Below are 144179 nucleotides of genomic sequence, written 5' to 3' on the forward strand. Positions count from 1 at the left end.
TTTAAACATTAGATCGAATACGTGTAAAGGCAAAATCTGCTATGTCCCCATCATATTCAATTGATGTAGAACGATGTTGTTCTTTGTATACTGATTTCTCTCAACCTGAAGCGGTAAGAAATAATATACATTCATAATATTCTAATGAGTAAATACCCAAAATGGTCCCTCAACTATAGCTAAATTCACAAATTGGTCCCCGACTTTCAATTTTAACCAATTAAGTCCTTAACTTTGCAATTTTAACACGATTTGGTCATCCGTCTATTTGACCGTTTGTTGACCGTGATATCTGAGGATATATATGTAATTTCATTGCCGCCCGCCCTCATCCGCTGCCGTGACACAGTCTATCGCCCATGTAACGCCCCACTTTCTTAACTCTTCGCTTAGGTACGAACTCAACTACATTGAATCCAAAGGGGGGATGAAGAAAGAAGACAGGATTTGACAGATTGCTTTCGGCAGTGGATTCAAATGTAACAATGCGGTCTGAAAATGCAACCGGAACCTTAAAAAAACCTACAATGGACCATGAAATTACATATATATTCTAAAAAATCACAGTTAACAAACGGTCAAATAGACTGAGGACCAAATCGTGTTAAAATTGCAAAGTTAAGGACTTAATTGGTTAAAATTAAAAGTCGATGACCAATTTGTGAATTTAGTTATAGTCGAGGGACCATTTTGGGTTTTTACTCTATTCTAATTCAACTTGTATCCTCTTACAATTATTTACTCATTCATTTTTTTTTTCTTACGTCTCTATAGAAAGTTAGATTGTCTTCATTCCTTAAAGATTCTGACGAGTTCGTTGATGATACGCTGAAAATAGTATTCGATCTCGAAAGGTAGAGCTCTACTTTGGCACAACTTTAACTTTTTCACAGAACGGTGGGAGGAAATAATAATGCATTTTAATATTAATACAACACAGGACGATGTGGTTTTATTTATTTTGGAGGACAACGTTGTACTAATCATGGTTATTCGTCAATGTCATGTTGAAAAAATGTATCCATGGTCGGTTAAATATTTCATTCATGACAGTGTGTATGATGAACTTAACACTTTAAATATATGATAATAATAATAATAATAATAATAATAATAATAATAATAATAATTATTATTATTATTATTATTATTATTATTATTATTATTATTATTATTGTTGTTGTTGTTGTTTAAAAAAATTTAAAAATAAAAAATATAATTAAGACAATGATATTAACTACTTGGGAGATTTATTGACAAAAAGAGTATTCAAATCACACAATAAATTGAGGTGGGAAACTATCTCGCAATGTCCTTGTTTGACAATCAGCAGTTACCTCTTCAATATTAGTATATATTTAATATTTTATGTCCTAATTTTTATTTTCTCTCCCTTATGTCCCGTATTTAGTTTCAACCATACCTATACAATTATTTTATTGACAATTATAATCAATCTTGAATATAATTTCTTGCATTTTTTAACTTATAATTGCACATTTAAATACACAAATTTAACATTCAATTACCTATGCATAAACAATTCCAATATAATCTTGTCTTGATATACTTTAAAGTACTTATTTTAAAAAATAAAAAGAAAAACATTCGGCATTATCTCAATCGCGCAATGCGCGTAAAAAACTAGTATACTAATAAGAGCCCAAGAGAGTTAGGCCTATAATGCGTAGAAAAAATGACGGTCACATTTATTAATCATATGAATGGCTCAGATTGCTCAAAAATTGATCAGATTATAATTTTTCAATATGATTAATAGGCAGATAGGCGGATTATAATCCTGAAACGTAATTGAAATATTAAGTTTGTTCTAAGTAATCAAAAGAAGATTAATTAAACGAAGAAAAAAAAAACTTAACCTAAATTTTCTAATGCAAGAAAATCAAATGATTTTTAAAGTTCTTGATTTATAATCTTTGATGCTCAACTTTGATTGTTATGTATTTAGTCGAACTAATTATTTGACCAAAGTTTATGTTAAATATTATATATATATATATATATATATATATATATATATATATATATATATATATATATATATATATATATATATATTTAATACATTTAACATATTCGTAGTATATGTTTAACAATTATGCCAACTCTAATTGAGATAGGGTTCGAACCTAAGACCTTTCTTATATAAATTAATGTGTAAATTAAGAATAATAAATAGTTAACGGAATATTTCGTTACTAAAGTTTATACTAACATAATTTATGATTATTTATGAGAAGAAAATAATATAATAGAGGGTAAACCGGTAAATAAGGAAAATTATTTAAAAAAAATACTCAAATCAAAATAATATGAACCATTCATTTTAAAAAATTATGACACCAACATTTTTTGTTTTGTTCCAGTTAAGGGCTTAACATTATTGGCAGATTTGTAGATTGTAGATATAGATTGTAATTTTAAACGATTTTTGTTAATGAATAATTAAAAATGATCATATGATAATAATACTATGATCAAAGTGAATATTCTTTAAAAAAAAAAAAAAAAAAAAAAAAAAAAAACTAAAAGTGATTTGTGACCTATAAATATATGACAAAAAATAGAATTAACACAAATAAAAAAGAAAAATGAAAAAAATGCAGGATCTTACTAGCTACTAAGTACTAACTACTAAGTCACCGAGCTAGCCGTGAAGTGCGAAGCAGAGAAGAAGAATGGAGGCGCTACACCCATTCAAGCACCTCATCCACTTTGCTTCTTTGAGGTCTACCCGAGCAATTCAATTTCGAAACCCTTCTTCTTGTTTCATTGTTCGCTGTTGCTCGTCGTCTTCTTCTTCTGCCGCCGCCTTCGTCACTGACAGAGCCGCCGGCCGTAACCGGCGGTCCTCATCTACCACCTCCACCTCCGATAGAGAAGCCATTCGCGCCATCCGCATCAAGAAGGTAAATGAAGCTCCGCAAAATTACTCGTTTTACGCAGTGTTTGGGTCTAATACTGGACCTTTTAATTTATAGATGGAAATTCAATATTTCTTATGCTATATCAAGAATTTCATTGGTAAGATGAAGTAGGAACTGGGAACCGAAGTGAAGATAACTTTGATTGGCTTAAACGCCGGTCTTTATGAAGTATATATGTGGTCGTGACTGTCTATGAATATGAATTTTGAGGAAAGGTTTTACGATATATTCTCACTGCACTTAGCAGTTGCATATGCCATTTGGATGTATTTGGTTGCGTGCAGTGTAAACATTTGGCTATCCTTTTAATGAGAAAATATCATTTCATAAGCTACATATATGTGTTTTCTCAAGCTGAATATTTCTGCTCATATGCAGGTGGAAGAATTAAGAATCAAGGGCTTGGAACCCTACGCATACAAGTGGGATAGGACTCATACGGCTAATCAGTTACAAGAGATTTATAAAGATCTAGGAAATGGTGAAGAGTCAAACAATGAGAATGATTATGTCTCAATATCAGGAAGAATTGTGGCTCGCAGAGCTTTTGGAAAGCTTGCCTTTTTTACCTTGAGAGATGACTCTGGGACAATTCAGGTTTGTCATCCTAGCTGTTACTGTTACTGACTATGAAATGAAAAGTTGGGCACCTGGTAACTACAATTGCTTATCTCATCCTTTTCAACTGGCATTTTTTGAACTCATCATGCATCAGGTTTTTTTTTTTTTTTTTTTTTTTTTTTTTTTTTTTTTTTTTTTTTTTTTTTTTTTTGGTTTATTTAGATTATTTGATATTTGATTGATATTCTTATGTTACATCAATATTAATAAAATGAATTACAGTTTCTTCACTGTATATCTGCGTGGAAATCATGTCCCTTGTGCTGAAGTGAATTATTATTGGTTTTAGCTCTACTGTGAGAAGGAAAGGCTCTCCAGTGATCAATTTGACCATTTGAAGACACTTGTTGATATAGGAGATATCTTGGGTGCTCGTGGTTCAATCAAACGCACTGAGAAAGGTAACTTGGCATTGCTGTTCTCCTACTCTTTCTTTTGCATGTTTAACCTTATTGCTGTTGCCACTGTAAAAATATATTTTCACATGAACCTGTAACTTGAAAACAGCTTGCTAGGTATATGTCATTCTATTCTCTAATCTTTCACTATCGATCTGATCTTGTACTGACTAGTTTGAACTGGCATCATGGAACTCTGGAGATTTAAAAGCAATTAATTTATTTATTTCCTTTTCTAGGGGAGCTATCAGTTTGTGTGAATTCATTTTCAATTCTTACAAAGTCCCTACTTCCATTGCCGGACAAATATCATGGCCTAACAGATGTAGATAAGCGCTACCGGCAGCGGTGGGAACTTCTTCTTTTTATCTTTTAATATCTAATAGATAGATATATGTCCATAGTGTGTTATACACTGCTTATTGATTTGTGTTGTGAGGTGACACCTAGGTGATTGGGGAATTCAACATAACTTTTCTACTTATTGTGCACTTTGGCATAATTAATATATTTAGTGCAATAAAATATAATCGTAGATATACATATACTGATTATATAATTTTATTCTTGTTAACTGTTTTAATTAGAAAGTAAGCATAAGAGATGGCATTACACTGAATGCCAAGCAGTAGCACATAAAAAAACTGCATATTTCCTGTCTCTTAAAAATCATTTCCCTTGATTCTCTTGTCTTTGGAACTTGTTACTCTTTGATTACAATCTTTGCCACTTAATTTTTAGGTATATAGATATGATTGCAAACCCTGAGGTAGCAGATATATTTCGGAAGAGGGCAAAGGTAGGCTATTAAACGACTTATTTTTGTTGCAATTTCTTCTTTTTAAATATTTGCTTCTATAATTTATAATCAATATTTTTTGTTACTAGGCTCATTGTAATATCAAATTTTGCCACAATGACTTGTAACTGTCAATGGATCTGTTCTTTATTATGATCACCATAATAGTGTTGGGTACCCCATTTTGTTTATAATCCTCCGTGGAACTTTTCTCTATTGTTTAAACTTTAAAGATTAGAGCAATGATTACCATGTTGGGTCAAGGCATTTTTTATTTTTTATTTTTTTTAATTTTCATAGGACCTCCAGTGTGAAAGAAACAATATTTCTTATTTTTTAAAAACAGATTTCACACAGAGCTGATGCATCACTTCATTCTCTTTTCAGCACCACCAAAGTGATGCATGCTTGATGTACATCTGGTGCTCTGCAGCTGTACATATTTGGCCAGTAACAACTAAATATGGAATTATGCTATATTTGAATTCCATTAGTGCATCTTAAAGGATCTTTACTTGTCTTAATGATGCATGAATTCTAAAACGACTGTGCTTTTTTATTGCTGTGAGTATTGTCTTTCGGTTTTCTAGATTAAAAAGATATCACTCTATTCATATTTCCCCTTGTTTGTTATTTTACTTTGCATTTACTATTTTTTTCCTGGAGTAAATAATTTAAAAGCCTTTTGCTGATTTATTGATCATCTTTTAGGTTTCTGGCATGGCTAATAGTTGAGTGTTGTTGAAGTGATGCTGCTTCTAGAACTTGTTAACCTTCATCTTGTGCTGCATATTCTCTTAGTTGATAAAGCATATCTTTATAAATTTACTTTTCAGTGGAATAGAAAGCTCATCTTTGCCTTTTTCAGTAGATTGTTTCTGAAATTCGGAGAACAGTTGAATCTTTTGGCTTTATTGAAGTTGAAACACCAGTTCTTCAGGTTTGTGAATTTTCTTCTGACTTTACTGTGTGGTATGCTCCAATTTCCCTTTTTGATATGATATTTTAATGTTGATATCTAATTTCCATAATTTACACATCTTTTTGCCTAGATTATTCTGTTTGCCATTTTTTTAAAAATCATTATCCTTTCAATACCTGTTAATCTGAGTTGTAGAGTGTTTTTGTGTTTGATGGCTTCGTATACTAGGGAGCAGCTGGTGGAGCTGAGGCTAGGCCATTTATTACTTACCATAATTCTCTTGGTAGGGATCTTTATTTGAGAATAGCAACTGAGCTCCATTTGAAGAGAATGCTGGTTAGTCTTTTTCTGAGTCACCATGTCTTCTTTAAAAAGATGTTGCTGATGTTGTACCAATTATGAATCAGCCAATTTGTTTACATGGGAAGGCAGTTTGCTGCCAATTAGTTAGCTCCTCAAAATGGTAATCAACATGATGCTAATTGCTTCTCATTTTCAATTTATATATTTTTAATCTAGCAACACCTTGAAAATATAACATTTTAGCCTTATGTGAGGAAATGAATTTATATTCATGATATGATGTTTTTGTAGTCTAATAATGTTCTTTTTTGGGGGTACCATGACCCCTTGGTATCTGGTAGCTACATTGGACTCCGGCTAGTGCCAAGTCTAAGTACTACCGCACTTCATTTGGGGAGAAGTTCTCCATGTTGCTTCATGTTTTAACTTGAGACCTTGCATAAGAGGAACTTAGCCCCTTGCATTTGTACCACAGGTGGTTGTTGGTCACATGCATGCATGCATATGATATACCTATGAGACTCTATTCTCCTAATGACAGGTTGGCGGATTTGAAAAAGTTTATGAGATGGGCCGGATATTTAGGAATGAAGGCATATCAACGCGTCATAATCCTGAATTTACCACCATAGAGGTAATTTTTCCAATTAAGTTGGTTTGATGTTTTGTACAATAGATGGATGAGAATATACTAAGAATAATTTTTCAGTTAACTCTCAGTCACCATGGCAATGATGGCCAACTTTTCATTTTGAGTAGCTGTGATCGGTTTTATTAGCAATACATAAATTTATGACCAACTTTATTATTGAAATCATTCTTTAGATGTACGAAGCATATTCAGATTATGAAAGCATGATGAATATGGCAGAAGAGATTATTACAAGATGTGCTCTTGCAGTTCATGGGAAACTTACTGTGGATTATCAGGTTTGCTTCTTGTTTCTAATGCAATTTGTCTGGAACAAAATATTTAATGTAGACCCATGAAGATTGGTTTGGACAATGGACACGAGTGATAGCATGTTGGTAATAGGTGGCAGGAGAGGAAGAGGAGTAGATAGTTTGAAACTTTGATAGAAATGATGAAATATGATAATGTATTAGGGCTCACAACCGGTTCAGGCTTATTGGAGCTCAATGGACACAGTGTTATAGATTGAAAGGAAGAAGCTTTATGTTGTATATTTCACTCTGTACATGGATTATACTCATATATATATATATACATAGACCTAAAGAAATACCACCATACATTTGAAGGGAGGTTGTTAAGGATAGCTCTAAGAGCTTCTGACCCTCTGATCCCTCTAACAGATGATGACTCCTAATACAGAACTTAGAATGCATGTGGGCGATCAAAACTATGTTGAGATTAAGGTCTAATTGAGTTGACTTAGAATATTCAAGGATTTGTCCTTGGATTTCTTCATCTCAAAGTTTAGTTTGCTAGATCATTTATGGTTGACTTTTTCTGTTTTCTTTCCCGTTTTTGTAATTTTGTGCCCATTAAACCATCCAACATGAAAAAGCTGGCCGTGTAGGTTTAATTTGCTATTTTTCTTGCAATCCTTGGTTTGATCACAAAGGTGAATCTCTAAACACATCATTTCTGAATACTGGATTTTCTGCTTTCCTCACCAATACAATTCTTGGAGAGTGTGCTTGCTTTAGATGATCTTTCTGCTTATTGATCCTCAATCTTCAGTTTGCAGTCTTTGGTGAATATGATCTTTCTGTTTACCTACCAAAAGTTCTGAATGGTGTGTCATATTTGGTTTAGCTATTTGAGCTTGTAATTTTCATAACCTAACTTCTTAAGTTGAACAGGTATTCTTCTCTTGTTTGCATAAAATGCTGCTCTATATTTCATCCATAGTTCGCAATGTCATAGATGTTTTCTCTAGGAGGAGAAGAAAACATAGGAAAGTGGTTTGGTCTTTGCTCCAAAGATCTTTAGCAATAGGATTATTTTCTATTCGAGGTGTCATTCAAAGCTCTGAGAATATGAGTTGTATTCTAATGTTTTTTTGGTCTTGGGTTGAGTGTTTGCACCCTTTTATATTTTAAACTTTTTAGAGTTATAGAATGGTCAATGAGAACAGTATACTTCCTTTCAGGGTGTCGAGATTTGCCTAGAAAGACCTTGGAGGAGAGAGACAATGCATAATCTCGTGAAAGAAGCTACAGGAATTGATTTCAACCAGTTTGGTGATGATCTTACAGCTGCTAAAGAACTTGTTCTTAAAACAATTGATATTTGTCATGACAATCAACAGAAAAGCTATATTGAAGCATCCCGATCTGTTGGCCATTTGCTTAATGAGGTTAATCTGAGTGAGCTTGAAAATCCTAGTTTTATCAATTTGCAAGTGTACAATGGGCGTCTTCTATAACCCAAAAAAAAAAAAAAAAAAAAAAAAAAACCATTACCACTATATTTTGTGTTGAACTTTGAGGTCTAGGTGGAATCTATGAATCTATGATGCTGAGAAGTGTGCAAATTTTCTCAGCATGCTCCTTTTCATCACATATTCCTTGCAATAGTGTTCACTTTGATACCCCTTGCTTCAGGTCTTTGAGATGGTAGTGGAACCAAAGCTTCTTCAGCCCACATTTGTTTTGGACTACCCAATTGAAGTATCTCCACTTGCCAAACCCCACAGAAGGTAGGAGTATCTATCTTGGAAGAGCTCTTCAGAATGACATGCCACATGTTGAGCATATTTTACATTTTATTTTGGCCAACTAAAATGTTTCCAGAAGATATAATTGACTAATTGTGGGATAATGTAGTCTGGGTTATAGCATAAACAATCCCCACACAACTTTTGTTCATTTTCTGATATTTTTGGGTTTTTCACTTTTTTGTGGATTATACTTGATTAAATTCAAAATGATGGTTTAAAAAAAAAAATAAAATTCAAAATGATGGGGATTCACTTTTATAGTACAGAAGATACTTATCTACTTTTGATTGTTTTTTTCCTTCAAAACTAGGTCATATATCAATTTTTAGTCTGGTGGACTAAATGTATCAGATTTTTCTTTGTGGGCCCAGTTACTGATATGCCTAAGTATACACGATCTATTCGGCTTGACCAGATTAAAAGTTTAATGTGGAGATGATGCCCCTGTTGAGTTTGCTTTTTATATATATATAATTAAATTATGTTGATGCATCAATGGAGTAGCTACCTGCAACAAAAGCCTGAATAAACATTTTCAAGTACTTGCTGATTTACAAAACAAAATGGGGAGAAATGATTTTTTCACAAAAATGAATTGGTCTGTTCTAGTATGGCACACATAAGATGATATTTTTACATATCTTTCTTCCAATGGCTCACAAGGAAGAGAAAAGTTCTTGGTTTCTTATTTTTTGACATTTTCTCAGATATTCAGGGTTAACAGAGAGATTTGAACTTTTCATTTGTGGTCGTGAGCTGGCAAACGCCTTCTCTGAATTAACTGATCCTCTCGACCAGGTATTATTGATTTTCCTTTTTTGATTTTGGCTACTTTCAACAGACAATTTAGTCCATCTTATTGAGATAACTTAATTAGGCTAAGATGTTTTTTATGAGATACAAATCAATGCAATTTAGATTGATGATCCTTGAAGCATTGCATGACTGAGTTTTCTGGTGGAAGGATTCAGTTTCTGATGATTTCTCCTTGAATTCATTTGAAGGGAATAGTGTTCTGTAGTCTTTATGCCATAGATTGTGAAAAATATGAGGATCAGGAACTGGTACACTGGAGTTTTGAATCTAGTGTGGGTTATGCTTTCAGATCACCTTATGCATATTGTCATTTCATATTTTATCCTTACAGCAGATGTGCCGCTTTTGTATATTCTTTCATGATAAATGTTTTTGTAGCTCTGCAGTTTGTATAAAATGTGTAATACTGCCAAAAAAATCTTACAAATTCATTGTTAACTTGAATAGCAACTGACCCTCTGGCTTAACAGGCCAAGATAAGGCCTTCACACATTCACATTATAAGGTATTAAAGAGTTCAAATCCCGCAACCTCTGATATCAACTGATTCTACTCTTCTTCCAACTATTTTTTGCTCTTAGAATTGATGAAATTGCATTGTTGTATGAAGTAATTAGTTTTTAGTTCACAGTAATGCACATGGGTGCAATAAAAACTAGATAGTTATGGCATTGACAACAATTATATTCTCTTTGATGGAGCCCTACAAAGTGGTTGAAGTGCTGCACTTTATTTATTTATTTTTTTTGGTTGACGAGGGAAACCTATAGCTACTACCCGAGGGTGTGCACTAGGTAAACCCCGCCTTGTGACCCTAGCTAACAAAGGACCACAAGGAGGTAAACCAGCCTAGGTTGCCCATAGCTGATATGCTCAAACCAAGAGGACTGAGATTCAAACTCGTGATCTTGTCGTTACAAGTTTGTATCCTTAGCCATCTTGGCTGGGGTTACCCCCAACGCTTCACTTTTGTTACTGGCATATATATGCGGATTTACTATGCTGTGAAATTTGAATGTTGCACTGAAATTGTTGTAGAGAGGACGATTGGAAGAGCAAGTGAGGCAGCATAATGAGAAAAGAGAGGCTGCAGTTTCAGAAGCAGCTGTTGAGGGAAAGGATGACAAAAACGATGACGATGACGACGACTCCTATGAAGTGACTCTTGATGAAGACTTTCTCACGGCTCTAGAATACGGGATGCCCCCTGCTTCTGGAATGGTATCTTTACCAACTACTCTGCTTTTCTTATATCTCTAGGCTGTTAGCCGCCTTTCTTTATTGACCATTCTTCAATCTCTGACCACACTGACACAACACATTCCTTATGCTGAAGACGAACAATATCTCATCTCATCATATAATAACTAAATATACTGATGACGACATTGCCTATATGAACGTCATTTGCTGATGCTCGGTAGGACTGTTGATGTCAACTAGCTTATAATTATTTGTTAAAACCAAGATTGAAAAAATCGCTAGGCGCCTGGGGTCTGCCTAGAGCAATTAATCGGCGCCTAGGTGGCCGACCGCCTAGGCGCCGATTAGCCCGATTTTTGCAACACTGATTAAAACACCCGGCACAATCAATTTCACTTAGAGATTATTCTTATCTTAAACCCACTCACATTAGCTGATTTGAATCAGCGGCACTCTCCAGCCAGTACTAAACGGGGGTTGATTTTCAGGGACTTGGCATCGACAGGCTAGTAATGCTTTTAACGAACTCTGCCAGCATCCGCGATGTCATTGCTTTCCCAGTGCTCAAGGCTCAACCGAAACTTACCGAGTAGCAGCGGATAGGTAGGAATTCTGTTTCCATAAATTGGGTAGTGATGCAATCAATGCACATGGGTTCAACAAATTCTTCCATTTTTCTTCATGGGATCTTATGGGTTGTGTCACCCACCCATGTTCTATTCTTGCTGATTTTAAGTCAATTTTGGACAATGATCCCCGTCCCCACTATACTACCATTCTTGTCAAACGTTTTTGTTTTTTGAAGAGACAGCTTAAGTTGTTGGAAGACTTTGATGAAATACAGAGTAGATAAAGTGTGTTATTTTCTAATTAAACAAGTAGTATTTTTTATCATTTCATGGATGGAATACCGGCCTGTCAATGTATCTCTACTATATTATATATATCATTCAATATAGAGGGTATTTATGTCTTTTGCATGTTATTCTATTCATATTCTTTAAATTAATCTAACACCAGAATAACTTATACTAAGATTCTTATTGGGTAAAGCACAAATAAGCCACTGAACTATTTGGGAAACAGTAATTAATCCAATGAACTCAAATAACCTCCAAATAAGTCATTGAATCTGGAAAAGAGCAAATAAGCTATTGAATTCAAAAAAAAAAAATAATAATAATAATAATTAATATTTTTAACAGGTTAATATTTTATTTACGTTTCTTTTATTATATTCCACTACATAGTAATATATTTTAAAATAATTATAATTAAAATTGTTTTGTCTTATCGGGATTTGATTTTTTTTTTTTTTTGAATGCTACTAGCTCTATTACATTGTAGTATCTGTTCATATTATCGGGATTTGATTGATTGATTGATTTATTATTATTTCTGTTTAAAAAATAATACTTCGTAATAAATAAATAAATTAGATCTAGACAATACAAAACTATTTTTATTATAATTGCTTTAAAATATATTACTATGTAGGTGGATTAAAAAAAAAAAAGTAGATAAAATAAACATTTGGCAATCCAGTCAGCAAAAATCTATAGTTAACCTGCTAAAAATGTTAGTTGCTCTTTTTTTCTGGGTTCAATGGTTTATTTGGGAGTTATTTGAGTTTGGTGGTTTAATTGTTTTTCCCAAATAATTCAGTAGCTTATTTGTACTTTATTCTATTCTTATTCTTTTAAAATTTATTTCGAAAACTAAACATGCAGTTGATGAATTAATATAACTTTGCCTTTGCGAGTGGGGATTTAACCTTTTGGGAAGAATATAACTATGCCAGGACATTCTGTTAAAAAAATAAAAATTTCGGGATGTTTGGTAAAATAGTTGTTAGTTGATTGGGTTTGTGAGTTTGACTAGTTGATAACATTAATTGATTGTAAAAATATGTTTGGTAAATCAACTATTATTTGATAGCTGATTACATACAAATGATTTTCTCAAAAAGCTTATTGAAAAAGTTGTTTTGAGTAGTTTTTTGAATTTTAGTGTTTTGAAGCAATAACCTGTTAAAAAAAGTTAATTAATCAAAAACACTCATATTTGTTGTTTAACTAAGTCAAACAATTAATAATGGTCAAACAATTAACACTCATATTGATTGTTTAACTAAGTCAAACAACTAATAGTGATTAAACAAGTTAAAACTGACTGATAGACTAATTATTTTACCAAACAGATCAAAAATATGAAAGGGTTTAGGGTGTAAGAGAAAGTTATGAAAAATGAATTTCAATTTAAAAAAAAAAAAAAAAAAAGTATGGGATATGAAGAACATAATATGAAAAAGGAATTTAACTTTGCATGTCGGCAACGCAATCATATGCGTTTATTAAAAAAAGCACAAGTATATATGAACTTTATTGGCCAGCTTTCATCATTTGGTTGGTTTCATTATTTTGATACATACCTCATCCCATGCTCCTACACCCCCCCCCCGCCCCCCCCCCCCCCCCACACACACATAAGTAGTACCATCTTTATTATTAATATCAATATCTACATCTAGGGTGGGTTTAGGTTGGGCTATTTGCTAGTAAACACCTCTTTATTGCTTGTTTAAATTTAATTAAAAAAATTGATTAGTATAATGAATTTATGTAAATCAAGAATCCTCATCATCAAAAATTCTTATGTATGTGCTTTATCATCAATCACACGTGATTTAAATGATTAAAACAAATTTAGTTTAATTCTCTTAAAAATAAGGTTAGCAATAGGGGTTAAAAGGACACTTCAATAGGTGTGTGGAGGAGAACATTTTTGTTTTTTTTTTTTTCCATTTAAAAAAGAAAATAGGAAGGGCAATTTGGGAAGACATATTTTTTTTAATTATTTAATAAGACCAAAATACTTTTGTTATTTCCATTTTTAACAAGAACCACCAATATAGGATGTAAGTTGAACACTACTATAATATAGAATGTTTTAATTTATTTGTGAATGTTTTAATTAATTAATTTATTTATTTATACTCAAGTTTTAAATACAAATTCAAGTTGATTAACTTTTATATATATATATATATATATATATATATATATATTACAAATACAATTAAAAGAATATCATAAACGAAAGTCTAAAAGTCTGGACAAAACTGAATCGGACAATATCAACAATGTCCGCAAAAAACGAGTGGTTTCACCCCTTCAAGGGAATGATCAAAGATTTGGAGACCAACGATACAAAAATTATGACGAGTCATTACCTAATTTACACAAAATTTTGCTTAACTTTATAAATAATTTATACTTTTTTAGATCTATATTTGTAGATATATTCAAACCTACCTACCAAAACAAAGTTGTTGCATGTTCATCATAGCACCCACAGATGTGAGATAATAACAACTTGCAAACTTCTGATGGCTAATCATTCACAAAATCAATCAATGGTAGCTTAGGCTTCTAAGTTTCAATAAATTGCATTTTAGATAATAATAATAATAATAATAATAATAATAATAATAATAATAATAATAATAATAATAATAATAATAATAATAATAATAATAATAATAATAATAATAATAATAATAATAATAATAATATTCAATTAGATGGCAAACTATAAATTAAACTTATAAAATGTAAAATAGAATTAATATATTAAAAAAAAGAATAAAATAGAAATTTAGTTGGTCAAAAAAATTGAAATTGAATATATAGTGTAATCTCATAATGCAAAAAGATATATTCCACCTTAAAATTGATGTGCTACTAATAATTTAAATATATATGTTGTTTCATTTTGAATAATGCTATTTTTTCCTCCCAATGTTTATCTCATGAAATGACAATAAAACTATTTATATCTATAGGTTATTGGTGAATTGGCTGACCCAACTTACAATTAAAAAGAAATCTACTTATTAATAAATATAAATAAGACCAATTACATATTGTCATGTAAGGTGTGAAATCCATGAGGGAAATATAATGCAATTTATATTATGGATCAGGGTTCGCATAGCATTATAGATTCTAAATTAAAATAATAAGGTACAAAATTTCATAACACATGACACAAAAATCATAATACAAGACACATATCATAGCATCATGGGCCCAACTAGATTGGAAAGACGAGGTACGGAATTCGTACTCGTAATGTACAGAATTTTATAACACAAGACACAAAAAATTATAACACAACACACATACACATGTTATATATTTACTTATTTTTCAAATCTGATTTAGGTACATAATTTGGGTTCATAGGTACAAATTTTCACAATACAAGACACATAAATTTGTAACATAAGACAAAATTACATACTCTTAAAATACAGAATTTCATAACGCAATACACAAAAAAATTACAACACAAAATACATACACATGAATCAAGGTCCATAGTGCAAGTGAACCCTGGTCTATGCTGAGGATTGAGAAATATAACATCAATTTTTTTTTTTTAATATTACTATCTTGATGACTAAATCTTCATAAGAATTTGCTGAAGTTTCCCACCCCACCTTTCCTTCTTGCAACATATAATTATACTAGTCTTTTACGCGCATTGCGCGATTAAGATAATGCCCAATATTTTTTTTAAAGAGTTAATACCTAAAATCGTCCTCGACTATAGTGGTTTTTCTTAATTTCGTCCTAAACGACTTTGGTGACCTAATATCGTCCCAGACTTTTGTGTTTTGCTCAATTTAGTCCTCCATTTGTTATTCTGTCAAATTAGTGTTAAATAAAGGGACAATTCAGTAATGTCAATATTGATCTCTCTTTACTTTCAACTTGTGAAGTGCGAAATTCCTCTTTCTTGTACGAATTACACCCAGAATTACTCCCGGACCTGCAAATCAAATTTTATATTCGCAGTTTTAGGAGTAATTCTGGGAGTAATTCGTAAAAAAAAAAAAAGATTTCGCAGTTCACATGTCTATGAGTAAAGAGATGTCAATATTAAAATTACTGAATTGTCTATTTATTTAACACCAAATGGACAGAATAACAAATGAGGGACTAAATTGAGCAAAAACACAAAAGTTTGGGACTAAATTGAGCGAAACACAAAAGTCTGGGACGATATTAGGTCACCAAAGTCGTTTAGGACGAAATTGAGAAAAACCACTATAGTCGAGGACGATTTTAGGTATTAACTCTTTTCTTAAATAAGTATTTTAAAGTATATCAAGGTAAGATTATATTGGAATTGTTCATGCATAAATAATTGAATGTTGAATTTGTGTATTTATTCTATGTTTACAAATGCAAGATAATATAGTCAAGATTGATTATAATTGTCAATAAAATAATTGTATGGATATGGTTGAAACCAAATATGGGACATAAGGGGGAAAATAAAAGTTAAAGCATAAAATATTAAATATATACTAATATTATTTGAGGAGATTCCGGTTGTAGGATTTGTGGTTAGAGTTCTATTAAGACTTTAATATTAGAATTAGATTAATGTTGTAGTTATAATTCTATATTAGACTTTAATATTAGAATTAGACTAACGGTGAATTAACGGTACTTAATGAAAAAATTAACGGATCGGATAATCATATAATTAAGGATAAATTAGGAAATCTCAAGGAAAAATTAAAATATGAACAATCTGAACTATTTATTTGATTTAATAATTTGACGGTCATTTTTTCTACTCAATATTTATAATTAAATAAATATTTCAAAGTATATCAATGCAAGATTATATATGAGAAGTTCAACATAAGTAATTTAATGTCTAATTTGTTTATTTAAATATGTAATTCATAGTATATGAATACAATGTAATTAGGAGATTCATTACAATTGTTACTAAACTTTTTTAAAATAGTAACCAAGTATTTTTGTTGCAAAGGGTTCTAATATATTTAATGAATGCACATATATACAAGATCAATGAATGAATCAACGGTACTCGTCCTTTAAGTGTTTTGCTCAGTGTTAATTTAGTTCAACCATTATTGTTGAATAAATTATTATGGATAAAGAAATTCCTAATTTAAGGAATTTATATGTAGTAAAAATTTAAAAAATTTTAATTATAATGTAACTCAAATATATTGGACGATTGGAAAATATGATGTAACCCAAAGATCAAAATGTTAAAGAAAGTATTTTGGTTATTCAACAGTTTGAAGCAACAATTTGTTCCAAACCACTGAAAATACAAACATTACAATTTACAATATTTTCACTTAGTGTTTTTTAGAATGATTTCCTCAAAAAACACGTCTATATATTTTAAAAAAAATATTATTAAAACAATTATTATTATTATTATTATTATTATTATTATTATTGTTGTTATTATTATTATTATTATTATTATTATTATTATTATTATTATATGTATACCCTTAGGTCATTTTAAATGTTAATTTAAATAATTAATTTTTTCAAATATCTTTTTACCAACCGTTGATATAATTCGCTGGTCAAATCCGTTAATATAATCCGCTAACGCTAACCGCTAACTGTTGATTGTCAAACAAGGACATTGCGAGGTAGTTTCTCACTTCAATTTGTTGTGTGATTTGAATACTCTTTTTGTCAACAAATCTCTCAAGTAGTTAATATGATTGACTTTATTAATTTAAAATTTTTAAATTTTTTCATGGTATTAATAAAATACTTGGTAAATAAATATATAGCATTTTTTTGTACTTTGATATTTAATTAAAAAAATAGTGCACAAAAAAAATAATAGACAATGTAGTGAATATAATCAATTGATAAATTTGAATGTAAGAATTTTTACATTGGAGAAAAATAAAGACAATATAACTAATGAAATTATTTCTCTTAATTAATTTATTGATAATGAATAATTTTTTTAATAAAGACATTGTAGGGACAATGTAACGAATATAATCAATTGATGAATTTGAATTTTCAATATAAAGAATTTTTATATTGGAGAAAAATAAAGACAATATAACTAATGAAATTATTTCTCTTATTTAATTTATTGATAATGAATAATTTTTTTTTTTTGAATAAAGGCATTGTAGCCACATAATTCTAAATTAAAGAAATGCATATGTTTTATTTTTTTGTTGTAGCTACTAAATTGTTAATTTTTATTAATAATTTAATAAGAGTAAAATAGAGTACTAATTATGCTAACTTTGATTGGGATGAGGTTCGAACCTAAGACCTTTCTTATTGAAATCAATGAGTAAGTAATGGTGAACTAACATAAATTAAAGGAAAAGATAATATTTAACGGAAAATTTAATGGATAATCATATTCATTAAGGATAAATTCGGAAATCTCAAGGAAAAATTAAAATCTGATCAATCTGAGTCATTCATTTGATTAAAAATTTTAACCGTCATTTTTTCTACCCATTATAAGCCTAACTCTCTTGGGCTCTTATTAGTATATATATATATATATATATATATATATATATATATATATATATATATATATAGTAGATATTTCAAAGGAAAATATTTCTTGGTCAAAAAAAAAAAAGAAGAGGAAAATATTTCTTACTCTTTCCATTATCATCCCATATTTGTCACTCCAAGATTAAAAAAAATTATTTATTTTTATGAATTATTGAAGAATTAGTTGATTTTATTCCGAGCTAATAAAAAATTTAGGATTCAATAAAAAGATAACGGCCCTGTTTGATAAAAAAAAATGACCTATAGGTCAATTTTGGCTTATTTGGTCATTATTAATTGTTTGATTTAGTTAAAATATCAATATAAGTGTTTGATTAATTAGCTTTTTGCAATTTCAAAATGCTAAAATTCAAAAAACTACTCCAAGCAATTCTTTTAGTTAGCTTTTTCAAAAAAGAAAGTATACCAAACAGCTATCAGCTAACAGCTAATTTACCAAACATTTTTCTACAACAGCTAATGTTATCAACTAGTTATACCATCTAATTAACACAGTTAGCTAACAGCTAACCGCCATTTACCAACAGGTCCAACATGTTAATAAATAACAATTGCATGAGTCTCATGATACTATTTTTAATGCACTATGCAACATACAATGATACATGCCTACACGTTTGATATTGGTTGTTGCACACTTCTCATGATAAAAGAATTGTGTTACTTGGTCCCCCACCCCCACTCCCACCAAAGAAAAAAAAAAAAAAAAAAAAAAACTTTCAATTTCCAAAAAATGGTGCACACACATCATTTTGTTGTATTTAAAAATATTTATTATTGAACATATAATTTTATTATAATCACTATATCAAAAAAAAATGTATAAATTTATAGAGATGTAATCAAATAAATAATGAATACAGAAAATTTTACTTTCTCATCAGAAATGAAAACCTTTTTAAAAAGAAAGAGAAGAATTGAATCATGTGATTTTTATGCGATGTTAGCATATATGGCTCCAACAATTATATTTTACGTTTATCTAATTACTTTTTCATCAGTCAAGAATTTTCAAAAAGTTCATTCTAAAGAATCAAATTCTAAGCTTACAAATCAACACTTATTTATTAATGAGTGAATGACTCAAGTTTACAATCCAAGAGAATCTATTCCTCTCTATTTCACTGCCTAGCTGGAGTTTTTACAAAACATTTCCTTCTCTTTTGGCAAAGATTCCTCAACCTTCCTTATCTTATTTTCTCCTTTTAAATTTATTTAATGTGATAATAAAATTTTATATTCATTAATTGTTTATAAATTGATGGACCGTAGGTTTTAAAAAAATTATTTAATAAAATATCAAATATAAAAGGACATTTTTTCCCCTCCAAACTCTTCCATTCATGGGTGCCTGTAAATAGAATGACCAATCACTAATTAAAAATTGAATTTAAGAGTTAATTCCAATTTTTTGTCCTAGATTTATAGGTTACAGTCCACTTTTAGTTCTAAATTTATCAAAATATGTACTTTTGGTCCTAGTATTATTGAAACATGATCAATTTTGGTCCTCTATCAACAAAATCGTTGGAATTTCGTTAAATTGAAGGACATTTTGATCTTGTTAATACAAAGTGCATCGACCCATTATATTTGTATGTTTATTTTTCTGAAAAAATTCATAATTGAAGATCAAAATGTCCTTCAATTTAACACAATTTCAAAGATTTTGTTGAAAGATGATAAAATTGGTCATGTCACAATAATACTAGGACCAAAAGTGAATATTTTGATAAATCTAGGACTAAAAGTGGACTATCACCTATAAATCTAAGACCAAAAATGGAATTAACTCTTGAATTTAATTATCAATTAGATAATGTCACATCAGGATGGGAAGTTTATAAGATCATTTTCAATAGTTGTATATTTTGAGTTTTTACAGGTGTGACTATAAAAGATAAGATGTGTGGAAGAGAATAAGAAAAGAAAAGAAAAGAAAAAAAAAAAAGCAAAACAAATCTGAAAAAAAAAAAAAAACAAAAAACAAAAATTAATAAAGACTTCATTAACGCGCCGGCTAGGCCTGGGCGTTGTGGTTCACTTCACGCGAACCAGGCAAGACTTTCGTTTTTCCTTGGTGGGTCCCACAATTTTAATAAAAACGAATGCATTACACTGAGATCTATTTTATTCTCTCTCATCTCCTCTCTCCTCCACATAAATTTTGTTTCCTCAAAAATCACACCAAAAATCATAATTGGGAATGCCCTTAATATAAGGGATATGTAGCATTGCTCAATGAAAAACACCAATCAAGAAATGCCACATCAGAAAATAAATATTATGAAGTAAATGTTGGTATGAATCAAAATATTTTCATCAAATTTATTTTATTATCTAACATTATCTTACACAATAATTCGTGATAAAAAATAATAAATTTACATAGCTAATTAATACTCCGTATAAAATAAATTATGATACATATCACATCCGACACATCATAGATAAAATATTTGATGACAAAATTAATCTGAAAAAACATTTTCCAATTCCCAATTTGGTCATGAAGTTTAGAATGGAATTTGGAGAGGAAATGAATCATTAATGTAGTGAAAGGGGATAGAGTGGTCATTACAGGTTGACAAGAATCACCTTTTTCATCTTCAATCCCAGAATATGCCACCACGGATATGTCTGTTACTGGATAATAATCTAATTGGGCTTCATTTAATTTGACAGCTGCCACAATTCTACCTGAACTGGGAATCATATTCAGAACCCTTGCGAAAAACAATATCTTTTTTTCCTCTCTGCTTTAATTACATTTGGATTGAGTATAAAAGCAGCAAAAAGTTATTCTTTTTTTTTTAATTTTTTCTTGGGAGAAGTGACATGAATTTCTGGACCTTGGGTCAGTGGTGTGATGAACTGCAGAGAATTGTGTTCTGATTCCTTCAAAGAGTGTAGTTTTCTTGGAATTACCCATATTAGAGAATTGGGTTTTTTTTCTTTTTGTTTTTCCAAGAGATTTTGTTGTTCTTGATTTGTGTTGTTGTGTTAAGATGAGGGTTGTTTCTTGATGAAGCAAAGCAAGGTGAGAAGGGTGTTATCCAGCAAGATTCATTGCCCATTTATCTGTTTCTGCAAACCCTCTGCTGCTGCTGCTCATCACCACCTTTACACCACCCACCCCCATTTGAAGGTGAAAAATACCCATACTGTCCCTGCTTCTGCTGCTATCAGAGATGGGTCTGGGCAGTTGTGTGGAGAGGGCAAAGATGTCAAAGAAGTGAGGGTAGATGGGAGGCAAGAAGGTGAGAGTGGTGGCATTAGGAGCTGCATTAGAAAATCACCCCCAGAGGAGATTGAAAGGAAGAGGGTACAATGGGTGGATGATCTAGGTCAAGAACTTGCTGAGATCAAGGAGTTTGAATCAAGGTACCCTCTCTCTCTCTCTCTTTTTTACACAAGTACACATGTTATAGGGGTAACCCAGCCAAGATGGCAAGAGATTCACACTTGTAAACACAAGGTCACGTGTTCAAATCTTTGCCCCTTTGATTTGAGCCGGTCAGCTACGGGTCACCTAGACTGGTTTACTTCCTTGTGGTCCTCTACAGGCCTCTGCCGGCTAGGGTCAATTATGGGTCACCTAGACTGGTTTACTTCCTTGTAGTCCTCTGCAAGCCTCTGCCAGCTAGGGTCAACTGGTCACAAGGCGGGGGTATACCTAGACCGAAAGAGTTGTGGGGTTTCCCTCGTCATTCAAAAAGTACACATGCTATGAGGAAAATGTTAGGAATCTTTCTGGTAAATTATGTGTGTTTTCATTGTAGAAGCTTAGCTTGTTGCAGCAGGAAAGGTTTTGCCAAATTTGAAGTAGTCATAGAATGCATTTATATGCAAAAAAAAATACTTTTGTGGTTGGAAAAAGTTTGGGTTTTTGTGCATTAGACCATTCCTGGCTTTCCTGCTGATTTGATGTTTGCATAGGAAGATTAAGTATGATGTGTATTACACCATAAACAGGTGAAAACCTGGTTTTCTGATTCTTATTCCCTGCTAACTTATTTCATTAGTGCCCATGGTGAAAAGATGAAGGAATGATGTTCACAATTACTATGAATTGGACAACACCAAACAGAGATTTCATGTATTCAGAGTCAAAACATTTACTATAGTAATTTTTGCATAAAAATGCATTCTAATATTCTAGGACTACTTCAAATTACATCTTAGAGGATGGTGGTCGAAATCTCGAACGTTAAGCTACTTAAATAGGATCCCTTGTGTAGAGTCAACGACAGAGACTAGCTGAGAGGCTGGTTGGGAGACTCACAATTTACCTTCTTCAACAACTCTCGGGTAGGGGTTTTGGGGGCCTAGGATTAGTCTAGCATAAGCTGAAAAACCTAATGTATATCAGACAAATATCGTTGGATTAATTGTGAGAACTATGGGAGTAAGGAAGTAACTTGTAGGGACCTAAATTTATATTACTATGAAATATATGTATGAAGAAACATGAAAAGTTTGTTGCAACTATGTTGTGTCTCCTCCTATGAAGAATCACAACACTGATGCATAAACTGTAACATAAGGACTTCCCTTTTCTGCTTCTTTCTCCTTGTCTTTTTGGGTAGAATTGCTTCTAGATGCATTATTATTTTGTCATTTCGAGACTGACTCTATTGCGCCTCGATCTTTATTTTCGTGTAGTGAAACAGGTGAGACCGAAAACGAAGAGGAAAACAGAAGAAGCTGTCATCTTTGCTTCATTCTTTGATGATGCTAAACATTAACAAGATCCTTCTGGCTTTAGCACCCTCGATTGGCTTTAGCACTGCCCTGAATAATGAAATGTTCTTGACAGCAAATGGTTGAGGAGCCGGAGAGGGTGGTCGAGAGCAGCCATACCGGTGGGTGGGTGGGTAGATTTCTTCGTTTTTCGCTTCAATCTCCATGTTGGCTGCCTGATTCACATCAGGAATCTGATCCCTGGCTTTACTGGTAATATAATTGTAGATAAATTATTCTCAACTTCAATTCAGAGCCATAATCCTCATGCTTTTTAGCTGCCTGCATTTTTCCCAATTTCTGCAACTTTCTTGCTCAATGTAAATTAGGTGATTAGTTAACAGCATGAAGCAATCTTTGGGTGTAACTGGACTTCATTGTTTCACTCAAAATAAAATGTCTCCTCATCTCTTCATTAATTGCATCTATCTGCTCTATCCTTATCCTTTGTGTTTTCTTGTTATGGCATGTACAATTCATTCACATATATATGTTTAAATACCAAAAGAGTTTTTGTAGGCTCACTAGTACAGAAACAGTCATTCGCGTCCAAAGTAAAGCACAATTCGCGTCTAAAGTAGCTGGGACGCAGATGTCGGGAACGCTGATTGTATATACAATCAGCGTCCAAAGCTACTTTGGACGCAAAAAACGATTAATCGCGTCGAAAGTTGAAGAACTTTGGACGCGATTAATCTCATTACAGTGTTGACCACTGACTTTGCGCGTCCAAAGTTGGTCAACTTTGGACGCGCAAAGTCAGTAGAGCGCTCTCTCTTCCTCAGACGGTTTATTATAACTTGCGTAATTATTACGTTAACTATTTGCATCCATGAAATCTTTCCTCACTTTCAAAATGTCATATGACTAAATTTGCAATTAATCAATATTCACTTTCAATATCCATGTAATTCTCTCTCTTCTTTTAAAAATCGTCTTTCACATCACCTTATAAAATTATATTTTTATTAATAATAATAATAGTTTTTTAAAAAAATAAAAAAAGTACAATTTTAATTCTGACAGTAGAATTGCAAATTCTGCTTGTCACATTGCAAGAGGTGGCATTTTATATTAATAATAATAAATAAAAAAATGGCCTCCACGGTAGATTAGATTGCAATGGCCAAACTTTCAAGGTTACAGATAGTGTTATTATGTCAACTATTTCCATCATATCACTATCAAGAAAACTTCTACTAACACCTTACACCTTTACCCCCTTACTATTTTTACCACATTTTTTTTTCTCAATTTAGTTAATATAACCAAAAAATTTCTTTCAAATTTGAAAAATAAGTATTATAAAATACATATAGGTGTGCATATAATCATTTGAAAAATGCTACTCCTTACTATACTTCACAAAGATTACTAAGGGTGTGCTTGGTTCATGAATTTACACATTAGGAATGAGAATCAAAATCATAGTTAATTAGTGTTTAGTTAATTTTATAAAACGCAACTATGAGATTTGATTACCCCTTCAATTAAAACTCAATTCCTTAATTAAAAAAAAATGTATCATTCAATCTTATTGGTAATATAATTTTTAAATTTGGACTACCTTTTTTAGATTTTTGTTCTAATTTTTTTTTTCATATTGGTGCTTTGGATGTCATTATATTAGGATCAATTGCATTGATTGATTTTTTTTTTTGATGTATTTTTAAAACATTTATTCTCATTATAGAATCATACATAACCAAACAATTGATAATCATTTTAATTCCACCCTACTGCCAAACATGCAAAATACTTTCACCAAAACACATATCATTATCAAGTATTTAATTCTCATTCCGATTCTAATTCTCACGTGCAAGTCAAACACACCCTAAATAATATTCATTACCAATTATATTAGTGAGTTGATCCAATTTAACTCATTAGGAATTAATAAAATAATCAAATACAAAAAATATCTTATAAGCTTGCACAAACAGCGCGCTCAAATTGGTTTTCACATGATACCGTGGTCACTAGGCACTAGTCGACTATTGAGTTACAATAATTTACCCATCCACTATCTTATTGGGGTGAGAAAATTTCTCCTTTTGTAAGAAAAAAAAAAAAAAAGAATTAAATAAGCCCTTAAACTATTCATTCTTTCCAAAAGGTTGAATCCCAACTCTAAGAGCTCGCATACCTCGGCCTGACAAAGCATCTAGGAGGATGTAAATCATAGTAACGCAACTAAACATAAACCACAGAGGCTAGACCTTTGCTTACTGCGCATGAGGAGCCCCTCACAGAGGTTGCTCTCACACTGCCGCTGGTGAGACTCGTTCCATGGTCATTCTTTCCAATTTTCACCACTATGACCAGTTGAGCTGTCCATGCGAGCCCCTTGAACTATTCATGAAAATGCAGGCACTTGAACTTGGAAGTTATTATGTGAATTGAGCATCTAAGTCGTCAAAATATATTGACGTGACATTCTAATTTCTTTAACTTGGAAGTTATCTGTAATAACATGTCAAATAAAGTTAATTATATTTAAAAATAATAATAATCTCTAATTAGAGTGTTTTTTCAATTTGAATCTTTAATTACACTTTTATAAATAGTTTAAGGGCTCACTCAACCTTATAAAAAAAATGATAAAACACAATTTGAAACTCCCCCGTTTTGTAAGGAGCGGCCCTGTAACTGTTTGAATGTCTGTTTGGCTAACGTGAAGCTCCGAACTTCTCTCTAATCAGAAGTGGAGAATCTCTGATTGCAGGTATAAAAGAGGTATGCATGCATACATGAATCTTTAATTTCCGTTTCAGGAAATTCTACATATAATAATTGTGCAAATCTATCATCTATACATACACACAAACGCACAATCTGACCTGCAGACATAATCTCAGGAAGGAATTGAATTGAATCATTAACGATCGAGCTGAGCATCGATCCATCTAGCTAAGCTATCTGGAATTGAAGATCAGAATTGAAAAATAAGATGGAGATGCTGCGGTCATGGTGGATCTGGAAATGTTATTTGATTGTGTTGATGTTGTTGAGAGGCGGAACGGGCGTGGAGAGCTTCGTAGGGGTGAACTGGGGCAGACACTCGACGCATACATTGGTGGCGTCGTCGGTGGTGGATTTGCTGCTTCAGAACGGGATCTCCGACGTCAGAATGTTTGCGCCGCGGCCTAACGCTCTGGTGGCCCTTGAACACTCCTCCATCGGCGTCACCGTCACCTTGTCCAGAGACTTCCTTCTCAGAGACAAATTTATTTCCAATCTCCAGAACGTCAGCGAGTGGGTATCTAATCTTATTGTGCCGCCCATTCAAAGAAATGTCAACATTACGTAAGTCCGTCCATACCATACCATACGCTTTTCAATCAATTTTTTTTTTTGTACTACTGACTCTTTACAATACAGTATCTGTTCATAAAAAGTTAATATCCCCTAGCATAAGGGTCACCTCAGCTCAAACTAATTGAGTTAGATTCAAACTAATTCTTGTACGCACACGGGTCTAATTAAGGGAACCAAAGTGATAACTATATTGATTTAAAAAAAAAAATTAGGTGATCCCAATTTTGTTGGACTAATCATAAATTTAGAGGACTCCGTCCCTAGAGCCTCTACAGAAGTAAATCACGAGTTGTGTAATTAGTTTACCGGTCAGATTTTAGTCTTTGTGTGGGCACAAGGGATTCAATGCACACTTAAGCATTTTGTAGTATATGCTTCTGTCTTTTCTCATACATGCATTCAGTGGGATTCAGGGTTTTTGACTGAACACTTTTCAAAGTTATACAAAATAGGGAAAAATTCATTGAGATTTGGAGATTTTGACTTGAATACTTTTCAAAGTTATACAAAATAGGAAAAAACTCATTTGCTACTTAGTTTCGCAAATAAGTTTTTTAAAATATGAGAAATGCATGTGGGAAACTCAAGTCCCAAATAAGATTTTGCTCTATTTTGTACAACTTTAAAAATGTGTCATATTCTTGTCTCTATTTTGTACAACTTTGAAAAGTGTATATTCTTGTTTCTTCTTCCACAGAATTGCACATTTCAATCATTCTCGTACCACACAACTTCACATTGTCACCCCCGAACTCTCAATATCTCTTATGAAAATATGAGAGTGCACTGTCACTCACACTAACCAAGAAAAGCTGATTGTGCATGCATGTTATATATATATATATATATATATATATATATATATATATATATTATAACTACGGAGAATTATTGATTGTTGTGTTTGAATTATTATATTATATTATATTGTAGGACTGTGATCGTAATGCATCAACCGTTCTTGAGTGCAACAACCAAAGCTCCTATTGTATGGAATCTGACGGAAGTGTTCAAAGAAACTCGGTGGGCCTTAGACAGCCACAACCTCACCCACGTCAGGACCACCACGTCCCACTATACCGACGCCATAAAAGTCGCGAAAACGCCGTCGGAGGCGGAATTCCGCGACGACATCAAGGACATGATGGCGAAGCACTTGGAAGTAATCGCCAAAACCAATTCCTTCTTCACCCTCGACATCCTCCCCATCACCGCCATCGAGACCTACAAATGGCCGGTGGAGTTCGGTTTCATGGACAACAAATCCAACTTCACCGTCGTGGACGGCAAGTATAGATACACCAACGCGTTCGAGTTCCTGTACGACTCGGCGGTGGTGGCGCTGGCCAAGGCGGGGTACCCGGACATGGAGGTGGTGTTGGGGCAGATCGGGTGGCCCACCGACGGCACCAAGGACGCCACGCCGGAAAATGCCGCGAGATTCTACAGGGGCTTTATTCCCCATATGGTGAACAAGAAAGGGACTCCCCGCCGCCGCAATAAAAACATCGACGCCTACCTTTACACCATCAGCGACGAGAATAAAATGAGTTTCCCGGCGTACGGGCCCTACATCCGTCACTACGGGATCTACGAGTACGACGGGACCCCGAAATTCGAGATCGACTTCTCGGGGAAAGGCCGGAAAGTCCTCCCCCCGGCGGCGAAAGGGACGGTGAAACTCCCGCTCCGGTGGTGCGTTTTTAACGGCAACGTTACCAACGAGAAGCACGTGGAGCTTCATATGCAGGCGGCGTGCAACTTCTCGGACTGCACGTCCCTACAGCCCGGCGGGTCGTGTAGCAATCTCAACTTCACTTCTCGGGTCTCTTACGCCTTCAATGCCTTCTATCAACTGGGGACGCAGGACGCGCTGCCTTGCGGCGGGTATAGTGGGCTGGGTGTGATCACCATGGCTGATCCCTCCGAAGGCGATTGTAAATTCCCGGTGGAGATTTTGACGGCGGAGACGGTGGATGACGGCCGCCAAGTGTTTTACACTGTAACTTACGATAGCAGTAGTGCCGCCCCATTCAACCTCTCTTTGTCACTCTCTGTTGCTCTCCTGCTCTTTGTAATCGTCCTGCTTGCTTTCAACAGATGATAGATGATAGATGATGATGATGATGATGGAATTTCTCCACTGTACTTTTGTTCTATTATTAATTTCCCTACATACATATATTTTTTAGACAATCATGTTGACATGGATATAAGATTCAAAATAGGTAAGCCATACTTCCCAGAGGCAATTTATATAGTAGACCAGCGTGTACATATCATTATATATGAATTCTGGATTGAAACTGACATTGTTTTGATATTCAAGTTTTAACGGATTCGTAATTTTCTGTTTCTCATGTTTCAACTATCAACACAAATATTAATCTATTCCAGGTACAATAAAATACAGAATTATAATACAAGATACAAAAATTCACAACACAAGACATATACAAATGTTATATATTTACTCATTTTCAAATCTAATTTAGGTAGTTAAGGATTATCCCCAATTATACCGTAACGTACACTTGGTTTGTATCAGATTCATTACTTGAGTAGATCCCGATATGACCTAATACGCGCGCCTTCCTGAGCTAAATCTAGACCGAGCCCAACATTAGACATTCGGACCTAAGGGTTGTATTAGTCACTCTTCCCCGAGCTAATCAGCTCGATACCGAGCTATTGACCTAATTCCCTTAGTTGAGCAGGGCAGCATATCCAATAAGCTTAGGAATCTAAGGACACGTAGGCGAGACCCTTTGGGCTCTGATCTGGACCGATGTCATGTGCCAAGCATGTCGAGAGACCGGTACATGTTCCCACCCACTCCTATAAATACCGCATTAATTGCAATGGATCAGAGAGGGACTTTTGGCTATTTCTGTAAGCTAATTACTAGCTCGGGAACATCTGACACACTGTCACATCTCTCGAGCTTCCTAATTTAAACCAACAAGCAGATCACATAAGGGCTGAAACCCGGTCCGATCTAATACCTCGTACGTATACGTAGTAAGCCCCGACCCGTATATTTACTACATCTGGTAAAGAATTTATGTTCTATTGGCACTAAATTTCATAATACAAGACATCAATTCATAACATAAGACAAATAATATGTTGTGTGTTACACAACTACTAATCTATTTTAGGTACAAAATTCATACTCTTAGGACCGTTTGGTTAATGGAATGTTATATTACCTAAGAGAATGTTAGATTGTTAAGAATGTTTTGATTCCTGTGTTTGGATAAAATAGGGATATATATATATATATATATATATATATATATATATATATATATATATCCCTAACATATTTTTGTGTATTTCAATAAATTTTAAAATTAAAATAAATAAATAAGGCAATGGTAACATGTATAAGTACATAATTTAAAAATAATTAAATAAGACTTGAACTCGATAAACAACATTACTTTATAAGCTAACGTAATAAGAAATAAAATAAAATATATAATTATAAAAATAATTAAATATGATGCGTATAATAAGCTAACATAAAATATATATTTCATATTAATTAGAATTAAAATGGTAAAAATAGAAATTATGCATGAGAATTTGACAAAACCTAAGAGATGTATGGGATTCACATTTCCTTCAAAATTCAATGTGGAGGGAATGTTGCATTACTTAGGGGATGTTATATTCCCTTGGAAAAGCAAGATAACTTGAACCAAACATGAGAATGCGACATTTCAAATCTCATATTCCCTTGGTTATGTTATATAACTTGAACCAAGCGCCTTTAAGATACAAAATTTCATAACACAAGATACATACACACTTATATACGAAGTATTTACTTATTTTCAAATATGATTTAGGTGGAGAATTTATGTTTTATAGGCACAAATTTTACAACACAAGACAAAATTCATAACACAAGACAAAATTCATAACATAAGACACACAATATGTTGTGTTACACAACTACTAATTTGTTCCAGGTACAAAATTCATACTCTTAAGGTACATAAATTTATAACACAATACACAAAAACTCACAACACAATACACATATACATATAAAAAAAAGTTTGTAACATGAATTGAATGACAAATGATCGTCGTCAAAATTAAAATTCAAAATGAAGTCGTATATATAGGACCAGGGTCCATAGTGCACAATGGACCCTGGTCACGGTATAATGATTGCTTCTAAGAAAAGGGAAATAGAGAATAGTTGTTGATGGTGTTGGTTTTAGAGTTTTTGGACAGGGACGGAGCTAGAAAACTTGAGTTGGGGGGGCCTATGTAGTAGAGAAAATTTACAATGTTAGTCGACATTATAACTAATCGTACCATATTATTATATATATACCATACATTATTGTGATTATTATTGATAATGATTTTTAATTATACTATGTGTAATAAAGTATGAAATACATAATTATATGAGTACGATCGACACAGGTGTCGATCATTAATTTAGAAATTTTTCACATAACACAAAATATAATAATAACAATAACAACAACATTTATTTAAATATAGATTGTCACTTAACATCAAATAAAAAGTTTTGTCAGTTATTTTGTTACCAATTTTTTTTCATAATTAACTTATATTCATTTTACTGGTGAACTGAATATTTCAAAATTTAAAAGATAAGACAAAAATAAAGACGAATTAAATAATCAATATTAATTTTTGTCAATTTCAAAAGTAATCATTTAAACTAGCAAATGTACATCTTAAAAATGTAAATAAATAATTATTTTTTTTTTGAAAAAGTAAATAAATAATTAAAACACACAATAAATCACTAATTAACTAATCAACATATATAACTAATAAAACCAAAGCATATATCTCAAATTTGGAGATTTTTTTTAGATTAAAATGTATACTTGATGCCATTCGTTATTAAAATCTTGATAAAAGAAATAAGATAATAATGAAAAATGATCACTTTAATTATTTGATTTACTTCTTTTTATTTAATAAATTTGAACTTTAATATATATATATTTTGAGTTCATTTAATATAAACATAATAGATTTTTTAAAAAAAAATTAAAGGGGGGCCAAAAGTGTATTTTATTCTTACTATATCAATATATACATACATATTTACTAAAAAAATTTAAGGTGGGGTAGGGGTTGGGTGGGGTGGGAGGGGGGGGGTCAGGTCCCCCTACCCCCTTAGATACCTCCGTCCCTGTTTTTGGGTCCAGGGAGGTCCAACACAACCTTAGTTGGTGGATTCACCTTTCGAAAATAGAAGTAAGAAATGGGTAAATTGGTAGTTGTACTTGTATTCTTGGCCTGTTCTCGCCGTCCCCACTCAACTTTTGAGGAGATCCTTTTATAGGGATCCTCCTTGGGAGGTTAAAAACTTTTACATTTAAGGGCAATAATGGGGCCTTTATTAGTTCTAATGCCGTTGGGTTGTCGTTACTGGGTCTCCCAACGGCTTGCTCGACTGGGCCTTTTAATAGGCCTCTTAAATGCCAACAACTACTTTTAGGTCGACCTCCTACTCGCGCCGACTCCGTGCTCGCACCGACCTCTGACTCGAACCAACTCATCGTTTTGACCTGGGTTTATCTTTGGGCCTATCCCTCTCTGGGCTTGATCTTTTTCCCTTCTTGGGCCCTAAGCCCGTTAGGTCCACACCCCATCAGATGGGTTGATGAGCCCATTGGATTGGCAAGGTGTGGGCTTGACAATTTTATTGTGGACTATGGTTCATGTAGCAGCATGGATCATAAAGCAAAACGACGTCGTATCATCTTATTTACACTTCAGTTTCATTTAACAATATTGTTATGTCTTTTAGTTTCATTTTCCATGTACGCTAGTTTCATTATAGCAATACTAAAGTATCATTTTAATTTTACTAAAACTTCATTTGACAATATACATTATTGCATTTTTAGTTTCAATTTCCACACAACGCTAAAGTATAATTTTAATTACACTTCATGTTCATTTGACAATATATGTTATTGTATGAGTTCTGTTTTTTAGTTTCATTTTCCACACACACTAGTTTCATTATAGCAACACTAAAATATTATTTTAATTATACTACAAATTCATTTGACAAATATGTTAGTGCATGAGCTCTATTTTGTAGTTTCATTTTAACAATACTATAATTTCATTTGACAATTATATTGGACCATGATCCACAAACAATGTATGGACCATGATCCACTGTATAACAATTAGTCTTGGCTCAAGAAGGGTAAAGAAGGGGGGTGTTCTTGGGCTTGAAGGAAAAAAAAGCATGTTGGCCCAAAAGGAGGGAGTGAAAGAGACTTTGGGCTTAGAGGTTAAGGGGGATAGAAGAGCATACCAGCCCAATGGTGGGGGACACGGTGGCCGATGAGGGGGGGGGGGGGGGGGGGTCAAAATCGACCCTAGTCAGCGGAGGAAGTTCACTCGACTTTTCCAAGTCGAGGTGTGGCTAGTGAGGGCAAATGCCCCTACTGGCGGGATAGTGAAGTGAGCACAATGAAAGTGGGTAAGGATGTGAAGGAGGGGGTAAAGATGGAGCAGGTGAGACAGTGGAGGCATGGACATGAGGTTAGCCCAAATGAAACCCCTCGTATTTGATTCACCAAATTTTGTCACTTAGCCTAAAGCTAGCCAAGAGAGGTTTAGTAATAGCGACTTCGACATATACCCTAGAAAATTTTTCCCTTGAGATAAAACTTGTAGCTTAATCAAGTTTTATTGGTTTCCCAAAATTTTCCCAATTCTCATGAGAAAGTCATAATATTCAATGGGAAGGCAATGGAGCCAGACCCAAACTAACAATCATTCAGTTTTGTATCTTATGGGGTTGAAATCAGGTTCCTAGTCTTTCACGTCAAGGCAATAATCCAACACTATCTAGGGGCCTTTAAGCTTTGCAAATTCATAGTTCACCATTGACGCAAATCTCATGACATAATATTCATTTTTGATGGCCACTAACTCCACTGATGACTTAGGTCTCCATAATGTTTTTAGTCTGCGCATGAAATAGTTATATCCTACCATCATCCAAGAACCTTTATGGTCAAGGTTTGTCTCTAAGGTCTTCTCATTCTAGCTTTCTCCTCCTTTGTCAGCCTAATTAGCCGACATCTCTCATCATGTTCGTCTTCGTCCTCTACACCATCATCAGAGACGACTTCATCTATGTCATATCCACATCCAACCCCTTTCTGCCCTATTAAAACCCCACAGAAACATTGCCCTCTCATGTATGATGTTTGTCCTCCACTCCTCCTTTTCCGTTCTTCCTTTCGACGGGTTTCCTCGTAGTTTTATCGACCTCGCCTCAGCGTGCATTTCTTCTAAGTTTCAGTTGATGTCGTTCCCCAGGGGTGTATCCATGATCACCTCCGTCGGGGACACTCCATGTTCCAATGCATCTATTGTCATTTTTGATTTCTTTGTGCTTCGGAGGTCATTACTTTGAGAGATAACCGTAGTCATTGTACCTTTATCTAAATTAATTGTTTTTAATAATTGCTAATTGCATTTTTTGTACAACATAAAAAGACATATTTTGTTTTTAAAAAATGACATATTTTGACTTTTATCTCTACTTTCTTTTGCATACAAAGTAAAGTAAAATGGTCTTGAAAATGCAGGTTTTCCCAAACAAGGCAAAAACAACGTGGTCAGTAATCATAGAATCAGAACTACAGAAGACCTCCTATACGGCGTCGCTGCGTCGAGTACTGCCTTCGCAAAGCCTTTGTTTCCTCCTCCCTTCACTCACTCTGCTCAGACCGCGAGCCTGAACCTCCGGAATCCAACGATCCATTCAGACCTAACTTGCACACTGCATTAATCCCCGAAATTGATGCAGCTTTGATTGCATTTTCGAAGACGATGGAAGTACGATTACTGGTAGTCTTATTGTTGCTTTGTGTTCCTTCGATCGGCAGATCGGAGGCCTCTTCGATTTCCGGTGAAGTTGTCGGAATCTCCCCACAAGGTCCCGGCCCTCTTCATTCTCTTCTTCCCCACTTTGCTTCACTTTTTTTTTTCTTGGGTTTATTGATTGAGCTGTTTCTCTGTGTTTGCTGCAGATGAGGAGTATTACGGAGCTTTATCATGGGGGGTAGCCATAAAGTGCAAGGATGGATCCGGCAAGTTCACCAAGTCTCAGCTCAATGACGATTTCTGCGACTGCCCAGATGGCTCCGATGAGCCAGGTCCTCAATTTCTCCTCAAAATTTGGGAAATTATATCTATGCATACTTTGTGGTCATTGTAATAGTAGCTGGGCTAGTTGGAATTGCTAAAATTTTCATTTCTTACACATTTTCTTGCTTTTGGGATGAGTGAGTGACAATTGTAAATATATGCTTATTAGAGAATCTTGGTGGTGGATTTTGCAGGCACGTCAGCATGTCCAAAAGGAAAATTTTATTGCAAGAATGCTGGACATTCTCCCCTATTTATTTATTCCTCAAGAGTTAATGATGGCATCTGCGGTATGGATTCTTGCGTTCATGTCATTCCATGATGGTTTATTAGCTTCTTATGAAACATTAAAGTGCCAACTCTGGTATTAGTGAATTTCCTAATCTTAGCTTAGAAATCAGGATTCCACATATTGTGAATTTTTCCTCTAATAGAAAGTGTCCTTTTTTTGTTTCTTACTATTATGTACATGTTATCTCTTGCATTTGCTGTTTGGCTCTCATAATGTATACACCTAAATTTTTTACTTCAACAAACATACACACAAGGGAACTAAAAGCTTATACAATGGATGAGAATTTGTAAGGATGCATCTATGGAACAAAGACTTGCATTGGTACATCTGGCTGCTACTGAACATAAATATGTGAAATTGCTTTTCAAAAGTGTGTTTGAAAAAATACCCTTAAAGGGTGATATGCAAGCTATCCTTTTAAGTAGTTAATTGAACCTATTCTTTCAATTTTGTCAAATTACATAATATACCCATCCCTACATTAATTGTGTTGAATAAAGCCACAATTTAAGATAAGATTCATAAAGAATTAAAATTTTAAAGCTCTCAATTTCCATGTATGTCTATATCTTTGACTGCAAAGAGTACATTGTTGTTAGTGGCATGAAGTGTATTATCTTATTATATTTCAGAAAAATGCTATTTGATCTAGTTGTATGTTATTTTTATGAGCTGAATTTTATTTGCCTCAGGACTTTCATTGACATTGTATCTATGCGCTTAAAAAAGTACTTTTATGGTTTCCATCAAGCACTACCAAAATTTTGTCATGAGACTGATATTGTGGTGATATACCCCAATGACTAATAGTGAAAGGTAACCATTTAAATGCTGTGCATGGCCAGATTGTTGCGATGGAAGTGACGAGTATGCAGGCAAAACCAAATGCTCAAATACATGTTGGGATGCCGGCAAGGAGGCTAGAGCTAAATTGAAGAAGAAAGTTGCAACATATAGGGAAGGTGTTGTTATACGGAAGCAAGAAGTTGAACAAGCAAAACTAGCAATTGCTAAGGAGGAAGCAGAATTGTCCAAGCTCAAAAATGAAGAGAAGACACTTAAAGAACTTGTTGAGCAGTTGAAAGGTAAATATCTGTTTTTCTGGTAATTCTATTATTGTCAATGTACTTATAGTAAGAGTAGTGGCACCACCGCACCATGCATCTGTGTATTAGGTTTAGTTTCTTGGTGATGAGTGGTCTGATATCTTCCCCTCACATAAAATATCCTTGGGCAAACACCTTACAAATAAAAGATACAAGAGAAACACAATTGATGTAAGGTAAGATGGATCTCACTTATACTTGACAAGTTCAATGTATGTTAAATGAAACTCAGAGAAGCTGAACAGTTCTATGCTAATAAATATTGATGAATCTGAGGCTTTGAACATTGAGGAGTAACTGGATATATGAATATGAAAGATTGCACTTTAACTGGGAACGGCTAGCTTATGGATTTCAGCTTTGCTTTGAATATTGTCATTTATAATATGAGCCTTTCTTGAGTTCTTGGATACCCATCTTAACTTTTCTTTCTTAGTTGCATTCACATATGGACATTCTACTTCTTGATGTTCAGCACTCACTTCCATAAGGCAACAACCATTTAACAGAATCTGCATTCTTTATAGAAATTTAAATTTTCACTATTCACACTTTTCTACTTCATCTAATGAACCTAAATTCTAAAACTTACATTATAATGAAAAGTGCTTGTACTTGGGGACATCCATTCAACTGAAGTTTTAGATGTCTTTTATATTATTAGTTTATTACTATTATCATCATCATCATCTTCTTCTTCTTTAGTGATCAGGTTTTACTTTAAAAAATGGAAACCTCTGATGGTCAGTGTAGCTTTGACAATGATTTCTATTGTTAATTTAGCTTATTGGGAAAGTTTTTCAACAATTTGAATTTAGTCTTCTTTTTCCTCTAGTGCACAAGGAACAGATAGAAAAGGCTGAGGAGAAGGAGCGGTTGCGGAAAGAAAAAGAAGAGAAGGAAAGGAAAGAAGTAGAAGAACCTAAGCTGGAGGAGACTAAAACTCAGGAGAAATCTGAAAATCATGAAGAAGCTTTGAAGTCTGAAAATCATGAAGAAGCTTTGAAGGATGACATTGATGAGAAGATTGGTCTCCTGGATAACTCTCCTGCAATAGAGGTTTTTTTTAGCTTCCTTTGCACTTAAATATGAATTGAATGATATACACATTCAGAAGTTAATTCATAGAATAACATAGAAAATTGTCATGGTGTATGGGCAAAGACTTATTCTCATCAATTTGACTTCCATAAAGATAATAAAATATAATAATCCTTTTCTGTAGCCCTTAAATATGAAGGCTTTTTGCTTAAACTTCTGGTGCCTTTGACACATGTTTAGTAACATTATCTAATTCCATAATCCACAGTTACTGCATGCAAGATGGCTAAAACTTTATGCAGTGTTAGCTATAGGTTTTAGAAATCTGTGCTTTGGCTGAAGTATATTTGCTATTTTAGATGTGTAAAACACTAAAACCAGGTTGTGCATTTTTGTAAATTATTGTTCTCAAATTTGTTATATGCAAAGAGTTATAGCTTGAACAAAATAGTGCAAAATTTTCTCATTTTAGTAGATGGGTAAAATTGTAAAAGTTCATCTTGCTAGTTATTTTTGGAGGAAGAAATTCATTTATGAATGCATAACATGTTGGGGGAAAGAACAAGGAAAGCTCAATCATCAAAACTCTTCTGGTGAAGGACAATGTTTCATTTTATAACTTATTGATCCACCTTTTTTGCTTTTTCCCTTGGTGATCCCCTTTTGTGCTCTCTAAGAGTCTTTTTGTGCCCTACCATTTTAATGAGAGGCTCTTTACTGCTCCTTTGACCACTTTGTACAGTGTTCTTCAAAGTCACATTTTGTGATTCATCTACTTGAATCCTAACTCAGATATGTAGTACATAGTGTTCTCTCAAAATGCTGGAACTAATGTGCATAGTTCTGTTAATAATTAACACATTTGAGCATTTAAGAGATTAGTTTCCTAAATTATATATAGTAGCTGGTAATTATTCTGAACATTAAGATATCCATAGCTGGTAATAATTAACACATTTGCTTTTGATCATTAAATTTAAGGTATATGATTTTCTTTCACATTGAATTCAACTCTTACTTCCAAACTTCTACTCTTCTTTCAGAATGGGGTAGAAGATCATGATATTACTGTGGATAAAGTTGACAACAATGACAATTCAATAATAGATAAATCTTCTGGTGATGAAGCAAGCCAGGTGCCAGAGAAGTATCCTGAGGTACTACATTCTTGTTTGAATCTAAAATTTGAAATGTGACATCTTAAACTCTTAGTAATCTTATGCATCATATGACAATGAGCTTGAGTTTCATTTTTTTACAGCAGTCTATTACGGAAGAGGAGTCATCTGCTGCTGATCATAAAGCTGGCCCTAGTAGCACAAGTGAGGTAAAACATTGACCTTAAACTGACTTTCCTTGAATTGAATCCTCCATCCTTTTTGTTGAAAATTTCTCTCTGATTTTAACTTTGCAAGTTTATATTTCTTTTAGCCTTTTAATTGTAGAAATGCTACTGATTCCATTTTTTGCCCCTCAACTATTGTAACATTTCCACATTTTTTTTCTTTAACAATCAATCTGAGCACATGCCTATTAGTAGTTCATGAGTATTGTGGCAGTGCCAAAATTAGTCAACTTTGGACAGAAACAAGCACATGCCTGGCATGTGCTTGAATAATGAGGCTAAATGAGACATTTCACTCAACTTGTCCCAAAGAAATCTCAATCAAGAGAAAGAGATCCAAACTGAGGGGACCTGCTGGACTTTTGCCCAATTTCTACCCTTTTGACTCTCAATCTTGCTGATAGCGGCTTTGGAGAATTTATCCCTTGGTGGCTTCCTTCTCTTTATGTTCATATCTAGAGATTTTGGATCTTCCCCAATTCCATTGGAGTCACAGGAGCAATTCCCAACTCCATTGAAAATCTTGTCTCTCTCAGTCTCTCCAAAACTTTGACTTGTCTCTAAACTGCCTCAGTGGAATAATCGCAGATCATATTGGAGGATTGAACAGCATCATATGAATAGAGCTTTATGGCAACCAACTGTCTAGTGAATTAAGGATTACCAAACACATTTTTTTTAAATAATTACCAAATACATTTTCAATTTTAAGTTCTTTGGTTAGCCTAGATGCTTCTCTGAGCAAACTAACTGGAAGAATACCAGAAAGTTTTTCCAGTCTGCATCTCATTTTGGAAGTTAGAAGGAGAAATTTTGGGATGCTTATCTCTAAAGCCAAATTTTGATGACTTGAAGCTCTTCAACAACAGATTTTTTTTTTTTTTTGGAACATTGCTGGAAAACTTTGGTTTGAATTCGGAATTTAGCATATTGGTTGTTTCTAGCAACAATTTAGAAGGTCTATTGCCTTGGAATCTTTGTGTGAAAAAGACACTTCAGATTTTGGTCCTTTTAAGTAACAGATTCTGGAATTTGACTAATTACAACTCATTGAAGAGATCCATTCTTGGCATGTGCAAGTTTGGATCTCTCTTTTAATTTTTTTTCTAAACATATTTCAATTCTTGCTACTAAAAAACACAATCTGAATCAACACTGTAATTGCCAAGTATAAGATATATCCTTCATAACCAGAATGGTTTAACATAATCCTAGGGAAATGTGACCTACTTGCTCAATGGCATTAAGCTCTAATTGTTCTCTAGGCAGAGACTTGATGATATCTGAATCACCTTGATCAACAATGTGCAATGCTAAGGCATGATACATGAAAATACTCTGCAATCTGTCCTCGTATCAGCATGGTTTCCATTGTAATGGTGAACCACAATCTTAGCATAGCGTATTTCTCAATCTTGGACTCCCTCAAAGATTGGAAGTTGTAGGGTACCAGTATTTACTTTGCTTTAGAGGATTTAAGGGCTGTGAGAGAATGGTCTTATATGCAAGAGTATACTTGCTGCTCTTCATCACTAAAACATCCTGTTATTTATGCTCTCATGAGTCTTCTTGGTCTTCTTTCCAGCTGCCACCATTGTTGATGACTACAAAGACGCAAAAAGATCTGGTGCGATGGAGTTGGGGGATACTAGGGTTTGGTGCTCTGAAGATGATCTCTTTCTCTTATAATTGGGATTTTATTTTGGAGAAGCTATGTGGAATGTCCATTTTAGCCTCACTATTCAAACACATGTCTAGTATTTTCAAGTTTAATCTGGTGGAAATGTGTCTAAGGGACTAATTTTGGCATTGTCATTTTACTAGCAAACTTAATTTAGTTAAATTGATTGTCAACAACTAAAATTTGAAAGGCCACAAGAATCAAGGGACTAAAAATGGAATTAATTGTTGGAAACCCTTTCTTCCTGTCATGGAGTTCAATTTGGTAAGGTGCTAGAAGAATGGTATGAGAACCACATACAGTTGAGTTAAAACCTTGTGAGATGAATAGTAACAGGACCATTGTGCAGTAAATTTTCATGCTGCTATGTTACAAAGCCTATAAAGTTGTGGACTGCTAGTTGACATTGCACTGTTGTAATATAATAGTACTTATGTTCAGATGGCACTACACTGATGTTCAGATAAACTTGATAAAACTTATCACCTGAACATTAGTGAATTAGCAACAATATTGATAGAGCTTATGTGGCTACATGTACCTAGGGTGCACTGTGCACATGACTATTTGCTTCTATATTAGAACAACATGCTAGAACCTCTGATGTTGGTTCTGACTGTAGGCAAACTGTTCTAGTAGTTATTTGGTATGCTAACATATGTAGGAGACTGCTGCGGAAAGGCGCTTATTACTTGCTTCTTTGTTTCTTTTATTTCCATCTGGTTACCCCAGGCTGTAATGTTATATCTCACTACTCAGATGTTGTGCATCTAAACAATGTCTTAGCTCCCAACTGAACATGTTTTACAGTTGGTGTTTAATGCTTAGTTTTTAGTAACTTGCCACCTATGGGTGCTTATCTCATTACTCTTTCTCTTTCTTTTCCATCTCTTTTTCATTTCCTTTTATTTTTTATGGTCAGAGTATTTGTTGTGTTTGGTTTTTGATTGACAACACTCCTTGTCATTTGTATAATGTTATAATTAGTGATTACATGTATATATCAGTAGTATATTCTTATTTACTTGTTCTACTGCTACTATGTCCATGAAAGTTATGAATTGGCAGTTCATGGACACAGATTTCATGTTATTGAGTGTTTATATCCATCTCTTAATGCTGATAGATCCAATTTATGTCATGCTTGGAATTTCTAGGATAAAGATGCAATTGAAAATGTGGAGTCCTTGTCAAAGGAAGAGTTAGGGCGTATTGTTGGCTCACGTTGGACAGGGAAGAAATCTGAGCAGAAAACAGAAGAGACAGAAGCTGCTAAAGATGATCATCATGATGACCATGATGAGGCAATTAATGACCCAGATGAAGAATATCAGGCTTATAATTCTGAGGATGATGATGAACATAAGTATGAAGATGATGATGCTGAAGACCAAGAAGATTTTGGAGGGGAAGATCATCACGATTCAAGTTCTTCATACAAGTCTGAGTCTGATGATGATTTAGACTTATCAGGTTTGTATGAAAGCAGTTCTATAGTCTGTTTCCATGTTCTGCTGTGACACCTAATATCTGCAATACACGTGTCATTTTATTTGATTCCTAATTTTGTCCAGATTTAACAAGCACTAGCAATACTTCTTGGCTGGAGAAGATAAAACAAAATGTCTGGAGACTTTTTGAGGCTGTCAACTTTTTCCGAACTCCAATAAACATATCTGGTAGCATTTGAGGTTTCATTATATACTGTTGTATGAACACACATGATGAGTGCTAATGTGTTTGCACTTTACTTCTGTAGACGCTACACGCGTGCGAAAAGACTATGATGAATCAAGTGCCAAGTTGTCAAAGATCCAGTCAAGGATATCTAGTTTGACACAAAAACTAAAACATGATTTTGGTAGGTCCAGAGATATTTATTTAAAATTCAAAGGGGGTTGGGAAATGGGGTGGAGAAAATTACTTTTCCTTGTTTTCTCTCCATATGAAAATTACCTATTTTGCACACCCTGAAGTTCATATTTTTGTTGCAGGGCCAGACAAGGAATTCTATTCATTCTATGGTAAATGTTTTGAAATCAAGGAGAACAAGTTAAGGACTTTTCATTTTCCTCTTGGCCATTATTTCCTTGTTTCTTGTCCCCTTGACTTATTTGTCCTCAAATCCTCAATCTTAAAAATTATTTCAGGTACACATACAAGATTTGCCCTTTCAAAGAAGCTACACAGGTTGAGGGCTACAGTACAACTCGTCTAGGGTAGGTATTTTTACTTTCTTTATGGTATACGTTCTCAAATTAGATGCATCTTTGCACCTGTTAAATGCCAAAACAGTGAGCTAAAATTGGCAAGTTCTTTAAGTATCTTTTAGATCGATTTGATTATTTATAGGAATTCTGATGTTAGTATTTTCTGTTCATACCTTGGGCAAAGTGGCACAATGCTACATAACCATAGGGGGCTGTGCATCGTGGAAGTAGTGAAGTCTCATTTGTAGTCAATACTACTTTCAGGGTTTTACATTGCATCTCATTTCCTATATTATTACTGTTTTTCATTGGGCTAATAAGAAAATGGTTCATATGATTCTTGGTCTTCTTGAGTGACACTGTAGTTTTGAAATGAATATATTTTTAATTTACTTTGCTGTGACTACGCCATGTGCCTCATTGTTAAAAGCATGCATTCAGCTTCTCACATTTAATTGTTTCACTCAAGGAACTGGGATAAATTTGAGGACTCCTACAGAAACATGCATTTTTCAGATGGAGATAAGTGCTGGAATGGGCCAAATAGAAGCTTAAAGGTAACTGTCTTGGTGTAAATTTCTTTAGTACCTTTTTTTTTTTTTTTTTTTGGGGGGGGGGGGGGGGGGGGGGGTGGTAAGTTTCAATTTGGAGCTTTTTGGAAAATAGGTGTTTTCCTCTTATCTGTCCTGAAGCCTTTTTTGATATATTTACTGTTTTCCCTGTCTTGTGCTCTCTGCAATAGATAAGCTCCCAAATAAGTTGGGCCAAATACTAAATCCCATGGAAATATCTTCAGCAGCATCCCTTTGGTTTTTATTCATTTTATGATTTTCTTAAAGGATATGGGGTATTTGGCAAATAGCTATTCATCCCTTTGGTTTTTATTCAGTTTATGATTTTCTTAAAGGATATGGGGTGTTTGGCAAATAGGCTATTAGCTGATAGTTGTTAGCAGATTGGGTTAGTGGGTTTAACTAGTTGATAGCATTAGTTGGTTGTAGAAAGGTGTTTGGTAAATTAGCTGATAGCTGATTATATGCAAAATGATCTTTAAGGGTATAATTTATTTTATCAAAAAACTGATCGAAAAAGTTACTTTGAGCAGCTTTTTGAATTTTAGCGTTTTGGAGCAATAACTCCAATAAGCTGTTACAAAAAGCTGATTAGCCAAATACCCATATTGGCTGTTTAACCAAGTCAAACCACTAATAGTGGTCAAACAAGCCAAAATTGGCTGGTAAGCTAACTATGTTACCAAACAGGGCCATCATTTCATACATGATTCACTGATGATGTTGAAATTGTAGCAATCAACTGGATTAATTCATTTTCTATTTTGTAAATAATGTAGGTTAAATTAAGATGCGGCCTTAAAAACGAGGCAGTTGATGTAGATGAGCCCAGCCGATGCGAGTAAGATTCTTAATCCCGTCACTTCTCAACCTGAGATTGTGTTTGGTATTATTTGTGGTCATTGTTGTTTCTTGCATGCATTTTGAGTGTGCCCCCTTTTTATCTAACTATGGGTACGTACGTGATGACAGATATGTAGCATTTTTGTCCACGCCAGCCCTATGCCATGAAGAAAAACTACAGGTGCTTCTCCTGATCCCGCCTTGACCCTCTCTACCTTCCTCTCAAACTAAAGATTTACCTTTACTTGTTATTTTCCCGTACATTTCCTAACGTCATTTTATAAACAAAAATATGATAGGAACTACAAAATAAACTAGAGATGATGAGCAAGGAACAACCACAGGGTCACGATGAATTGTGAAAGCTCAAGATAGGCAATGTCTGGGATTTGTTGAAGAAGAATTTCCTTCTTTTTGCCTCGAGGGACATGAATACTAGAGTTGTTAGTTGCAACAGGTGAGGAGAAAGAACATAAACTAGATACAATGAGGGTCTCGCTTACATTAATCGTAGTTGCGCTTACTCTAACCGGGAAGTGAGTAATGGCCTAAGTTGGAGAACAGTCCATGCCTTGACATTTTCATGTAGACGCTAATCAGAAAATGCGAGTAATATCATCCCTCCCTCTGTAAACTTCCTCTTTATAATTTGGATTCCGTTCATACCTCTTGGACTGCGAGAAACTCACAAGGGTGAAAAGGAGCGCGATTCGCCTCCAAGATGTTCCTTTATGAGAATCAGAATGAATGAATGAATGTGATAAGACTGTTCTTTCACCATTTTCTGCTCTCCAAAATCTGTTTTCTTGAATGATTACCTAAGCCTTCAGGGGATATTAAGCTTGTAGAAAAAAGTAGCATATCTTTTTTCCTACCAGTTCCAAGATATGAAATGAAATTGCAGTTGGTTTTGCCTGTTTTAATGTTAGCTTGTTTATCAATCACATCAAAGAAATCCTTCTCATACTTATTTTGTTTTTGTTAAACGATTTGCGAATTGTGTTCCTTATGCATAAGGATTCTTTGATCATTAGGGTATGGCTTTCCATCCCATTGTTCTTATTGATGTTCTTGTTTTGTTTTGGTGTAAGGATGAGTCTCTTGTGAGATGGTTGGATCAAGATAGAAATGTAATGCTTATGATGAAATCGTTTATTACTTACAAGGAAAAATGTAATATTTTTGAGAAAAAATAAACTAATATTTAAGAATTGAACAGTTAAAATGTAATATTACGGTTGAAGAGTTATAGAGAATGTAATACTTGTGAAAATTTTGACCCTTTCTTTGAAAAAAAAATTGTTTGTTTAGATAAAAAGAATAATTGATTTCTTTCTTTGAAAAAAAGGTTCAATTTAACATGATGAAAAAAAAAAAGTTCGACACCTTTACCTTGTAAAGCTTTTTAGTATAAAATTGTTATTTACATTTCCAAAATCACTATTAGAGCAATTCTGGGGTTTATTTGGAATTTTTTGCAGAAAAGGAAAGTGATGAGTTGGAGGAGAGGATACCTTTGCAATTTTCTCACTTTCAAAATAACATATTACTAAATTTGTAATTATACATTATTTTTTATGAAGGAATATAAAGAACTTTTTAAGTCTACTGCATCGGCACATAGAGAGCGCTAAATATTAAATGAAATCAAATAAAAATAAAAACGGAAATTGTCATTTAAAAAAATAAAAAAGTTACACCCGCATAGTACCGTATACTGATACTCCCTATTTAACTAAATATTTCTAGAACAAAATTATTTATTATTTATTATCTTTAATAGATGATACTTTTTCGCAGGCCAGATGGCACTATAAAAATTTCTTAAATTCTTATTATATATTGGTTTGACTTCATCATATCGATGAGCCAGACAGCAGGCAATAATTCCCTGAAAATATTGAAATTCAAAAACAAAGGATGTAAGCATAAAAGAGGTCGTACAATGTGTGCTAACACTTCTAGAGAGATGTTGTCGGCGTCAGGCTAAGCGCCTAAGCAGCCACGCATGCCGCACGCCGCATAAATAAATGTTTTTTTTTTTTTTTCATCCGAATCAACTCTAAGGAGGCGTTTGATTCAAGAAATAGATTACCTTAAAAAATATAAACATGTTTTATGTTATATTATTATTAGATTAACTGGTAACCGAGAATTCAAACTTATGATCATCAAATTGAAACGATAACTGAGATATCATTACACTACAAGGTAGTTGGCTAGCTAATCCTTATATAATATAATTATAATATTAATAATTAACAACAACAACAACCTATATAAAAATAAATATGTTTATATAATCTAATAAACACACACACACACACACACACACACACACACACACACACACACACACACACACATATATATATATATATATATATATATATATATATATATATATATATATATATATATATAAAATATTTAGAATTAAGTTCCAGTGTGGGTAAGTGTCTCCCGTGCGGGTGGTTAATGTGCGTGAGTTTTGTACTTAATGTGCGTGAGTCTTGTGCTTCCGTGATATTTGTGCTTAATGTGCGTGAGTGTGTAATGCTTAATGTGCTTGAGTTTTGTACTTAAGGTGCGTGAGTCTTGTGTCTAAGGTTTGTGAGTTTTGTGCTTAATGTGTGTGAGTGTGTACTTAATGAGTTGTTGTTGAAACTTTAAAGTGCATGAGTTTTGTGTTTAATGTGCGTGAGTTTTGTGCTTAAGGTGAGTGGGTCTTGTGCTTAAGGTGCGTGAGTTTTGTACTTAATGTGCGTGAGCGTGTACTTAATGTGAGTTGTTGTTAAAACATAAGGTGCGTGTGTTTTTGTGCTTAATGTCGTGAGGGTTGTGCTTAAGATGCGTGACTTTTTGTGCTTAAGGTGCGTGAGTTTGTGTTCTAAATGTTTTTGTTTGTGTGTTTAATGTGCGCGCGTTGTGTACTTAAAGTGCGCCAATGTAATGCTTAATGTGAGTCTACCCGCACAACCGCACGGGAAGCATCATTCACACCTGATCCCTTCCCTATATATATATATATATATATATATATATATATATATATATATATATTGAAATTCAAAAACAAAGGATGTCATTATATTAGGATCAACTGCTTTGGTTGGGAGTGTCTTGTGCGGTTAAATTTGTGTCATTAATCTTGCTTAAATCAACGTCCTGGATTAACAAAAAAAATGCAGTGACAATTTGGTAATTTTACATCTAGGTCAAATTTAAGGTGTGATTTTTGTGTTTAAGGTGTGTGGTTTTCCTTCTTAAGGTGCGTTGTTTTCCTTCTTAAGGTGCGTGAGTTGTTGAAACTTAAGGTGCGCCATTTTAAAACCTTAGGTGCATGGTTTGTGTTCTTAAGGTGCGTGGTTTATGTACTTAAGGTGCGTCGGCCTAAAGCTTTAGGTGCGCGTAGTTTGTGTTCTTAAGGTACTTTGTTTGTGTGCTTACTGTGTGTGGTTTGTATACTTAAGGTGCGTCATTTTAATACTTAAGGTGCGTCAACCGCAGAATCGCACGGGAAGCTATATCCGCACATGAACCCTTCCCTATGTTGGCTATGTATATAGGGAAGAGGAGACGAAGGAGGAAGGGAGGAAAGAGAATGCCAGCCACCTCTTCCTTCGTCTTCGGGAGAGACGAAGGAGAAGGGGGTTGGCTGGCCGTCGTTTTTGTCTTTTATTTTTTTTTTTATTTTTATTTTTTTACTTTTTAAAATTTTAACAATAATTTTTAAAATAAAAATTAAATAAATTAGTTGGTCAACGGTGACTTGGCCAAAAAATTTAACGGTATGACCAAATGTGATACAAATTGAATAGTCAAGGATCAAATATGATACAAATTGAATAGTCATGCACATAATTTGAGAATTTTAATAATCAATGACTAAAATAGTTACATGTATTATAGTCGAGATACTAAAAATAATATTTTGTTTAAATATGCGATTTTACTTTTTAGTAAAAGTGCATCTGTCTAAATGTCTTTTAAACTCGTATCAAATGATTAAAAAAAAATTCATAGGAAATAATTTGACCCATTCTTAGGACTCCTTTTTGAGAAATGATGAGAAATAATATAACGTATAGTATAAGGATTTAATTAGGTATGACATGATATGATAGAGATCGACGCAGAACAATTCCTTGTATTGTTAAATCATTGCTTTATACGGAGTAATACTTTATATTTAAATAAAAGTTAGAGAGAAGGATTATTAAATCACAAATCTAGGCACAATATAAATTCCAATCACTTATCATGGACTACTATTGATAGAGTATATTTTCTTATGCGACTAATATTACACATATTTTTACTTTAGTATTTTTTTTTTTTTTTAGTTCTGACTTAATTGATTCATTTACAAACTGTCGACCACAATTTTTATTATTTTTTGTGTTTTTTCCTCCAATAAAATCATTACACGTGGCAAGAGTTTTACTCTTTTAAAGTCTATTTATTATTTTTTTATGTATGGAGCAACACTGTAGTAGAATAGTTAGGCAGGATGGTGTGACACATCCAATAGTGAATTAAATGAACATGTTATTCTCCAATTTGTTTGTGATAATATTATTCTCTTAAATTCTTCTTTTAATCATCTTGTGGTTAAGACTTAAGATTCACGATGATTGGTCGGAAACTCGGAATATATTGAGTCCGAGACATTTGGATGTTAATTTACATTACTCATTTAAATATATTAATGATGTCGAACGTCAGATAAGATTGTTGGAAAAGTGAGCAAAAATAACATTTAAAGTGGTCATTCGAGAAAATACTTTGAGTGAAGTTCGTTTGTTATTTGGATCGAGTCAAAGTTGATTTGAATTCTAGTTATGATGATGAATTTCAAGGATTTATATACTTAAAACAGATAATTGGTGAATGACAAATTGATTCTCAAAATATACACATGTAGTTAGAAAAATGGAGTTTGAAGGGCTTTTAAATAGTCTTTGTCCCACATTGAGAATAAATGTGTTTGAGCTAGTATAAATATTTTTTTAAAAAACATTTTTTAATGAATTTGAAATGTGCTACTAGAAGATCGACTTTACTGGACAAAATAACAGGGTCTTGGTTTAACCTTTTTTGAAAAATCACAAAATTGGAATTATTATTTTTTGAGGAATGTATTCATTTTTGAATACAAATTTCTACAAAGATTATCTTATTGTTAGGTAGTTTTGTAGCTTGTTTATGGTCCTTGGGGGGGGGGGGGGGGGAGGAGGGTTGGTAGGTTTATGCCTCTATTGTTCTTTGTTTTTTTCGTTGAGTTTGTAATAAATTTCTTTTCTAAAAATAACATATAGTAGAATATTAAATAATACTTCATCTGTCCCATTTTATCTGTCTGTCTTACTATTTATTGGTCAAACTAACTCTTTCTTTTTTGTTTATTATTATTATTTTTAGTATTTTTTTACTTATTTTTAATTTTTTTTGTGTGTTTAATAGTACTTTTAGTGTAATTTATAAATATATAAATTTTGTATACTAATACTAAACTTAATATTAGTTGAAGCAATGGCAACGAATTTTTAAAATATATCACTACTACTCCAACTATTCTTCTAAATACACGCTAACAGTACATATGTCGCCGAGTAAGGTTGTCCTTATCTCTACAATATTCTTTCACTTTTAAAAGTAAATTATATTTCACATCACTAAATTTGCAATTCCTTCACCATTTTCCCTACATAGTACATACCTACAATACTCGGTGACTTTCAAATAATGTCTTACTTTCATATCATATCAAAATAAAATAAATAAAAAATCAAAAACAAAAATAAAAAAATAAAAAAATAATAAAATAAAAGTACAAAAGACTGCCGCAGCCTTTTGTCAGATTACCAAACTTGCTGCAGTAGCAAGTTTGCTAACCATGTTATTATTTAAAAAAAAAAATTACTTTCCAATGTGCTATGTCATTTTGCAAGGAACAAATTTGTTGGGATGAAGTTACTCTAATAACTTAATTACTTAATTCTCAAGTGACGAATTGTACCTAATGACACAGGATCAAATCTTGATAGTCACTACGACACTACGTTACCGTGATTTAACTATTACATAATTTTTTTTAGAGTGGATAGATGTTTACGGGAAAGAGATTTTGCCTTTTACACCAAAGTTAATATGTCAAGTGTACAAAATAGAATAAAATAATCGCTGTCCGTTGCCAAACACGACTTAAACAGCGAGATGGAACAAATGCTTATGATCGTTCGGTGTCGCTATCACAATCTTTAACAAAATACGCTTTCTGAAACTTAAAGAAAAAGAAATGATGAATTCATAAACTTCTAGTAATTAGAGAATATGCTGACGAATAATCTTTTCAACTATTCACATTTCTACCGCTTTTACCCATGGATTCGTAGCCAAAACTATTGACTAAATAGGAAGTTGGTTGGTTTAATTGGAAAACACATTAATTGTTGACTTTGACATTAGAGATTTAAATTTTGGTTTAAGCATGAAACTTCTAACCTAATTAATGTTTTCAATAATAAAAATAATAGTAAGCTAGTTTTTAGAGATGGTTGCATGTACTCAGCTTGTTTTCGAACTGACTATGCACATGGACACAAACTTTATTCCTTGCATTAGTATTTTACCTTGAAAATATATAGTAATAAGCAAGTGCATGCAGTTAGTAATTGCGTGAGCAATATTTAAGTTATATTTTCCTAAATCAAAAGCTTTTGGAACACAAGCACAAAAATTAACTTTGTCCAATTCTCAATTAATTAATTAGTTAAGAAAATTTTTATATGATGAAATCCATTATGCTTGAACAAACAGAATTACTAACTTTTCTTATTATACTATGAAATCCATTAATGTATTTTTGATGTATGTGTTGGTCTCATTAAACTGCAACTTTAACTTATTATTATTATTATTATTATTATTATTATTATTATTATTATTATTATTATTTAGCAATATAGTTTCAATAAATGATAATATGAATGGAGAGAATTTTAAGTGGACCAATGAATACATGGTGCTTTTTTTGTGAGATTTGTATCAAATATATTTGAAAGCATGTGCATCGATTAATGGAATGGAAAGATATTAAAGAAGAGTTTGAAGCTACCACCAAACGAAAAATTGCATATAGAAGTTTAAAGAATAAGTGGGATGCTATAAAAAAAAAAGAATTGAGAATTTAGAAGCAACTGAAACGTGAACAAACTGGTTTTAGGTGGGATTCTAGTACAAATAAGATTAGCGGCTCCGATGAATGGTGGGAGAAAAAAAAATCAAAGTTTGTATTATAACTTTTTAAGATTAAAATATAATTATATTTTGATTTTGATTGTAAACTTATCCTTTTCATTATATTTCTCTTGTAGGAGAACCCCGACTATAAAAAATTTCATAATAAATCTATTGATCATGCAATGGAAGATTTGTGGTCTAAGTTATTTGAAGATAACTATCCAAATGGTGAAGGTTGTGTTGCACCATACTCCTCAATTAGTGCAACCTGTGGATATTGAGGAAGAAAATAGAGAAAGTGAAGAAGAAAATAGGACTAGGCAAGGATTTGAATATTTATTGTATTCTCAGGATAGGCAACAATTACAGGATTTGGAGACAGATGGGTCTTTATTTTGTAATAATTTCATGAGTGAGGTGAACCGTTGGGGTAGTAACCAGGATGTTAGCGGCACTCAAGTACCTAGGCAATCTCAGGGTAATAATGCTAAAAAATATGCAGAAACTCAAAATATGGCTCTCAAACGTACCCACTCAAATGCTAGATGATGTTGGAGAGCGATTTCAACATTCTGATGAAACAATAAGTAGAGCATTTCATGAAGCTTTGGAAGCAGTTAGTGGTAGATCGGTTACAAAGGCCTTCCACGTGATATCATAAGACCATAAGATCTTACATTACTAATGATGCACGATACATGCCATATTTCAAAGGTAAAATGTGACCATTTTATTATTATTATTATTATTATTAAGATTAATTATCTAATATATATATAAAATGATGAATAGGATTGTATTGGGTGTATTGATGGTACTCATATAGCAGCGTGCATCCCAGAGGTTGATCAATTGTGATATAGAGGGAGAAAAGAAATTCCTACTTTCAATGCTATGGCAGCGTGTGACTTTGATATGTGTTTCACTTTTTATATCTGTTGAATGGGAAGGATCATCACATTATACACGTGTATTTCTTCATGTAATTAATACACCTTCAATGAACTTTCCAAGCCGCCACAAGATATCATATTCCTATTACTTTAACTCAAATAAACATCATATAATTTTATTCCTTATTAAAGTTTAGTGTTATATATTTTTTAGGAAGATATTATTTGGTGGATAAAGGATATCCAGATAGACAAGGATATTTAGTATTGTATCTAAGAATAAGGTATCCACCGTATCATCAATCTCAATTTGAACAAGAGCCGCCAATTAACGCTCAAGAAGCATTCATGCACATTATTCTTTTTGAAGTTGTATTGGGAGGTCTTTTTGAGTATTGAAGAAGAGATGTAAGATACTTGCTAAAATGCCACAATTTAGTGTGGAGACCCAAATTAATGTTATTATAGCCACATTTGCACTACATCATTATACTCGAAAGAATTCGCAAGATGACATGATGTTTAATCTGCTTGAGCAGCATCCAGATGACATACCGTCTGATGAACTTCAAGATTCAAGTAGTAATATCTCTATCAACGAAAATTTAAGTGAGCCCTCTATTGAGATAAATGAGATTCGCAACAATATTGCTACTTCATTATGGGATGCTAGATCATGATTATGCTAATAGGATTTCATTTCAAAATGTTAAATTTTAATATGTAAACAAACCTATTTAAATTTAAAACTATTTAAATTTTATGAAGATGTCCTTTTTAATCTTTTTACATTTATCCGTTTATCAAAAAGTTAAGTTTACCAAGCACTTTTTAAAAGTAATGGGACAGCAACTGCCTCACACAAGGGGCAGCTTGTTAGGGATTATGGGAACTGGACAAAGAAAGGGGCAGCTTAATAGTGTCATGATTTGTTAGGGATTATGGGAAGCTAGGTATTAAAGGCTTTGGCAGAATGTGTCAAAGTGGGACAGTTGATTTGGAGATTTAAGGTACTTAAAGCCAAGAATTGAACTATTGACCTTTGGTTAAGGATATATGAGTCACTTCCACTCAATCACACCTCCAAGTTAACCTCCAAACATCATTGCTTATGTACTTGCTAGAGCACCTTATTCCTTGTTTGAATGTATTGTTTGGTTCAATGCCCAATAGCATAGGGCTAGATTTTGGCATGTGCAAAATGCTCAATAGCATAGGACCTCAATTTTTAGAGGATCCAATATTTTTTGACCTAGCTACTTAAGAAATAAAAAAAAAATCTATAATTAATCTTGAAACTCATCAATTTTTTCTCCAAATTAGATCACTTCTCTCTCCTAATAATTAGGACCTAATTAATTGAGTATGCCGCATGGCAAAACCTTATGTTTTCCCAACGGCACAGTTGCACATATGATGTCTCATTCTCAAATCTCAAGCCCTGAATCTGTAGAGAATCAGAGATAACTTGAAAGTTGAAACCTGTACCATTCACCACCAATACCGCCTGGGAAATTGATTATTCCCCCTAATGGATCATTCTACTTGAATTCCAAACGATAGCGGCAACCCAACAGGTAATCACTAGCCAGGTAGTTTCAAGATGTTTTTTTAAAAAAAAAAAAAAATCATCTGTTTGTTTGGACTTTGGAGATAGTATAATTCTTATGTTTTTTTTTTTTTTTTTGAATGTTGAAAATTGAAATTTTAATGGATATTTGGATTGATGGAAATGTTTGAATGCTATTAACATTTTTGCCCCCAATCTGAGCCTTATGGATTGAAAATATCCTAATATATGAACGATGAATCTATATATTATAAATACTTGAATTTGGTGAACTTGACTTCTATTTGGTATGCTATAAGTTCTGTAAATTGTCACAAATTTTTGGTTGTGCAATTAAAAAAAAAAAACTAGTTGATGTAGTGTTTATTTCATTTAAAATAAATATTTATTCAAATATTCATAAAATGACAATCATTAAATTGTTTTTTGTAAGGTTGAAAATTGAAATTTCATTGGATATTTGGATTGATGGAAATGTACTAAATTTAGTGGTGCCGTTACTATGAAGTGTCGATTTGCCAATGCAATGAAGACATCAGGTTGTTTCAATCATTTTTCACTTTAATTTTACATGTGTTTGCTCCCTGTTGAAGTATTGTTGTTTGGTTTCAATTGCATATTTGCATATTATGGCTCCCGGCATTAGAAAACATGAATCTAGCTATGAAAAACCGTAAGAGACAATTTTTTTTTGAAGAGTTACAACAATCACAAAGAGGAACATTAAATAAGTTTGTAATTAAAACACCACAAGTTCCTTATGAAAATTCAAATGTTGGTGTTGATATTGAGAATGATAACAACGTGGATAATCATGATTTTAATGCTGAAAATGGCGATAATGTGCATATTGATATTGACAATATTGATCAAGTTGAGAATGACAATTTGAATAATTCACCCAACAATGATGATGTTGCTTTATATGAAACTGACAATTGTGATGTTGGCCAAGATTATTCATGTGAAACTTTTTCTTTGCTTGATATTTTTTATCCAAGAGATTGGGATGAACTTGATTCGATTGTCAAAGGTCCTAAAGATAAGTCTCCTAGGCGATTTTTTTTTTTTTTTAAATTTGTATACTAGGGTCTTATCAAATGGAGAAAGATGTGATAAAGAATGGTTAGTTTACTCAAAAGAGCTTGATAGAATTTTTTGTTTTTGTTGCAAAATCTTTAAAAAGGGTATTGGTAGAGGTCAATTAACAAATAAGAGTTTTAGTGATTGGGCTCATATTGGTGAAAGACTCCGAGAACATGAGACAAGTATGAAGAATATTAAAAATATGACGACTTGGTATGATCTGCGTCAAAGGTTTAAAAAAATCAAACAATTGACAAAGTCACTCAAGGATTAATTGAAAAAGATCATTGGAAAAAGTTTTGTTAAGGATTCTTTCTTTTGTAAATTTCTTGGCACACATAATTTAGCATTTCGTGGTACTAATGATAAATTATATGAAAATGGCAATGAAAACTTTTTAGGCTTAGTTGAGATGGTGGGAAATTCGACCATATTATCCAAGAACATGCTAGTCATATAAAAAATGAATAAATTTACTTTTATTATCTTGGTCATAGCATTCAAAATGAACTAATATCTTTGCTTGCTTCCTCGATTAAATTTGAAATATAAAAAATAATAATTATAAAGCAAGCAAAATATTTTTCGGTAATACTTGATTGTACTTCTAATGTTAGCCACAAGGAACAAATGTCATTAATAATAAGATATGTGGATGTCTCTACACATCAAGTTAACATTGAGGTGTCTTTTTTAGAATTTTTGGATGTGAATAATTCAACTAAGCTATGACTTTTTAGTACTTTGCAAAATGAATTGCACCTTTCTTAATCTTAATATTTCTGATATACGTGGACAAGGTTATGATAATGGGTCAAATATGAAACAACAACAATCAAGGTGTGCAAAAAAGTCTTTTATATGAAAATCCTAGAGCTTTTTATACTCCATGTGGTTGTCATAGTGTTAATTTAATTCTATGTGATATGGCAAATGCTTGTAGTAAAATCAAAGATTTTTTTTTGGAGTTATACAACGCATATATACAATTTTTTTTGCAAAATCTACCAAGAGATGGGATATTTTGAAAGATAATATACATGGTTTAACTCTTAAGTCATTGTCTTCCACTCGTTAGGAGAGTCGTATTGAGAGTGTTCAACCATCAGATTTCAAATGGTAAAAATACGAGATGCTTTACTTCAAGTGGCAGATGTTTATGGTAATTCCTCAGTAAGAAGTACAGCTAAATCTTTAGCAACAAATGAGCTTGGTGATTTTGAATTTTTGGTGGCTATAGTAATATGGTTTGATATATTGTATCGTGTTATTTTTGTTAGCAAGTACTTGCAATCCAAAGACATACTTATTGATATTGCTATCGAAAAAATTGGAGAGTTGAATTCCTTTTTTGAGAAATACAGAGAGTGATTTTAATGATGCATTGGATTCCGCTAATGAAATTGTCATTAAAATGGATATAAACCCCGTTTTTCCTAAGAAACGTGAAATCTATAGGAAAAATAAAACAATTCAATGAAAATTCAAATGCATCATTAGAAGTTTCATTACCTGCAGAAGATTCATTTAGAGTTAACTATTTTCTTTTCATTGTTGATCAAGTCATTGTTTCTCTTAAGAAGAGGGTTGAGCAATATCAAGAGTATGAGAAATATTTGATTTCTTGTTTAATTCTGACATGTTAAGTTCTTTAGATGATATGAGCTTGAAGTCTTCCACGAAAAAATAGGACCCATTGAAATTTTGAAAGATTTAAAATTGTTTAATTGTTATCCTAATGTGGTTATTGGATACAAAATTTTATTAACTATTCCTATTAGTGTTGCATTTGCAAAAGGAAGTTTTTCCAAGTTAAAATTGTTGAAGTCCTACTTACGCTCTATAAATGTCACAATAACGACTTAATGGATCATCGTTGATATCTATCGAAAATGATCTTTTGGATAAAGTAGATTATGAAGAGTTGATCGATGAATTTGCGTCAAACAATGCTAGAAGGACATTTGCATTATCTTAGAATTTTATTTATAATAAACAAAGTTGTTTGAATTTTTGTTCTTTATATTAGAAAATAATATATAAATAAAAATTATATATTTTAAAAACTAGCAATGTGTAATCGTTATTTTGTGGAACCCGGTTCCAAACTACGTCGTTTTCATGTGGTTGAGTAACGGTGCCGTTAATAGTGGCACTGTTATCCTCCATAATTTCTATACTGTAGATTCATAAAATCTATAATAGATTCATAATTCCTAAATTGAAGATTCATAATTTCTATATTGCAGATTCATAATATTTGTACTGTAGGTTCATAATTTCTGTACTATAGATTCATAATTTCTGTACTGTAGATTCATAATTTCTAAATTGTATAGTTATCAAATTACGAACATATAGTTCTGTGATTTGTGAATACAGAGTTCAACAATTGGGAATATGAACATCGAAAATTATGAACATATAGCTCTATAATTATGAACATATATTTATAAAATTATGAACATATAGCTCTATCACATGTTCACAAACATAATACTGTAGATTCATAATTTCTATATTGTAAATTCATAATTTAAATACAGTAAATTCGTAATTTATAAACTGTGCGATTGTGAAGAGAAAAACGCCATTAACAGCAAGCGAAAAATAATTTTGTTTTTAATTAGAACGGCGTTGTCGTTTTTAACAAAAATGACGTCGTTGTGGAACTGTGTAAGGTGGGCACAGTTCCACAACATAATTTGCGGGCAATGTCCACTTCCTATTATTTTTTATAGTTTGAGACTTGATATGATTTTATTAATGGATTTCCTTTAAAAAAAACACACGAAAAGTAAATTAGAGAGGAAAAATAATGTTTATGTAATAATAGTAAGGGAAAAAAAACGAAATAGAAATGAGAAATGCCTTGTGTCCCACGATTCCACGAAGGGGTGAAGGCAGGAATAATGAATGGTCTTTCGGTCTTTCACTTCCATGGACCACTGTTCTTCAGAAAAAATAAAATAAAATAAAACAAAAAGAAAATTAGGAAATTTTTTTCCTTTCTTTCTATATAATAGAAACAATATATACACAGCGGTAATCTAAAGCTTCGACAAGCATCAGTGCATCACGCCTCCTTCCTCTCCCTCTCTCTACAGAATCTTCGCTAGTTTTTCAACTCTCAGTCGCCGATCGGTCGGAGGGAGAAATGACGATGATGAGCGCGAACGACGGTGCGGCCGGTCCGGTGATGCGGCCCAAGACCAAGATTGTCTGCACGCTGGGGCCGGCGTCCCGGTCGGTGCCGATGGTCGAGAAGCTGCTCCGTGCCGGGATGAACGTCGCGCGCTTCAACTTTTCTCACGGATCTCACGAGTACCACCAGGAGACCCTCAACAATCTCCGTCAGGGTATGGAGAACACCGGTATTCTTTGCGCCGTCATGCTTGATACTAAGGTATACATACGTGCGTTTACTCTGTGTTGACTTTGTTTGGTGGATCGGTTGTTAATTTGTGCGGGTTAGGTGTTTGATTTTTGGTCTGACTGGTTTTTTGCGTTCCATCTGTCCACTTGCTGATTTGATCTTTGGTTCATTTCTTACTTGTATGGTGTTGAATCGGTTGGGAGCTGCTTTTTGAAATTTAGATCACTTTGATTACTTTGTGCTTTGACTCTTTTTCTATGGGAGAAAGAACAGGAGAAGATGTGTTTCTTCCCATTACGCGAGTTTATTACTGGATTGAAACCAGAAACTACTAAAAATATATATATACGGAGCTAACTGACCTGCTATGGATTATCTAATACTTATTTATTGCTTCTTATGATTTCCAGTTTACATAATTTTTTTGGGGGTTAGGTAATTCTACCAAAGATGAGTTATCTTATTCACATAAAATTTAAGTGCTCTTAAAATGATCGGCTTTCCTCTTTCTCTCTGATGATTGCCAATCTGCTCTTTTTCGACATATTTGCTCCTCCATGGAGAAATGAGTTCAACTTTTACCTAGAGAGAACGATTATTATTTGTTTTAATGGTAAACATTCCAATAGAGTGCCCCTTGAAGATGATGATTATATCCCTATCTCAAAAACAAATTCTATTGTTATTCTGCTGGCAATTGTGGCTTTCCACAGTTTTCCCTGAGTGCAAACTTTTGCAACTCAAGGATAGAGTTGCAGATGCCAACATAAATGATTCTTTGTTTGTAAGAAGAGTAATAAACATGGTAGTCCAGGGGGAGAGAAAGAGGTGAGCAGAAATTTAAGATACATGTTATTCTGTAATACCTCAATGGCACATGGCAGGTTTAGCATTACAAGAACTGGATAGAGAATAGAGTCCATCTAGCTGACCTCAACTAGCTTGGGGTTAAGGCTTATTGCCTTACCATTGATTTAAATTGATTTTGTTTAATTCTATACTTAATTTCAATATTCCATTCTTTACACTCTATAAAAAGAACTGCTATTATGGGTAGGTCAAGTGTGATCATAATTCAAATGATGTAAATGTTGATCTGATCAAATGATTATATGAATGTGTCTGAACAGTGATTAAGGCATGCCTATTGTTTGTAAATTCTATAACTGGGGGGATATAGCATTGAACCTTATTTGTGAGTTCTGTTTGTTTTGTGTTGTAGGGTCCAGAAATTCGAACAGGGTTTTTGAAAGACAACAAGCCCATCCAACTAAAACAGGGTCAAGAGATTACTATATCCACTGATTACAGCATCAAGGGTGATGAGAATATGATCTGCATGAGCTACAAAAAGTTGGCTGAGGATGCCAAGCCTCAAAGTGTTATACTGTGTGCAGATGGCACCATATCCTTTACTGTTTTGTCATGCGATAAAGAGAACGGTCTTGTTAGATGCCGATGTGAGAACACTGCTGTTCTTGGTGAGAGAAAGAATGTCAATCTCCCTGGGGTTATTGTGGATCTTCCAACCTTGACAGATAAAGACAAGGATGACATCTTAAACTGGGGGGTACCTAACCAAATTGACATGATTGCCTTATCCTTTGTTCGCAAGGGCTCAGATCTTGTTGAAGTCCGGAAGCTGCTGGGTCCACATGCAAAGAATATCATTCTTATGTCAAAGGTTTGCTTCCATCAACTCTTTCAATGATTATCCTGATCATAGAGGAATTTCAGAGTTTTTGTATTATTGCCTTAAATAGTCTATAAGCATACCAGAAGTATGCACTTGTTGATCATGATGTTCACCTTTTTTTTTAACATGAGTATTATATATTGAAATTCTCCATTCTTGCTCTGATTTTTGTTTACATAAGCAAGTCTATTGCATTAACAAATGTTATATTGACTTTAGGTTGAAAACCAAGAAGGTGTAGCAAATTTTGATGACATTCTTGCCAACTCTGATGCATTTATGGTGGCACGTGGTGATCTGGGAATGGAGATTCCAATTGAGAAGATATTTTTAGCTCAGAAAGTAATGATTTACAAATGCAACATCCAGGGGAAGCCTGTTGTCACGGCAACCCAGATGTTGGAATCGATGATCAAGTCTCCAAGGCCAACTCGTGCAGAAGCAACAGATGTTGCCAATGCCGTTCTTGATGGGACAGACTGTGTGATGCTTAGTGGTGAAACAGCTGCAGGGGCTTATCCAGATCTTGCAGTACGTACGATGGCCAAAATTTGCATAGAAGCAGAGAGCACAATTGATTATGCAGATGTGTTCAAAAGAATCGTGGCAAGCGCACCAGTTCCTATGAGCCCACTAGAGAGTCTTGCATCTTCTGCTGTCCGAACAGCTAACTCTGCTAATGCCTCTCTCATCCTTGTTCTGACCCGGGGAGGAAGTACTGCAAAGCTGGTAGCCAAATACAGGCCGGGAAAGCCTATATTGTCAGTCGTCGTCCCTGAGATCAAGACCGACTCCTTTGACTGGTCATGTAGCGAGGAGTACCCAGCAAGGCATAGCCTTATTTTCAGGGGACTAGTCCCAGTCCTGTGTGCAGGATCTGCAAGAGCATCCCACGAGGAGTCGACAGAGGAGGCACTCGTGTTCTCCCTCCAACATGCCAAAGCAAAAGGATTATGTGAGGTAGGAGATGCTGTCGTGGTCCTTCACCGCATTGGAACTGCTTCTGTGATCAAGATCGTGACAGTGAAGTAAGTGATTGAGTAATATACCAACTTGGTTGTGGAGAAGCAAACATTATATTCACTTTTCACTCTCTTTTGTTAAATCAGATTTTTTTGTTCTGCTTTTTAATTTTAACTTTCCACAAGGGACACCACTATACGCCCTATTGCACCCTTCTTCTAGAAACCATGTTTTGCGCCAGCCAATTTTCCAACCTCACAAAGCTGAATCCTGAAAGCTGGATTATTATTTTGCTATATCTTTTTGTTGATTGAAGTATTAAACAGTAGAATAATGAATTGTTAAAGATGAGTGAAAGTTGATTTGTTCAATAGCATCTTGTATTTTTTCTTCATGTCGAGTTTGGTTAACGAGGCTAGATTCTGAAATGGTATGTCATTTTTTTTTAATGTCGGGTTTGATTAATGAGACTAAAATAGGATCAATAATTATAGATTCTAGAATGGCATGGCATATGGAATGGAATGGTGAGTGTAAAGTAAGCAGGCAGATGATGGACAAAAACCAAGTTGTCATTTCAGTAATGGACCATATGGTAGTGCTGCACTGAATTTCCATTTCATTATATATATATATATATATATATATATATATATATATATATATATATATATATATATATATAAGATTTCATCTGATTGCAATGAGAGACAGGATGGGGTTTTGGCGAAGAACCAAAACATGAGGAAAATACTGAATAGCCAGCCAAGGTGCAAATAGAGAATCTCATTCTCATATTGGAAACTATACAAAAAGGAAAACCTCCGGCAGATGTGCTGTTTGCAGGTGTGTCTAACAATGGCATACATATAGTTACAGGCTGGCAAAAGTACAATCATTCATTCATATATCGCAAACTTATAATAATGTAGCATGTAAAAGCGCTATGTACATGAGCAGCAGCAAGGGCAAACGACGTCCACACAACATACAACACCAGATGGCAATGACTTACGAGCTTTCGTAAGTTTAGTCCTCGTGTGTATGACTATGAGCCCCCGGGGCAGCATTTGTTGGCGGGCTTGATGGTCCATTAGATTGGGGCCCCGAGGTCGAGGTTGAGGGTGAAGGTGAAAACAAACTACTGAATGGCCAGGGAAGCGGAACTGAAAACTGTCGTCCATTTTCATTTCTTGCATCTCCATTAGGGTCTCCTCTATTGCCATCCATGTTCATCTCTGCATTATCCCGGGACCCGTTGGGCTCGAGCTTTGAGTCATCGAAAGGCAGCTGGTGCCTACAGACGGGACAGGAGCTGTGAATTTCGAGCCACGGCAGGATACACCCGCTGTGGAACTTGTGCTTACAAGGCATCTCTTTTGCTTCACACCCGATTTCAAAGTCTTCCAAACAGACAGAACACTGCATTGAATCCTCAACTTTTACCGTTGGCATCGCCTCGATTGCCTCTTTTTGAGCTGGCGGGGTGCCATACCTGTTCGGGTCGTTCTCAGCCAAGTGCTGCAGTAGCATGTCTAAACCGGGTCCTATGAAATAATCGCCCAATGAGCCCATGTTATGGTTCCCCGAATTGGTATTCGAGTCATAAGAACCCTGAACTATTATGGTTTGATTAAAAGGATTTATCAAAATCACGCGCTCTCTCTCCCTGTTCTCTCTATCCCTGTTCTCTCTATCCCTGTTCTCCCTATCCCTGTTCTCTCTGTCCCTGTCCCTGTCCCTCTCCCTATCATCACCACCACCTTCAGAATTTTCCGTCTCGGATAACATTCCAGCACGAATGCCTTGGAGGAGTTGGAGAATCGTGGCGGAGCTCCTCCTCCTCCTCCGAATGATAGATTCCAGTTCCCGGTCTAGCTCAGTCTGATCACCCTCCTCGTGGTGGTTACGCTCATTGTTATTGTCCTCATCGTCCTCTTCTTCAAACTCCATGCGCCTGAACCTGCTGCTGCTACTACGCCTGCTGCGACGTGGGTTGCTCATCATGCCGAGTAAGATTGGCGCCCAAAGAGAGAGCGCTCGTTCAGAATCAGGCCCCGCAAAATCGAAGGCGTTCTCGTTAGTTGTTGTTTCCGGGGCGGCTGCAGATTCCATTTCCTCCACAAAGCCACTTTGACAGATGGGGCATTTTATTGGCTCAACCTCCATGATTGGGTTCACCACCCTTGAACAGTGGTAACACCAATATCTAGATGTCAGGGCTCCATCCATCTTGGCTACTGGTTCTTCTTCCTCTGCCAAATCAACTCAACATTAGTGCATTTTATTTGGATGACGAGGGAACCCCCACAATCCTTTCGGGCATAGGTATACCCCACCTTATGACCCTAGCAAAGGACCACAAAGAAGTAAACCAGTCTAAGTTACCCATAGCTGATCGGCTCAAACCAAGGGGCAAGGGGCAAGAATTCGAACTCGTGACCTTGTGGTTACAAGTATGGATGTCTTGCCATCTTGGCTAGGGTTACCCATAGCTGACCGGCTCAAAGCGAGGGGGCAAGGGGTAAGAATTCGAACTCGTGACCTTGTGGTTACGAGTGTGGATGTCTTGCCATAATGGTTGGGATTATCCCAAAACCCTGCATATTTCAGAATTCCAAAATGGGGGATTGCCAACAAAACAGACAATAAATATATTATGATCTTGGTGATAACCAAAATGGAGTGATCTTAAAACCAATTTTGAAATAAGATGGGAAACAGATCCAGTTCTTGGGACAAAATGAAAGACAATTCTCACCAGGAGCTAGAAATGAAAATACAAATTCAAGAAAAAAAACAATGCATTTTGTCTCCTTACCATCATACCTACAAGAATAGAGAAGCCACAAGAATAATAGCCTCCCAAGATCACTGGGAAATTCTTACAGATCCAACCAGAAATAATCAAAGAACCAATTTTGGGATTTCTATAAATCTGGTCCAACAACAATAATGACTACATATATTGATTGATTTCCAAGAAAATAAGGTAGGTGATAAGAAAGAAAGAAAGAAAGAACACACATATTAAACAAGAACAAGATTGTTTCTTTATCAATCTTTTGAATCAATCAATCAAAGAAAGAAACAACCCAGCACCCAAAAATGATCTGTGACATCAAAAGCCACACAACAACATAGGATGAAACATAAACTTACCAGCTTCAGAGGTTGAATGAGGGGGTGAGGGAGATGATTCTCCCTCAGTATTTCTTATGAATTTTGGTTGGTTTTTGAGGTTTGGGATTCTGGATTTCTGGACTGTGTGTTGAGAAGCGGTTGAAATGGAAGGGAGAAAGGAATGGAAAGCAGTGGGGACTTCCCTTTTTATCAGTCATTCATTTCATCATTTGCTGGCCATTGGAATTTTTATTTTTATTTTATTTTTTAAAATTTAAACTCAACTGGTCACGTTGACCCCACCTTTCCCTTTACAATAATGTTTTTTTCTTGGTCCTCAGAATTTATGCGCATTACTCTGCCATTTGTATTAATCTACATTTGGAGTTTTTGTGCATTTTCTGTCCCACGATTATGGTGTTACTAACAACTTTGATCTACGACTTTTAAAATTTATAGAATTGGTTCACGACTATAACTTTCTTAGCAAATTTGGTCCTTCCGGTGCATTTTTCATTCAATTTTTGCTGAAAAATTTTACTTCCCGTTTTAATATGTGTAATATTGTATTTTCCATCTCACAAACTAATGACATAAATAAATAAATAAACAACTAAAAACTTTTGACGTTTAGCTAGGAGGGTGAAACTGAAAGTGAAATTAGAATTGGGTGACTTTTAATTTCAATCATCGTACTACTGGCTATGTTTAATTAATTAATTATTTATTTATTTATTTATTTATTTATTTATGTCATTAGTTTGTGAGATGGAAAAGACAATATTACCCATGTTAAAATGGGAAGTAAAATTTTTCGACAAAAATTGAATGAAAAATGCACCGGAATGACCAAATTTGCTAAGAAAGTCATAGTCGTGGACCAGTTCTACAAGTTTTAAAAGTTGTGGATCAAAGTTGTTAGTGACACCATAGTCGTGGGATCAAAAGTGCAAAAAACTCTCTACATTTGCTACTCATCTTAATAGATTATTTATTAATTTTAGTGGGACTTAACTTAATGATTTAGTGGGCATTATTTGAGAAAAGAGGCCAAGATTTAAACTTCAATAGCCACAATGTGGGGATTGTTGATTTTACGATAAATTTACAGTATAATTTATGGATCACTCACTAAAGTAATTTTTAATATTGAAAATAAAATTTTAATTATTTGAACAACCTAGCATAAGTAGATTGATATAATAGGTTATTAAACCACTAATGAATCACAATATAAGTAGTAAGAAATATTATTATTGCCCTCTAGTAGATATATGAAGTCTCATTTAAGACTTACTTCTAACAATAAGGTAAATTATACCATGGACCGCGGTCCACAATGTATTGTGGTCAAGGCATCAAAACGACGTCGTTTCTTTTAATGAAAAGAAACGGCATATGTTTTCTTGCCATCCGCAAAAAAGAACTTTGATTGTATAACATATTCAATTTCATTTTGTATACACTGCAGTTTCATTTCAACACAACTACAGTTTCATTTCGATATAACTACAGTTTCATTCGATATTATATGCTCAAATATGTGAAATTGTTATTCAGTTTTAGTTTGTATACATTGCAATTTCATTTCAACACAACTACAGTTTCATTTCAATTCAATTGCAGTTTCATTTGATAATATAAAAATAATACGTGAGGCAGCGTCAGTTTAAATATACTGTAGTTTCATTCGGTAATTAACACGTACACAAAAAATACGCGCTCCGTTAAGTTTTAACGGCTGCGATTTCTTTACTTAAAAAAACAGCGTCATTTTTAGACCATGGTCCATATTTTCATAGGCTTGGGGTGAATTAATGGAGTTCAAAATATACTTCCTCTTATTAAATTTTTTTTTAAAAAAAAAAATCATAACCTAGTCAATCAATCATATTTGTGAATCCTATGTAAGCTTTAGCATAGCTTGACCAAAAACTATTCAATCACTCACTAAATGCTCTTTCACTATTATATTCCTACTAAGCATCTTTAGCATTTTATCACCTTTATTTTGTCTTTTTGAACCAATCCAACACTTGAAAAATTATTACTACCATCCAAGAATGAACATTTCCAACCGTTGAGCATATAAAACAAATTATAAAGGTATAGTAAATTATTAGTTTAAATTTTTAATTTTTAATTAGAAATATATCAGTCATATTTGGCCTATCAGTCAATTTTGGCTTCTTTAACCATTACTAACTATTTGACTTGGTTAAACAACCAATTTGAGTGTTTGATTAATTAGCTTTTTGTAACAACTTATTGTTTCAAAATGCTAAAATTTAAAAAGTTGTTCAAAATAGCTTTTTCGATTAACTTTTTGAGAAAGTCCTTTTACATGTAATCAACAATAAGCTAACAACTAATTTACCAACCATTTTTCTACAATAAGCTAATGCTATCAACTAGTCAAACCACTAACAAATATTTACCAAACACCCCCATTGTTTTTCTTATTTATTTTAAATTTGATATTAAAGACAATCCCATACAAAAGTTCAGATTCAGACCTTCACACATGTAAGACATGAACGTGTTTAAAATATACTTTAATATTACAATTAAACCTATTGCTTATATAAAATGATCAAACCAAGTAATAGAGACATGAAATATGATTAAAATGATACTATATTGTTACTATAATGAGATTAGTATATATGAAAAATAAAACTAAAACATAGCTCATACCATGATCTAAATTGCTACATAGACAATTTTCCACAGTCAAATTTGCCTAAGGATCTTGTGTCTCATAACTTTTTCTCAACTTTATTCTGTCTTTTTGGACCAATCCAACACTAGAAGATTATTACTTCAATCCTTTTAGCCTTTCAAACTAATTAACACCTGTCAAAATTTTATTTTATGGGAGATTAAATCTAATCAATTTTGAATTTAATTATAATTTAAAAAAAAAAAAAAAGTACGCCATTTTGAATTTAAAGTTGAGAATAAAATAAAAATATAATAATCAAGATATCACAATTAGTCCTCATGGCATTAATACTAGATAAGAAATTTCGTTTAAAATTTGTTTTTAGTGATCACTTGGGAGGTTCGATTTATGCCACGAACATTGGGAGTTTGAATGAACTTTTGAAACTAGATTAGGCCAATTTGTCTCTTTATAGGCCTAAGAACAGAATTTGTCTCCTTATATATAGACATAGGAATTCGTGTATACGGGTTCGTTAACGGCTTCGTAACGGGTCGACACAATAAGGTTAAACACGGACACGACATATTAAGATTAACGGGTTCAAATTTTTAACACAAACACGAACACGAACTGTTAACGAGTTAAACGAATTGACATGATAAACATGTTTTGTTAACAAGTTTCGGGCCGTGTCGACACGATATGACCCGAAACCCGTTAAACCCGCTAAACCTATTAATATATTAAAACAAAAACTAAAATTTAAAGATAAGTTATATAAAGAAAGAAATAATCCTTTCAAAAAAAATAATAAAACCTACAATTCAATCCATCAAACAAACTAAAAAAATATTCAATTTATAACATTTATAAAATGATAAAATAACATCCAAAAATCAGAAGTTCATGCTAGTTTTTAGAAGAAAAGTGAACACAATAAAAATTCAAATTTCAGATTGTTGAAAATCAATAATTAGTGTAGGATCTTGGCCTAATGTAGTAAATTCATCATTAGTCATGTTCATGATATCTTTTATAATCTCATTCATGACAATGGTTCTTACCTAAATGACAATGGTTCTTAATGGTTATAAACATGTTTGTGTAAACGGGCTCGTGTAAACGGGTTAACACGGTAATATTAACGGGTTTTTAATATGTTTAACGGGTTGACTTGTTAAGACACGAAACATAACGGCTTCTTAACGGGTCAACCCGTTAACGACCCGAAACACAATAAGGCTAAACACTAACCCATTTTTTTGTGTCTGATACCGTGTCGTGTCCATAATTGCTAGGTCTACCTTATAAGTCAAAGAGCGGATTTATGGAATCTAGATATAATCCGACAAAATTAAAAAATCAAGTTAAAAATTAGTGAGTTAAATCCACGCGGGCTACCAGAATTCATAACCTCAAGGAAAAAGGGTCAAATAAACCCTCGAACTTTAGCTAAAAAGTCAATTAGCCCCCTCAACTTTTTAAAGGTGCAATTACACCATGAACAATTCATTTTGGTGCAATGAAGCCCAACAACAGGTAATTGAACTGCTGTCACAGGTCATTAGAAATTCGGTCATCCTCCGGCGAAATTTTCAGGCAAAAAAGTGACCGGCGAACGGTCGCCGATCATGGAGACAGAGAAGAGAAAGCGACGGGGTCGCCTTCTCTAGTTGACAAGGCGACATTGTGGTGTCGCCTTCTCGACCCCGGAGAAGGCAACCAAATCTAGGTCGCCTTTTCCAGTTGAGAAGTCGACCCCAGTGATCGCCTTCTTGCAGGAGAAAGTGACTTGTTGCCATCTCTTCTCTGCAGTTGCCGGTCACTTTTTTGCCTGAAAATTCTACCAGATGGTGGCCGGATCTCTAATGACTTGTGATAGTAGGTCAATTACCTGTTGTTGGGCTTCATTACATCCAGTGGTAGAGCCAGAAAGTCGAGATTAGGGGGGGGGGGGGGGGTTGTCCAAATTTATAGAGGAAATTTATCATCTTAGTCGATATTAGTACCAACCACACAAATATATATATATATATATATATATATATATATATATATATATATATATATATATATATATATATATGATTGTGCCAGTTATTATTGATAATTATTTTTAATTATACTATGTGCAATAATATATGAAATATTATAATTATATGAGTACGATCGTTAAGATTGTCAAACATTACTTTTGAATTTTTTACATAACAAAAAAATTATATAATAGTAAAAAATAGGAAAAATTACACTTTTAATCACTAAGTTATAGGGTAATTGAAGAATTCATAATTATTAGTCGTGCTTACTTTTCGTCCCCAAAATAGCTTACTTTTCGTCCCCAAAATATACTCCGTAATTGATGTTGCAAATTTCGTCCCTTTACTAACAAAACATTAGGAACGAAGTATAGCTTAGAAAGAAAGAGTGACCACAACCTGTTATTAAAAGGATGAAATTTGCAACGTCAATTATAGCTTAGGGACGAAAATTGCACACGATCAACAATTATAGACGAATTCTACAATTATCCCATAACTTAGGAACGAAAAGTGTAACTTTCGAGTTCATTTAATATATACATAATAGATTTAAAAAAAATTAGGAGGAGGGTCAACAGTGTAATTTATCCATATTATAATAATATATACCTATATATCTACTAAAAATGGAGGTAGAGTAGGGGGGCCCTGACCTCCCCTACCTCAAGGGGTGGCTTCGCCCCTGATTACATCAAAATAAATTGTTCATATATATAATTACACCTTTAAAAAATTGAAAGAGTTAATTAACTTTTTAATTAAAGTTTGAAGGTTTATTTAACCTTTTCCTAACCTGACATTTGATATATAGTTGAAAAATGAAAACGAAATCAGAGTTAGGATCTCAATTTTCAAAGCAGACTATAAGAAGAGATTCTCAAAATTGCCACTTGTCACAAATAATGGATTTCTACTCTCGCAGTCATTTTCAAATCAAAATGTGTTGTTGTTGTTGTTCAAATTTTTGTTTAAATAAAAAAAGATGAAAACAAATTATTTACTATTTATATTATACATTTAATTTGAGAATAATTGAGAGTATGGAAAATAGCTTCCAACTTTTTAAAGGAAACTATGCATGTCTTATACCTTAATTCAATTCTCCTTTTTCCTTTAACATGATACATGTTGAATCATGCACCTTTTTCCTGCCTCAATTTTAGGTCCATGTCTCTCTTTCTTTTTAATTAACATTTTGATGACTTGATATTTTCATTTAAAATTCTGTTTTGGTTTTCCATGACACTTTAAGTTTGCATTAAAAATTTTTTTATTAACTTAAATAGGAAAATTTGATGTTGTACTACTAGGGACAACCACAAAGAGACTAATATAATGTTAATTGATTGATAAATTTCTATAGCCAACGTATCATGTTCACCATGGACTTAAGATCTACAAGACTCCTCTATAAGGGATCAAATTGTTGTCGATATTGAATGACCTAAATTGATTTAATTTTTGAGTTAATACCCAAAATTGTCCTCGACTATAGTGATTTTTCTCAATTTCATCCTAAACGACTTTGGTGACCTAATATAGTCTCAGACTTTTGTGTTTCGCTCAATTTAGTCCTCCGTTTGTTATTCCGTCAAATTGGTGTTAAATAAAGGGACAATTCAATAATATCAATATTGACCTCTCTTTACTTTCAACCTGCGAAGTGAGAAATCTCTCTTTCTTACACGAATTACACCCAGAGTTACTCACAAACCTACGAATCAAATTTTATATTCGCAGCTTTAGAAGTGATTCTGGGAGTAATTCGTAAAAAAAGAGGGATTTCGCACTTCACATGTCTATGAATAAAGAGATGCCAATATTAAAATCACTGAATTGTCTATTTATTTAACAACAAATGAACGGAATAACAAATGGGGAACTAAATTGAGCAAAAACACAAAAGTCTGGGACGAAATTGAGTAAAAACACAAAACTCTGGGACTACATTAAGTCACAAAAGTCGTTTAGGACAAAATTAAAAAAAAAAAATCATTATAGTCGAAGACGATTTTAGATATTAACTCTTTAATTTTTGTTCTCATTTCACTGTATTAAAAAAATAATAATTTAAGAATAAGGATTAAATATAACTTTTACAAAAATTGAGGATTCAAGTGTTACCATAAGAAATCAGTCGTCTAAGAGATATTTATTATTGCTAAATATTTTCTCAATATTTTATGCATAAATAATAATAGTAGGGGGAGTAACTAAAATAAAAATAAAGTCCCAAAATATATTAAAAAGGAAGGAAAAAAAAAAAAAAAGTAGAGAGAGAGAGAGAGAGAGAGAGAACGATTAAAGTTGACATTGCCTAACCACTACGAGACAATCTCATGTGAAGCCGTGCATACCGCGTAGGAAATGTTTTCAACTTTCTTTTTAATTTTTTAAAAACTATATTTTCTAAAAGAGATATTTTTCACTTTGACCCTTGAAAGATCTGATTGTAACACTTTGATCCTATTATATTTTAGAAATTATTTTTACATTCTATGAGTGTCCGGTCATCTTTTAAAAAAATATATAATCAGTTAATAGTACTTAAATATATATATATAATCAGTTAATATTATCTAACTCAAGGACAAAAAAGACTATTGACAGAAATTCATGCATAACCAGTTTCAAAATTTTAATATTAAGGTCACAAAAAATTTAGGAAAGTATTATATTTTATTTCTTCCCTAATTCCAAGGGTCCCTGCACCTCGACCCGACAGAACATTTGAGAGAATGTAGTAGACATGACCAAATGTTGGTGTGCACAAGAGATCTATCCACTTTAGATATAATCTCTACATTGCTGCCGTCGAGATTCGAACCTTGATCTCTTCTCACAAATGCTGCCTACTGAACCGTTAAACTGAACCCGTGCGGGCAAGTATTATATTTTATTAACAAAATAGTACGCATTTCAAGTGAAACAATATCACATAAGACTAATTGTATTAGAGTTTTTTTTTTTAATGACAATAAAATATGAATGATTTATGTGATGGTTATGAAAAAATAGGGATTCAAACGTTATTGATATAAATTAAGAGGGGGTTCAAGTGAATTTATCTTTCTTGAAAAAGTTTTTAATTTAAATTGGATGAATCATCAACTACCTTTTTTTTTCTTTTGAAAAAAAAAAAATCATTTTATATAGCTTTAGTTCGATGAATCATCACTAAGCATACTAATAATAATAACTAATAAGACAGTTTAATGAATCATCCGAAAATGTAGTTTAATTTTATTAATACTAAATTATGGGACTTAAAGGTGAGATGTCTATGTTGCATGTATCACTAGAGGAGGAATGGAATTGGAATAAGTATATTGTGACTTCACATATTCTTAGCCTTATCCCAAAAATCATATTTCAATGCTTTATTTAAAATATATTTATTGGCTTTAAATTTGTAATTTTTAATGTGATGTCAATTTTTTTTGAAAATAGAATAATATATTTACTTTTGCTAATTACAACAACATCAATATTCCTATCTATTTATATTTTATAATAGTCAACATTCTTATTATTCAATAATGTAAAAAAAAAAAATTCAAACTTAGCAGCCATAGTGTGAGAATTATGCACAAAGTACGAAAATCCTTTATGTGCACCGACATTTGACCCTGTCTGCTGAGCTACTGAGTTACCGTGATTACATCCTGCTACTGAGTTACCTTGATTTACATCCTCCTACATGCTTTATCGAGACCAGGGCGTGGGGGGCCTTGGGGTGGAGGATTCAACCTTTTGGAGAGGTAATGTAAAATTTTATATATAAACAAACTAGGGATACATTTTGATATGAAGACAGAAGCTAGAGTGGTATTCATTTCATTTCCCAGGAAATCAAGAACTATTTGCACCAGCTGGCCAAATCTTTAACAATATCCCCAGATAAAGATTGAAATTTCTATGCTAGAAACTATAAAGTAAAGCTTCTCTACACTGCCATCATCTTTATCTTTAGAGAATAAGTTTTGCTTCAATGCAAATCTTATATCCTGGGAGTGATACTACAACTGGGTCACTGTACAATACTCACTACCATAAAACTACCCTGCCAAGAATTGAGTTACTTAAAAATGTATAACCCTCCAGGGGGAAAGAATCCAGACAGGTTCAGCCTTGCAGTAGATTCCTAACAGCATTTAGGTCCTGCAAATGGAGCTTCTTTAGAGGATACAAACATTACAATTTTATACATAGAATCATTCATAGAACGCAAATGGCTTCATCTATGCATCTTTTTGTCCAGTGTTTCACTACCATCCATTATAACAATTATCAAGGCTCTAAAGTTTAAGAAGCAATCATCTGGGAAAAGTTAAAAAGGAAAAACACGGGGATGGGTAAGGGAGAGAATAATACAGGTAGGAAAGTGAGATAGACACAGCAATAGGATTTCTAGTTATCACAACACCAAAAGTATTCGTTAGCCAAAAGAAAGGGAAGAATGAGAATGCATTCATGGGCTATAGAGCTAAAAGCATCATGCTACCAACAATAGTTACCATAGGGAAAATAAATAAAATTGAAATGGCACTATTGAGTAAGTGAAAACGCTTGGACAGAATCGGAAAATTATGAGTACTTACTAAGGGAAAAACTTAGTTCAATCAAATTATTACCTTTCAATCAAAAACTTAGGTATATATATAATATGAGAGTGATTTACAAATGGATTGTTTTTTATACCTTTCACTTTCCACATGTGAATTACTCTCATATTATATATATATATATATATATATATATATATATATATATATATATATATATATGGAAGGGTTCATGTGCGGGTATAGCTTCCCGTGCGGTTGTGCGGTTAGATCTGACCCGTTGATCAAATCTAAATCAACGGCTCAAATCAATGAAAAAAAAAAAAAAAACGCGTGTTTGGAAGAAAGCCACGCACCTTAACTGTTAGATCTTAAGCACAAACTCACGCATATTAAGTACAAAACCCACACACATTAAGTACAAACTCACGCACATTAAGTACAAAATCCACGCACATTGTTGGATAAGAAGACGCACTTTTGGTAGACGCTTTTGGTCATTTAGACGTGCTGCATGCTTCTTCATCCAACACACATTAAGCACAATCTCACACACATTAAGCACAAAACCCACCACTTTAAATATTAACTCACAGACTTTAAGTTTCAACAACTCTGACATTAAGCACAAACTCACGCACATTAAGTATAAAACTCACGCACATTAAGCACAACCTCACGCACATTAAGCACAAAACTCACGCACTTTAAGTATTAACTCACAGACTTTAAGTTTTAACAACAACTCACGTTAAGCACAACCCCACGCACATTAAGCACAAACCTTACGCACCTTACGCACAAAACTCACGCATCTTGTATACAAAACTCACGCACATTAATCACAGATCCGCTCACCTTAATTTTAACCTAGATGCAAAAATTACAAAATTGCCACCGCGTCTTTTTTTAAAATTTTGGTAATCCTGGACGTTGATTTAAGCGAGATGAATGGCCCAGATTAAACCGCACAACCGCACCTGGGCACCCTAACCGCACCAGAACCTAATTCTATATATATATATATATATATATATATATATATATATATATATATATATATATTTGCATTTCATGGAAAACACCCAATGAACTTCACATAAGTGTTCTAATTATTATTATTCAGGTATGAAACAATAAGGAAGAACTTAAAAGTATATTTCAAACTTCTCTGAAGGTATTTAGTTTGGGGAAATAAACAAAGGATTCAGTTCTGAGAAACAAACAACGGGTTTTTGGCCCACCTTTGTTAATTCCATTCTTATTCCGCATCATAGATGCAGAATTCTGTTATCCGATGATTTGAACCAAATAAGCCATCAGTGGCTCAGTATTGAGTAAATTACTTTGGTAAGGAACTAAAAGGGGTTCTGTTGAGAACTTGAGAAAGTTAGACTATACCATTAAGTCAAAGGTACATATATTTACAGCAGTAGGCAGGCTTTGTCCAACTATATATATATGGTTCATTTCTCAGATTTTCAAATATTAATAAGCCAGAAAAGAATGTGGCCTTACACTTTGGTAGGTCACAAAGAGTAGTGAACTAGTGATTGAAATTGTATAAAGCTTGAAATTAATGACAACTTACATCTTTGCCCTGAACAAATCTATTAATGACTGGCTTCACTGGTGTAGTTCCTTCAGGAGAAGCAGTTGATCCAACCACCATTCCATGATTTTGATTGGCCTACAAATAAAAGAGATTATTATACAGATAAGGCAATTGACACCTTGCAAAGAGTATCATAAGTTGATACGAATTAATCATTTCATTGAACAAAAGGCAAGTGTCATAGTACAAAGTTTGCAATTAGATTTTTTTGTTCCCTGAATGACTACAGTCATGACCCTCAATTAACCAAAAATATCCAAGTGACATCAGGCTGTATGTTTGGGACAAAATTTGTAGGACATGTTAAGGCAGGGGTCAAAATTATGCTTTGTAATTTGAACCTATCAATAGCTTCCAAAATTCATCCTATCGAATCTTCCTTGGGACTGTCGTCTTTGAGGCCATAGAGACAAGATTACCAACAAAAATTCACATACCAAATATAATTTATACCTCCCTTAACATTGTAAGTTGTAACCACTTAGAAACCAGATAATGTAAACAAATAGAAAGCCACAACTTCAGAAAAGATGAATTCTTCTTCTTCTGTAAAAAGGTTCTAAAGAGTCAATCTTACAGTCTAGATATTGATAATTGGACTACATCTCAGTCTCCCCAGTTTACAGTTGTTTAGAAGCTTCTCTAGGAACCAGAAACAATCTAAAAATGGCCTCCATTGTCTGAGTCTGGAAAAAGAGAGTTTCTGTATTTCAGAATTGTGTGAAGGAACAATAAAATTAGTAGGATATAATTATAACTTCTCTGGATTGACATCAACGTTCTAGAGGTCAAACTACTTCTGATATTCTCAAGATGTCACTGATGTTTGATTCAGAGACTAACTAGATGCGCATTATAAGGAATAAAATAAAGAGTGTACTTAATACATTACAAGGTACTATTCCTGGTTTCCTATCTTGAGATGGCATAATTAAACTCAGCCTTTCAGATTTAGTGAAATGATTTACTTCAAAGGTTTTTTTATTGTAATCAACGTGTGTGTTCTAATGATTTAGTCACATACACATGTTGCACTCAGGAAATAACATAAAATAAAACAAACTTTCCACTTTATATCAAGTCAATTTTCACTAATATTCCATTCCACTCCATATCCTCCTCTATGGCAAATCTTCATGGTTACTTTTAAGAAGGAATTATGGAGTACATAACCAACAAGCCCCTAATTTTGGAGTAAACAGACTTTACACCATTTAAAACAGATAAAAGTTAATTCCCCTCTGGAATTGCATGCATTAACATGATTTATTACACTGAACTGCTGAAATGCTAGAATTGTAGTGAATATAAATTATGATCCTCCATCCATAGTTTCCATCAAGCATAAATTTGGCACTGATCATGTCAACTCAACATGTAAGAGTTCACACTTATCTGAGTTTTTATATGGATCCTCCACTTGCCATTGTCCAAGATGAATACAGGAGAGCAATCTTTTCTCTTTTTTTTTAATAAAAAATTGCATATTCAAAATGTACAAGTTTCTCAAGATGGTCTAGAGACAAATTTGCCTCAAAAAGTAACAAAAGCATTAGAAAACTGCAGCTGAACAGTATAACTGTTAAAGTGGATAGAAGAGATCACATAAAGCATAAAGGTGGTAAGAGTTGCATACCCCAGACATATACTCCTCATCTTTACCATCTCCAGTCAAAGATGAATAATATGCAGGGTCATATACAGAGCCACCTAAAGCATCACCAGAGCTGAAAATATGTCTAGTTATAGAAGGGTTTACAGGACTGAGAAAGCTATTTTGCAAATCAGCATCTGCTTCTCGAGGAAAAGAATTGTCTACATAAGAAGGACCGAGTCTGTATATCTGAATCCACAATATTGAAGATGATAACCTTACACAAAAACCAATTATTTGCATGTACATACTAAGTTTCACTGAGAAGATAACAGAGGTTCCATAATTTTCAGATGAAATGTTCCTGCAGGCAAGGAAATAGAAAAAGGAGTGCTCAGTACTGATTCTTTTTTTTTTTAGTCCCCTTAAAGAAGTACAAATTCTAATTGTACCTCATTGTTGTGTTGTGTGCCTAAATTTTATGAAAAACAATGCTCCTACATTTAACAGATACTATATGGCAAAGTCTACCTGCCCAGTTTGAAGAGAAGTTATATTCAACAATACCAAAAGTGGGTGCATTCAAATATGGAAAAAGGGCAATGCTTGTGATTAGGTGAGGCAAGTGCAGGTAGTGGGGAAACCAAAAAACCATGTGTGCAGTCCCCTTAGCCTAATCTGGACATCATGGAAGGAGAAACACATAAGATGCTGAGAACATCAGACCCCATCATCACAAGGTGAAGTAAATCGTGGGCATTACTCGTATACTATATTCAGTATCGTTAGATTATTTATATCTAACATTTCCTGGGCGCAAAGTATGCAAACAGAGGCAACAAGTTTCTAAATACTTTTATCTCCATTTTGAATTTTCCTAAGATGTTTGTCTTAATATATCTCTGTAATTAATTTTGTCCATAGGCTGCCCAAATTGGCATAATAGAGTTTAACATTCATAAATATTACTCTTATCAAACAAAACATCAAAAATTCCCCATGGCTGATTAAATTCATAGTAAAAATTAAGAAGGAAACTAATAAAGCCATAAATAATTCCTGACATGTTAAGCCAATGCCCCTAAAATAGTGTCTGATTGCATGAGTTACTATCCTTGTCAAATAACCTTGAATTTCAACATGCATTACAGTTCACACAAACTCTGAAATAATCCAAAAACAATGGTGAACTGATTTGACTGTCCAGAGACCCCTTGCCTAGTGTTTGTGTGAGTCCGTGACCACTTCAACTCTCACAATAATTTTACAAATTCCCCAAAAAAAAAAAAAAAATACAAATTGGGAATGAATGAATGAATGAAAGAAAGATACCAGATTTGGCGGGAGAAGAGGAGGAACCAGGAGACGTCGAGCAAGACGGCGGAGAGGAGGAGGACGGCGTAGGTTCTGCCGAGGCTCTGGCTGCTGCTCTCGATGGCCACCAGGGCGAACAACGCAATCCCGAGATGGGCGAACAAAACCCCGCTGTATAGCGCCCCAAGAGATCCGATGAGTGCGCAGCCAATTTGAAGGTAGATGAGAATCACAGCGGCGGATTGAACCCTGACATAGTCGCGAAGCCAATTCCTTATTCCGGTCCTCAATGCACCAAAATGCATCATATGCCCACACACCTCCCTCAGTTTCCACCTTCTTTCAATTGCTTACTCCCTGCAATATTTAATACATAAAAACAAGAAATAAGAAGAAAGGAGGACTAGAACTAGAAGAGTGGAACCAATGGAGAAGAGAAAGAGAGAGAATGCTGATGGGAAGAAGACGAAGAAGAAGCGGATTTTTATGCGTAAATTCACCTAAAGAATTCCTACCATAATTCACAAAGTACAGTAATTTCTCTTTTTAAAAACAAAAATTCTAAATTTTAAAATAGACTAATTTATTCTAATTTTCTACTCTGACATGTTTTAATTGTTAAATATAAAGGGTCATGATTTTTATCAATTATTTTTTTTCTATTTAATAAAATTTGAACACATAGTGGGACTACAAGTTTAGGATTAGCTTTTTGGAGTTGTTAGGCGTCGGTTAGTTTGGTCGAGTTCAGCTCATACTCGATTCAAGACGTGGTGTTGTAACTTATCATAGAGGTTAAATGGTAATGTCCACCTACTTATCTTGGTTTTAAGTAGGATATGACAACTAGATGGTCAAAAAATTCGGTGGTAAGCGTGTTTGACTTACAGCAGTCACAGGATAGGGTCCATCAATTGATATCAGAGCCTAGATGGAATATGGACGTAAGTCGGGCCAAGTCCAATCCTGGGAGCGATGATGAGCGCGGGGGCTAAAGACCGACCGAGTTTGGCATGCTGTGCAACGGGGCTGGGATAATGAGCGCAGAGGCTAAGGACCGACCGAGTCAGGCATGCTGTGCAATTGGACTTTGTGATCAAAGGTTGCGACAGGTGCTGAGAGGGGGATTGTTGGGCGTCGGTCGGGTTAGCCGAGTTCAACCCCTGCTCGATTTGAGACGTGGTGTTATGGCTTACCATGAAGGATGTGGTTAAATGGTAATGTCCACCTACTTATCACCAATTAGTTTTAAGTGGGATATGACAACCAGAATAGCCAAAGAACTCTATGGTTAAGCGTGTTTGACTTACAACCGTCACAGGATTAGTGACCAACGCTTGACTTATTGCAGTCATAGAATGGGTGACCCACTGCGAAGTAAGCAACGCTGAGATCCATTAGGAGTGCAAGTAGTATTTCTGTTTAAAATAGGTAGCTAGTAAACCGCACTGAGATTCATTAGGAGTGCAAGTAGTATTTCTGTTTGAAATAGGTAGCTCAAATCAAGAAATCTAACCGTAAAACTTCTAATATTGTGCTTATTCATACTCTTTTTGGTAAAATTTTATTTTAGAACTTATAGTTTATTTTAAATTACAATTTGATAAACATGAGAAGTTTAAAATAATACGGAGTAGATTATTTTGAAACGCTATCCCAAATAGTGTTTCAAAATAAGCTCATAACTTTTTAATTTTTTTTTTATGTTTAATAATTTACAAAAATGACACAATATACAATTCATTAGTCAAAACCATAATATCTTAGTTTATCTTTTTTATGTTTTTTAACACTTATTATCTAATTCAATTCAATAATTAATTTATCAAATACTTTAATTGTAATTAGTTAATTTATTAGCTACTAACTTTTTATAGGCGTACCAAGCAAAACCTAAGTCATTAGCCTAATCAATTTAAGTGGGATTGTCCAAAATAATTTTAAGAGTTTTTTTTACACTTTTGGTCCCACGACTATGGTGTCACTAACAACTTTGATCCATAACTTTTAAAACTTGTAGAATTGGTCCACGACTATGATTTTCTTAGCAAATTTGGTCCTTCCGGTGCATTTTTCGTTCAATTTTTGCCGAAAAATTTTACTCCTCATTTTAACATGGATAATATTGTCTTTTCAATCTCACAAACTAATGACATAAATAAATAAATAAATAAATGAATAAACATCTAAAAAAATTTGACGTTTAGCGAAAAGGGTGAAACTGAAAGTGAAATTGAAATTGGGTGACTTTTAATATCAATCACCGTACCACTGACAGTGTTTATTTATTTATTTATTTATTTATTTATTTATTTATGTCATTAGTTTGTGATATGGAAAAGACACTATTATTCATGTTTTCGAAAAAATTAAACAAAAAATACACCGAAAGAACTAAATTTACTAAAAAAGTCATAATCGTGAATCAATTTTACAAATTTTAAAAGTCGTGATTCAAAATACAAAAAACTCTAATTTTAATTTTGATGTTACGAATATTGTTATTCTTCCATTTTACCTTTACACTTTGGATAAAATGATTATTGCCAAAATGTTAATTTTGGTGCTATAATCGCAATGATTATTTGACCTCGGAATGAAATTTCTTATGGAAGATTAAAATAATCTATTATTAAATTTAATCAATTTTAAAGTTGACTGGTGAGTGAAAAGCGAAAGAAACTTTGTATTTATTGGACCGAAAGCTAAAGTAAATTCTTCACCAATATTAGTAAGACGCATACCGGTATTGATGCTGACATGTAGCTATAAATTCAAGTACGAAAATTACTTGTCCATATGGAATTAATTCAATAATTTAGTAAACAATATTTGAAAAAAGAGATTAAAATTATTTACAGTAACTAAATCTCTTATGCACATCGGTAGGTGGTATTTGGCTCTGACTATTCAATCATTAAATTACCGTTATTTACATCCTCTCAAATGTTTTATCGAACTGGAGTATGGGGGCCCTTGAATTGGAGATTCAATCTTTTCGGAGAGTACATAAATTACTTGTTGAGTTTCATGAGAAGTTGTTTGAAAAGTTTTTTTGTTCTCATTTTCATTTTTATTTTTTTAAAAAATAATTTTTGTAATTAGTTTTTTCCGCCTAAAAAATCAACTATACAAGTTTTTGTGTTTTTTTTTTTTTTTTTTTTTTTTTTGTTTTTCAAAAGAGTTCTTTTTTAAATTAAAAAAAAAAAAATCAAGCCTATCCTATATATCAAGATACATATTATAAATACTCTTTTATATTTATACTAGTTTTTTACGCGCATTGCGCGATTGGGATAATGCCCAATGGTTTTTTTAAAAAAATAAGTACTTTAAAGTATATTAAGGCAAAATTATATTGAAATTGTTCATGCATAGATAATTAAATGTTAAATTTGCGTATTTAAATAGGCAATTCTAAGTTTACAAATGGAAGATAATATAGTTAAGATTGATTATAATTGTCAATAAAATAATTGCATAAGTATGGTTAAAACCAAATACGGGACATAAGCTAGAGAGAGCAAATAAAAATTAGGGTATAAAATATTAAATATATACTAATATTGAATAGCTAACTGCTGATTGCCAAACAAGGACATTGCGGGATAGTTTCCTACTTCAATTTGTTGTGTGATTTGAATACTCTTTTTGTCAATAAATCTCCAAGTAGCTAATATGATTTACTTAAATTATATTTTTATATTTTTTTTTTATTTTTTAAAACAATTATTATTATTATTATTATTATTATTATTATTATTATTATTATTATTATTATTATTATTATTATTATTATTATTATTATTATTATTATTATTATTATTATTATTATTATAATATGTATACCATTAGGTCATTTTATATTTTAATCTAAACATCTAATATTTTCAAATATCTTTTTACCACTAAACCATTGAGCTAAGCCCGTGCGAGTTAAATAGGTAATTCTAAGTTTACAAATGCAAGATAATATAGTCAATATTGATTATAATTGTCAATAAAATAATTGTATAGGTATGGTTGAAACCAAATACGGGACATAAGAGAGAACAAATAAAAATTATGGCATAAAATATTAAATATATACTAATATTGTTTGAGGAGATTCCGACATTAGGATTTGTGGTTAAGTTCTATTAAGACTTTAATATTAGAATTAGATTAATGGTGTAGTTATAATTCTATATTAGACTTTAATATTAGAATTAGACTAACGGTGAATTAACGGAAAAGTTAAATGGATAATCATATAATTAAGGATAAATTAGAAAATCTTAAAAGAACAAAATTAAAACCTGAACAATATGAACCATTCATTTGATTTAATAATTTGGCGGTTATTTTTTCTACCCAATGTTAATAATTAAATAAATTCGCTGGTCAAATCCGCTAACTGCTGATTGTCAAACAAGGACATTGCGAGGTAATTCTCACTTCAGTTTGTTGTGTGATTTGAATACTCTCTTTGTCACAAAATCTCTCAAGTAGTTAATATGGTTGGCTTTATTAATTATATTTTTTTTAATTTTTTCATGGTATTAATAAAATACTTGGTAAATAAATATATAGCATTATTTTATGTTATAATTTTGATATTTAATTAAAAAAATAGTGCACAAAAAAAGATAATAGATAATGTAGTGAATATAATCAATTGATGAATTTGAATGTAAAAATTTTTACATTTGAGAAAAATAAAGACAATATAACTAATGAAAATATTTCTTTTAATTAATTTATTGATAATTAATAATTTTTTGTCACTGAATAAAGACATTGTAAGGACAATGTAGCGAATATAATCAATTAATAAATTTGAATATAAAGAATTTTTATATTGAAGAAAAATAAAGACAATATAACTAATAAAATTATTTATCTTATTTAATTTATTGATAATGAATAATTTTTTTTTTTTGAATAAAGACATTGTTGACACATAATTCTAAATTAAAGAAATGCATATGTATTATTTTTTGTTGTAACTACTAAATTATTATTTATATAATTTAATAAGAGTAAAATAGAGTACTAATTATGCCAACTTTGATTGGGATGAGGTTCGAACCTAAGACCTTTTTTTTTTTTATTGAACTCAATGAGTAAGTTAACGGTGAACTAACGGCAATTCTTAAAATTTTAACGGAATTAGTAACGGTGTGTGGGTATTTTAGGAAATTTTAGTGTAAAATTTAAATCTAATCAATCTTTTAATCAATCTGAGCCATTCATTTGATTAAAATCTGTGACCGCCATTTTTTCTACCCATTATAGGCCTAACTCTCTTGGGCTCTTATTAGTATATATATATAATATAGTAGATTATGTTATATAATTATATGGAAAAGTCTACAATGTTAATAAATTCCTATTCTTTTTTATTATTATAACCATGTATACATTTAGAATTATACTCGATAATCTCAATTCTTGATCTCTTAATATATGGTATAACCTAAAAAATATACATAGTTATATTTGGTGTAAAACACATTGATACTAATAGACACTTCAAAATTTTTCATAATTATATACATAATATGTATATATATATTCTATTCAAATGTCACTACTAAAACTTTTGCTATTTTTGATCAACATAAATTGGTCAGAAATACACTTTTTAGTCGTAACAGTTGTTTCGAATAACTTTCTGACCATTTTGAGGATTCGAAAAAATCATTATTGCTATTTTCAACCAACGCAACAAATTTGGTTAGAAGCACCAACCACAACCGAGAGTGGTTAGAAATTTTTGTGGTGTAGTTGTCCAAGTTATTTTCCAAGCTTCCGACTTTCAGTGGCAAAAAAAAAAAAAAAAAAAAAAAAAAAAACGATTAGAAATTTTGATCATCGATGGGTCTAAAATGAAAAATTAAAAGAATATTTAGTCATTACTGCTAGAATATTTTTCGGCAATCATGGCATAATCTCTTAAATAGCATTTGGTGAGAAATTAATACGAGAAATCAAAATCTATACAAACATAAAGATTTCTAGGTTTCTATTCTATGAGAAACCAATGATTATTTATTGCAAAACCCATCTTCATAAGCTGAGCTCCTCGGTCGGAGACGAATCCAGGTCTCTTTCAAACACCGATAAAATCCCATAAAAAGTAATTAAATTAAGAGACTAAGGGGTTCAATTCCTCTTGAACAAAATTAATAAACACTCAATCAATTGTATTATTAAGTATATTTAAATAAAATTTATTAATGCGGACTAAATAGGTTACACAAGTTGAAAAATGATCAGCCCAACCCGCCTAAAGTGGATTAAATGGGTCCAACTCACTGGGTTGAGTCTGTTTTGATATATCTACATAAAAATAAATTTATGACCTTTTGATATGAAAATTAAGGTACACCAACTCAACCATCCTTTCCTCGGGGTTGGCTTTCATTACAATTTCCAACTTAGGCACAAGGTAGAAATCGAAAATTTATAGTGCAAATGGCAAATTATGTTGTGCATCCGTATGCACCATGCATGGTGCATACGGATGCCAAAACGACGTCGTTTTAATAAAACACGCGTCTCCCTTTAAAAAAAAAAAAATCAAGTTCGATTCCCACCAACAACATATGAACTAAAATTTCATAATCGATGAACTATAACTCCATAATCGATGAACTATAATTCCATAATCTAATCTATGAACTAAAAATTCCAGAATGAATGAATTAAAATTCCATAATCTATAAACTAAAATTTCAGAATCGATGAACTACAATTCCATAATCGATGAACTATAATTCCATAATCAATGAACTATAATTCCATAATCTATGAACTAAAATTCCAGAATTAAATGAACAATATAATGTTATTGCTGAGAATCGAACCTGAATTTTTTTTTAAAGGGGAGACGCGCGTTTTTTAATAAAACAACGTCGTTTTGGCATCTGTATGCACCATGCATGGTGCATACAGATGCACAGCATAACGATTGAGTTCAAATGCGCAAATTATGCCATGGAATCGTGTTCACCGAGAATGGTGAACACAAGGCAAAACGACGTCGTTTTTAGGCAAAAAAAAAAAAAATCGCGGATGTGGAGTTAACAGCGCGCGTTTGATCAAATTATGAATTTTCTGTTATGAGATTATGAATTTTATGAAAATTCATAATCTCATAACAGAAAATTCATAATCGCATAACAGAAAATTCATAATCTCACAACTGAAAATTCATAATCTCATAACAGAAAATTCATAATCTTATAACAGAAAATTCATAATCTCATGGTTCCAAAGTGAATGTGTAGGCATGGTTCCAAAGTGAATGTGCAGGCATGGATTCATAATTTATGAATGTCTGTGATTTCGGACGGGAATATGTAGGCATGGTTCCAAAGTGAATGTGCAGGCATGAATTCATAATTTATGAATGTCCGAAATTATGAATGTAATGAAAATTCATAATCTCATAACAGAAAATTCATAATCGCATAATAGAAAATTCATAATCTCACAACTGAAAATTCATAATCTCATAACAGAAAATTCATAATCTTATAACAGAAAATTCATAATCTCATGGTTCCAAAGTGAATGTGTAGGCATGGTTCCAAAGTGAATGTGCAGGCATGGATTCATAATTTATGAATGTCCGTGATTTCGGCGGGAATGTGTAGGCATGATTCCAAAGTAAATGTGCAGGCATGAATTCATAATTTATGAATGTCCGAAATCTTTGTTCACCTCAAATTAAAGTGAAACCGCAAAATGTAAAAATAAAGAAGAAAAGTCACGCAATTAATTAAGAAAAAAAAAAAAGATAACAGTGTACTAACACCGTTAGAACCGTGTTCACCATTCATGGTGAACACAGTTCCATGGCATAACGTCCCGTTCAAATGAATGTTGTTAAATTCATTGGGCTGCAAATTTAAATGGGTTGCAAATTCAATTGGACCATGTAAATGATAAGATTGAATATCAATTGGGCTCACTTTGCTGCGTTCATCATTCAAGTAATTTGGGGAACTTTAATTAATTACATTAACTTGGGCTAACGTACATAATTAGTTAATTCTTTCCAAACTTCACCCTTATAAGCAACTGAACTTTCTATGCAAAAAAAATTAATTAATTCTTCCAAAGACTGAACCCCAACCCTAAGGGTCCCCACACCCCGACCCGACAGAGCATTTGGGAGGATGCAAATCATGGACTCAACTGAACATGAACCACAGAGGCTAGACCGGCGCTCACTGCGCACAAGGAACTCCTCTCACTTTGAGAGGTTGCTCCCACACTGCCGCGGGTGAGACTCGATCCGGTCATTCTTCCAAAGTTTCACCTCTGTGAGACAGAATTAATTAATTAGTTTAGTAGTTGGGTAAGTATTTAATTAATCAAAGTGCTTAAATTATAGCTCAAGGCCATTGTCCACATTCTTGGCAAATTATATCGTGCACCAGGGCGCAAAATGCATTGTGCGCCTTGGTCCAAAACGACGTCGTTTTGTACATTTTTTTTATGTTTGCTATTAACTTCTTTAAAAAAAAAATTCTCATGTTTCGAATGTACAGAATTGTATAATAGAATGTACAGAATTTTATAACAGAATACACATAATCTTTTTTGAAAAAATAATACACATAATCTAACATAATACATAATACACATAAACTCTTAACATAATACACATAAAACTCGTAACTCTTTAAAAAAAATTCTCATGTTTCGAATGTACAGAATTATATAATAGAATGTACAAAATTTTATAACAGAATACACATAATCTTTTTTTGAAAGGATAATACACATTATCTAACATAATACATAATACACATAAACTCTTAATTCTTTAAAAAAATTTCATATTTCGAATGTACAAAATTGTATAATAGAAGGTACAGAATTCTATAAAAAATGTACAGAATTGTATAATAGAATTTACAGAATTTTATAACAGAATACACATACACTTTGTCGCGTCAATTTCCCACATAACTTAACAAAACGACGTCGTTTTGGAAAGCGTAGGGCGCACATTGGCATGTGCACCGTGGTGCACGGTATACCGATTGAAGCAGGCAAATTATGTTGTGCATCCGTGTGCACCATGCATGGTGCACACGGATGCAAAAACAGCGTCATTTTACTTAAATAAAAAAAAAATCATTTTCGATTGCCGTTAATTACGTAAACATATGTTCATAATTTTATAATTTCACATTCTGGATTTATAGTTATGAAATTATGGATGTGTAGTTATGTAATTCTGGATTTATAGTTATGAAGTTATGGATGTGTAATTATGCATGCAATTCTGAATGTATAATTATGAAGTTATAATTTCACATTCTGAATGTATAGTTATGAAGTTATGGATGTGTAGTTATGCAATTTTGATTTTTTTTAAGTCGGACGGCAAAACGACGTCGTCATGGTGCACACGATTACACATCATAACGCTCCCATCAAGCATTGGCAACTCTACACATTATAATATGGATCACTGATAAAAGCTCATTTTTAACAAATTATATGTTCGTTCATTTTTTAGATAATACATTAAAAATGAACATGTAGTAGTATATTAGAAGTGACTTTTCAAAAAATAAACTTGTAGTAAACTAAAAATAAATAATTTAATATATTAAAAATGAATTTATATATCAGTAGATTATTTTGCATTATAAACCATTATCTTGCATTATAAACCATAATCCATTATATAACGATTGTTGCATATGATCTTCTAAGCAAAGTATACAGATATGTTATTTACACTACTTAATTATTAATATTTTAATTTTAAACAATTTTAAATCTATTGGAACTCTCATTCTCAAACAGTGGTCTTCACCTACAGAATTCATACCAAAACTTTGAAACAAATTCTCCAATAAATATCTCAATATTGACTTATAAATATTTCTAAATTCCTTTATTAAATTAATGAAGATTAAATTAAACAAATTCTCCCGTAAAATATCTCAAAATCTATATCAATATATAATTATATAGCATGTATCTACAACATCTACCATCTGAAGTTGACCCCACCAAAATCCATAACATCACGTACATACCTTTCTCTAAAGCTGACCCCACCAAAAAGAGTAAATACCTAAAATGGTCCCTCGATTATAGTTAAATTCACAAATTGGTCCTCAACTTTCAATTTCAACCAATTAAGTCCTTAACTTTGCAATTTTGACACGATTTGGTCCTCCATCTATTTGACCATTTGTTGACCGTGATCGACGATCTCCAGAAGAACCTTCAGATCTAGTCGGAGCATGTGGAGGCCTCCAGGATAACGTTGTACCGGTTCGGAAACACGTCGTCTTCTTCGCTCTGTACGAACTCAACTACATTGAATCCAAAGGGAGGATGAAGAAAGGCGACCGGATTTGGTAGATTGCTTTCGGCAGTAGATTCGAATGTAACAGTGCGGTCTGGAAATGCAACCGGAACCTTAAAAAACCGATGATGGACCATGAAATTACATATATATCCGCAAAAATCACAGTCAACAAACAGTCAAATAAACAGAGGACCAAATTGTGTTAAAATTACAAAGTTAAGGACTTAATTGGTTGAAATTGAAAGTCGAGGACCAATTTGTGAATTTAGCTATAGTCGAGGGACCATTTTGGGTATTTACTCCACCAAAATTTATAACATTTCTCTCTTTCTCTCTCTCGCAATCTTCTTTTTGTGGGCATTATAAATTTATAAATGTTTAATTAATTAGTTTTTTATAATAGTTTATTGTTAAAATTTTAAAAATTTAAAAAATTATTCAAAGTATCTTTTTCGATAAATTTTTTTAAAAAGTCATTTTGCTTGTAATCAGCTATCAATAAACAACTCATTTAATAAACACTTTTCTACAATAATGTTATCAATCAATCCAACCCACTAACTCAATTTGCTAACAACTATTTACCAAACTATCATTATATGTTCCCATAAATGTGTCTCACTTGCTCTTCTTTTCACTTGATTTCATATTTCCATGTTTTGGTACATACTCTTCTCCAACCACTTGATTATTCCATTTCAATTGTTATAAACTTTTCATACAACATATATAAATTCAAACTTTTACTTCTTAAAATCTCTTGGCAGTTGTCATTATCTGGTCTGTCTTTTTCCCCACAGTCCCACATGCATCAACATCAATAAAACACCAATAATATATATAGCCATCTCTACAATTGACAACTCCAAAATCTATAGCATCTTTAACATCGGCAAATTATTGTATGAACCACAATAAAAAATATATTTTTAATATACTAAATGTATATTATTTGTGTACTGTATATTATACAATATAATATACATTCAGTATACAAATAATATACATCTCCTTAATACAATATATATTTTTAATATGCTAAAAGTACATTATTTTTGTAATGAATGTATATTATTGTATACTATATAATAATGATTGTTTAACATCCGCTGCTTATCTATCCTTTAATTTGTTGAAGTTGTCCCAACCAAAATCCATAATGTCCCTTTTCACTTATTTTAAAGATATATAGACCTATGACATTTTAAAGTAGCTCATTTGCCACCTACTTATAATATCATTGAGGTGTAGCAATTTGGTACCACTTGCTATATATCATCACGTTTTTTCTTTTTATTTCATGTACCAATTTTATGTTGCAATATAATGCCTTCTTTTCCTTTTGATAATTCTGCTAATTGTCAAGCTAAGTGTGATATGATTAGACATTAATGAATTTATCAACTTGTATTGCTTATTTTGTAGCACTCAGACTCACCTTTACCGAACAATAAAATTTGGTAAAATGGCTGTTAGCTGATAACTGTTTGCTGTTAGCTGATTGTGTTAATTAGAGAGTATAAATAATTGATAACATTAGCTGATTGTAGAAAAGTGTTTGGTAAATTAGCTGTTTGGTATAATTTCTTTTCTCAAAAAGCTAATTGAAAAAGTTGCTAGGAGTAGCTTTTTTAATTTTAGTCTTTTGGAGTTGCAAAAAGTTAATTAACCAAACATTTATATTGATATTTTAACTAAATCAAACAATTAATAGTGATCAAATAAGCCAAAATTAATCTATAGACCGATTTTTTACCAAACATGGCCTAAACTTTTTTTGTTTTCACCTCAGTTTGAAAATGGTCAACTTTTAAGACTATGGTTAGCCTAAGTGATGGAGAGAATATCTATGGTTGCATGATTGTTCTATAAGATCTCTACAATTGTTGCACTAAAATTACTTCTTTGAACCTGTATCATATTCAGGTTAATTTACGTTCGAATTGAGCCAGCCTAATTAAGTACTAAAGTGTTATTCATATTGATTTTTCTATACAGTGTAAATGTAGGTGTTTCCTATAGCTAGAATTTACTCAGGACACCTCGTGGCCTAAAAAAATTACTTCTTTTATTTATAAAAATAAAATAAAATTAGTCCACAATTATTATCCAAATGTACACACTAAGTCTCTGAGTAATGTTTGTCTTGTGACTCTAGTCGACAAAGGACCTGACGGTAAATATGTTACCGGAAATTTATTATAAAGTAACGAATAAGAAAGTGATAATAGTTGTATTGCTTCTTCTCTCAGTATAGAAAGTACAGTCTTTGTCCAGAGTATTCAACGTCCCCCTCCAAGCTGAGGGGAGTCCCTACTTATACAAAAGCTGCTAACGGTAACAACATGAAGCATAAATGGGGAGCTAAGCCTTTAATTCTCTCTCATCAATGGTGGCTTCAATGGCAGTAAAGGTGACAGCCGTTGGAATTCTGCCCGTTGGAGTTTTGCCCGTTGGGTTTCCATGTGGTGTCGGGTCAGATGCTGCTTATGATCCGGGTCGGGTGCCAGCACCATTCCATGTGGTGTCGGGTCAGATGCTGATCCGGGTCGGGTGCCAGCACCATTATCCTGTCAGGACCATTAGGAGTTAAATGAACTTAGGTTGCTTATAGCTAATTGTTTGGCTCAAATCGAGAAAGCAAATGCTAATAAATAAAGAATTCCCTCCATGAGTAACTCAGAACTTTGTAGTTATTAAACAAATTGCTCGATAAACTCGGTTGTGGTTTCACTAGAGTTACTTCTTGGATGCATGGTACTAATTTGCTAGGACATTCTCCGACACATCAACCATTGAGAATTCTTTGAATTCAACCATTCAACCATTTCAAGTTTCCTCACTCAAGAATCTACAGTTTTCAACCTTGCTTGGCTTGATTGTTCTACCTGTTCATTGAAAACAACATTCTTTTTTTTTGTTTTTTTTTTTTGGAATGTTGTTGACTTTATTACAATGTAGTATTTGTTCATACATAATTTCTCAACCTACTGAAGCACAAAGAGCTAATGTCCTCACACTAGTGTTCGAACCTGAGAACTCTCATTTGAGGGGCCACAGCTATGCCGCTCAACCATCTACATACTTTTCCTCCCTATGTTATAGGGTAATTGTAGAATTCGTCCCTAATGTTTTATTAGTAAATGGGCAAAAAGTGCAACACCAATAATAGCTTAAGGACGAATAGTGAGCATGACCAACAATTAGAAACGAATTATATAATTAGAATTACCCTATAATTTAGGGACGGCCGAAAAATGTATTTTTTTTCTAATAATAAAAAAGGAGGAAGAGAACAAAGTTATCATTTGGTGTAGTGGAAATGCAATTTCGATGGAGGTTTAGAAATTTCAATTCCGTTGAATTTTGTATGAATGGAATTGTAATTTCACCCTATCAAACATGGACATGATAGGTAGACTAAATGTGGAATTAAAAAAAAAAAAAAAAAAAAAAAAAAAACTATACCAAATGGAATCAACTTGCAGCTGAAGAGTAACAAATTATGGATTATGAAATGATTGAAATCAACTGAAGGGGAAAGAATCACAGAGTATGAGAGACACTTTTAGGTAAACATAGACTGATGCGTGCAAGGGAATATTTATAATACCCACAAAAAGAGAGAGAGAGAGAGAGATGTTATAGATTTTTTATTTTTTATTTTTGTTATAGATTTTGGTGGCACGAGTCCGATGAAAAAGGAGATGTTATGGATTTTGGTGGGGTCAACTTCAAGAAAGGATAGACGTTGTGGGTGCTATAGATTTAGGAGTGGTCATCTGGAGAATGAGTAGATTAATGTGTTATAGATCTTGGATATTTATAATTGATTTTTTTTTTCGAAAACAATTATAATTGATTATTTATCAACAATTTTAGTTTTTTTTTAGTCAATACCGCTCAATTGGAACTCAAACTCATAACCTCTCATTTGGAGGAGGCACTTCATGAATACAAAAAGTCAATACCACTCAATTGAGCTTAAACTTGTCGACCACAAGATCATTGGTTAAGTATAGTTTAGTTTATTTTGTTATATATATAAGCTTTTCATTGAGTGGGTAGATTGTTTTATACTCCATATCAATTTTTATATCATTCATTGATCAAATGTGTTTTTTTTTTTTTGTTTTTTTTTTTTTTTTTTTGGTGATGTCTTATTGTACGTAAATGGAAAAATTGAAAATGCAATTAGCATATGGTAGTATTACTGTTTTTTTTTTACGAAAATGAAAATAACATATAAATTGAAAGTGTTTATAGATTGATCTCCCACTCAGACGTATTAACATGGAAACAAAAAAGTACTTAAATTCATAATATTAAGGGAAAATGACACTTTTTCCTCCTGTGTTATATACTTATAGCACTTTTTCCCCCTATATTATTTAAGTGGCAATTTCCCCCCCGATATATTAAATGGACATATTTACCCTTAAAATAAATATTTCATTTATTTTACTTCTCCAACAAATTATAACCACAATTTGAAAAAATAAAATACATTAATTGTTGAATTTAGAATACTTTAAAAATAAAAAAAATAAAATTTTAAAATAATGTTTGAACCAACAGTTCAAATTGGATCCGAAATTGTGAAACAATGATTCAAAATAAAAACCAAATCGCGATTATATATACTTATATGTGAGAGTCAATATAAATGCGAAAAAAACATACACTATTTGCAAATATTATAATTCTAATTTTAAGCTATTGCTAGTAGTTGTTTCGATTTGAACCTCTGGTTCACGGTTCAGAATCTATTTTTTTCCACTTCACAATTTTAATAAACGGAAACCCAAATATTGGGTTATGTTATGAATCATAACCGAATTTTTTTTTATTTGATTGCTATAGTGTTCGGTTCAGTTCGAACCGAACCGTGGCCATCCTACGTATAAACAATAATTTGTTGAACAAGAGAAATAAATAAAATATGTATTTTAAGGGTAAAAATGTCTATTTAATATTATCAGGGGGAAAAACCGCCACTTTTATAATAATTGAGGGGGCAAATGTGGATGCATGAATAACTCAGGGGGAAAAAGTGCTATAAGCATATAACATAGGGGGAAAAAGTGCCATTTTCCCTAATATTAATTACAAGAAAGTAATATTTAGCGAACTTGAAAACTGAAACAATTTTAAAATTTCAGCTACATGCCTACATTCCAATGGCAAAAATGAGTTTGCTGTCTCCAGTTAATTAATACAAAATGATAAGAATAAAAAATAACTAAAATATCCTTCAATAATTTAGAAATTCATTGCGGACCCAACCTGATCGAACAAAAGAATAAATATGCTAAATAAATTTATTAGCACTTTAGACTGAAGCAGTTGAGTTCAGTCAATGCACTCTAAACACCACCCAAAAAATCACAAGTATAGCTTAAAACCTGTGGTTGCAATTTACATATACACATAACATGCAGGCCAAGAAAAAAAAAAAAAAAAAACATCACTATGCATTCTTTTTATGACTGCAAAACACAAAAAGAATAATGCCTAAAACAAAATTAGATACCAACATAAAGTGTTCAGCGAGCTCGGTCCACCACGTAAATGGAGCAGACCATCTGATGCAATGGAAACCCTATATCTGGCTGCATTAATAGCAGGCAAGATTGCCAGGAGACTGATGCGTCAAAAAGTCCTTTGCTTCTTATCTATCACTCACTCTCAATGTTTTAGAGTGGAGGATGGTCGGGACTTGTTAATCTTCTCGTCCTGCGAGGATGAAGGCTGCAATGTGGAAGATGAGATGGCAGCATGGTACGAAGATGATGCAAGTTGTGCGAGTGCTGGAACAGCACCACCTGCAGGCAGGTTTATTACCAATGTATATCAAGTCAGATAGGGAACATTGAAGTGGACAGTGGAAACGTAAAGACTAGTGCTTGGGCTTCAAATTTGATGATACAAGAAAATGCAACTGTGGATCAGTTTTGTGGTCCTCAAAACGAAATCTCAGCAATCCCGGGGGAAGGGTACTTAAGTTCTGCAGTGTTTGAGGAAAAAATATACAGCAGAGTCCAAAGGAGGCTTTAACTTCGAAGCTAGTGTCAATGAAAATGGACTTTTTAACATAAACCCCTCATTTTATTTATTTACTTTTGCCTTTTACTTAAGGTACCCATCCCCACCCAACAAATCCATGTGACCGAGGGATTTGATTGAATAGGAAAAACGTTAACTCAATGTAAGATGTTTAGGAAACGTAAACAAGCCAACTACTAACACGCACAATTGTGGAAAAAAGCAACTTATTACCTGCCAATCCTGCACATGCCGATGAGAAAACAATAACAGGTGGAGCCTGCAACCACGAAATGATGCATCAAAAGAATTCTTCAAATGTACCAAAAAATCGCAGGGAAGCAAAGATCAAAAACTTTAAATTATACTAGAACAGAAAGTTAAAAATCACAGTAATTGAGGGTTACAGATATTATCAGTCCCAGAAGATAAAGGTAATGGTGGGCAAGAAATGACAGCACCTCCTTAAAGAAGAAGAAGAAGAAGAAGAAACTCTGGATATGTCAAGTTTACCCAGAGGTGAAAAAAATAACAGGCAGACTGAAAAAGTTTACCCCAACAAGGAAATGTAACCACATGGGGCCTTTAATCCATCTTCGAACAATAGGCATCACTGGAAGGTCATAAAAAGATGAGATAAAAACATTAAAAATCAGTGTAAAATTCATAATCCTTATTAGTAGAGAATAGAAATCAAAATCCTTCAAGTAGAACACAGAAGATGCGTGATATTCAAATAGATATTCTTAGATAAAGAGATATGGTGCAAAAGAAATTCGTAATAAGAGCATCATTACCATGGTTGAAGCCATAAAACGCACTTGTTGTGCCGCCAACAGCAGTACCAATCTAGCCCATCCCATTACAATAAAATCATCACATAAATGAAAAGAAAAAAAAAAACAATTAATCAAATAAGAGATATAAACTAGAGCTGTATACACGCATGTATATAATGGTAAATTATTACCATAGAAAAGCTGTCTCTGATCAAAGGTGGAACAGTCCACTCACTAGTCTCCTGACACAATTATCAGGATACTACATCATAATTTCATGAAAAATTTATGCTGAAAAAGGAAAAAATGAAGAGAAAATTTGCAAGAATTTACCATTTCATTGGAAAGAGGACCAGCACAATGGGGACATCTCACGCTACTCTTAGAGCTAGGGTTTGATTGCATTGTCATCTTCTTCTCCATTCACTCATCCACCGGCAAATGCATATGATTCTACAAAAACTGAGAAAATTTCTCAGTAACAATTACCAAGACCGAAAAACCAATTGAAATTTTTTACCTTCGAAACCGACTGTCAGTTCCGGTAGGTTATAGCCGAAAAACCGAAACATTTGTCAAACACACAATGAAAAATTATTTCAAACACACTGTACAAAAATTTACATAAAATATTTCAAACACACTGTACAAAAATTTACACAAAATCTTTGACTGAGGAAGGCTGCTCTCCAAAAAGTGTTTTATCAACTAAAGCATAGAAAATCTGATAAAATGGCAAAGAAGATATGTAGGTGAAAGCTTTCGGCTTTCCAAATCCTTCTAGAAGTAAAACTATAAAATGTTTATAATTGCAGTTTTAACGAGGCTTCAAATAATAAACTAATATATAAGTATATCACCACAAATCTATGAATTACATTAAAAAATTATAATCAATCAATAAACAGTTAACCACAAAACTAGGATCATACTTCTTAACACAAAATCCAACAGTTATGAAGTTATGAATATTATAGCAATTCACAAACAAGGTAACATACTAACATCTAAGTATCTATCATTGAATATTTGAATATTATATAACAATAAGAACGAAAAGCTTCATGGTAGCCGTAGGTCAGAACCCGCAGCTGTCACCACAGGCCGCAACCCTCAGCAGCCACCGCAGGCCGCAGCAACAGCCGCACGTCGTAGCCCGAAGCAGCTGCTGCAAGCCGCAGTCCGCAATAACCACCGCCGGGTAGCGACCTACGTACCTACACTGTCTGGGCGTCTGACTATCTACCAAACTACTCGCTAACTATAATAAGAGTAGAAGACATACCTATCATTAACTCACTGCTGCTGCGTCGCCAATCGCCACTGCTGGTCGCCGCCTGCCGCCCGTCGCCAGTCAAACGCTCGGAGAGTCAGAGTTTCGCCCGTCGTCAATTGAACGCAGTAGAAGTGGAGAACCAATTAAAATTGGGGATTTTGGGGTTTAGGGTTTGATAATCATATATATAATTGGGAATATATTGTAAATATAAAAGTGAAAATTTTAACTTTTGGTTTCACGAGTATAGATCAATTTTACATTTTGTTTGTGAATTATTAAAATTTTTAAATTTTGTTCAACAACTTTTAAATATCTATTATATTTGGTTATTTCAATCAAAATTTTATTCATTAATGATTTTTTTTCAATAAGTGAATTATTTTAAAAGGTAAAATTATTTTTTATTAAAAAATTCATTTTTATCCAAAACACTTTCTTCTTCTAACCCTCATTCCACTATGCCTTCCTTCTTCTCCTTTCCTTCTTAATTCACAGTTGAGTGTGCATATGACATAATCGTCGTGTGTGCATTAAATGTTACAAGTGTTTATTATCCTACATATGTGTGTAACTAAGGTGTCACACATTTTTCATGGTTGTTTACTTCAATGAATGTCACAAATACGTTTTAGTATACTTTGAAATTTACCGTTTGCATGGAATGAATTTCCTGCAAACGAATTTCCTAATCGTCGATAAAACTAAGACATTTTATGATACGCTGACATTTCCCAAGCCTCCCATGCTCCAAAAAGGAACCCAAAGTAGAAACGTATTAACACATCGTTTTGCACACGCCTAACAGATCAAATGCACACGTTGTAAGCAGCAAAATCAAAAAAAAAAAAGTGATAAATTTACATCGGTCTCTCTACATTGGGCCAGGAAGAAAGTGATAAATCAATGGTCGTTAAGGGTAAGTTGGCAAGGTATGGGGCTTTATTAGGGATGGCAATTTCAATCCGACCCGTGGATATTCACCCGAATCCACCCCGCATGGATCGGGTTTTTTTAGGTGATGGTGGGTGGTGGGTCGGGGGTGGGTCTTAAAAAAGAAAACCCGCGGTGGGTCGGGTTGGATTCGGGTTCTATGTACAAGACCCGCCTAGAACCCCACCCGACCCACCATGTGTGTGTGTATATATATATATAATAGTAAAATAAATACTAGTATGTAGTTATTTATAATAGTTTATATAACTCCGTGTATCTTTTTACTATTTTTTATATCAAAACTACTAAGTTTATTTTTAAAAATTAACAATTTAGTTATTATATTTAAATATTTTCATTATTTATGTTTTAGTATCACTAATGGATTTTATTTTTTTATTATGTGTAAATAATTTAAATATTATTTTTTGAAAAACATAATAAGATGATAAGTGGTGGGTACCCGTAGTGGGCACTCGCACCTGGTGGGGGTGGGGGTGGGTTCTGAAAAAGTCCACCCGATGCGGGTTGGAGGTGGGGGTGGGTGGAGAAAATATAAGGTGGGTCGGGTGATGGATGTAGCCCTCCCCGACCCACACCCGACCCATTGCCATCCCTAGGCTTTATGGGCTTTCAAGAACTCAGCAGCCAAAGGATTGTTAGATATGTTAGCCACAGAGGAGCCAACATTTATTATTTTGGGCATTAATTTCTTATTAAATAAATATTTTTATTTATTTTATTTTGGCGTAAATGATATTTGATATTATTCCGTACCATCTTCTTAATTCTTCATTCTTAAGAGTTAAGAATATGAGTGATAAAGTATTAATAAATGAAGTATTCTAAAAATGTTCCTAGTCATAGGAATTCTAATTGGGAATTGGAATTCCGATAAGGCTAGCACATTGTCCTTCTTATGGTGAGTCCCATGTCATTCCATATGAGATACAGAGAGTGTACATGTGGATGATTGTTAGAAAACAAGTCATTGAAAAATGACTAACTACAAATCTACAACGTACTGCATGGTGGTTACCTACATGCCATTGGTATGATATATGTTACAAGCATGCAATAGCCCTTTGACTTGAGACAACATGGTTGTCTCATACATATGGTGGAGTAGTTTTTGCCAGTATGCGTCTTTTGTTCCTTATGGGATTATAAGTGTACTTGGTGGCCTAGTTCAGTATTGCAAGGAGACATGTCTGCATTCAATAGATGATTCACAACCTTGAGGTAACAAGGTTGTTCTAGTCTATTCAATAATCTTATAACAAGAATCTCTTGCCAGAGTATAATGAAGTTGGACTTCAGAATAATAATATTGAATAGACATATTAAACCATGTTTATGGGTTTGACCATGACCTTTGCCTAGTTCAGAACAAGTGTTGTGTGGAAAGAATGTTGCATGATATTTGTAACGGAAAGGTTCATTATAAAATACATACATGTATTTCATTGTCAACTAGGTAGTCATGATATACTGCTAGGCGTCACTCATGACTTACGAGTTATCTAATAATGAGTTATTAAATATTACTTGTTGCTAGTTTGACTACGAACCTATAAAGTCACACCCTAATGGTTCATGGTAATGTTGAGAACTTTAAAAGAAATCGATAAGGAGTTATCGATATTGAATTAATATATTAATAAATGATTAATGAATTAATTCAAATATTGGGTAGTCTTGGATTTTTAAAGGCCAACACTTTTGGGCCCAAACCATGCTATATAAATAGTCTTACCCTTTTTCTTAAAGAGACTAAGAGAGGGATTTTGGGTAGTCTTGGATTTTAAGGAAAATTATTTTTCACGTAAAATCTCTAGGAATTCTCCTGTGCTCGATTGGTGGACAGACTAGAGGCCGGACAATTGGACGGTTCAAGTTGTTGATTCTGTCAGAACATGCTTCAAAGGAAAGAACATTCAAACTTTCTCCTTAAACGTATAATCTAGAAAAAACGTTTGATGTTTCCACTGTGCTTGTATGATTTTTATATCAAGGATGCATGGGAAACTGGAGGCCAGCATGTATGGAATGGTAGTGCACGGCCACAACTAGGGGATGTGGAGGGTCAACCATAGTATCATTCTCATGGGCGACAATTATGTTAACCCTTTCCCCAAGCTATTCATCTAGAGATACTAGTTCTTGTTTTGTTGTTTTGGATCGGATGTTACGTGCTATGGAGCGATCTAAGGTGCGAGTGGAGCCAAATGGGGCTACCGAGCATGTTAGTGACGAAGGAGAATTTGAGGGTTGTTCAGTGGGGATGAAGTTAAATAAAGGGGAGGCATTCGACAAACCCGTAGAATGAGAGTTACAGACAACGGGCCCGTGAAGGCAATATCTAACCCTTCAACAGAGTAATTCTCTAAGGGCTCGAAGATGAGCTGGTGATAAGTGCCAAAAGATGCTTAATTCTTCGAAGATTCCCGAGGCAGAGGTCACATTGCTGCCCAAGAAGGACGAAGCGGCAGTGGCAGTGGTGGATGCAAAGGAAGGAAATCCTGATGTGTGAACGGTGGCCCTGAACTCCTGAAGAGGTGTCGTGGTTGTGAGGGACGACCAAATGAACTAAAACCCATGCATGGAGGGAAGACATCAATAAAAATGAGACATGACTAATGTTTTGTTAGTAATGAGACGAAGAATGAGCATGACCAACAATTAGGGACGAATAAAACTATTATTGTATAATTTAGAGACGAAATGTACAAATTTCTTTTATTTTGAATATAAAATAGTTAAAATATTTCAAAACGAGTTTGTTGAATTTCTTATATAAAAATATGTTTAAAACACCCAAAAAAAAATTACTCAATTAAATTTTCACACATCATAGTCGTAGATTCAAAATCTTGCCTTCTTAAATTTAATTTGTATTTAAAAAAAAGAAAATTTCGGTGGTTGTCACTTGTGGTTTATCTTCTTTTTTTTTTTTTTTTAATCACAGTCCCACACATCCAACATGGCAAAATCCATAGAGCTGACCAGTGACCACTACAAAATCTATAACGTCCGCCACATCTACTATGTATCATTGGTAAATTGGCCCCACCAAAAATCCATAAGAGTTCCTTTTTCATTTTCATTTTCATTTTCAGAATCGAATCTATAAAGCACTCTCTAAACTTTAAAGCACACCAATAAATATAACATCTCCTCTGTCTCTATCAAAAGTACACCACTCTTCCCTGAGGTATAAATATGCACTAGCACCCCTGTATACTTCCCAACACATTATTTTCTTTCTCGCTCATATTATATTGATAGGATCCCTGAAAATGAAACGCTTTTATTCGATTAGCGAAAGCTTTCTGCAGGAATTACTGCTATCGGCTGCCTTAAAATGCCAAAAATGGTTAAACCACCAAGTTCCCACACCACATTGCGCACCCAAGTATAGCGTGTTCTTGAATTTCAGAGGAAGAGACACTCGCCATAACTTTGTTCATTCTTTATACGAGACTCTATGTTCTACCGGGATAACAGCGTTCCAGGATGACAAGAGTGTGAAGAAAGGGGACCCGATTGGGCGGGAGCTATTTCGTGCCATTGACGAGTGCCGGATTGCCATTGTAATCCTCTCCAAAAACTATGCGGCTTCGGAATGGTGTTTAGAAGAGCTTGTGAAGATCATGAAACGCAAGAAACGGCTAACCATTTTCCCAGTCTTTTATGATGTCCGCCCTTCAGAGGTCCGGAACTTAAGAGGGAGCTTCGCTAGAGCCTTTGCTGAACATGAGAGAAACTATGAGAGTAAACCCAGAAAGGTGGAGAAGTGGAAAAAAGCCCTTTGTAAAGCAGCAGGGATATCAGGATTTGACCTACGCAATTACAACGGGTAATCATAATAAGCTTTTTACTATATTCTTAGTTGTTATCATAATAAGTTTTTTCGCTATTGATTAGACTCTGATATAAACTTTGGTTATAATGCAGAGATGAGTCGAAATGCATCCAGGATATAGTGGAAGAAGTGTGCAAAAAACTGGGAGCTACAGGGAGGGAGAAATATGAGGGAAGAAAAACAGTAGGGAAATGCAAGCAAAAACCAAAACTTAGAAAACAAAAAAGGGTAAAATCTCAAACCAGACCACATTGGCGGCCTAACAAATTGGGCAGGACAATGGTTGCCCGCCCGGAGGAGACGCCGGGTAGAACAGCAGCACAAATGGGCCGGACAGCGGTTTACCCACACACCACAATTTCGAGTATGTATTCTTGTGACAAAAAGGTAAAATCGCCAACTCCAGGCGCTTTCACACCCCAACCCGACAGTTTGTGGAGTTCTGTTGGAACGAAATCGGGTTGGAATTGGATAGGGATAGGGGTGGGGTTGAGTCTAACTATCCACACCACAGTTTCAAGAGTGGTAGTGTATATGCATTTTGTGCTATGCCAACAAACCAGAGCAAAAGGAAAAGGAAAGGTTAAGGTGGTGGTTAGGCTATACTTATTGGCATTTTGTTCTATGTCAACAAGAAAGCAACTTGTGCGCTTTGGAGAGTTGGGAAATTTTGCAATTTTAAAGAGAGTGTTTGTGTATTTTGTTCCATGCCAACAAATTACAACCAAGGCCATACCACACTTCCAAATTGAACCGGCCCAGACAACAACGACTTCAGGGTGGGTACTGAAAGTACATTATTTGTGTACTGAATATACGTTATTTGATAGTATGGTCCATACTGTGTTGACCAGAATAATTGCTTCTCTTCCTTACTACCCACATCAAAGCCTTCAAACCATAGAACCATATATAAGGGAAAGAAAAGGCTCTTATTCTCTGGACGTGGGATAAGGAATTAGGAATAAACACAACAATTAGCCTTGATAATTGGTCTTGATGATGTTTTGCTGTGATGTTGTTGGAAGTTTTGAAGAGGGATTACATTCCACGGAGGGCAGATCGAGTTAGATGAAATGCTGCCTGCACCTTAGGTGTTTGTCATAATGCTCCTACGATAGATCAAACCTGCGGCTATGCTTTGGCTTTCACAATACAGCCAAAGAGTGCTAGCTTTCAGGCTTCTAGTGTTCTTTCATTCTTTAATTTGGACTGTACATTTCTTTGTTAATATTTTCCATCGTTTCAAGTTTAAAAAAAAAAAAAAAAAAAAAAACTTGTCTCTATTTTAGATTTTCATATATGTGAAGCTTTTTGTTGGGATATAAACAATAACACGGCGTTTGGTTGGAGGGATTTTAAATTCCCTTCCCACTTAATTCCCACCTAATTCCAAAGGCCATTAAATTCCATAGTTTGGTTGGAGAGAATTGCAATTCCATGGAATTGCAATTCCCCCATTTTCATGGAATTAAAATCTCATGTCCCCCCTGGTATTTTAATTTCTGAGAAAAAAAGATAGTGATGAGTCAAAATTATCCCTTCCTTTTTAAACCTAAAATTAATGTCTAACAACAATAATGGACATTTTTGACTTTATACTACTTATTCCCTTTCAATTCCCATGTATACCAAACATTGGAATTGAAATTCCCAGTAATTCTATTCCTGTCAACCAAACACTGGAATTTAAATTTCCACTTTATTCCCAGTAATTCAACTCCCATGGAATTACAATTCCTTTCCCACATAATTCCCCTCTCCAACCAAACGCCCTGTAAGAGTAATAAACAAAAAATCACTTTTGTTATGGAATCGATGTCACATATCTTCGGGTGAACATATAACAATAAACAGTAAAGTAGAAAAATGTAAAGAAATACAGAGAAAATCATTAATCTTTCATCAAGTACATTTTTTTTTGAATACTACTGGTTCTATTACATTGTAGTATGTATATTCGTATACTTTCTCAACCTACTGAAACACAAAGAACCAATAACGCCTCCACTGAGGCTCGAACTTATAATCTTCTGAATAGAAGTCCAATCCGGATACCATTAGACCACATAGTCCTGGTCATCCATCAAGTACATAATTTCAGTATAATAACAATACCTATAGACTAAAGTAATGTCCACTTCACATATATTTATTGTTGATTACGACGTTATATGTAACAAAGGTATAAGGGAATTATTTTTAAAAATTGTAATTTTACTCAATGCATTGCTTATTTAAAGAGAATACTTTAGAAGAAAAATGATCAAATATACTGGAGAAGCAAAATACCGAATGCTTTTATTGCCTTGTGAGTTACTTTCATTTAAACGTATGATTTAATTGGTAGATGAGAACTGATAGAATTGTATTGAATGAATGTAATTATAAATATACATATTACATGTATATATATATATATATATATATATATATATATATATAAGAGAGAGTCTTAGGAAGATTAGGATAGAAAATCATGATCTAACTTAAATACATAGAGTCCTAATACTCCCTCAAGCGCATGTACACTAGTGACCTGTAGTTTGTCTCTAAGAAAAGAAAATCAGGTAGGACCTTGGTAAAAATATCATCAGGTTGATCTTTGGTTGAGAACTTGAGATAAAATTTACTTGTATATCTCCATTTGTAACTCTGTATCTAACAAAATGATAATCAATCTCCACATGTTTAGTACGAGCATGAAATATAGGATTTGCACACATGTATCTAGCACCAAGATTATCAGCACAGACACACCAGTCACGCTAATCTCATGCAGCAGGGATAGGATCCATATTACTTCAGCACAGACATATGCTAGAGCTTTATATTCAGCCTTAGTAAAAGATCTAGCAACAGTTCTTTGTTTCTTTCACACCCAAGACATAAGATTGAGTCGAAGAAATACAACATAACCACTAGTTGACTTACGGTTCTCAGGACAACCAATCCAATTAGAATTAAAAAAAAGCATGCAACTCTGTAGACACTGACTTCTTTATACGCAAACCATAAGCGACAATTCCCTTGACATACCTCAATACACGTTTTAATTTCTCCTAATGAGCGACTGTAGGAGCATGTATATGTTGACAGAGCTGATTGACTACAAAGGATAGATCCAGGCGTGTGACAATGAGATACTATAAAGCCCCAACCAAGCTCTTATACTGTGTAGCATTATCATATAAATCTGCATTGAAGGTAGTAGATTTCGAAACAGATATAGGAGTAGCTAAGGATTTACAGTCTGTCATACCAGCACATTTCAAAATATCTATCATGTATCCCTTTGGGAAAGTAAAATTCCATCACCACACTTAACAGTTTCAATTCCAAGAAAAAAAAAAAAAAAACCAGGTTCACCCAAATCCCTAATCTTGAAAGCAGTTGACAATTTTGTCAGTAGTGTACTTACTAGATTATGATCACTTCCCATCACAAAGATATCATCAACATATACCAAACATATACAAATGCAGAATCTTGCGAGTAGTAGAATAAAAATACATTTGTTTTCGAAGTTTTAAACCCAACTGACGTTAGAAATGTGTGCAGACAATTAAACCAAGCTCTAGGAGTCTGTTTTAATCCATATAAAGAACGTTTCAGTAGGCAAACATGATTAGGGAACTGGGTATCAATATAACCAGGTGGTTATTTCATATAAACAGTTTTACATAGTTTCCCATTCAAAAAGTCATCGTGCACATTAAGCTACCTAATAACCCAACCAGAGGATATAACTAAAGATAGAAGTAACCTGATAGTTGTGGGTTTAACCACCGGGCTGACTGTGTCAAAAAAGTCCTATCCAGGTACTTGATTGAATCATTTAGCTACTAACCTCGCTTTGTGTTTTTCAATTGAACCATCTACTTTCCTTTTCGTGCGGAAGACCCATTTACACGCAATATTGCAATAATATTCATATCTGACTGTGATGGAACAAGACACCGAGTCTCATTCTGAAGTAGAGCATTGAACTCTTGATCCATTGCCTTGCGCCACTCAGGATATTTGACTGCCTGTGTGTAACAAGTGGGTTCAATGTGACAAACCTGAGCAGTCAGAACCATAGGTGGAGCTTGTGACTGTCTCCGAGTAGCCATAGTATGGGAGCGGACTGTCGGTCTGGTGGAGCGCCCTCTCGGCCGGCCTCGGGGACGGGCAATGGCTGCTGCTTATGTGGGTTCAATCTATTTTGCCTGGACCGGTTCGGGCAGTGCAATTTGAATTGGAGCGATGGGCGCAGTTGGAACTAGAACAGATTCAGCCCACGGTTGATCCTTTGGAACCGGCGGTGCATGCAAAACATTTTTAGCATTGAAAGGAAAGACCCACTCATCAAATTGGACATGCTTGCATACATTGGTCTTGTTAATCTGTATGTCCATGCATCTATACCCCCTAAATGACTCAGGATAGCCTAGGAAACACAAGGAGAGGATCTATAAGATATTTTGTGACGATTATATGGGCGTAAGTATGGATAGCATAGACAACCAAAGACACGAAGAAAGGAGTATGACGGAGGAGATTTATGCAACATGAAATGGGGATTGGAGTTATTTAACACAGTGGATGTCATTCTGTTAATTAAATAAACAACAATATCACTACTAAAAATTCGGCCATTTCCGATGAACATAACCAACAACTTGAGAGAGGCATTCAACAAGACTTTGAATGCAAGGTCAAAGAATATAATCCCAATGCTTGAGGACATAACTCGATTCCCCATGAAAACAATTTTTTCATTTGGATTTATGGTTTGGGTTGAAAGGAATCCTTACATAGTATTCAAAACATGAGTGATAGAACCTGAATCAATCTACCAAGTATTATAAAGGACTTCAGTTAAATTTGATTAAAAACAAACAGAAACATGATATATATACCTTTCCTTTCGAACCATGCCTTACGTTTATGGCAATCTTTTTAAAAGTATCCAAATTTCTTGCGGAAATGACACTTATTATTTTTGTGTTCCTTTTTGTGAATTTGAGAAGATGATTTATTAACCTTCATTTGTCATTTCTTACCTTTATGATTCTTCTTTTCAGATTTTTTTTTTTTTTTCCACCCATTGATTGATCCCATGAAATTAATTGAATATAATGAATCCCTTGTTTCTTAATTGATATATACCTTTCTTAAGCCTTGTTTCCTCTTTCCGAGTCGTTATATCGCACCGCGGTAAAAAACGGCGTCGTTTCTTTAAGTAAAGAAACGGTCTGCCGTTATAGTTAACGGAGTCCGCTTGCTTGGTGTATTAAACACCAACTGACACTACAGTATATCTAAACCGAAACTGCAGTTATATCAAAATGATACTGTAGTTATAGTGAAATGAAACTGCAGTGTATATAAAATGAAACTGAATAACATTTCACATATTTGAGTGTATATTGTACAATGAAGCTGTAATTATATCAAAATGATCATGTAGTTGTGTTTCAATGAAAGTATAGTGTATATAAAATAAAAGTAAATAACATTTTCACATATTTGAGTCTATAAATATCGAATGAAACTATAGTTATATCGAAATGAAACTGTAGTTGTGTTGAACTGAAACTGCAGTGTGTACAAAATGACACTGAAGAACAAGGTTACTTTTTGCAAAAGGGTGCGAAACGACGGAAAACAAACACTGTTTATTTTCATTTTTAAAAAAAAAACGCGCGGTATATGATTGATCATGCACCGTGGTGCATGATATAATTTGCCCCTTTTTCCAGCCTTTTTTTTTTTTCCTCATTGAACATCTATCCTCTAACTGCACACCCAACATCATTTCACTACTAATAGGGAGTTTGGTTAAGGATTACAATTCCATTCCCACCTACCTAATTCCCACATAATTTTGAAAGTAAATAAATTTATGGATGGTTAACTTGGATCACGAATAATAATAATAATTTGAAAGGTTGAGGGACCATGGATGGTTAATTTAAAAGTTTAGAACTAAAAGTGACAAAGTCGTTATACTCGGAGGACCCATATGGCATTAACTCTTAATATTAGTAAGTATGGACATTTTGGACTTTATATTACTTATTTCCTTTCGATTTTCATGTATATCAAACATTGAAATTAAAATTCTCAGTAATTTTATTCCAACAAACCAAATATTAAAATTTAAATTATCAATTTGTTTTGAAAATCATTTAAATTACCACTTTAATCCTACATTATTTCTCTCTATGAAATTGCAATTCTTTTTTCCACCTAATTCATTCTCTCCAACCAAAAGCCCCACATAAAAGTCTACTACAGATTATGGGCACACCCAACCACTAAAAATCTACTACAATTACACTGCCAACCACTGCTGAAATCTTTAATCCACAACAGATTCCACATCTGAGACCATACTGCAGAATTCTTGAATCCACATCCAATAGATCGGATCACACCCCAACGTAACGTCCGACCAACGCCAACTGCAATTTCGTTCTTCTCATCACATTTATATCAAAAGGATTATACTATTGTGCCCATTTCATATTCATATATTTATATATAGGTCTATTTGGTAAAATAGTTAGTCTATCAGTCAATTTTGATTTGTTTGACCACTATTAGCTGTTTGACTTGGTTAAACAATCAATGTGAGTGTTTGATTAATTAACTTTTTGTAACGGATTGCTCCAAACACTAAAGTTTAAAAAACTTATCAAAACAATTTTTTCGATCAGCTATTTACAAAAGTCATTTTGTATGTAATTAACTATCAGCTAACAACCAATTTACCAAACATCTTTCTACAATCAGCTAATGCTATCAACTAGTCAAATCCACTAACCCTAACAGTTAATTTACCAAACATCTTTATACAATCAGCTAATGTTATCAACTAGTCAAATCCACTAACCAAATCAATTAACAGCTATCAGCGGCTATTTCCCAAACACCCCGTATATATTCTTTTGCTCTACTCTATATAAATTGGCTCCACTACTCCTATAACAAGTACCACCTCCATCTAGCTTGTTTTCCAATATGTCATCATCAGCTTGTTTAAACAACATTTTAATGCGACGAAGGCATTGTGCATCAAAGTACTATAGCGTGTTCTTAAACTTTGGAGGAAAAGACACTCGTCACAATTTTGTTCGTCCTCTTCACAAGGCGTTGTGTTTAGAAGGGATTAATGCATTCAAAGATGACATTAATCTCAACAAAGGGAATTGGATTAGGAAAGAGCTGTTTGGGGCAATTGAAGCCTGTCGAATAGCCATCGTAGTTCTATCTAAAAACTATGCCACTTCTACATGGTGTTTAGATGAGCTTGCGAGAATCATGAAATATGAAAATAATCATAATAATCGAACCATTTTTCCGGTGTTTTATGATGTTTGCCCATCGGATGTCCGGCATTTGAGGGGTAGCTTTGCTCAAGCTTTTAATCAACATGAGGTGAACCACAGGATTGACCCCAAGAAGGTGAAGATATGGAAACGAGCTTTGAGAGGTGCGGCAGAGATATCAGGATTTGAGCTGCTCAATCATGTCTACAAAGGGTAATAAATTAATATTACAAACCCAAGTTTTTGATACTTTTTGTATTTGAGTTGGTTCCACTTTTGATCAATAACTTTAATTTGTTTCACTTTTAATCCAAAATATTTAAAATGTTTTCACTTTCTAAAGATCCCCTCAAACTTCACCAAATTGTGGCAAATTATACTTATGAACCATGGTCCACATTGCAATGTGGATCATTGATAGATGAATGTTCACCTAATGGATAGGCCGCTACTATCCTGTTGGGTCGGAGTGTGGAGACCTTAGTCCTTGGGGTGGGCAAATTATTGTGTGGACCATGGTCCACACAATGTTATGTGGACCATAACAAAAAGTATATTTTTAATATACTAAATGTATATTATTTTTGTATTAAATGTACATTATACAATATAACGTACTTTCAGAACAAAAATAATGTACATCCCCTGAATACAATGTACATTATTTTTGTATTGAGTGTACATTATTTTTGTACTAAATGTACATTATTTTATAGTAGACAAAATATGGTCCACACAACTTTTGTGGACCATGGTCCATACAATAATGATTGCTTGGGGTGATGGAATTTCGTCTTTATGTAGGTAAAGTTAAAATGTTAGTATAATTGAAAGATAAAAAATGAAATATGTTTTTATTTTGTATTTTATTGATTTTAATCTAAATATTTAAAATGTTTTCACTTTCTAATAAAGATCACCTCAAACTTCACCAACTGTGACAAATTATACTATGGACCATGATCCACATTGCAAAATTGATCATTGATAAATGTTTAGTCAATGATCTTGTGGTCTAGTGGCACCAAGTTGTTTTCCCATATGAAAGGTTGTGTGTTCAAGCCTCAGGAGGTGGTATTGGCTTTTTGTGCTCTAGTATTTGTACCGTGATTTACCCCTCCATTTGCTGTGGAACCGTGTCCACCTTGCAAGGTGAACACTGTTTCAAAACTGTCATAATTGTGAATATAGAGTTCAAAAATTATGAACATAGAGTCTGTAATTGTGAATATGAAGTTAAAAATTATGAACATAGAGTGAAGTAATTATGAATATAGAGTTCTGTAATTGTAAATATGAAGTTCAAAAATTATGAACATAGAATTTTATAATTATAAATATAGAGTTAAGTAATTATGAACATAGAACCGTGTCAACCTTGCAAGGTGGACACGATTCCACGGCATAATAATTGTCCATTCATGGCCCCCAGGGCGATGAAATTTCACCTTTATGTGGGTAAAATTAAAATGTCAGTATAATTGAAAGACAAAAAGTGAAATGTGATCTTTTGTATTTTATTCATTTTTCATTATTTTCTAAAAAGCAAAACATGAAATATATAAATAAGGAATAAGGGTCAAATAGGCCATCCAACTGCACACCAACATACAATTAGGCCACCCAACTCAAAAAAGTTACAATTAGGTCCTTGAACTACACAAATTCATGCAATTTCACCAAAAATGACTTGTTTACCTATTGATACTATACGCTGACGTGTCGGTTACCAAATTTAAAAATATTTTTTTAATTTTTATTTTAATAATTTTAAATGAAAATTTATTTTAAAATTAAAAAGAAGAAGAAGAAGAAGAAGAAGAAAAACAGCCGGAGACGAAGGAATCTTCGGCCAGCCATGGAGAACCCTCCGTCTCCATGGCTGGCCGGAGACGAAGGGATCGCCTTCGTCTCCTGGCTTGCCGGAGACGAAGGGAGCCCGTCGTCTCCTGGCTGTCCGGAGACGAAGGGGTCCCCTTCGTCTCCGTGGCTGGACGGAAACGAAGGGGTTGCGTCCAGCAACGGAGACGAAGGGGACCCCTTCGTCTCCGGCCAGCCAGGAGACGAAGGGCTCCCTTCGTCTCCGGCAAGCCAGGAGACGAAGGGGATCCCTTCGTTTAAGTTTTTTTTTTTTTTTTTTTAAAATAATTTATTATTTAAAATTATTAAAATAAAAATTTAAAAATTATTTTTAATTTTGTAACACACACAACAGGTAAACAAGTCATTTTTAGTGAAATTGTATGAATTTGTGTAGTTCAAGGATCTAATTGTAGTTTTTTTGAGTTGGGTGGCCTAATTGCATTTTGGTGTGTAGTTGAATGGCCTATTTGACCCTTATTCCTATAAATAATCTTTTCAATTTCAAGTACGTACTCATAATAAATAAAGGAGTTAATTCAATTATAAATCCATTGAATAAAGTGCTAACAATTACAAATTTAGTCTACCACTTTAAACTTTAACATGCATAATCTTCTATTTTCAAAACTTTTAATATAGAATATTTACCAGGACTATGTGGTCTAATGGTATCCGGGTTGGACTTCCATTTGGAAGATTATAAGTTCGAGCCTCAGTGGAGGCGTTATTGGTTCTTTGTGTTTCAGTAGGTTGAGAAAAATATATGAACAGATACTACAATGTAATAGAGCCAGCAGCATTCAAAAAAAAAAAAATATAGAATATTTGAAATGTCCACATATATATGTAGGAGGTCGAAATTTGGTAAAATATCTACAAAGTGAACACATTATATTATAAGAAACATAAAACTAAATATTTTCAAATTTGAAAGTCATAGACTTGGTATGCAATTGTCATTATATTCAAGATAAAAAGATGAGTGTTCGTGCAAGCAGCTCAGCTGATAATATATTCAGAAGGTAGTATAGATCCTCCTGATGAGATCATTAGCCTGATGGAGCGGGACGCAAGAGGTGTTGTCACGAGACGTATCTACTAATTTTTCTGGGACTTCGGTCCCTCTGTTGTGCCAAAACGAAAAGAAAAACTCTAAATGAAAAAGGCTCTCCATTTCTATAATAAAGGTGTAGAAAGAATCAATAGTACTTCAAGCTAGCTTGTAGCTCTATAGAAATGTTGTTTGATATGTAGCTTATACTTTTTATTTATTTATTTATTTGTAGGGATAGATCGGAATGCATCCAAGATATAGTTCAAGAAGTTAGGAGAAAACTAAAAGCTATAAAATGGGAAGAGCATAAAAGTGTTCCAAAAATTGAATATCATCAAGCCATATTAAAGTCATCACTGTTGAGAATGGGATCATCAGAAGATGATCTTTTGTTTATGAGGATTTGGGGTTCCAATAGAAATACCACCATTTTTATAAGAAAAAATTTCAACAAGTATTGTGATCACTTTGAATCCAAATTCGGCCAGCAAGCGAGTAATTCAAAGAAACAAGGAATGAACCGGGAGAAGAGATCAATGTTTGAAATTCGACAACGGCAGTGTGAGAATTATGTTCAAAGTGAACAGATCTCTTGTACGCACCAGTATTTAATAACCTTATCTGTTGAGTCATTGAATTACCGTGCAGATTTACATCCTTTCACTTGCTCTGTCGAGCCGGGGCGTGGGGGCCGTCCCTTGAGGTTGAGGATTCAACCTTTGGCAGAAGAAAAGAAACTAGGAATTGTGCGACTTCAAAGGAAGTTTTTGGAGAACATTAGCAAGAGACGGGATTCCATGAATATGATTCAAGGAATGAGAATGATAGAACCAAATTTTCGTTTCAAGAAGGTTCTTAACATCTTGATTCAAGGAATGAGAATGATAGAACCAAATTTTCGTTTCAAGAAGGTTCTTAACATCTTTGATGGTGTTAATAGTATAAACCAGTTAAATAGACGGAAGCAATGTGGACAATGATATCCAAGACAAGACGTTTTAAGGAAGGCCATAATGTAAATTTCGAAGAATCATGCTAGAAACTTTTATAATTGTCACTCCCTTTTAGTCATGTTATCTTTTTATTGGATACGCTTTGCTAATATAAATCTGAGCATCCTAACATGAAAATTGAACCATATATAGGTTGGAGTTTTTTTTGCTGTCTCAACCTACTGAAATACTGGCTCTATTACATTGTACGTAATATCTGTTCATATACTTTCTCAACCTACTGAAATACAAAGAACCAATAACGATAACGTCTCCACTGAGGCTCGAACTCATAATCTTTCAAATAGAAGTCCAACTCGGGTACCATTAGACCACATAGTCCTGGTATATATAGGTTGGGGTTAAGATTGCATGAAAGACTATAAAGCAATGTAACAATATATAGTATCTAAGTAGCTTGGAGCTCTCCAAACTTAATTAAAATGAAATATATTCAATTGAAGTTGTCGTTAGTCTGGTTACAAAAATTTATAATGATATTAAATTATTGCGGCTTGCGGTGCCAGACTCAAATGTGATCGTGATCCTTATATGGTTGAAACTATGGCAGTTAGGGAGACGCTCTCTTGGCTGAAGGCTCATCACTTTCATGATATTATTTTCGAGTCCGATTGTCTTAATTTCTGTTTTGCTTTTAATTCTTGTTTTTCAGACCTTTCTTAGGGTGGACTTGTTGTTAAGCAATGTCGTACTATTGCTAGGGACATTGGGAACGTGTCTGTTCGCAATGTCGATAGGTCAGCGAATCATGTTGCTAATGTGCTTGCGCGGGCTACTAGTTCTATGTCCGCCTTAGGTTCGTGGTTCTCTATTCCACTAACCTGTATTTCGTCGATAGTTGATTATTAATGCAATCCTTATTTTCCCCTCAAAAAATATAAATTCCACTTTCATATTCTAGGTTTCGAGCCTCGTTGTAGGCGTAGTTTGTATGGGTATCCCCCTTCCTTTGTAATAATAAAAAAAAAATCTACTTTCATATTATTATAATAATAATTATTATTATTGTTGGTGTTGGTGTTATTATTATTTTTTTTTTTTGAAAGTGGTGTTATTATTATTTAATAGTTAAATAGTTAAATTATACTAATTAAAAACTATTGTAAATTATTACAAGTTTAAAATGGTTATTTAATAACTACAAACTTTAGTTTTTTTTTAATAAAATTAATATTAATATTAATATCAATATTGTTGTTGTTGTTCTAAAAAAAAAAAATTAATAGTAAACATGTTATTAATTGGTTGTTTTCATGTCGTGTAATAGGTTCATGTGAACACAATTTAACATGTTCAAATAGTGTCTTAATTGTTTAACCTATTAAAATTTTGAAACTAAATGGATCATTATGTGTCAACTCGTTAATAATGCAAGAGACAATAAGACTAAACACAAATCTATTAATTTTATATATAGTTTCATGTCATGTCAAATATTGATAGATGTACTACCTTAGAAGCATGAGGATACATTCAGAGTTCAGAGTTGGACGTCGTCCCTCAAAGTTAACACAACAAATCTTCAAAACCAATATACATGGATTAAGTGATTAGAGTTTGCATGTGCTAGCTCAGAGTACACATTAAATTTTCACAGAATATTGTTGTTCTTTTTTTTTGTGTGAGTGTTAGTTGGTCCTAAGGCAGTGAGAAAGTCTAGAAGGAGAGTAGACTTTTTTCTGATTTTAAAAGTTAGCATTAAGTGAGCTTGAATTTCGAAAGATTAGTGAATAAAACTTTTGTAAAGAAGGTTTCAAACAAGAGTGTGTTGCGGAAGGCTTGTACCAAAAACTGCCTAAATCCATTGTAGCGGTTTCTTCTTCAAAACGACTGTTGATGTGTGTGTTAAGCTCAAACAGATAAACGATAGGAAGTACAGAGTAAGGGATAGAGGAATTGAGCCAAAAGTTTATAGTGGTTTGAGAAATTCCCTATTCCATTCTTCTCCACAACACAACATGAATTTCACTAGTATTTATCCCAAAATACAAGTGATCACCACAAAGACAGTAAAAACTTGTTGTCTCTCATGATCCCCAAAACTTCCCTAAGATGCTCCCAATGCCCTTTCAGAGTTGGACTGTATATAAATATGTCATCAAAAAAGATAAAGACAATTTTCCTGATCAATGGCTTGAACACCTGATTCATAAGAGCTCGGAATGTGGCTGGGGCATTTGTCAACCCAAAAGGCATCACCTTGAATTCATACAACCATTGGTGTGTCCTGAATGCTGTCTTATATTCCTCACCCTCTTTCATCCTGACTTAGTGATATCCAGCTCTCAAGTCAAGTTTAGTGAAAACCTTGGCATTGGCTAATTCAGAGAAAAGATCCTCAACCAATGGTAAAGGGAATTTATTTTTAATGGTTATGTCATTCAGTGCTCTATAGTCTATGCAAAACCTGCAAATATTGTCCTTCTTAGACACTAAGAATACTGGAGATGCAAAAGAAGAAGTACTATGAGAAATGATACCTGCTGCCAACATTTCCTCCACCATCTTTTCTATGGTATTTTTTTGCAAGAATGAGTATCTATAAGGCTTGAAATTGACTGATTTGGCTCCTGGGATCAATGGAATCACATGGTCAAGAGGTCTCTTAGGTGGAAGTGTTTTAGGTTCCTCAAACAAATCTTGGAACACTGTTAGGATTGCAGTCAGCTCAGGGATATCTGTATTTGTTTTGTTTTTAATGGGAGTGTTGTGGACCATGCCTTGCAGCAAATAACTTTGCACTCCCTCCTTCTTCCACTTTCTCACCTCTCTTTTTGAAGCTTGCTGCAATGCAACTTTCTTAGTCATTCCCTTTAATAGTACCTTCTTCCCATCCTTGTGAAAGGAAATTCCTGGAGGCCTAGTATAGAGTTGGATTGGGGCATAGGAGTCAATCCAGTCTATACCTAGGACCATGTCACAACCCCAAGCTTAAGCACTCTTAGATCCTTTTCAAACACCTCACTCTGGACCTGCCATTTCAGGCCACAACAGATGGAGTCACATGTCAAACTCTCTCCATTGGCCACTGTAACGTTAAGAGCCTTTGCCTTATCTGGGACAATCCTCAATTGAACCAACTGGTTGCAAGCAACTTGATGGTGTTCATTCCCTCACAACCAATAACAACACTTAAGGTCACATCTACTTCTTCTGCTTCTGGCATAGCTAAGGCTTCTTCCCCCTCAGGTTGTTCCCTACCGATTTCGTCTTCATTTTCCTGGAAGTCGGTCCCCTCAATTATGTTGAAGGTGGGGCTCTTACACTTGTGTCAAGGGTTCCAAGATTCAAAACACTTGAAACACCTATTTTGTTCTCTCAGCTGATCTCTGAATCTATTAACTTCATGTGATCTAGCATTTGTCTAGAAGGTATCTGGGGCTGAGGTTTTTGGTGTGTTTTGGTTGCTTTGTGGTCTGTGTGGTTCAGGGTTTCTGGGATTGTAGGGTTTGGTATATGTTGGGGTTCTCTGGGCAGTATAGGTTGTTTTTTATGGTAGAAAGTGATTTTCTGAGGTTCATGGGGTTTCGATCCCTTCTCAAATTGCCTTGCTAGCCATATTGCATCCTCCAAGTTACCAGGTCTGGCTGTTCTCACAAAACACCTGATCAATTAGGTAGAGGTATATCTGTAGTAGTAGTCCCTTATACTCCTCATACTTATTAGCAAAATCAGTAACATTCCCTGATTGTCTAAAACTTGAAAACTCATCCATCACATCATTGTTGTTCTCATGACTCTCTTACACACAGCTCTAGTAAATATAGCCCACTAGAATCTCATTCTCAGCCCATTTAAGTACCTCTCAAACCACACTCCAACCTTTCTAGATAAATTCATACACAACACATTCATAATCTCATCCTTGGGAATTCTGGCTAACATGAAAAACCTTTCACACCTAGGATGCTCATAGTTAAAAAGAAGATATTCTTGCTTATACCTCATGAGTGGATCACCTCCCTGGTTATGGTGCAAGTTTCTGTCATCTGGGTTGGCTCTCAATTGTTTTCGATATGTAAATTTTATAAGTTTTAGTTTTATGATTTGATAGTTACGTAACATGAATTATTTTATTTGAATTTTTTACATAATATAATTTCTATTCAAATATATACATAATATAACTAATTTTCATAATTAAAAATAATTATATACATAATACTTCATTTGTATTATTTTTAATAATTTATTGTAATTTATATATTGATGCAAAATAATAATTGTAGAGATAAATTAAGATTTATTGATAAAATATAATAATTTTTTAATATGATATAAAAGTGAGAGAGTATTGTAGAGATATAGATAATATGGTAAAGGAATTGCAAATATGATTGAAAGTGAGAGATGATTGTAAAGATAAATTCAGTTTTATAATTCAAATTTTAAAAAAATTTAAAAAATTACACATTTATGAGACCAGTGTCTTGTAAAGCGTTCAAGATCCTTTCCCACACGACCTTAGTTTAATGGTTCATAGTATTTAGGAGCAGCTACACTGTGTGAATTATGTCTTAAGTGTCAAATCCCTTGTGCACACCAGCATTGATTTACATCTTTTCAAATGTTCTATTAGCTGACTAGAGTGGGGTCCTAGAGGTCGGGGATTTAAACTATTGGGAGAAGCGAGCATTCAAGATCCTTATTTCATGCAAAGTCTCCTTATCCATAAAATTTCACAAATCTTGTAGATCCTTAACTATTTCATTCCAACGTAACTAACTCCTTGGCTTATATATATATATATATATATATATGGATATGATCTTGTGTTGTATCCAGGACAACATGATGAAACTCGATCTCATATCAGATCCGATCCCTCCAACTAACTTCTTCAATAATGTGGGTGATGGTTTGTTAGTTGAAATCCTTTGTAGGCTCCCCAGCAGAGTAGCTATCCGCCTGAAATCGGTATGCCGGCGGTGGCGTTCTCTCATCTCCTCCGATTATTTTATCACTTTTTTCCACCACCGTCGCCACGACCCATCCCTTCCGCCACTTGACGATCACGATTCGTTGTCGTATAGCATGCTAATCCAATTTGCATATTCTGATTCCGACTTGTGTTCGTCGCTGGTTCGCTGCCGATACACCACCACGCATACTGCCGCCGGTGCCAAATTGTACGGCCACCACAGGCTTGATTTGAGTTTTCTTCCCTGTCCCCAAACCAAAGTTAAATTCAAGGCTTCGTGTGATGACTTAGTTTTATGCTCTTTTAAGAACACATTTTTCTATGTGTGCAATCTGCTAACCAGGCAATGGGTTGCTCTTCCTCCTGCCCCCCGCTTCATAGACCAAGCCATTGGCCTCCTTTGCGTTCCTGTCCCCAAACCCTGCTCCATTTGCCACCTTCAATGTGACACTAATAAAAAATTTATGGTGGTTCGAATTCATAGATACAATGAGGGTGTGCCCCAATCCACGTTCAAACTTCAATTCTTTTCGTCCGAGGAAGGTAAATGGACAACACGCCTGGTTTCATCCCCACAGCCCTTGACCACTTTCACGCCTTACACCTGCTATGGTTCTACCCGGCGCAAGTCTTACAGCTATCTTGTTGCACACAAGGGGCTTCTGCATTGGCAGATTTGTAGTTCGGTTGTGGTGTTTGATCCCTTCAATACTCCGCAAACGTTTTCCCATGTCATAGATCTGCCACTGGAGTCACGAGATCACTGCCCCAGCACCATTGCAGTATGCCGAGGTCGAGTTTGCGTACAGATATGGTTCTGGTCTAAACTTCGTGGTGTGAAATGTTCATGGGATATATGGGAGCTTGAGGAGTACGTGATGGGAGGGAAATGGAATTTGGTGCACAAGCATATCGATGAAAGGCCTGGGTTTTATTGCGTGGAATATGTCCATCCTGATGGAAATATACTGTATCTGAGGAAGAATCGTAGTGTATGGCTTTGCAACTATGAATGTGAATGTGGAGAGGTGGATGAAGAGTACAAGTTAATTCACCGGACCGATGGTAGACATAATCTATTTTTAAATGGGAATATCCTTCAAATTGTTGACCAGTGGTGGCCAACACCACCACCAGCACTACCGACCACCTCTATATCTACATCACATGATTAAAAGTACGCCCTTTTCTTTTCAATTTATATTTTTTGACACAACATTATTATTATTATTATTGTTATTATTATTATTATATTGCAGCATGCATTCTTTTTACTCCATTGTGTAGACCATCTAAACAATTTTTGTAGAAAAGTAAAGGTCCTTTAGTGGCTCTGTTCTTATAAATAAACTAGGCCCTACCAAAAGTCCCTTGGATCTAGCACTCATGGTGGTTTCTCTGTCCCTCGTTGGGCGGCTGAAGATTGCTTTCCTGCTTTGGTAGTGTAAGTTAATAAGAGTTTGCTTCAGTTTTCATTCTTAGCCAGATATGTTAATTAGCTATGTGAAGATTAATGTTTATGTATTTAATTTAAGGACAAAACATGTGTGTGCATGTTTATTTTCTTTGGAGTTGAGGTTCTCTCTGAGGGCCCTTGTAGTTAGAAACAACAGAGGCCCTCACAGGAGCTTGTAGCAAGAGATCTGCATCTTTAATTCTACTATTATTATAATTCAAGTTCCCCCCTAGAACAAATGCATAGCTAAGTCTTGGTATCAACATTTTGACTCTGGTTCTAACTATTTCTTGCACAGGTTGGAGTGCATTTGTCAATAAGAAGAAGCTGGTTTCTGGAGATGCTGTGCTTTTCCTAAGGTGTGAATTCAATATACGTGTTTTACTTTCTTATATCTCATCATTTATGACATGAGTGGTGATGGGGAACTTAGGCTTGGGGTTAGAAGAGCAGATCAAGCTAAAAGTGGTACTCCCAACACATGAACATCAATGGTATTGCGGATGTTGTCAATGCAATATCTACTAAGGGTGGTATTAATGCCATTAGAAATTACTTTCCATGGGCTAAATGCTGTTCCAAAATGATTGTTATAGCTGATTCGAGGGATATTTCAAAATTGTGATCATGGCCCTGTTTGGTAAAATGACGGTTAGGTGATTGTGTTAATTAGAGGGTATAAATAGTTGATAATATTAACTTATGGTAAAAAAGTGTGTTTGGTAAATTAGCTGTTAACAGATAGTCGTTTGGTATAATTTCTTTTTTCAAAAAGCTAATTGAAAAAGTTACTTGGAGTTGCCTTTTGGAGTTGCAAAAAGCTAATTAACTAAATTTTTATATTGATATTTTAACTAAATCAAACAATTAATAGTGGTCAAATAAGCCAAAATTGACCTATAGGCTAATTTTTTACCAAACATGGCCCTTTGCCCTCATTTCATGTGTCCTACTGAATCTGATTTTTTGTTCATTTACAGGCCTAGTTCATCAGAATTTATTGTGCCTTACCGCAAATTCTCAAGAAGCCTCGTACATTCTTTTTCAGCTGGAATGAATTTTAAACAGAAGATGCTGCAGAGAGGTTGGTTCATGTTTCATTGTTAGTTTCATCTAATAAGTATAAAGCCAACATATAGGGATGTCAATTTAGTCCTGAACTAATGAGCTGGCCTAATAAGCCATAAAAATTGCAGGGTTAAAATCCAAAAATATCAATTCAATAAAAATGTAAGCTCATTAGGTTGGCCCTATCGGTTATTGGATTGAGTTGGGCCAACTCATGGATTGTTGAGCTGGCCCGTGTAATATTCAATTATTATTGGATGGACCATAGTCCATACAACTTGTGTGGACCCTGAATATATAGTACATTTTTAATATACTAAATGTATATTATTTGTGTATTGAAAGTATATTATTTGATAATATATATAAAATAATGTACTTTTATACACTACATACACAGTGTACACACTATATATATATATATATATATATATATATATATATATATATATATATATATATATATATATATATATATACTACACACACTATACACACACACTATGTATATATATAGTTATGAACCTACCCTATTTGTAATAAAAATTTTGTTTAGTGATTTAGTCCGTTGGATTAGCTCAACAACCCGTTGTTTAGACCTAACTCAAAAAGAAAAAAATAAAAAACCATTTAGCCCAAGCCAACAAGTCCACCAACTCTGTAGGGCTAGTCCAAAACCCAGCGGACTGGCCCATTTGACATCCCTACCAACATATATTTGTCAAGTGCACTGGGCTCATACTTGGGGTTAGTGATGTAGATCATGTTCAAAAAGGAGGAGTATATTGGTATGTACTTTTGTATAGTACAAATTTTAATTCTAATGCCATACATAGCTTGACCCTAGAAATATTCCATGGATGTTTGTGGGGTTGAGTGGATGAGGAACTAAGCAGGGATATAGTCATATAGGGCAGGGAATGCAAATGATTGAATATTTGTCCACTCTTAAAATATGATTTTATCTCTATATTCATTTTTATGTCTTTAATCTGTTATTGAATTATCTTCACAAATAAATTGCAAACAAGAAAATGAACTTAGTACAAATGTTCCGTATGACCAATGTGCTCTCTCTGAGTTCTTAGATGTTTGAACTTTTATATTCCGTCTATACGGTTCAAGTTGTTGCTGCACATATGTTAGACTATTTTATTTGAGAGTACTTTTTATGAGATATAAAGAAGAAACATTGAAAATGAATGATGATTTGAGGCTCCTCATCATATTGGCAAGTTTTAGATCTACACTTGAATTACTAGTCTTGAGCTAAAAACTTTACATGAAAAGACGAAAACAGTTGTACTATGAAAAGACGAAAACTACGGCTAAGATACACCTGGAGAATTACTAGTCTTGAGCTGAAAATTTTACATGAAAAGACGAAAACAGTTGTGCTATGAAAAGACGAAAACTACGCTAAGGTAACATCTATTGATATTATTCTTTTTTCTTCTTTGTTCTCCTCAATTTGCTGTATCAATGTCTTCTCCAGTAATTACTTCCACTTCCGTCTCCGTCTACGTGTTCGAAACAAATCTGTTCAAAACAAATCTATAACCTTCAAAATAGTCATCCAAGTAATAACCAATGTCTTCAAATCCATCAAACATTGTGTCGGACTCCTTCTACATCAGCCATGACAGCAACACAACCTCTCATTATATCAAAAAAATTCTGCCATATACCATATATCTAAAAATTGGTAGCTCTGATATATTGATAGCTCTGATACTAGAATATGTGGGTTAATTTAGATCAATTATAATTAATTCAAATTGTTATAAACAACATACAAGAAATCCTTTTTCCCTATTATATTATTTTCAAAGTAATAATCTAAATACTCACCCGTGTTAATAAATCTAGCATTATTATGTCGTACCCTTTCTGTTAGAAATAAATTGTAAAGTTTTGATGAGTCAAATGTATTTTAAAAATTTAGTAGTCTCCAATTTTATTTTGTTTGAGTCAGTTTCTGGTCCACAAGAGTGTGGTGCACCCTTGCCATGAATCCAACGTAAATGTCCTGATACTCATAGTTTACTTGAAGAGAAGTAAGCGGGATTACAGGTTAAGTTGGAGGAGTTGGAAGAATATTTATTTTAGATATGCTACAAGTTTTGACAGGCTGAAGCAATACACTGAATCCACTACTGCAATGCACGAAGAAAGAAGAAATTGACAAAGATGAATTTGTGGACATCAGTATTTCTACCATGGAACGCGAAGGAGAGCTGATTCATGAAGATGAATTTGTGGAGATCAGTATTTTTACCATGGAAATTGAAGGAGGCTGATTCACGAATAAACTGTTTTTATACTCAAATAAGAATCAGCAGGCAAATTACTATTTGATCAACTTGATTTATCAGATCAATAATGCAACAAAGTCAAGTCTAAACGCGAAGAAATTATTCAAGATTTGGAGGCTACATCTTTCAAGAAACCTTTTGTCAGAACTACAGACGAGCAACGGTTGGATCTTAAAAAACTATGTCCAGCTCTTCAACCACTCCTTAATCTTTCTTGTTTTGCTTCCTCCTTTCAGGCCTACTTAATTAAGCACAACAACAATAAATGTTCAATGTGTCAATGTCTTCACATTTAAAATTGGCATATACTTACAAATTAAATGAGATATATTTACTAATTTATAGTAACATTTGTCTTACAAATCTCTTGTGTGCATATGTGGAAAAATAATTTTAAAATGAGCCCAAATTTAAAAATCGACGGCTCTAATACAAATCTAAAAATTGGTAGCTCTGATATATTGATAGCTCTGATACTAGAATATATGTGTTAATTTAAATCAATTATAATTAATTTAAATTTTTATAAACATACAATAAAGCCTTTTTTCCTATTATATTATTTTCAAAGTAATAATTCAAATACTCATCAGTGTCAATAGATCCAGCATTATTATGTCGTACCCTTTCTATGCCAATCAAAAATGATTTTTCCAACATGTTTAAGCTAGCATCTACCATTCTTGGATTAGGATGAATCTGATGGGGATATAATCTCATCATCTTCAATAATCATTACAATTCTACTTAGATTCCCCCAGAAACCACTCCAACTAGTGTCGAGAGGATCTAAATCTATCTCTCACCCCACTCCAAGATCAAAGATGTAGTGCACAGTGTGATCTGGCCATGGCCATAATATCTATGCATATCTGTTTGGTTCTTCCCATCACTCAACCCATGGCAATATCATGCGCATCTCCTCAAACAAAAGGACATCAAATACCCCAAACAAAAGTAGATTGTTCCATGGAACCAATTCCACATGAGCAGTGATTTTGAAGATGGTTCTGAGCAACTCTCTAATGGACACCGTTTTGGGTGCAAGTGAATTGGGATCGTTCTGCACTTCTGCTTAACAAGGTTGAAGATGGCCACGGCCTGGGAGCGCTGCTCATTGGCGGAGGACATGAGGTGGGAGGTTAGGATTTCGAATGGCTCCGAGTCTCAACCCATAATTGCATCCTGGTTGAACTGAGCCAACTCGCCCGCCATGTGAGAGAGAAATAGAGAGCTGTAAATGTTGGAAAAATGCATTAAAGAGAGAAGTAATTTGTTATGGCCTCCTTTGCGCAGTAGAAGAACAGCAGAAAATAAGAAGTAGGGGTAGAGTTTAGAAGAAGAAGGAGGAGGAGGTGAAGGAAATAGAGAATTTTATTGTCAAAACTCAGCATAAAAACTCATCCGCCACTTCTAGCTTGTTAGTATAGTGTTTTGCAAATTATGCTGTGCAACCGTGTGCACCATGTATGGTGCAACCGTGTGCACCATGTATGGTGCACACGATTGCAAAAACGACGTCGTTTTGACTAAAAACGTGCGTCCCACTTTAAAAAAAAAAAATCAGGTTCGATTCCCGGCAATAACATTTTTTTGTGCATAATTTGAATTATATATCCACAAATTCATAACTATATATCCAAAAATTCATAACTATATATTCACAAATTCATAACTATATATCCACAGTGAATGAATAACACAAAACCCACAATGAATGAACTAAATATCCACAATGAATGAACTAAATATCCATAAATTCATAACTATATATCCACAAATTCATAACTATATATCCACAAATTTATAACTATATATCCACAATAATTCATAACTATATATCCACAATAATGCTGTTGAGGAGAATTGAAACTGGTTTTTTTTTAAATGGGACGTGCGTTTTTAGTCAAAACGACGTCGTTTTGCAACCGTGTGCACCATGCATGGTGCACACGATTGCACAACATAACTATTGATAGTGTTTAGGAGTGGAAATATGTCGAGCCTGTATGTAGGCTTTTTGTTAGATTCAAGCCTGAGCATACAATTAGTCTGGCCTGGCCTGAAGCCTTTTTAAAAGCCTATTTAATATGTAGATCATTAAAAGGCTTCAAAGTAAGTACTTCTGCTTTGAGGCTATTTAAAACCTATATATTAAGGCCCTATTGGTAAAATGGTTGTTAGCTGATTGTGTTAATTAGAGGGTATAAATAGTTGATAACATTAGCTGATTGTAGAAAAGTGTTTGGTAAATTAGCTGTTAGTTGATAGCTGTTTGGTATACTTTCTTTTCTTAAAAAGCTAATTGAAAAAGTTGCTTGGAGTAGCTTTTTGAATTTTAGCCTTTTGGAGTTGCAAAAAGCTAATTAACCAAACATTTATATTGATATTTTAGCTAAATCAAACAATTAATAGTGATCAAATAAGCCAAAATTGGCCTATAGGCCAATTTTTTACCAACCAGGCCTAAGTCTTTTTAAAAACTTCAATAAGTATTTCTAAATAATTTAAGAAATATACCAAGCTAATACAAAATTAATATATTACTACATAAGTATATCGGCACAATGCAAACACAATAGTATTAAAACATATATAAAATAAAATAAAACAAGTCACAACTTCAACATGCTTGTTAACTTGTTTAGGAATTAATTCAATTGTATTATTGATTGTCATCATATATAATCTCATAAATAGTAAACAATCAACTCACATAATTAAGTTGTGACACTTCATTAAATATTTAACAGTAAGAACAATTAAACAATAAGAACATTTATTTTCAAAAAAAAAAAACAATAAGAACATTTGTAATAGGATTAACAACAATGTTTATAGTTGAATCAGAATTTAGAATGCGATTTTGGAGGTTGAGTGTTAGGGTTTGATAAATAGGCCTGGCCTGTTTAGTTTAATAGGCTTCAAAATGGGCCCAAGCCTAGCCTTTTTACTAAACAAGTCAGGCCTATGTAGGCCTTAAATAGGTCGGGCCTTAGGCCCCTACAAAGGGGTCTGGCTTATTCCCACCGGCAAATTATATCGTGCACCGCGGTGCATAATCGATTATGCACCGCGCATCAAAACGACGTCGTTTTGTTTAATGAAAAGAAACGGCATCCGTTTTCTGTCGTTCCGCACTCTTCCGCAAAAAAAAAGTAACCCTGTTATTCAGTTTCATTTTGTATACACTGCAGTTTCAGTTCAACAAAACTACAGTTTCATTCGATATTTATAGACTCAAATATGTAAAAATGTTATTTAATTTTATTTTATATACACTATAGTTTTATTAAAACACAACTACATGATCATTTTGATATAATTACAGCTTCATTGTACAATATACACTAAAATATGTGAAATGTTATTCAGTTTCATTTTATATACACTGCAGTTTCATTTCACCACAACTACAGTATCATTTTGATATAACTGCAGTTTCATTTGATAATATAAAAATAATACGTGAGGCAGTGTCGGTTTAGATATACTGTAGTGTCAGTTGGTAATTAACATACAAAAAATACACGCTCCGTTAAAACTAACGGCGCACCGTTTCTTTACTTAAAAGTAAAGAAACGGCACCGTTTTAACCGTGGTATCCCATGCACCACGGTCCATGATATAACGACCGATTCCCACCCCTAATAGTGTTTACGGTGCATCCAAAAATATCTCACCAATTCCATAACTGACTCAACAAACTGAAAACAAAATATTTAATTCTAATTTCTGAAAATCAGTAAACCATGTCTCTGATAGTCAGTCCTCTTCAATCGCCAATCGTTTTGATCGAAACAACGTTGTCAACGCTCAACCGTTATCAACTGATGCATCCCCTACGAAGCCGTTTTGTGACTGGTTCTCCATTCCACAATCAGCTGATCCCTCTCCAAGTTCCTTCTTCCTCCTTTGCACAGCACCTTCCAGCTTCTTTTTCCTCCTTTTACCATCGATGGTTGTTGCATAATTCTTGAACCAACAACCAAGATAATAGCCCTGAGAATTTAAATGTTATATATATATATATATATATATATATATATATATAGGTGTAGATCATTACTTTAGAAATTTTTCACATAACACAGAATATAATAATAATAATAATAACAACAACATTTATTTAAATATAGATTATATTGTCACTTAACATCAAATAAAAAATTTTGTCAATTATTTTGTCACCAAGTTTTTTCATAATTAACTTATATTGTCACCTTGTGCTCATATAGCGTGTAGTGACATCTCCTATATGGGAGGTCATGAGATTGAACCTAAGTGGAGACGTTGTTGACTCTTTGTGTTTCAAAAGGTTGAGAAAGTATGTTTGACCAGATACTACAATGTAATAGAGTCAGTAGCATTCAAAAAAAAAAAAAACTTATATTCATTTTACTGATTAACTGAATATTTCAAAACTTAAGAGATGTTGACAAAAATCAAGACGAATTAAATAATCAATATTAATTTTTTTCAATTTCAAAACTAATCACTTAAACTCGCAAATGTACATCTTAAAAATGTAGATAAATAATTAAAACACACAATAAATCACTAATTAATTAATAAACATATATAACTAATAAAACCAAAGCATACATCTCAAATTTGGAGATTTTTTAAAATTAAAATGTATACTTGATGCCATTCATTATTAAAATCTTGATAAAAGAAATAAGATAATAAAGAAAAATGGTCACTTTAATTATTTGATTTATTTCTTTTTATTAAATGAATTTGAATTTTGATATATATTTTGAGTTCGTTTAATATAAACATAATAGATTGTTTTTATAAATAAAAAAAAATAGAGGGGGACCAAAAGTGTATTTTATCATTACTATATCTACAATCTACAAATCTAATAAGAGCCAATAATGTTAGGCCCTTAATTGTAACAAAAAAATGTCAGTAGTAGTTGTTTCTTAAAATGAATGGTTCATATTATTTTGATTTTAGTATTTTTTTAATGATTTTCCTTATTTACCCTCTATTATATTATTTTCTTCCCTATAACCCTAAATTCCATTAGTATAAACTTTAGTAACGGAATATTCTGTTAACTATTTATTATTGTTAACATACTCATTAATTTATATAAGAAATGTCTTAGGTTCGAACCCCATTCTCATTAGAGTTGGCATAATTGTTAAACATATATTATGAATATGTTAAAATGTATTTAAAATATATATAATATAAAACTTAACATAAACTTTGGTCAAATAATTAGCCCAACTAAATACATAGCATTCAAAGTCGAGCATCAAAGATTATAAATCAAGAATTTTAAAAATCATTTGATTTTCTTGAATTTTTTTTTTTAAAAATAAAAACAAATTTAGGTTAAGTTTTTTTTTTATACGTTTAATTAATCTTCTTTTGATTATTTAGAACAAAACTTAATATTTCAATTATGCTTTTGCATTATTGGAATGATTTATGTCATTATGGAATTAATATTTTTTTGTATTTTTTATAATGGTACAATTGTACATTACTTTACAAATATTATACTATTATTTTTTTTATTGGACAAAATTGTTCTTACATCATTGTCAGACTTGCTCGGCCTAACTACAAAGTTGTTGATTATAAATACAATTGCATATGGACTCTAAAATGGTAGGACCATTTTCTAAATAATTGACAATGTTGACATCCAACTAGCTCCAATTGAACAAGTTTACACATCAGAATTTTATCAATGCATTAAAACTTCTAAATAAATTTGTAAGTTAATTTTTATTATATCATTATAACAATATCTATTGTAACCATATATTTTGATTTATTTATTATCATCCTCTATTGACAGCAATTGTAGCAATTGTCATTGACAAACTCTCAAAACAATTTGTCTCAATAAGGAATGGAAATTTAAAAAAAAAATCATTGATTGCATTATTGTTGATGAAAAGTATGTACGACACTTTATTACTCCTATTAAATTAAATAAATTAGCAGCTACAACAAAAAATAATACATATGCATTTAATTAATTTAGAATTAGATGTCGTCTATAATGCTTTATTTAAAAAAAATTATTTATTATAAAAAAATTAAAAGAAATATAATTTCATTAGTTATATTATCTTTATTTTCTACAATTCAAAGATTCTTTACCTTCAAATTTATTATAGGGTTTATTATATTCACTACATTGTCCATTCTTATTTTTACATTATCTTGTAATTAAATATCAAAGTTATAATATTTACCAAGTATTTTATACAAATATAATAAATATTAATATTTTGTTCAATACTTTCACATGATAACCTATGACACACATCTCACAACACATGAAATATGTAGGGGAAAAACTACCACTACTAAATATCAATAGGTGTTTGTAAGATAAAAGAGTTCATATTACAACTAAAATCTCAGTCATATACACAACACGGCAGATCTAAAGCTTCCAACACCATAATCTCATTCCATGATGAATCTCTCTATGTTGCCACTAGTAACCTAATTGCACATGACACGCTACCAAAAAAAGAAAAAAAAAAAGGACATGTATTGAAGATCAAAACAATGGCAATGCTACCCAAAATAGAATTAAGAAGAATTAGAGAAATTTAAACTAAAAGTAGTATTTATTTAGATTATCGCTTTAAGACTAAGTATTTAGACTAGCGTTATTACAAAGTTGCAAACATTTATTTTAGTGACAATTATAATCGATCTATCTCATATTATCTTGAATTTATATAATTTAAATTACCGATTTAAATAAACAAATTCAACATTTATTTAACTATGCATAAACATCTCCTATATAATATTGCATTGCTATACTTTGAAATACTTATTGAAAAATAATCATTGGGCATTATCCCATTCGTGCAAAGCGCGTAAAAAAACTAGTTAATATATACATACATATTTATTAAAAAAGTTAGGGTGAGGGTAGGGGTGGGGGCCAGGGCGGCAAGGGCCCCCTACCCCCTAAGTTAGCTCCGCCCCTGAGAGTGATGCTACCGGGCCTCATGTTACTTAACTTTTCTTTTGGAACTTGGGGTCCTTTGAAAACCCATAAAATAGCTTCCTTAAGTTATTTTTTAAAATTTTATGTGTTTTGGTAATCAAAGAAAAATACTTATTATGATTAATGAAAAACATTCAATTTGATAGAAAATGTCTTCCTAAATTTTTAGTCGGAAGATATTTTTTTAAAAATTATTTTCTAGTCTCTCTCTTTTCTCTCAAGCTAATTGCTCAATTATTATCACCACAACCACTCGACCACCACAACACGATCACCACAACCACCAACATACCACCACCACCACCACCACCACCACACAACACTATCCATTATTATTATTGTTGTTGTTGTTGCTGCAAACATTATTACTATTATTATTACAACAAATAATATGTTCATTTAAAAAAGTGATCTAAATAGAAAAAATATAATTTATTAACTTTAAGCTAAACCAAAAAAAAAAAATTAATTTTTTAACCTTTTGTCAAACATTATAAAATTAAAATGTTCTTTTTTTTTTTTTAAATAATCATTTTCTAGAAATAATTTTTTTCCAGGTTTCTTAGGTTTCCAAACCTACTTAATTACTCAATTATACATTCCATTTTTCAAAAAAAAATAAATTTTGTGGTCATGTGACATAACTCTAATCTTCAAATGAAAGATTTCAAGTTTGAACTTCAGTGTAGTACATTGCCTCAAGTATTTAAAAAGAAATACTAAAAAAAAAATACTACAAAGGATCACGGATGCTGAAGTAACAGTTATCCATGGACCAGGTCGGTCCACCTTGTAAGCTGAAGTCGGATTAAAATACACAATTTTTATACACTGAATACTCACAATTATTAAAATACACAATTTTTATACATTGAATATTCACAATTTTTATATTGAATGTGGTTTAGTCATTGGTTATTTCATTCGATTTACTCATTGAACGCTGACGAGAGGCTGGGAAGTAGTGTGGATTGGCTTCATCTTGCGCCCTGGCGGTGTCAGATCAGTAAACCGTAATCTACCCCTTGCACAGGTAAGGCGACGATCTTTCACTTCCTGAATTCACCTTCACCTTCATATTCGTTTTGTTTTGTTTTGTTTTTTTTTTTTTTCTTTTTTAATTTTATTTTTTGCCAATCCATATGGTATATTGAACGAGTTATCAATTATTCAATCCCTTGCTAGTGTTGTTTCTCAAATCTATTGCTATTTTCCCATTGCCCGTATTCATTGTAGATATAGTTTTTGTTTTTCACGCAATTTAAGATCAAATTTTCGCAAAATCATTCTTTGATCTGTATGCAACTGTGTATTTACTTGCCTGCAGTTTCAATTAGGGACACGAATCACACGATGAAGGTGGTAGCTGTTGTGCTAGCCACGGTTTTGCTTGTCACGGTTCAGTTACCCATGGGGGTTTCCTTTGATCCTGTAGTTCCTTCTTTCCTATGGTCGCCCCACCAAGATCGGTATGCATTATGATATTTTGCTTTTTGTGTGGTATTTTCTTAGTAACAATAGCATTTTGTGGTATTTACTTGCTTCAACATATGTAAAGTTCGGAGGCTATGAGAGAAAGATTGCACTTTCTGCAATTCGTAACCCTTGAATCCTTGATGTTCTCGCTTAATTTTTGGGTGTGAAATGGGGATAATTTTGTTGCACGGTCAGGAATTCTGAATTCCAAAATCATTTTTTAAAGGGAAAATTGTAAAAAATGCCCCTCTATAATATGTCAATTATCAATGTCACCCCTGAATTATGAGTGGTGTAAATGTTGCCCCTCAATTATCAAAATGGTGCGCATATAGCCCCTCCCGTAACAGACCTGTGGTTCCCCACCGCTATCCATCGCTGGTACTTCGAATCGAGGGAGGGAAAAAGCAACTAAATTACATATTTACTCCGACTTAACGGTGTCATACACTAACATGGAACCACATGTCCATTACGGGAGGGGCTATATGTGCACTGTTTTGATAATTGAGGGGCAACATTTACACCATTCATAATTCAGGGGTAACATTGATAATTGGCATATTATAGATGGGCATTTTTTACAATTTTTCCTTTTTTAAAAATATAGTGTACTGTTAAAGTGGTAGAAAAAAAAAACTAGTGAAAAATCGGTCTGGGCAGCCAGCTACGAGGCGCTAGGCGCCCCTAGGCCGAGGGGATTTCACCCCTAGGCACCTTTTAGTTGGTCGCCCGACTAGGCGCCTAATTCGGCCGAGTGTTTGTTTGTTTTTTTTTTTTTTAATAAATTGGTTTGTTTCGTTAAAAAAGACGTCATTTTGATCAAAACAAACCAATTTTGGAATCCCCAAAAATCTGCCAAGGTATGCCTTCACAAACCTCCAGGCTGAACAACTGTGGCTGTGGCGACGGTGACTGGACGGCTGGAAGCTTTGGATGACTCAGTGATGCTAAGGCCTGTGGACTGTGTAGAGTGGCTGGACCTTATTTATTGTTGTTGTTTATATTTATATTTATATTTACTCGGCCGCCTAGGGGCTCTTGGTTGTGTGCTTGCACACCTACTTGCTGTCAACTAGGCTACACCTTCGATCAATTTAAATTCCCTGTCATGTGTGCAATCCAACAAGCATGTAAACTGGAACTGAAGTGCAAGGATCTGCATCATCTTGCAAAAAAAAAATTGAGATATCCTCTGAAGTTATTTTTTTCTCCTGTATCCTCTTAAGTTGTTATTTTTTTTCCTCTTGTTGCATCATAGAAAAGGTGTTGTTTTTCGATTAACAGATGGAATCATGTTTTGGGACTAAAGTCCTAGTGGGAAAATAGTCACTATTGTATTATGCTGGATTTCTCTAAACTTGAAATTCTCTTTCTATTAATATTTCTTGTGCTACAGATCTGATGGGGTTGAATCTGTGAATTACAAGACCCTCTCTCCTAAGGATTTAGCCAAGTCTGTTATGTCTGAAGGTGGTTGGTCAAACTTGCTGGTACTATTCTCTCCACCCTGTTATAGAATTCCTGATGTTCATCTTCCTCCATCATTAACAAGAACAAAAAGTAGTTGTAGAGAAACTAAAGCATATTTGACCTTCATTAGTGCTCAGGGAAGGGAGCTGAACAGCATCTGGATATTGGGCTTGTTTTTGTCGGAAAAGAGGTAAGCGCCTTGAATACATGAGTTTTAAAAAGCAATTGCACTCATATTACCAAACACTATTGAAGTATTGCTTAAGACGTTTGGACCTTAATTAAAGGAAAGTCAGTGAAACTATACATATGCTTCTTTTCAAAAAAAAATTCAATCAAGTCATGGGTCAGTTTACCTATTGAACATGCGAAGACAATTTGATTACCATGCTAATGAAATTTGCTAAATCACTAGTAATTGTTATTAAAGAAATCAGCATTTGTTAATTTACTTGCCAAAGAAGATCCATAGTTAGAATTGATTGAATTACTATTTCACAGTTTGATGGGTTTAGCTAATGAACAAGAGAAGACTATTTGATTGCCCAGATGATGAAATTTCCTAGTCACCCTAATAATCGTTCTTCAAGAAAACGACATTAGTTGATTTACTAGTCAAAGATATGCAGTTATAGTTGATTGAATTTCTGTTTCATACCTTAATGGGTAAGTATTGTAACTTTCACTATTTAGACACTGATGATTCATGGCATCATGATATTGTTGTGCAAGCCTCTTATAGCTACATTTTCTTGGAGAACTGACCGGAGTTTCCTATTGCAGTTACAATCTACAGATCTCTCTAAACCTAGAAAAGCAGACTCTGTACTTGTCAACTTTCTAAAGGTAATTTGCTGAACTGAATTTCAATCTTTGAAAACCTAGGTTATTTTCCTTTCATAAACTAATAATCCATTTGAAACATCTTAATTTTGTATTTTAAAAAACAGGACTCTTTTGTGAACTCCAACTTCTCTCTGGCCTTCCCTTACATTGCCATATCAGAGGAGGGAGAATCACTAGAAAGGTCGTTAATTTCAGAGTTCACTATCACATGTGGAGACAATCTTGAAACCAGTAGAGTGGCTTTCTCAGAGTCATGCTCTGTAGAGGGTGAAAACTTTGAGAAGCTCTCAAACATTCCCTCAATTCAGGTTAATATAATTCTCAATCTTTATTTCATCCTTAATAACCTATAAAAGGAAAGTTCATTAGAAAAGAAATGTGATCATATTTTATGTGAATGTGATTGAACAGAGCTATTTGGTTTCAAGAATGGAGAAGAAGTCCAAAGGGCACTCAGATCTAATTGTTCTATGTGACTCTGATTCCAATACACTTGCAGGAACAGATAACCATGCTTCTGAGAGTATGATTCATTGAAAACATCTTTAGAACTACTTTTGGTCTATAGGAAGTCGCTATAAGTTGGGAATTACTAATATGAATAGTTGGATAAACATTCAGGTCGACTTTTGACTGAACTAATCAGTTATGTGGAGCATTTGGGAGCAAAGTACACAGTCCTCTACGTGTCAGATCCATCTAGGTCAATTCAATATCCATCTCATAGGGAGCTAGAAAGATTTCTTGCTGAAGGTAGGTCTGGAAGTGGATCAGGAAATTCAACCTGTGATGGAGTATGCCAACTTAAGTCAACGTTTTTGGAGGGAATAATGGTGGTAAGTCCACGACATCTTTTTCCCTATTCTATGGCATGCAGTTTGCTCTTACGATACCATTATAGAATTCTTCAGGCAAGTGCTTAGTTTTCCAGCTATCTTTTGAGTAGGGGATTAGGGGGTTTATAGCCAATAGTTATGCCATGGAAGCTGGACCCGGGTCAAAATACACAATTTATATACTGAATGTTCACAATTCAAATTGTGAACATTCAGTATGTAAATTGTGAACATTTAGTATATAGAAATTGTGAACATTCTGTATATAAATTGTGAACATTCAGTATATAAATTGTGTATTTTTGGACCCAGGTCCACAGAATAATTTGCCGTTTATAGCAAGGTCATCATGTGCTTTTATCTTTGTTATGGCTTCCCATAAACAATTTTTTCTCGATTACCATTACCTGTATAGCTCTTTGTTTATCTTTGTCGAACTGGTATGCTGGGCCAAACTCATTAGTGTGCTTCTCATAATGTTTCAGGCAGTTGTTTTACTTATAATCTTGATATCTGGTCTTTGCTGCATGATGGGAATTGACACTCCCACAAGGTTTGAGGCTCCTGTGGATTCTTAATCACTCGACTCTGCCATAATACGATTGTATTGGGATGTGCTCTCATGGTTGTCAAATGTAATGTAGTTTTGTCAGAGCTTTATTTAACCCTGTAATTTTTGTTTATTTGAGAAGAGGGCATTAGTTTATGTACATGCACTTGCTAAATGGTATGATATTAATAATAGCATGAGATTTTTCTTGGTCCATATTTTGCTTGCAAGGTAACACATTTGTCATGGATTGGATCTGCTCCTCGGATCCTGTAACCACTCATTTGGAATGATAACTGAGGTGTCATCACACTACATAGCAGTTGGTATGTATAGTGTGTATGTATGTATATCTACTTCTACTATACTAATAAGAGTCGAAGAGAGTTAGACCTATAATGGGTAGAAAAAATGGCGGTTAAATTTTTTAATCAAATGAATGGCTCAGATTGATCAGATTTTAATTTTTTCTTAAGATTTATTAATTTATCCTTAATGAATATGATTATCCGTTAACTTTTCCGTTAAATATTATTTTTATTTTTTCCGTTAATCTCTGTTAGTTCACCGTTAACTTACTCATTGATTTCAATAAGAAAGGTCTTAGGTTCAAACCCCATCCCAATCAAAGTTGACATGATAGATATTAGTAATCTATTTACTCTTATTAAATTAAAATAATAATTTAGTAGCTAAAAAAAAATATGCATTTCTTTAATTTAGAATTATGTGTCTACAATGTCTTTATTCAAAAAAAAATTATTCATTATCAATAAATTAAATAATAGAAATATTTCATTAGTTATATTGTCTTTATTTTTCTCCAATATAAAGATTCTTTACATTCAAATTCATCCACTGATTATATTCGCTACATTGTCCCTACAATGTCTTTATTAAAATTTTTTTTATTCATTATCAATAAATTAAATTAATTAAGAGAAGTAATTTTATTAGTTGTATTGTTTTTATTTTTCTCCAATGTAAAAATTCTTTACATTCAAATTCATCAATTGATTATATTCACTACATTGTCTATTATCTTTTTTGTGCACTATTTTTTTAATTAAATATCAAAGTTATAATACAAAATAATGTTATATATTTATTTACCAAGTATTTTATTAATATCATAAAAAAATATAAATAATAAAGCCAATCATATTAACTATTTGAGAGATTTGTTGACAAAGAGAGTATTCAAATCATACAACAAATTGAAGTAAGAATTATCTCGCAGTGTCCTTATTTGACAATCACCAGTTAACGGTTAGCGTTAACGGATTATATTAGTGGATTTGACCATCGAATTATATTAACGGTTGGTAAAAAGATATTTCAAAAAATTATCTGTTTAGATTAACATGTAAAATGACCTAAGGTATATATATATTTAATAACAATAATAATAATAATAATAATAATAATAATAATAATAATAATAATAATAATAATAATAATAATAATAATAATAATAATAATAATAATAATAATAATAATAATAATAATAATTGTTTTAAAAAAAATAAAAAAATATAATCAAGTCAATCATATTAACTACTTGGGAAATTTATTGAAAAAAAAGAGTATTCAAATCACACAACAAATTGAAGTGAAAAACTACCTCGCAATGTCCTTGTTTGGTAATCAGCCGTTAGTTCTTCAATATTAGTATATATTTAATATTTTATGTCCTAATTTTTTATTGCTCTCCCTTATGTCCCGTATTTGGTTTCAACCATACCTATACAATTATTTTATTGACAATTATAATCAATATGTTATGACCTTAGAAGATGAAACCAAAGATTTGGGAATCAAGAGAGGAAGGCAGAATGAGAAAGATTAAAATAATTCTAAGTGAGAGAAGTCGGGGGACCAATACGACATCGTTTGAAGGCAGCAGGTAGGAGCCGTTATTTCACTTAATCAAACGACGCCGTCGGATGCGTTGGTTGGGAGGTTTTTAAACAAAGCACAAAACGTCGACGTTTGGAGTATAGCCGTTGGAAGAGGATACCAGACGACGTCGTTTCAAAGCTAGCTTGCTGAATAGGATTGCAGCTGAGAAAGTGGAAGTTTGTTATGTTATTTTGTTTGTATTAGCCTAGATATATAGATATTTTCTGCATTGAGATGTTTTTTATGCTTATGCTTTATGAAATCACAAACCCTAGCTTTTCTTTACCCCTAAATTCTATTCTCTACTTCTTTACCTCTTTCTGGATCCTTGGTTTTGTTTGGATTTTTGGTTTTAAAATTTCAGGTTGTGACATTTTGGTATCAGAGCTCACCATGGTTACTGCATCGACAACAACCATGGAGGAAAGGATTAGCAGACTGGAAACAATAGTTATGGAGCAGGGCAGTAGCTTGACAGAAACTAGACAAGCAATGGAAGACAATACCCAAGATCTGAAGGCTCATATACAGCGTTTGGAGAGTAATATGCAGACTTGGAAAGATGAAATTGTTGAGCTGCTACAGCTCAATAGACCACCACCACCCTCTATGGAGCCATCCTCAGTTCATGGGCAAGCTCACCACACCCAGTTTAGTCCTGGAGAAGGCAGTGCTGAACCTGGGAGGAGGCAGGGAAAGGAACCTGCTATGGAGGTGCCACCTGAAGTTGAGGAGGTTTCTGAAGAAGAGGAGGGGTTAGGAGAGAACTTCATGGCCCAACCTAGGAACCTTATGGCAGCAGAAAGGCCTTGGGGACCAAGGAGAGTTCATTTTGATGCTAGGCCAAGGCAGAACAACCTAGGAGGGGATCAAATGATGAGGTATAAATGTGAATTTCCATTGTTTGATTATGATAACCCTAGGCTTTGGGTGATAAGGTGTGAGAGGTTTTTTATGTTAGCTAGAATACCCAGAGAAGAAATTATGCATGTTCTATGTGTTAATTTAACTGGCAAAGTGGCTCTGTGGTTTGAAGCTTATTTGAATGGGCTTAGAGATGGTTTCCAGTGGAATTTGTTTGCCATAGCTGTTTGTAAAAGATTCTGTGATAGTCAAGGGGATGTGATGGAAGAGTTTTCCAGCTTTAAACAATGGGGAAGTGTAGTGGATTTTTCTGATAAGTATGAGGAATATAAGGGATTACTATTGCAGAATTACCCTACTTTGACTGATCAGTACTTTCTAGATAGCTTTGTGGTAAGATTGAAGCAGCAATTAAGGTGTTTTGTAAGAGCATCCAGACCAGCTAACTTAGAGGATGCCATTTGGTTGGCAAGGCAATTTGAAAAGGGGCTCAAGGTGGGAGACTTTCAAAGAAATAATCCTTCTGTGACACAAAAATCAACCTATACTACCAAAAGAACACCAACCAATTCTAGACCTTACAACCCAAAACCAAATGAACCAAACAGAAACCAAACTAGCCAAAACACCCCCAGAACCACCTCATCCAACACATTACAATCTAATGCTAGGACCCCTGAGGTTAGCAAGTTCAGGGACCAATTAACTGAGCAAAATAGATGTTTCAAGTGTTTTGAACCATGGAATCCTGGACACAAGTGTAAGGGCCCTACTTTCAACATAATAGAGGGTCAGGAATCACTAGAGAATGCATCTGAAAATGGTGAGGATCCAAATGAGAGTTCTGAAACAATAACAGCCCCAGAGACAGATGAGATTGAAGTAACTATGAATGCTGTGATTGGAGGTGAGGGGTTTAATACCATCAAATTGTGGGGTTCCATCAATAAGCAACCAGTTACAATATTGGTAGATAGTGGAAGCACTCACAATTTTGTTGATCCCAGGGTGTTAGACCAGCTAAGAATTGTGGTGGATACAGCAGAAACTCTCATAGTTACAGTGGCCAATAGAGAGAAACTGAGTTGTGAGTCTATGTGTAAAGGGTTGAGATGGCAGATTCAGAAGGAAGAGTTTAAAATGGACATGAGAGTCCTTAAGTTGGGAGGATGTGACATTGTTCTTGGTATGGATTGGATTGATATTTATGCTCCAATCCAGTTGCATACCAGGCCACCAGGCATTTCATTTCACAAGGAGGGAAAGAAGGTTCTATTGAAGGGTTTAACCAAGAATATTAGTTTACAACAAGCTACTAAGAAGGAGGTTAGGAGATGGTAGAAAGAAGGTGTACACGGCTATATGTTACAAGGATTATTGCAGGAAATCAGCCTTGTGGATTTGACAGAAGGAAATCAGCCTGAATTGTCTGCTCTTTTGCTGGATTATCAGAAGTTATTTGAAGAACCAAAAACTCTTCCACCACAGAGATCATTTGATCATGAGATACCATTAGTTCCAGGAGCCAAGCCAGTCAATTCCAAGCCATATAGATACTCCTATTTGCAGAAGAATTCTATTGAGAAGATGGTAGAGGAAATGATGACAGTTGGAATAATCTCACCAAGTACTTCCCCATTTGCCTCTCCTGTGTTGCTGGTTCCAAAGAAGGATAACTCTTGGAGGTTTTGTGTGGACTACAGGGCATTGAATGGCATCACCATTAAGAATAAATTTCCCATACCACTTATAGAAGATCTTTTTTCAGAATTGGCCCTTGCTAAGGTTTTCACCAAGTTAGATCTAAGAGCTGGGTATCATCAAGTGAGGATGAAGCAAGGAGAAGAGTTTAAAACAGCTTTCAGAACCCATCAAGGGCTATATGAATTCAAGGTTATGCCCTTTGGCCTTACTAATGCACCAGCAACATTTCAAGCTTTGATGAATCATGTGTTTAAACCACTAATCAGGAAAACTGTACTGGTGTTTTTTGATGATATTTTAGTGTACAGTCCTTCTATGGAGAGTCACTGGCAGCACTTAAGGGAAGTATTAGAAATCATGAAGAATAATCAACTATTGGCTAAGCTGAGTAAATGTTCATTTGCAAGGAAGGAAGTGGAATACTTAGGCCATATTATTTCTGAGAGAGGGTTGCAGACTGATCCTGAGAAATTGGCTGCTGTGAGGGCATGGCCAAGACCAAACAACATTAGGGAATTAAGGGGATTCCTTGGTCTCACAGGCTACTACAGGAGGTTTATCAAATCTTATGGTACTATAAGTAGGCCACTCACTGATATGTTGAAAAAAGATGCCTTCAAGTGGAGTGTGGAATCAGATGAAGCCTTTGAACTCCTTAAAGATGCTCTATGCTCAGCCCCAGTGTTGACCTTGCCTGATTTCCATAAGAAGTTTGTGGTTGAATCTGATGCTTGCCATAAGGGGATGGGAGCAATACTAATGCAAGAAGGGAAGCCAGTGGCCTACTATAGCAAGGGATTTGGTCCAAAACACCTGGGATTATCCATCTATGAGAAAGAATACTTGTCTATAATCAATGCAATAGACAAGTGGAGGCCTTACTTGTGTGGAGGGCACTTTGTGATTAAAACAGATCATCAGAGCTTACAGTTTTTACTTGAACAGAAAATAACCACTGCCATGCAGCAGAAAGGACTAACCAAACTTCTAGGACTGAGTTATGAAATTCAATATAAGAAGGGCAAGGAGAATGGTGGGGCAGATGCTCTATCAAGAAGAAGGGATGTGGGGCAAGCTGAGTCCATGGCTATAACTACTGCTAAGCCATTATGGATAGAAGAAGTCCTCAAAAGTTATGAAGGAGATGAGTATGCTATTAAAGTGTTGACTGAGAATCTAATTGCACCAGAGGAAGGATCAAGGACTATTATCAGTGAAGGATTGATCAGATATAAAGGTAGACTGTATGTGGGAGGCTCAGGTGATTTAAGAAGTAAATTGTTAGCTCAAATGCACAGCTCACCTATTGGAGGACATTCAGGACAACAAGTCACTTATCATAGACTGAAACAACTGTTTTATTGGAGGGGAATGAAAGCTGAGGTAGTGGCAGCAGTCAAGGCTTGTGAAGTTTATCAGCAATGCAAAGAAGAAAATGTGGCTTATCCAGGCTTGTTGCAACCTCTCAAGATTCCTGAACAAGCTTGGCAAAGCATTTCTATGGATTTCATTGAAGGGTTACCAATGTCACAAGGGAAGGAAGTTATTATGGTTGTGGTGGACAGATTCACTAAGTACAGCCACTTCATTTCTTTATCACATCCATACACAGCTGAAAAAGTGGCAGAGGCATTCATGGAAAATGTTTACAAACTCCATGGGATTCCTAAAGATATAGTGAGTGACAGAGATAAGGTCTTTTTGAGCAAATTTTGGCAAACATTGTTCAAACAATTGCAGGTTAAGTTGAGTATGTCAACAGCATATCATCCACAGTCTGATGGACAAACAGAGAGAGTTAATATATGCCTGGAAACTTATTTAAGATGCATGGTGTTCCACAAGCCCAAATCATGGAGTAAATGGCTACATTTAGCTGAACACTGGTATAACACTAACTATCACACATCCCTACAGTGTTCACCATTCCAGGCCTTGTATGGATACTTACCTCCTACTATAGCATTTGATATGGTGACAGAAGGAGATGGGAATGAATGGTTCAAAGAAAGGGCAGTCATGGTGGCCATTTTAAGAGAGAATTTGCAGAAGGCCCAAGCAAGAATGAAACAACAAGCTGATAAAAAGAGGAGTGAAAGAAGTTTTGAAGTGGGAGATTGGGTATATTTGAAAGTACAGCCCTATAGACAAATATCAGTAGCTGTCAGAGCCAACATCAAGCTTACTGCCAGGTTTTATGGTCCTTATAAGGTCACATATAAGGTGGGAAGGGTTGCTTATAGGCTGGATTTACCTCCTGAGGCTGCTATTCACCCAGTGTTTCATGTGTCACAGTTGAAGAAAAGGGTAGGAGGAGAATTGATTCCCCAAGCTGCTTTGCCTCTTACTGATCAGGATGGGATGATTTTAGCACAGCCTATGGCAGTAATTGGGAAGAGGTTAGTCAAGAAGAACAACAAGGCTGAGGTAGAAATTCTAGTTCAATTGGAGAATCTACCTAAGGAGGCAGCTACTTGGGAAAATTTTCACCATATAAAGAGGCAGTTTCCCAGTTTTGATCCTTGGGGACAAGGATCTAATGAAGGAGAGGGGAATGTTATGACCTTAGAAGATGAAACCAAAGATTTGGGAATCAAGAGAGGAAGGCAGAATGAGAAAGATTAAAATAATTCTAAGTGAGAGAAGTCGGGGGACCAATACGACATCGTTTGAAGGCAGCAGGTAGGAGCCGTTATTTCACTTAATCAAACGACGTCGTCGGATGCGTTGGTTGGGAGGTTTTTAAACAAAGCACAAAACGTCGACGTTTGGAGTATAGCCGTTGGAAGAGGATACCAGACGACGTCGTTTCAAAGCTAGCTTGCTAAATAGGATTGCAGCTGAGAAAGTGGAAGTTTGTTATGTTATTTTGTTTGTATTAGCCTAGATATATAGATATTTTCTGCATTGAGATGTTTTTTATGCTTATGCTTTATGAAATCACAAACCCTAGCTTTTCTTTACCCCTAAATTCTATTCTCTACTTCTTTACCTCTTTCTGGATCCTTGGTTTTGTTTGGATTTTTGGTTTTAAAATTTCAGGTTGTGACACAATATTAACTATATTATCTTGCAATTGTAAACTTTGAATTACCTATTTAAATACGTAAATTCAACATTCAATTATCTATGCATGAACAATTCTAATTTAATCTTGCCTTGATATACTTTAAAGTACTTATTTTAAAAAAAAAATATTGTGCATTATCCCAATCGCGAAATGCGCGTAAAAAACTAGTGTATTAGATAAGCAAGAATGAAATGGAAACCATACACTACTAAAGGGCTATTTCTGCACAATTGCTAAGGGAAAAAAAAGGGCAACATTCTCAATTTCTCATCTTGGGTATCAAGTGGCCAACTAAGGGTGTGTTTGATTTGCATAAGAGAATCGGAATAGGAATGAGAATCAAATATTTGGTAATGGTAATGAGTTTTGGTGAAAAGCATTTTGTATGGAATTGGAATGATTACTAATATTGATGTTTGGTTATGTATGATCATATAATGGAAATAAAGGTTTTAAAAATACAAAAATATAAAAATTAAAGCAATTGATCCTAATATAATGATATCCAAAGCATCAATATGAACAAAAAAAAAAATCAAAACAAAAATTCAAACTTAAAAATCAGATTACCAATAAGATGGAATGATATCTGTTTACTATAATATTGTGAACCCAGTATCAAAACGACGTCGTTTTGATCTTTAAATTTAATCGGCTCTTAGTTTCCCATAACATAAGACACAGAAATGGACAACGCAAGACACATACACATGCTTTACAGTAAGAAGGAAAAAAAAAAAGGAAAAACAAAATGTAACGTGAATTGAACAACAAACGGTCAGCATCAAAATTAAAATTCAAAACTATATCGTTTAAGACCATAGTATACTGTGGACCTTGTTCCACGGTATAATGATTATTGGAGTTTTTAGTTGTAGGGATAATCAAATCTCATAATTGAAATTTAAAAAGTTGTCAATCAAAGACTAACTATAATTTTTTCAAAAAAAAAAAAAAGACTAACTATAATTTTATTTCATATTCTTGGTGTGTATATCCATGAACCAAACATACCTAAATGGGATTGAATTGCTCTATCAGACATTTATTGAAAAGTTAATGTGTACAGATTGAATGACCAAACAAGTTTATCTGATGTTCCGGTATTGTTAGGTCCAAATTTATGTAATTGTCAAATACTTTATTCTGTCGATTGTAATAACCAATTCGCGGCAAAGAAATGTATGGGTGGCAAGATATTTGGTGGGTGTTAATGTGTGATATTATTTGCAGTCATTGATTTCTAAAAGCAATAGGTGGGAACATTTCAATAAACTCTCTCACATTTATGGGGTGTTTGGTATTGTAATGCTTTTCTTTGACAATAAAGATTACATTATTTGGTTAGAGATTAGGGAATTGTAATTCTATGGAGTATATTTTTCGTTTCATTCCGCCTCCATTTTGTTGTTATCTCTAAATAAAAATGATGATTTTTTTAAGCAATTGTTGTAGGACAACTTATTAGAGATAGAAAAAAGAAATAATATATACATATATATGTTCAGGTTCATGTGCATTTAAGTGTTTTCTGTGCGGTTATGCGGGTAAATAATGTGCGCGAGTTTTATACTTAATGTGCGTGAGTCTTGTACTTAATGTGCGTGAGATTTGTGCTTAATGTGCGTGAGTGTGTAATTTAATGTGCGTAAGTGTGTAATGTTTAATGTGGGTGAGTTTTGTACTTAATGTGCGTGAGTCTTGTGCGTAATGTGCGTGAGTCTTGTGCTTAATGTGCGTGAGTGTGTACTTAATGTGAGTTGTTGTTGAAACTTTAAAGTGCATGAGTTTTATGTTTAATGTGCGTGAGTTTTGTGCTTAATGTGCGTGAGTCGTGTGCTTAAGGTGCGTGGGTTTTGTACTTAATGTGGGTGAGTGTGTACTTAATGTGAGTTATTTTTAAAACTTAAGGTGCGTGTGCTTTTGTGCTTAACATGCGTGAGACTTGTACTTAACATGAAGCTTGTTTTAACATGCGTGAGGTTGTGTTCTAAAGGTGTTTTGTTTGTGTGCTTAATGTGCGTGTGTTGTGTACTTTAAGTGCGTCAAATTAATGCTTAACGTGCATTCACTCGCACAACCACTCGGGAAGCCTCAAATGAGCCTGATCCTTTCTATATATATATATATATATATATATATATATAAAAGTAGAGATAGTATTGCTCTGATTGCTATGGCAACACTGAATGCCTTTTCAGGATCTGTATTGGTACACCCATTAAATGCGCTCAGTGTCAGGTGCCTATCAAGTATCAACAGGCTGCCTGTCAGGTGTCACCGTGAAAGTACTCCCTTGCCTATTATTACTTAAACGGAAAAATTCTACTACATCTAATCTTATTTTTTAAATTTTATTTCTAATGTGACAGATTCTGATAAGTTAATTTTTTTATATGAATCCTCATACAAGTGTCTACATCAATATTGTTGTGTGTAAGAGTATAAATTGAAAGTACAAAATAAGAATACATATAACATTTTTCTAAACGGAATATGTAATCTCATTCTCTACTTAAAATTTTAATGTAGATATATTTATAAGACCCATGTAGATATATTTATAAGACCCACATAAAAAAAATAGTTTATTAGTGTTGGCTATATCATAGAGGAAAATTGAGGAAATAAAATTTAAAATTAGGAATTCTACTTAAACCAAACTTTCTTTTCCTCACTAATCATCAACCAAAAGTTTTTAAAAGGTATCGTTTTCCATTTTATAAATATTTTCGCACCCAACATTCTGTAAAACACGTCTGCAAATAATTTTGGACCGTTGAATAATAAAATAAAATAATTTTGGAAAAGTTTTCAGGTCATTTTGTAACAAAAAAAAAAATGTTTAAAATTTGAAAACGCATTTCTACGATGGAAATGAAAAAAAAATAGTCGAAGTAAAAACCTAAAAGAGTTAATTTCATGTTTAGTTCTAGATTTGTAGGCGTCAGTCTATTTTTTTATTATTATTAAAACATCCCTTTTGGTCATAGTATTAATTAT

At 33.6% G+C, this 144179-nt stretch overlaps 12 protein-coding genes and 1 long non-coding RNA gene across 20 annotated transcripts; 10 read left to right on the top strand and 3 right to left on the bottom strand.

The window, feature by feature from the left end:
- The first annotated feature begins 2609 nt into the window (after positions 1 to 2609).
- On the top strand, positions 2610 to 11591 carry LOC109160099 (lysine--tRNA ligase, chloroplastic/mitochondrial). Its single transcript, XM_019308253.1, has 14 exons — positions 2610 to 2930; positions 3327 to 3545; positions 3859 to 3970; positions 4207 to 4315; positions 4709 to 4766; positions 5638 to 5706; positions 5917 to 6024; positions 6533 to 6625; positions 6817 to 6921; positions 8112 to 8318; positions 8566 to 8660; positions 9389 to 9479; positions 10536 to 10718; positions 11189 to 11591. The coding sequence occupies exons 1-14, from the start codon at positions 2700 to 2702 to the stop codon at positions 11291 to 11293; spliced, it is 1785 nt and encodes a 594-aa protein (XP_019163798.1). The 5' UTR covers positions 2610 to 2699; the 3' UTR covers positions 11294 to 11591.
- A 9277-nt stretch (positions 11592 to 20868) lies between these two features.
- Positions 20869 to 23277, top strand: LOC109160100. Of its 2 annotated transcripts, XM_019308256.1 has the most exons (3): positions 20869 to 21499; positions 22781 to 22866; positions 22915 to 23277. In XM_019308256.1, exons 1-2 carry the CDS (start codon positions 21141 to 21143, stop codon positions 22845 to 22847), a joined length of 426 nt encoding a protein of 141 aa, XP_019163801.1. In that variant the 5' UTR covers positions 20869 to 21140; the 3' UTR covers positions 22848 to 22866; positions 22915 to 23277. The 2 variants fall into 2 exon arrangements, with proteins under 2 accessions (XP_019163801.1, XP_019163800.1); XM_019308255.1 differs by having other exon boundaries at positions 22781 to 23277.
- A 2534-nt stretch (positions 23278 to 25811) lies between these two features.
- LOC109159870 (glucan endo-1,3-beta-glucosidase 8-like) lies at positions 25812 to 28324 on the top strand. The gene is made up of 2 exons (XM_019307977.1): positions 25812 to 26167; positions 27113 to 28324. The coding sequence occupies exons 1-2, from the start codon at positions 25812 to 25814 to the stop codon at positions 28281 to 28283; spliced, it is 1527 nt and encodes a 508-aa protein (XP_019163522.1). The 3' UTR covers positions 28284 to 28324.
- A 5482-nt stretch (positions 28325 to 33806) lies between these two features.
- Positions 33807 to 44242, top strand: LOC109160098 (glucosidase 2 subunit beta). Of its 2 annotated transcripts, none has more exons than XM_019308251.1 (16): positions 33807 to 34157; positions 34252 to 34377; positions 34564 to 34659; positions 35510 to 35749; positions 36606 to 36829; positions 37855 to 37968; positions 38073 to 38138; positions 40995 to 41310; positions 41412 to 41516; positions 41597 to 41698; positions 41832 to 41889; positions 41988 to 42056; positions 42517 to 42604; positions 43399 to 43460; positions 43592 to 43643; positions 43762 to 44242. In XM_019308251.1, the coding sequence occupies exons 1-16, from the start codon at positions 34052 to 34054 to the stop codon at positions 43822 to 43824; spliced, it is 1887 nt and encodes a 628-aa protein (XP_019163796.1). In that variant the 5' UTR covers positions 33807 to 34051; the 3' UTR covers positions 43825 to 44242. The 2 variants fall into 2 exon arrangements, with proteins under 2 accessions (XP_019163796.1, XP_019163797.1); XM_019308252.1 differs by having other exon boundaries at positions 38076 to 38138.
- Positions 44243 to 57284: 13042 nt separating this feature from the next.
- LOC109160064 (pyruvate kinase, cytosolic isozyme-like) lies at positions 57285 to 60670 on the top strand. The gene is made up of 3 exons (XM_019308192.1): positions 57285 to 57662; positions 58855 to 59316; positions 59548 to 60670. Exons 1-3 carry the CDS (start codon positions 57414 to 57416, stop codon positions 60358 to 60360), a joined length of 1524 nt encoding a protein of 507 aa, XP_019163737.1. The 5' UTR covers positions 57285 to 57413; the 3' UTR covers positions 60361 to 60670.
- Positions 60671 to 61062: 392 nt separating this feature from the next.
- On the bottom strand, positions 61063 to 63619 carry LOC109160065 (E3 ubiquitin-protein ligase RDUF2-like). Of its 2 annotated transcripts, XM_019308194.1 has the most exons (3): positions 63454 to 63619; positions 62006 to 62546; positions 61063 to 61975 (listed from the first exon to the last, which is right to left on the bottom strand). In XM_019308194.1, exons 2-3 carry the CDS (start codon positions 62521 to 62523, stop codon positions 61321 to 61323), a joined length of 1173 nt encoding a protein of 390 aa, XP_019163739.1. In that variant the 5' UTR covers positions 62524 to 62546; positions 63454 to 63619; the 3' UTR covers positions 61063 to 61320. The 2 variants fall into 2 exon arrangements, with proteins under 2 accessions (XP_019163739.1, XP_019163738.1); XM_019308193.1 differs by having other exon boundaries at positions 61063 to 62546.
- Positions 63127 to 71710, top strand: LOC109160067. The gene is made up of 3 exons (XR_002050686.1): positions 63127 to 63287; positions 71397 to 71403; positions 71700 to 71710. It is a non-coding gene; the product is annotated as an uncharacterized LOC109160067 (long non-coding RNA).
- Positions 71711 to 71932: 222 nt separating this feature from the next.
- LOC109160066 lies at positions 71933 to 77654 on the bottom strand. 3 transcript variants are annotated; one of them, XM_019308197.1, is made up of 5 exons: positions 77231 to 77653; positions 76210 to 76262; positions 75941 to 76119; positions 74281 to 74379; positions 71933 to 72285 (listed from the first exon to the last, which is right to left on the bottom strand). In XM_019308197.1, exons 1-5 carry the CDS (start codon positions 77518 to 77520, stop codon positions 72250 to 72252), a joined length of 657 nt encoding a protein of 218 aa, XP_019163742.1. In that variant the 5' UTR covers positions 77521 to 77653; the 3' UTR covers positions 71933 to 72249. The 3 variants fall into 3 exon arrangements, with proteins under 3 accessions (XP_019163742.1, XP_019163740.1, XP_019163741.1); XM_019308195.1 differs by having other exon boundaries at positions 75941 to 76262; XM_019308196.1 differs by lacking the exon at positions 71933 to 72285 and adding an exon at positions 74882 to 74990 and having other exon boundaries at positions 74290 to 74379; positions 75941 to 76262; positions 77231 to 77654.
- A 15185-nt stretch (positions 77655 to 92839) lies between these two features.
- Positions 92840 to 95819, bottom strand: LOC109159702. 3 transcript variants are annotated; one of them, XM_019307798.1, is made up of 7 exons: positions 95652 to 95819; positions 94700 to 94819; positions 94558 to 94608; positions 94385 to 94436; positions 94142 to 94200; positions 93822 to 93867; positions 92840 to 93367 (listed from the first exon to the last, which is right to left on the bottom strand). In XM_019307798.1, the coding sequence occupies exons 2-7, from the start codon at positions 94787 to 94789 to the stop codon at positions 93231 to 93233; spliced, it is 435 nt and encodes a 144-aa protein (XP_019163343.1). In that variant the 5' UTR covers positions 94790 to 94819; positions 95652 to 95819; the 3' UTR covers positions 92840 to 93230. The 3 variants fall into 3 exon arrangements, with proteins under 3 accessions (XP_019163343.1, XP_019163342.1, XP_019163344.1); XM_019307797.1 differs by having other exon boundaries at positions 94700 to 94828; XM_019307799.1 differs by lacking the exon at positions 92840 to 93367 and adding an exon at positions 93390 to 93546 and having other exon boundaries at positions 93758 to 93867; positions 94700 to 94828.
- Positions 95820 to 99877: 4058 nt separating this feature from the next.
- On the top strand, positions 99878 to 103770 carry LOC109159871 (TMV resistance protein N-like). Its single transcript, XM_019307979.1, has 3 exons — positions 99878 to 100437; positions 100536 to 100830; positions 103651 to 103770. Exons 1-3 carry the CDS (start codon positions 99878 to 99880, stop codon positions 103768 to 103770), a joined length of 975 nt encoding a protein of 324 aa, XP_019163524.1.
- A 3684-nt stretch (positions 103771 to 107454) lies between these two features.
- LOC109159872 (toll/interleukin-1 receptor-like protein) lies at positions 107455 to 107979 on the top strand. Its single transcript, XM_019307980.1, has one exon. It carries the CDS (start codon positions 107455 to 107457, stop codon positions 107977 to 107979), a length of 525 nt encoding a protein of 174 aa, XP_019163525.1.
- An 8627-nt stretch (positions 107980 to 116606) lies between these two features.
- Positions 116607 to 121338, top strand: LOC109160003 (auxin response factor 3-like). The gene is made up of 4 exons (XM_019308119.1): positions 116607 to 117790; positions 118368 to 118428; positions 119050 to 119153; positions 121259 to 121338. Exons 1-4 carry the CDS (start codon positions 117700 to 117702, stop codon positions 121270 to 121272), a joined length of 270 nt encoding a protein of 89 aa, XP_019163664.1. The 5' UTR covers positions 116607 to 117699; the 3' UTR covers positions 121273 to 121338.
- An 8008-nt stretch (positions 121339 to 129346) lies between these two features.
- On the top strand, positions 129347 to 133852 carry LOC109160369. The gene is made up of 9 exons (XM_019308701.1): positions 129347 to 129488; positions 129783 to 129924; positions 131331 to 131424; positions 131535 to 131594; positions 132188 to 132250; positions 132355 to 132558; positions 132662 to 132773; positions 132872 to 133086; positions 133572 to 133852. The coding sequence occupies exons 2-9, from the start codon at positions 129809 to 129811 to the stop codon at positions 133662 to 133664; spliced, it is 957 nt and encodes a 318-aa protein (XP_019164246.1). The 5' UTR covers positions 129347 to 129488; positions 129783 to 129808; the 3' UTR covers positions 133665 to 133852.
- The last annotated feature ends 10327 nt before the right edge of the window (positions 133853 to 144179 follow it).

Source organism: Ipomoea nil, unplaced genomic scaffold (assembly GCF_001879475.1).
Source record: "Ipomoea nil cultivar Tokyo-kokei standard unplaced genomic scaffold, Asagao_1.1 scaffold2845, whole genome shotgun sequence".
Classification (NCBI taxonomy): domain Eukaryota; kingdom Viridiplantae; phylum Streptophyta; class Magnoliopsida; order Solanales; family Convolvulaceae; genus Ipomoea; species Ipomoea nil.

Bases quoted from the DNA above. Each gene is read 5' to 3' on its own strand.
- LOC109160065 (XM_019308193.1), bottom strand. From the start codon at position 62,523: ATGGATGGAGCCCTGACATCTAGATATTGGTGTTACCACTGTTCAAGG.
- LOC109160003 (XM_019308119.1), top strand. From the start codon at position 117,700: ATGGGAATATCCTTCAAATTGTTGACCAGTGGTGGCCAACACCACCAC. The intron at 117,791-118,367 runs GTACGCCCTTTT...TTTCTTGCACAG, and splicing joins TCTACATCACATGATTAAAA to GTTGGAGTGCATTTGTCAAT. The intron at 118,429-119,049 runs GTGTGAATTCAA...GTTCATTTACAG, and splicing joins GATGCTGTGCTTTTCCTAAG to GCCTAGTTCATCAGAATTTA.
- LOC109160098 (XM_019308251.1), top strand. From the start codon at position 34,052: ATGGAAGTACGATTACTGGTAGTCTTATTGTTGCTTTGTGTTCCTTCG. The intron at 36,830-37,854 runs GTTTTTTTTAGC...CTCTTCTTTCAG, and splicing joins ATAACTCTCCTGCAATAGAG to AATGGGGTAGAAGATCATGA. The intron at 37,969-38,072 runs GTACTACATTCT...ATTTTTTTACAG, and splicing joins TGCCAGAGAAGTATCCTGAG to CAGTCTATTACGGAAGAGGA.
- LOC109160099 (XM_019308253.1), top strand. From the start codon at position 2,700: ATGGAGGCGCTACACCCATTCAAGCACCTCATCCACTTTGCTTCTTTG. The intron at 8,319-8,565 runs GTTAATCTGAGT...CCCTTGCTTCAG, and splicing joins TTGGCCATTTGCTTAATGAG to GTCTTTGAGATGGTAGTGGA. The intron at 9,480-10,535 runs GTATTATTGATT...AAATTGTTGTAG, and splicing joins TAACTGATCCTCTCGACCAG to AGAGGACGATTGGAAGAGCA.
- LOC109160066 (XM_019308195.1), bottom strand. From the start codon at position 77,520: ATGATGCATTTTGGTGCATTGAGGACCGGAATAAGGAATTGGCTTCGC. The intron at 74,380-75,940 runs GTATGCAACTCT...TTTTATTTGTAG, and splicing joins ATGAGGAGTATATGTCTGGG to GCCAATCAAAATCATGGAAT. The intron at 72,286-74,280 runs GTAAGTTGTCAT...CTCCATTTGCAG, and splicing joins GATTTGTTCAGGGCAAAGAT to GACCTAAATGCTGTTAGGAA.
- LOC109159872 (XM_019307980.1), top strand. From the start codon at position 107,455: ATGTCATCATCAGCTTGTTTAAACAACATTTTAATGCGACGAAGGCAT.
- LOC109160100 (XM_019308255.1), top strand. From the start codon at position 21,141: ATGAAGCAAAGCAAGGTGAGAAGGGTGTTATCCAGCAAGATTCATTGC. The intron at 21,500-22,780 runs GTACCCTCTCTC...ATTTTCGTGTAG, and splicing joins ATCAAGGAGTTTGAATCAAG to TGAAACAGGTGAGACCGAAA.
- LOC109159870 (XM_019307977.1), top strand. From the start codon at position 25,812: ATGGAGATGCTGCGGTCATGGTGGATCTGGAAATGTTATTTGATTGTG. The intron at 26,168-27,112 runs GTAAGTCCGTCC...ATTATATTGTAG, and splicing joins CAAAGAAATGTCAACATTAC to GACTGTGATCGTAATGCATC.
- LOC109159702 (XM_019307798.1), bottom strand. From the start codon at position 94,789: ATGGAGAAGAAGATGACAATGCAATCAAACCCTAGCTCTAAGAGTAGC. The intron at 94,609-94,699 runs GTAAATTCTTGC...TAATTGTGTCAG, and splicing joins GTCCTCTTTCCAATGAAATG to GAGACTAGTGAGTGGACTGT. The intron at 93,868-94,141 runs GTAAACTTTTTC...TCGTGGTTGCAG, and splicing joins GGTTACATTTCCTTGTTGGG to GCTCCACCTGTTATTGTTTT.
- LOC109160369 (XM_019308701.1), top strand. From the start codon at position 129,809: ATGAAGGTGGTAGCTGTTGTGCTAGCCACGGTTTTGCTTGTCACGGTT. The intron at 131,595-132,187 runs GTAAGCGCCTTG...TTCCTATTGCAG, and splicing joins TTGTTTTTGTCGGAAAAGAG to TTACAATCTACAGATCTCTC. The intron at 132,559-132,661 runs GTTAATATAATT...GTGATTGAACAG, and splicing joins CAAACATTCCCTCAATTCAG to AGCTATTTGGTTTCAAGAAT.
- LOC109160064 (XM_019308192.1), top strand. From the start codon at position 57,414: ATGACGATGATGAGCGCGAACGACGGTGCGGCCGGTCCGGTGATGCGG. The intron at 57,663-58,854 runs GTATACATACGT...TTTGTGTTGTAG, and splicing joins CCGTCATGCTTGATACTAAG to GGTCCAGAAATTCGAACAGG. The intron at 59,317-59,547 runs GTTTGCTTCCAT...TATTGACTTTAG, and splicing joins ATATCATTCTTATGTCAAAG to GTTGAAAACCAAGAAGGTGT.
- LOC109159871 (XM_019307979.1), top strand. From the start codon at position 99,878: ATGAAACGCTTTTATTCGATTAGCGAAAGCTTTCTGCAGGAATTACTG. The intron at 100,438-100,535 runs GTAATCATAATA...GTTATAATGCAG, and splicing joins GACCTACGCAATTACAACGG to AGATGAGTCGAAATGCATCC. The intron at 100,831-103,650 runs GTAAAATCGCCA...TCTGCATTGAAG, and splicing joins TGTATTCTTGTGACAAAAAG to GTAGTAGATTTCGAAACAGA.